Source organism: Scardinius erythrophthalmus (genome assembly GCF_964197995.2).
Source record: "Scardinius erythrophthalmus genome assembly, chromosome: 10".
Taxonomy (NCBI): domain Eukaryota; kingdom Metazoa; phylum Chordata; class Actinopteri; order Cypriniformes; family Leuciscidae; genus Scardinius; species Scardinius erythrophthalmus.
The window spans coordinates 35010644-35154822 of record NC_138230.1 but is presented as its reverse complement, the minus strand read 5'-3'; the positions used below and the strand labels follow the sequence as shown (position 1 = coordinate 35154822).

General features: G+C 36.9%; 6 protein-coding genes and 1 long non-coding RNA gene across 10 annotated transcripts; 2 read left to right on the top strand and 5 right to left on the bottom strand.

The window, feature by feature from the left end:
* Positions 1 to 31000: 31000 nt before the first annotated feature.
* meox2b (mesenchyme homeobox 2b) lies at positions 31001 to 40673 on the bottom strand. Its single transcript, XM_081376428.1, has 3 exons — positions 39569 to 40673; positions 36173 to 36345; positions 31001 to 32551 (listed from the first exon to the last, which is right to left on the bottom strand). The coding sequence occupies exons 1-3, from the start codon at positions 40047 to 40049 to the stop codon at positions 32330 to 32332; spliced, it is 876 nt and encodes a 291-aa protein (XP_081232554.1). The 5' UTR covers positions 40050 to 40673; the 3' UTR covers positions 31001 to 32329.
* Positions 40674 to 59658: 18985 nt separating this feature from the next.
* LOC308697092 lies at positions 59659 to 60962 on the bottom strand. The gene is made up of 3 exons (XR_014030890.1): positions 60904 to 60962; positions 60362 to 60436; positions 59659 to 60271 (listed from the first exon to the last, which is right to left on the bottom strand). It is a non-coding gene; the product is annotated as an uncharacterized lncRNA (long non-coding RNA).
* A 20369-nt stretch (positions 60963 to 81331) lies between these two features.
* Positions 81332 to 83007, bottom strand: sostdc1b (sclerostin domain containing 1b; the record flags this gene model as incomplete). Its single annotated transcript, XM_081376656.1, has 2 exons — positions 81332 to 82016; positions 82812 to 83007. The coding sequence occupies 2 exons, from the start codon at positions 83005 to 83007 to the stop codon at positions 81604 to 81606; spliced, it is 609 nt and encodes a 202-aa protein (XP_081232782.1). The 3' UTR covers positions 81332 to 81603.
* Positions 83008 to 86064: 3057 nt separating this feature from the next.
* LOC308697116 (ankyrin repeat and MYND domain-containing protein 2-like) lies at positions 86065 to 93733 on the bottom strand. Its single transcript, XM_081376220.1, has 10 exons — positions 93555 to 93733; positions 92593 to 92657; positions 91720 to 91858; positions 90440 to 90538; positions 90193 to 90353; positions 88438 to 88652; positions 88220 to 88355; positions 87679 to 87804; positions 87288 to 87417; positions 86065 to 86883 (listed from the first exon to the last, which is right to left on the bottom strand). Exons 1-10 carry the CDS (start codon positions 93628 to 93630, stop codon positions 86753 to 86755), a joined length of 1278 nt encoding a protein of 425 aa, XP_081232346.1. The 5' UTR covers positions 93631 to 93733; the 3' UTR covers positions 86065 to 86752.
* A 70-nt stretch (positions 93734 to 93803) lies between these two features.
* Positions 93804 to 111235, top strand: bzw2 (basic leucine zipper and W2 domains 2). 2 transcript variants are annotated; one of them, XM_081377567.1, is made up of 12 exons: positions 93804 to 94077; positions 98054 to 98124; positions 100792 to 100968; positions 105543 to 105646; positions 107597 to 107662; positions 107831 to 107966; positions 108092 to 108201; positions 108696 to 108866; positions 109285 to 109431; positions 110428 to 110566; positions 110652 to 110774; positions 110857 to 111235. In XM_081377567.1, exons 2-12 carry the CDS (start codon positions 98061 to 98063, stop codon positions 110883 to 110885), a joined length of 1266 nt encoding a protein of 421 aa, XP_081233693.1. In that variant the 5' UTR covers positions 93804 to 94077; positions 98054 to 98060; the 3' UTR covers positions 110886 to 111235. The 2 variants fall into 2 exon arrangements, with proteins under 2 accessions (XP_081233693.1, XP_081233694.1); XM_081377568.1 differs by lacking the exon at positions 93804 to 94077 and adding an exon at positions 97759 to 97882.
* A 1969-nt stretch (positions 111236 to 113204) lies between these two features.
* Positions 113205 to 122965, top strand: rbbp4 (retinoblastoma binding protein 4). Its single transcript, XM_081375620.1, has 12 exons — positions 113205 to 113397; positions 114041 to 114188; positions 116426 to 116571; positions 116681 to 116854; positions 118112 to 118227; positions 120756 to 120916; positions 121058 to 121184; positions 121289 to 121366; positions 121458 to 121534; positions 121647 to 121704; positions 121828 to 121938; positions 122166 to 122965. Exons 1-12 carry the CDS (start codon positions 113382 to 113384, stop codon positions 122226 to 122228), a joined length of 1275 nt encoding a protein of 424 aa, XP_081231746.1. The 5' UTR covers positions 113205 to 113381; the 3' UTR covers positions 122229 to 122965.
* A 3491-nt stretch (positions 122966 to 126456) lies between these two features.
* Positions 126457 to 131092, bottom strand: sync (syncoilin, intermediate filament protein). 3 transcript variants are annotated; one of them, XM_081376020.1, is made up of 5 exons: positions 130951 to 131092; positions 129120 to 129896; positions 127802 to 128221; positions 127604 to 127732; positions 126457 to 127199 (listed from the first exon to the last, which is right to left on the bottom strand). In XM_081376020.1, the coding sequence occupies exons 1-5, from the start codon at positions 131080 to 131082 to the stop codon at positions 127146 to 127148; spliced, it is 1512 nt and encodes a 503-aa protein (XP_081232146.1). In that variant the 5' UTR covers positions 131083 to 131092; the 3' UTR covers positions 126457 to 127145. The 3 variants fall into 3 exon arrangements, with proteins under 3 accessions (XP_081232146.1, XP_081232147.1, XP_081232148.1); XM_081376021.1 differs by having other exon boundaries at positions 126457 to 127203; positions 127608 to 127732; XM_081376022.1 differs by lacking the exon at positions 130951 to 131092 and adding an exon at positions 129976 to 130099.
* Between the last annotated feature and the right edge of the window lie 13087 nt (positions 131093 to 144179).

Genomic DNA, 144179 nt, shown 5'->3' with positions numbered 1-144179 from the left:
CGTTTCATAAAAGCATATCTTTCCTTGTTTTTTTGAAGTGAGGAACTCAAAATCAGGTCAAATGAATAATGATATCTTCAATAAGCCTGTTAAACTCATTCTGAAATTGCATAGAATGATTCATTCTAAAGTAGGCTAATGTCCAATTCAAGCTTTTCAACAAACCTGTTCGCATTCAACAATTTTGATAAAGTGATATCTGATTTGTGATGAATCATTCGTTTAAACTGATTCATTTCAAATAATCTGTTGAATTGGTTTATAAATTGCACTGAATGATTCATTCTGATGAAGTGTTGTCTCGGTCCTAATCCTAAACCATTCTTTTGAGCCGATTCTTTTTTATTTATCTGAACTGAAATGGCATTGAAAAAAAAGAACAACATTCTCATTATAGATCAGTATTTTTACTTTTGATAATTAAGTAGGCTACATTCAAAAGTAAATACTTTTTGACTTATACCTACTTTTCATCTATACCTGAATACAGGACTTATTATATATATAATATTATATATTGTCCACCACTGCATTTACATATGTGTGCATGGGACTTTGACACAACATTAGAATGTATAAGCAGTCATTATTTATTGAAACTAATTTCAAGAAGAAATGTCTGAAAATGTAGCTTTTAATTGTGCTGATGGTCCAAATGAAAGATGGGCATCGCTGTCACACAAACACTCAAGGAAGGAAGTCCCCGTTGGGATTTACCACCTCGGTCATAGCGAGCAACAGATGGGCCGTAACAATAAAAGACGCATCACGGACTCACGTGTGAATCACATCAGCACACTCTCTCTCTCGTTAGCACCAGACATGTCTAATTGATTCCAGATGCAGGTTGACAGGAGAGGAAGTCGAGTAATGAGGGGTCGCCTGCGATCCGCCGCTGCCACACATCCTCAGTGACGGACTGCAATTTTATGGTCAATTGGACCCTACAGCTGGAGGGAAACTTCACATGCAGAAGGAACGTGTGAATCTCGGGCGGATTTTGCAGATTTGCAGAAAGGCATCATATATACGCGCAAAATAAGGTTCACTAAAGAATTGTCCCTGAGAAGGAGTGTCTTTTCATCTCAGGTGCCGCGGTTCTATTCTTTAGTTTTGCCACAAAGAGTCACACCACACTCCTTTCAAAAGTGAGCGCAGACTCAAGAGAACCAATTACTGTCTGGAAACAGTGCTCTCATTTCATACCTCTAAAGGCTTCAGTGACAGTCATAATGCACTGATCTGTTTGCAGTTTGCAGGCCATCTCAAATGGTATGGAAAACAGTAATCTATAGCTGACAGCTTTCGCAAGTATTCCCTCTTCTGCATTATCATTTTTACTCTGTGTTCTGCTGTTATCTCTGGTGAAATGTACAAAAAAATTAGCTCAATGTTAAAATTGACCGGAGTTCTCCTTTAAGGTTTAAATGATCTCTTGAGTCTAAAGAAGTCAAACTTTTTCATTGGTAAATATTTTCATTTGATTTTGTGCAACTTTTGAAAAGCGAACAAACTAGGAGAATTAACCTTAAGGATTTTGAAACGCCTGCAAATTGAATATCTAAATGGAACTCTTTGGGTTTGGGTATGAAATTTCTAATTATGGGTCGTTTGGAGCCCTCTGTGGATATTTTTGGCACACCGTTGAAGTCTTGTGACAGTATGGCCCCATTGCTTTTATGTTGGATTGATGTTTTGTCATTTAAGTTTCCTTTGTGTGGTTTCTAAGAAAAGCCACATCTTTTGTATTTTGCCATGTTGTTGATACAGCAGTACAAGTATTTCGTCTTTTCTCTTGCATCTTTTTTTCTTTCTCCAAAGATTCTGTTGGAGCCTCTTGGGAGTGTAAGTCGGTGGTCTGTGGAAAATATTTGTGTGGTAGCATTGCTTATTTCCTGTCTGATTTAGAAATTCATCAATCACTGGGGCTATCCAGTCAGAATGTATCTAGGTTTAGGATGCATGACTTTTGCATATGCTTAGAGGGGTTTATGGCTTTTTGGTGGTCTTTGACATAAATTATACGTTCCTAAAGTTTTGTGGCAGCATGCTATGAAAAGATACATATGTAAAGTAATTGCGCCTATATTATTTACGTGACATCATAGCAGCAGTTCTCTGCTGTCACGGTATTAAGGTAATTGAAAAAGAGGCACAGCCTTCTTGAAAGAGCTGAAGTGATTTTCCAGTCTAATCCTCTTCAAATGAAATGGTCTCATATTTGGCATTGAATGACGTTTGAGCTCATTTCAACTGTCACATTTATTTTGACTAAACTTAACGAGGGAACGTTTTATTGGTCACAAACATGGCCAACAGGTATGCATTTCCTTATCCCAACACAGACATTTGTCACTAATGAAAATGGATTTGAAGTGAAATGGAGAACGCGTTTGGAATTGCTCAGTCCTGAACATTGGCCTATATGGCCGGTAGGATCCAGTAGGGGAGTACAGCAAAGCCATTTTATGTATATGTATCTGCTGCAAGGATAAAATTATGTTTCTGAATATATATAGTATAAGCCATGGCGTAAACCAGAAGTGTACTAAATGAAAATACCATTTACATGTAACTCTGTATAGTATTCATAAGCAAATATAACTTGTATAATTCATAAAGAAAGTATTGCATGCTCACCAAGGCTGCATTTATTTGATATAAAATATAGTAAATTCAGTAATATTGTAAAACATCATTACAATTCAAAATAACTATTTTCTATCTGAATATATTTTAAAATGTCATTTTTTTTCCTGAAATAAATTTAAAAATAAATCAGCAAAGCTGAATTTTCAGCATCATAACTCTTCAGTGTCTTCAATGTCATTACACTTCATTGTCACATGATCCTTATAAGTTAATTTATATAGGCCTATGAAAAAAATCTTACTGACACCAAACTTTTGACCAGTAGTATATGTAAAATAACATATGCGTGCAGCATGCTTGAGACACAGAAACCTATAATATGTTTAAAATATTAAAGAGGCTATATGCAGCTTTTGAAATTTAAACTCGCGACTGACACCTGTGGCCAAAAAACTGAACTGCTCTTCCTTTCTGCTCGCTCTCGTACGTGCACACTTCACAAGTCATCCGCTGCAAAGAAGTCAACATTATGTTTACAGAGGTAAGAACAGTCAAATACATATATTGTTTGAGAAACTAAGTTTGTTTGCTGACTAGCGGTGGTGGCAGAGTGATCTGAAACGTTTAACATGAACGCGCTTGACGTCACATCCGCAGACAGCGCGCGAAAAATCCGACCCGACAGAAAATAGGAAAAATAGGATACAGGCTTATAGGTGCACCCAATGTGAGCTGACAAGGTGTCAGTATGCTCATCAGGAGATGTTTGAGTCATAAATGGTAAAAAAAAAAGGCTATTGTTACGTTTATTTTGGGGAAAAAGTTGCATATAGCCTCTTTAACATAGACGTCCCAAGATGTAAAAAAAAAAGTAATGTATGATAAAGGATCCTGACAATTTTGGATTTCTTAGACATTAAACTTCAGCATGGTCATCAAATATCATCTTGAAATCACCATTTACACCCAAGTGAATATATGTTCTATTATTTGGTAGAATTTATTATTCATTTTGAAGTTATTATTTGTGCTTTTCCAAATAAGGCATCCGAGTTTGGCCACATCCCTATTAGGCAGTGCTTTGGAGTGCTGTCAATACAGAGAACAACGACAAAAATCGGTGTTGCCTACACCGAGTTATTCTATTTTTAAAATTTGCACCCTGTTGACTTCAATGGGGCAAGTACTAAACCTGCTTTTAGCCTCTTAACATCCTTGATGTGTCATTACAACTGCACAGAAAATGTGAGTGATTCCTTCAGAGTGAACACGAGTGAATCTGACTGCAGTAGATGTAAAAGAAATGTATAAAATGTTTAGTACCTATGATCACGCGCGTGAACTCGGCAATCGACTACTTTGGACTTCACCCGAAAACAGGATGTAAACACAGGTATTTGCGCTGGCTTAAATAACATCATTTTTATACATTTCTTTCACATCTACTGCAGTCAGATTCACTCGTGTTTACTCTGAAGGAATCACTCACATTTTCTGTGCACTTGTAATGACACATCAAGGATGTTAAGAGGCTAAAAGCAGGTTTAGTACTTGCCCAGTTGAAGTCAACAGGGTGCAAATTTTAAAAATAGAATAACTCGGTGTAGGCAACACCGATTTTTGTCGTTGTTCTCTGTATTGACAGCACTCCAAATGTACAAAAAAATGTTAAAATTGACCGGAGTTCTCCTTTAAAACTAGAGGCATGGTCTACTCTTATTGATAACATTACAACTAAACAGCTCAGCTTCCAAATCAACGGGAAGTCATAAATTAAATGTAACTAACCCGCTTGGCTCTAGCAGTTCTGATTATTTTGATGAAAAATTTCCTGCGAGATAAACCCTGAGGCTGTAAATTTTAACTCATTCCCTGGGCCCCGAAGTAAACGGCAAAAGCAGACACTTATAATACACACCCACTTTAAGTGAAAGAGTACACTTACGCAACCCCCAGCAACAATAAAGGCTTATTGTCTGGGTTTGAAGAGCAGACACGGGTCTGACTGTATCCCTGTGGTCATTAAGACTCCTTCAGAGCTCATAATAGGGATCTCAGCTCCTCTCTACAGAATTTAAGTCCTGTCTTGCTGAGGGCAGAATGTCTGCTGGACATCAGGCGCTTTATAATGGCTTGGAAGGGATTTTCAACCCAAAGCAATAATTCTCCTCTAAATATATCGCTTGACACCACAAATCATCCGGGAGGTTGGGAGTCATGCTTTTTTTATATTTGGGTGCAAAAATATCATTATTTTGTGTTTGAGAGGTGTAATCATTCGCAGTGACAAAGCTGACAGACATCTGCACTATATTATATACAAAATAAATGCAAGGAGGTTTTTGCTTTTAATGCATTGACACTAAACATTGAAGGCTAGCAGAACATTGAAAGCTAACATATGTGAGAATACAAGTCCTTACATTGTTACAATTATTAAAATGCTATGCTATGTTAAAGATTCCTAATTTTGCTTTGGAGGTCACCTATTGGTTTACGTCAGTTCCAAAAATGTACATTGCAGCATCACATCTTATCTCATAGTGTCTGAAATGGTTTAATCAATTTTGGTCTTTCTAAACCCCTTCTCTCTGAAATCATACTCTGCTGTGATTGGTCAGATGGCCCAGTCTGTTGTGATTGGTCTACTCCCTACAAACACGGGACGTCCCCCGGACGTTAACGCCCCCTTAGTTCAGAGTACGTCCGTATTTGGTCCACTTTGTGACGTTCGCTGCTTGCGTGTGGCAGAAACAAAACGCTCATTACCGTATCTAAAGTTCAGCTCAAGAGGCTTACTTAGCATTTGTATACACAGTAGTGAAGCACGGATAATAATATTAAAAAGTGGGTGGGTTGTGGGTGGATGAGAGATAAATCATTAATGTGTTGATTTGAATAAAGACACGGAACTCTCATTTCACAGTAAAATGCAACAAATGTGGCCTTCACTGGTTTACTTTCATTTTTAACAACAACATATATCTCTTCAGGCAAATCCAATTAAAGGGATAGTTCACTTTGAAATTAATTTTTGATATGTTTTAGCTTACCTCAAGGGCATCCAAGATGTAGGTGTCTTTGTTTCCGCAGTAGTTTCAATTTTGATATTTTTAGGTCAAACCGTTCTTGTCTGTCAGTCATATATGAAGGTAAATCAGTAGCAAAACTCGAGAGCACGTAAATGTGAATTTGAGAACTTGTACAATAAATATTCGTACTTGTACATGAACATTTACACTCACAGCTCCAATGTGAAAACCTGTAAAATAAAAATCTGAAGTTGAATGTTGAAATTTGCACTCGCATACAATAGTCACAAACCTGTATTCTGAATCTGAAGCTGCAGACGAGTAGACACAAATGTGTAAAATGCCATTCACAGAAATACAACGACAGACACAAACTTGTAATATATATTTTGCGTTTAATCTTACGTTCACATTCGCAGTACTTCCTCAATTAGGCACTTGCAACTTCTCAAATCTGTCACTGCAATTTCAAATTTCGCGCCTTGACTTTTGCTACTCTTTTCGCGATATATCAGGTGCAAAACTAACTTGTGCACTTGAAGCTCAGAGGCGGCGAGAGAGAAAGGGGGGCGGGAGGAGGGGGGGTCAAAGGAGCCGTTTTATTGGTTGGCAGCTAGCCAATGAAATGGGACTTCGATGGTGTCACGAAACCCGTGTGCACTGAAATGCATTAGACTGATATTAAAAGAAATAAACGATATTATCAAACTCAGTAAACACAATGCTTATAATGCATACTACAGAAAAGCAGATGAGCACAGAATATGAACACAACGCGTTTAATTGAGACAGTGGTATTAAAAGACCAAACTCAGGAAACACCATACAAATAAAGCAAAGCAATTGAGCTCTGAATATGGATGCAACGAGTTTAATTGTACGTTTTCCTCCCATAGAAAACCAAGAAAACGCTTAAGAAGACTTAATGGACCAACAGTTATAAAATAAATAAAATAAATAAAAAAACCCCACATAATTCGTTCAATTATTAATAAAACACAGGCAGCAAGTTTATTTGCACTAAACACACATTTGCTTTCTTTCGTCATATTCTGTGCTCATCTGCTTTTCTGTAGTATGCATTATAAGCATTGTGTTTACTGAGTTTGATAATATCGTTTATTTCTTTTAATATCAGTCTAATGCATTTCAGTGCACACGGGTTTCGTGACATCATCGAAGTCCCATTTCATTGGCTAGGTGCCAACCAATAAAACGACTCCTTTTACCCCCCCTCCTCCCGCCCCCCTTTCTCTCTCGCCGCCTCTGAGCTTCAAGTGCACAAGTTAGTTTTGCACCTGATATATCGCGAAAAGAATAGCAAAAGTCAAGGCGCGAAATTTGAAATTGCAGTGACAGATTTGAGAAGTTGCAAGTGCCTAATTGAGGAAGTACTGCGAATGTGAACGTAAGATTAAACGCAAAATATATATTACAAGTTTGTGTCTGTCGTTGTATTTCTGTGAATGGCATTTTACACATTTGTGTCTACTCGTCTGCAGCTTCAGAATCAGAATACAGGTTAGTGACTATTGTATGCGATAATGCGAGTGCAAATTTCAACATTCAACTTCAGATTTTTATTTTACAGGTTTTCACATTGGAGCTGTGAGTGTAAATGTTCATGTACAAGTACGAATATTTATTGTAAAGGTTCTCAAATTCACATTTACGTGCTCTCGAGTTTTGCTACTGATTTACCTTCATAGTCATATAATGCAGGTCGATGGTCACTGGCTCAAAACACAAGCACAGAATGCCAAGGCGACATCTATGTATATATCTATACCCGCCCGCGCCGTCAGATCATTTGGACGTGTGCTGTTTTCAAGAGATAACAACGATATAAATACTGTTAGTTTTCTCACACAAACCGCTCGTTTCGTGTCTTAGGCCATCAATGTGTACTTATGATGGGGAATTGTTTCATTTGGACGATGGGGAATTGTTTTAATTTGGACTCTGTGCTTGTGTTTTGAGCCAGTGACCATCGACCTGCATTATATGACTGAGTAGTTTAAATTTTGATATTTTTAGGTCAAACCGTTCTTGTCTGTCAAGAACGGTTTGACCTAAAAATATCAAAATTTAAACTACTGCGGAAACAAAGACACCTACATCTTGGATGCCCTTGAGGTAAGCTAAAACATATCAAAAATTAATTTCAAAGTGAACTATCCCTTTAAGGAAAACGTATGCCTAGAGCTCCTCCTAGTGGTCATTATATAATACGCAAAGGAAAAAACCTACATGAGATATTGCTTAATAACTTATGGCGACAAAACAGATCTGAGAGAAATTTCAAAAAGGAGAAAAAGAAAGAAAAATACCGTGTGGGAGCGTTTTAGTGAAGTAGTAGTGGCAACAAAAGGAATTGCAAAAATTATAGATACATCGCAAATATTGTACACTGTGCATTTGCATTATGCACCATATTGTGCCATAGAGTCTATGAGTTAAGACACTTGTTACCGCTAGCTTTAGCACATTAAGCCTAACGTTCCACAGTTTGTTTTTTCAGTTGATGAACTATCATCGGGGTACTTGTAGTGCACTACACCTTGCTGCATTTTTCAATGTTAACACTACTCTACTGTGTGGAATAGTGCAGAAGTATGTGAAATGAGACTCACCTCTCGACTTTTTTCAGACAGGATTCCTGAACACACACTCATCTGCCATTGGTCAACCAACAGATAGTCCCGCCCCAAACTGGTTAAACTGACGGGGAAAAGAACAAGCAACAACAAACCTTAACAGCCTAAGAGGATGTTTAAATATTATATTTATATGATGCATTATATCTATTAGATATAACATATCATATAAGATACAAGATATCATATAAGATACTGATTAAGAATAATAATCTGTAATAATCTTTTTTTGTCTGTACTTTTACAAAACTTTTGAGGCCCTGTTTAATAACACTACAACACTGGTTATTAGTCACACAAAAGTATAATATTTCAATATTAGCCTACCATTTTGCATCAAATAATAATTCTGTATTAATTTTTATTTCTCTATCATCAACCCACTTTCTTTGTCTAATCTCTTTGTGCAGTTTTGGGATATTCTATCTCATTAGCTGTGCTGAGGAGTAACATATGTATTTTTGCACAGTCTAGTGAAGGTGAAGCTGTGCTTGTATAAAGTGGCTGGTTTTATAGACTGCTTCTTATTTGGACTGAGTTTTATGGCCTTTTAGAATAATGGGATTATTGTAGAGCGAGCGTTACGTCTACAGCTGGGCCACAGACAGTCCATGGCACAAGGTTAACTTCCTCTCTCATCACATACTGTGAAAGATGCATTACCTTGGCATCTCATTAAGTTCTTGGGACTAATTACATGCCTGTTAGGTTCACCGGTCTGCAGACCTAATGGCGGACCACCCATCCTCTTAAGCCTAGGCGCTTTGGCCCACTGACCTACACTGGCCACCACGAAGCAGGTCTACAGTTTCACCCATACCACATACTAGGAAATCTGAATCAAAAAACAACCAAATGTGCCCATGGACAGCTGCTTTTGGTGATCCAAATAGGCTAAGAATTGCTTAAAGCTCTGCAAAATAAAATATATAGCTTATGTCACGGATATAACAATAATTTAAGTTCTGAAACAGAATATTTCACCATTTTTGCCAGACCCAAAACCTAAGCCAAATAACTCTCAAAAAACTGAAAGGAAAAACAAGAATATCAGAACATTTCATGAAAAGGATCAATGTTGTGAGAGATAAACAACCCCCCAATGTGTTTACATCTGCTGGCAGGCACGAAAAGTGCCAGAGGCCAAAACCTCAGGCGCTGTTATTATATTCCCTCATTGATCTATTACACTTTTTTAGTAGTTGGGGCATCATGGAAGGTCTCAATCCATCATCTGGGCCTCAGAAATCAGTGTTTTCAAACAGTTCCCCAAGTTAGCCAGCACTTATAAATAACACAGCCTCTGAGCTGCAAACATCCATGGCAGACAGCTAAACCTATTGTTGATGCTCTACTGAGTTCCCCCTCCTCTCTGCATGGGGATGTGGTGGAAGATTGATGCGAGATGTCACTGGAGGGAAGTAGGAGTGGCCGGGCTTCAGTGTACCGCGTGTCCCTGCTCTCCAGCGCAGCAGGCAGCTGCATAGTCTGGCGGCCAGCGTTCCTGCGTGCAGTCATGGAGGGATCTCGGGGAACGCAGCAGAAACCATCCCACCAAATGTGGTATGCTGAGGCCTGCAGATCTATAATACCTAGTCGGGGATGCTGGACAAAGGCCACATCAAACAATGCGGAGGTCAAAAGAAGTGGGTTTTATCAGTAATTATACTGTATAGAAGTGTCTCAAATCAACACTGTAGGCCAAAAAAAAAGGGGAAATGGTAGAGTACTGAAGCATGTAAAGAAAGTATTCCCTGTGTAGTCACCAGTGGTGTGAAATGAGGCATTGATTTGCAATCTGCTGAGTAACAGGACGCCTTGTCAGTCAGGTTATCAATGGGGTGTAAAGGCTTTTGGTATTTGGCACATAAGCCTCCTCACGCTGGGTGCCACTGCCAACTTAAACAGCAGTTTAAACCCCACGACGCAGGACAAACCATTCTCTGTCATCGCAATACTTCACGCTGTCTCCACTACTTCACTGCCAGAACTTCAGAATGAGCATTTTCTAGGGAGGTCTGAATGGTAGAAAGACACTTTAAACTGGTGTTTTTGGTCAACATGTTGCAGGGGAGATTTACTTTATTAATACGTAACACCACATTATTGCTCATACATAGATTTGGAAATAAGCAAAGGCCAGCATTTGGATATATGGTAGCTATTGATGACGAAAGCACTGCGGAGTTAACAATTCACACAATTGTTTTGTACTCAATAAAAATTTAGGACTAATCAATATATACGCGGAAGAACGATGTTTCAACCAAAAGCACAAGAACTAAATATGAAATAACTTACATTTTAGAGTTTAGACCAAATATTGTCGGTTTCTTTGCCTATTACGCTCCGCGAACGAAATCCAAAAGGAGCCACGATAGATTTCAACGTTAAGTCACCTTGATATAGGCCTATTAGTGGCGCATCATTCCTGAGTGAATCACTCTGAATGATTCACTGACTCACTCATTTCGTTCCCGAATGAATCAGTCGATGAGAGTAGGCCTAGGGTGCTTCTCAATTCTTATGCATCCTCATTTCCTTTCCTCGCGTCTCAGCTCCACCCCCTGTAGGATGCGAGGGAAGGCTGCAAGGAAAGAAAATGAGGACGGATGAATTGAATGAAAGCTTTTTTATACATTGGAATAACCTACTTGATCACTCGAGCGTCATTTCATAGCGTCATCAGCTGCGCTCAAAGGCAGGCCCGTCGCGACAAGGCAGGCAAACCAAGCAATTGCTTGGGGCCCCGAGCTGGCCTGGGGCCCCAAGACAACGACTGGTTAAGAATAAAATGCAACGACAAACTGTGTGAGCGCCCCTTTGATAGTCAATGCAGTAAAGTGCAATGACACTGTTATCGGGATCCCCCTCAAGGGGGCCCCCCTCAGTAGTCTCTGACAGCAGCCAGCCAATCACGTGATCTCTGCTGCCGGCAAAATACAAAAACTCCTCGGCAGTCATCATGAAGTGGAATTATGCTTCAGGAAGCCAGAAAATAATGAAGAGAAAGGAAGAGGAGGATAAGAAAAAACAAGATAGTGGTAAGTAGAGGTGTAACGATACACATATTCGTATTGAACCGTTCGGTACGAGGCTTTCGGTTCGGTGTTCGGTACGCGTTTTGGATCATTTTTCCTGCCGACCAAAATTTCGTTATTTCAAATGTAGGCGCGTTGCGCGTGGCAAGCGCGCTCATAATGTAGAGACGCCGGCGCGACCACAACATTGCCCAACATCAAATGGCAAATGTAATGTAAGCGGAACGAAACTGAGCTACTCGTTATTATTGTGTGGTTGACGGACCGTTGTTTATCAGTTTGGACCAGTGCAGCGCGAGCCGATCGTGATCATGCGACACTGTTACTACTATACAGCGCTAAAGAAAGCATTTGAATTCGCCACAGAAGTAATAACATCGCTGCGAGATCTAGTGAGAAACATTCACATAGTTTGGCAGGAGTAGGCTATAATGCCTTCAAGTTACACCCCTAAAGATAGTGGTAAGTGATAAATTATGCTGGATAAAATAGCTCCACTTGTCTTGTACAAATGGTGTAGCCTAATTTTGCAGCAGGTAGGCTAGAAAAAATATGTTTATGTTAGCTACTTGCCTGACGGCAAATGCTGCTTGTAACAAACAGTTAGTGCAACTTTTTTTTCTTTTTTTTGTGAGGGGGGGGCTCCATGTCCATTTTGCTTGGGGCCCCCAAATTCCTTCAAACAGCCCTGCTCAAAGGATCTGCCCTTATGTTGTATTAGTTTGGTTATTTAAGAAATTCATAATCAATAATAATAAAGCAAGATACCCTGTTGAAATATGTGAGATGTGTGGTTTATATAAACTGCAAAGGTTAAGTATAAATTAAAATTATTGTGACCGATGTGAAGGGGGAGGAGAATTTATGTGTGTCACGTTTAGTCGATAAAACTCTTCCGCAAAGGACACACCTGTGTATCCTCCACTCCTCGATCCTCACGGTGCAATTAGAGAACTGAGTTGTCCTTCAAGATGGCTGAGCTTTATCGGATTCAGTTTTAGGAAACATTTTGAATGAATGAATGAATGAATGAATGAATCATGAAAACAGTTGTCTCCACCTATGCTACTTAAGTAATGCTTGTCAGTGTTGTTATTAAAAGACTCAAACAACTGAACTTATGTTGCTTTGACAGTTGAAGTACTAAAATTGCTAAAACAAAAAAACATGAAAATAAATTAAAGCTAAATAAATACCAAGACTAATAAAAATGACAAAAGCACATAACACATTTTTTAAAACTAAAAGTACATTTTAAACCAAAACTGAAAATATATATAAAAAAAACTCATTCAAAATAGTAGGCTATTATATACTAAATAATACATAAATAACACTGAACAATACAACCTGCAGAAAGAGTAACAGATAATGAGCAAACACAGATAAGTGGACTGATACAGTGCAATTTGTGACCCAGAAATGGTTCTGATTGGACATAGGGAAAAATACTATTTAACCCTTAAATGCATCAATGTTTATTTCAAACGCCAATCATTATTACAAATTCGGGTCTTTAGCGACCCGGATCTATGTCGAACACAGATGGATCTCTACCTGTCACGATAATAGAAAATACCCTTGATATTAGAGTAGCCTAAGAATAAATTAAAGCATATTTTATTACCTTTTGGAGCTTGGAAGGGTTCAGTTTGCGCAGATGTTTTATACCATCATCACTGTCCAGAGCTCATTTCCCAGTACATTCAGCATCTGGCTCATATTTGCGATCTCAAACATATTCTCAAAACAATAATTTTCAACATCTTTGAAATCAATATTTTGATCGCTGACAGCTTCTTCAGCAGATCCACCAAGTGACTGTGACACTAATATTTGATTGCGTTCAGTAGCCTACTTGCTCTGCAGTAAATCGCTGAGCCATTTCAAGTTTTGCTGAAACGAAATCTTGGGTCATTAGTGACCCTATACATTCAGAACAGTTTTATGTCTTTAAATAAAGTTTATTTTGGGTCACTAAAGACCAGAGGTATGCGTTTAAGGGTTAAAAAATAAATGCAACTGTATAATTTTTACATAGTTATTATTGCAAACTATAGGCTCATCAACTTTTAAAAGGGATGCTTCCCACATTTTTGTTATTAATGTCGAATACTATAAATCACACTTCTGTTTATGCATTAACAATGATCAGATTTTTTTTTATTCAGCTTATGTTTATGTTAATAATTTTGCATATTGTTGGACCTGTGCGGTTCAATGTTTTACCGTAAGGACATTTTTTTTGTTTCTTCTTTTGTACGATAAGCCAGTTTTGTTTGTTTTGGGTCTAATGTAAAATGTGTGTCCTGAATCAAATCCAGTAGAGACCCACGGATCCACAGTGATGAGATTTTGATAAGTGATCTGGAAGAGTGTTAGACTGAGGCAGTAAATGAAGAACAACTAGTGCACCTTGCCAAAGCCAGAGCCTACAATCTGTTATCAATCTGAGAACTGGCGATACATTACAAGCAGAACAGTTTTATGTCTTTAAATAAAGTTTTATTTCTTTAAAAACGGTAGAATCCATAAAGGCATATGCAAATAATTAAACTACCGTCTTAATCTACTTGAAGCACGTTCCAAACGTTACAGCAGCAAAACAAACTGCGACTGCAAAACTAATAACTGTTTTCAAACAGGTTTCCCGAACACTTCCCTGTCAGTCAAACAGTTAGTCCCACCCCAAAATCATGCATAGTTGGATTAGGGATTTAACATGTGCATGTAAATCCAGTAAAATATTCGAACACACTCAAACACATACGCAGACGTTGGCTGACCCCTATGAGCTTATGCCGTGCACAGGGTCTGGGTCACTGTTGATGTTATTTCACGGCCCCTCAGGCTCTTCACATCCTGAGCACTCGGCTACTTTTGTCCTTTATCCAACCTGCACAGCTAGGGACTTCCAGTCAGGGTCCAGATTTATGAGGTCCTTCTCTACTGGGGACTCACCCCACTACAGCAGCAACAGACTCGCTCTTCAAACAATAACATCCAACTGCGCGGGAAAGTCGGTGCACTTTCCTTCTTACTTTCTTACTAAGTGGGATGATCTTTGCCATTTAATTTTAAATAAATGTAAGTAAAAACTCTTGCGGCCTTTATCTCTGTTAGATAATTGTAAACTTGACCACAAATAATGTTTTTTCGCTCTTTTGACTAACTACTGTGATTAAAATAAGCTAATGAGTGCTTTGTACCTGCCTACTTTTTCCGCAGCATCGGATCCAGAAGTATTTTTCCCATACATTTTTCCCATGGGGATGCGAAAAACGGAGTGTCTGTTTACACTATGTACAAATAGCCCACACTGGAAGAGGCTATTATATAGGTGTAGGGAGGGCTTTATTGTCCCAATAAAGCGGCATCCATTCAATAATTTTAATAAATATAATCATTAACACTCTTTGTTATTATTGCATACTATTTAATGTACAACAACACTGAGGTGCAAATAGTATCTGCCACTATTTATCAGTATAAATAGCATCTAACTACTAGAAATAGAATCTATCGCTATTTTCACTTATTGTGTTACACTATTAATTGTAGAGAAGTGTAAAACTTTTTAATGAAAGTAAAATTACTGAATGCACCTTTAAGACAGGCAAGTACTTTGCATATAATAAAAAGAGACAGAAATTAGCTTAAATATCCATCACACATCTATTTTGTCATATAGTATAGAGAATGATGTGACTTTGGTGAGATAAAGCTTGTTATTTTTCAATTAATGTTGGGGAAGCTACTTTAAACCAGCAGCTTGCCAAAACTTCCCATATTGTAAACTATTTAAACTGCAATCACCCCGCGTGACCCTACAGGGGAAAATGCATGTATTAGACGGATGACTATGTATTCAAGCTACTCATTTGAAAAGTTGCTAGCTACAGTATGAATAACAACAAATTAATAAATAATACAATGAGGAGCAGGGAGTATTAAACTTGAACCTACATATATATTAACCTTTTTTTTTTTTTTTTTTGACAGTCTATGATATTTACACCAAAGATATTACAACACAAAATAGTGGCTATACTGCACACACACACACACACACACACACACACACACACACACACACACACACACACACACACACACACATTATTGTTATTATTACTTTTTTTTTCGTTTGCCACAGTGTTATTTTAACATTACCGGTATTTATTATACTGTACTATAGTATTTATTCAAATGTTTAATTGACTTTATATGTATTTTTTATAATTTATCTTATCTCTAATTTATTTTTATTTCAGTTTTAGCTTCAGTAATTTTACTGAAGTTCTTCAACTTAAATATTCATGGCAGACAATCTCTAATTTTCATTTACATTTTTTTTAAGTTTAAATTTTATTTTATTATTTTATTTAATGAAAACGTTTTTTTTTATTTTAGTTTTAGTTAACAACAACACTGCCACAGTAATTTAATGTCTTTAAATGATCTTCATTTGTGGGCTTTTCTTAAATATGATCAAATTTTCATATATATGATTAATTATTAATAGTCATATTATGTCATACATTTGATTATTTTTTCATAAAATGTATTTAATTAAGAAGGTCTAAAATGCAGTATAAAGCAGTAATATTTTTTTAATGATTCAGCTAATGTTAGCAGCCTTGCAACCCTCAGTTAGCCTACTTCCCAACACTGTTTCCAATCAATTTTGAGTTATGGATGATGCAAGTAAAGCTGGTTTCCTTATTTCTCACTCAGACCCTCTTCCCACCTCCCACTCTTCCTGGCCCGTTGTTAGTCTCCTTCTCCCACTTTCTTTCTCTTACGTTCCGGACAGTTTAACACATGCCAGACCTCGGCAGAAACGTGTGGGGGAAGCGAGGGTGATGAAAGACCAGTCAAAATGCGTGTGAGGAACTGCCATTAGCACATGTGGCTTTCGCATGAATCTAATAACGTGAGTGGACGCCTTTGCGGGCAATAAAGGTGGATGAGCTGTATTCATTGGTGTGATAATTTACAATGAAAAGGATCAACACTGAAGGAGGCCCAGGTGTGAGGACCCACGCTGAGATGCTATGGAGGGTTTTTCGGATGACGGTTTGATTTGTTTCCACAAACTTTAGGTCATTGGGTTAAGGGTCACTTGTCCTTTCACACAGGAAGATGTGTTACAGGATTATTACAAGAGTGAATGAGAGCACTGTATAGAGCACTGTATGAGACACTGCCTGACCTTACACTTATGGGGCCGAAACTCCCTTGTGCTTGCTTAATCGCCACTTTTGCAAGGACAAAGTGTCAAGTGTTCTCAGCGGACAGGAAAAGTGAGACACCTTTGTGTGAACTCTATGGAGGGCAGAGGCTAGCATGGGTTTGCTTGTTTTCTACAGGTCATTTGTGTCTCAACACAGTTTAATAACACAATCCACTGAACAAAATGCATTAAACTGATATATAGTCAACGTGCTTGTTTTTTATTTAAACACACTGGACTGGAGGACTGGATTGTCTTCACCTTAAGGGCTCTTCTCACAATGGATGACAAATGTGGAGGTCCAACAGCCGTTCTCTCTCTCTGGTGGGCCATTAGGAGATGCAGGTGAAACAGCATGATGAAAGAGGTGGTCACTTATTTTATATCTACCCTGGACTTTTTTTATAGCTTCACTTCACTGAAGTATATACATTCTCAGAAAAAAAAGGTACAAAAGCTGTTACTGGGGCAGAACCCTTTCAAATAGCACCTCTGTAGCTTATTTACCCCTAAAGGGTGCATATATTAGTACCTTAAAGGTACCTTTTGAAAGGGTAACACCACCCCAGTGACAGCTTTTGTGCCTTTTTTTTCCTGAGAGTGTAGTTTTGGTGGGTCACAAACAGGAGTTAAACTAGTTTGCATGACATTCCCTCATCCTCAAAATCCATCAACAAAACTACACAAGTAAAAAAATACGCCTCAGACTGCATTTAGCATGGGTTCATTTGCACTGAGGTTAAACATGGTTTTAGCCGACCACAATGCGTTTTGAAGGAAGAATTATTGGCTGCTGAGAGCATGAAACCATTGAAATAAAATTTTGTACAGTAAACAATTTTGGTACTGTATTGGGTCGCCACTTAAGCCCAATGTAAAATCTGGATCCAGAACCACTGCTCTAATCCTCTGTTTGTTGTATTTGTGCATTTGCGACCACACCTGCGGTCAGCCTTGAAAAATGTTCCTCTCTCAGCTTTCTAGTCCTCTTCCATCAGTCCACTTTAGTTTAAATCTCTGTTTCCAGGTTGTTGAGTTTTGGTAAATTCCTCAGCTGGACCTGAAAAGTCTCATTACCGTTACTGGTAAGGTAACTATTTCTTGAAGTAGTAGAATGTTTTCAGTATGTTGAGGAAATTATGTAAGTGAAGGATTGTGGTGAATCACCTAATTTCCACAATTTCTAAATAAAGAATATTATTAAAAGGAAACCTGAACGAGGAGCACCCATTACCTTTTCCTATTTGCTGGTAGAAAAAGGCCCTTGTGACCTTTACTGACGTACAGTCAGAGTCTAAAGCTTGGAAAAAGCCAGATGGCCAAGGACACAATGTCAGTCAGCATGAAGGAAATGAACAGGGCATAATGTATTGATGACTGAAAAACTGAGCTGGAAAGAGAAACAAAGACTGCCGAAGAGGGAGAAATAACCTGGAGGATCCATGGGTTTGATTTAGATATGTTTTCATTACACTATGTCAGAATTTGGTGCAAATCCTTTTTAGCTCAAAGCCCTTTTATCAAAAAAATGAAAGACTTTTCACATTAAACACAAAGGAGACTGAAGTCTATTTTTTATCTAACATAGTTTCTGAAGGCTTTCAAAGAGAAAATCTGAGACTTGTGAAGATTTGTGAAGAGATCTGTTCATTTGTGAAGATTATCATGATAAACAAAATGTGTAAGAATCATAAACTTTTGTTGGTCACAGCAATATTTTCTGCAGTATCCATAAGCCAATGGAGAAATCCTATTGGGTTTTTGCGGATGGAAAACCATAGTTATGCCAACAAAAATCACTGCAGAACTCAGGTAAGGTTACAAAATATATTCATAAAATGCAGAGAAACCATTACGGAAATTAACCACGGTTTTACAAAAAAAAAAAACCATGGTAACAAATTAAGCATGGTTTTATACACTAATCAAAGTTTAAACCTGGTATTTGTAGTAAAGCTTGGTAATCAATCCACCAAAAACATGCTCACTACACTTTTACTACAAGTTGGTCATTATTGTACACTGAACATGAATTATTATATTTAGACTGCTGTAAAGCATTTGTTCACTCTCAAAGAAAAAGGAGTTACATTTGTCACCAGCTTTCTCACTAAGCGTGATGCACAACCCTGATGGTGTTAAAATTATATCACTCTACAGAATGAATTGAACTGTAATTGAGTCTAAAAAGGAGTAATGGTCCTCTTATCAAATTGACAATTATACCTTTCTAAGGTAGACTGTATAAACATGAAGAAACATAACTTGGAGTTCACTTCAGTTCTTTGAGTGTTATTGTAACTTATCTTCATCCATGCTGTAAGAAGTATGCCTTCAGTTTTCTTTCTTTGGGAGAGAAAAAACGAGGGGTTTCCAGCCAAATTGGCCCCTACTGTACATCCAAAACTGTAGCCCCCAAGAAACTAATAGAAGTCAACAGTGTTTCTTTTGGCATAGAGTTTTACTGTATAAAATACTAAGGCCACAATAAGAAACTTTTCAAAACTGGTAGCTTATTGTGCAGACGCTTTCTCAGGCATTTCTGAACAACAATTAAAGGGATAGTTTATCCAAAATAATAGGTTTATTTCATTATATCAATTATATCAATTGAACATATTCAATATTTCAAGTGTGCATCACTTTACCTATCATTAAAAAAAAAAAAAAAAAAAAAAAAAAAAAGGTTGAGTGTGTTCTATATAGAAGCCTAGGGATCTTTATAAATTTTAAAGAACGTCTTAAATGATTGCATAATACTTCCATGTTCCATGAGTCATTTCTAGTGATAAAATGTGTGTATGAGCTGTTTAATTCACAATATTTAATGAGTTAGGCTAAAACAAAATTAAAGAATTAACACTTAATCTTTAAAATTATGTAATGATGGGAAGCCCAAAAAGTTTCTATATCCAGTGACCCTCCTGAAAGAAGCCTTTAAGGTTCTACATAAACCTTTTCTTTACAACTTTAAAACTTTACGGAATTAGAACGAATGACAATTCTGATTGTAATCATTTTAAACATTAACATTTTATTTTGTTTGCAGTGAAACTTTTATGTTGCTTTTGTGTTCATTTTTGGTCACTATACATTGTAGTTGCATGTAAAAGAACTTCATTAGAGGACACTAGTTGTCTACAAGGTCCAAAAAAGGATACCCATAGCTGTCATATTAGGTAATTTATAGATTGACTTAAATTCCATTGTAACACAGCAGGGAAGACGTATGCATCACACACAAAAACTGTGGTCGGGTACATGTGCTTTATTCTCAAAGTGGAGCAAATCTGACCCAAACTCTACAATACATCAAAGAAGATATATATCTCGCTCTTACTGTTGGAGCCAGATGCTTGTAAGGATGAAGGGAAATGGATCTTACACGAAAGCCTTATTAAGCAGCACATCACAACTCTGCTCTCTCCCAGAGTCTCCAGAATTCTCCCAATTCTCCACTGCAGGTGTTCCTCCCGGCACAAAGCCCAGAACCTAAGCGTTTACCCACGGATCCTTCCGGACAAAGACCTAGAAGGGATAAGCTGTGATGTTCCTTGATTCAGGTCCATAGAAATATCTGGGCACTCCTTTAACTCTTGGACCAAGAAGGAGTGTCATTGCCCAGTTGATCTCCAATTTGGAAAATTTGCAGCCATGGGTCTTATTACTGCATCGGTGCATTCAGCATGTGGATGTTTTTGTCTTTTGGGAGAGGGGGGAGTTTTTTTGGATTGATGACTGTCCACGCACAACTTAAACCAGATCTTCCCTATCCACACAAATTTCCTCGCCTGCGGAGCGATGGGAGTTGGGCCTGTTGTTTTTTCTCATTGCGTGGTAACTTATCTTTGCTGTAGTGTTCACAGTAGCCACAGCTGTTTGACTTGGACCTGGACGGCAGGTTAGATGAACTGAGTTCAGAATAAGTGAAGATGTATCAGGTTCCCATGTGCCGGTCTGATGCGAGGAAACGCAGGGTGGACCGACCTATCATCACTGTGCGTGGGATCTCTGCCACACGATGACTGATTCGACGGTCTGATCCAAACTCTGAATATTAACCTTAAATAACCTTCTGCACCATCGTAAATCAAAGCAATTAACTGAGAACTGCCAACAGTTTGATGCTTATGGCATATCAATGGTGAAACATAGTGTAGAACATAAAATGTTATTATATAAAAAAATGCTGATTTAATTCTTCCACACCAATGATGATAGGCTACAACTTATGGTGGAAAAATGCTTAAGGAATTAGATATTTCAAGGTTAATTGTGTAACTTCTGCATCATACAAAATAGTAAAATAATCAGTATGACTGGTTTCAAACAGGTTGTCTTATTTTGACCATGTTTTGACAGCGCCACAGTCTTTTCTAGGGGATTAATTCCTGAATGTCAACTTACTATTTATAGATAAATAAATTGTTTAATTTAATAATTTATATTATGTATAATATTTATGTATATTTATGTATATATGTGATTAGGATATATATATAAAAATTAGTTCTGAGTAATGTGCGATCATATAAATTTAGTTATAGGGTTCATTGTGTACACACTAAAAATGAATGTAAAAATGTTTTAGCTAAAATGATATTACCTCACAGGACATTTCATGCGATTTTAATTTGCTATACTAATTTGTTAAGTAAAAAGTAAAACATTCCATGTAATTTAAATTTAAAATCTATGCTATATTAATAGAAAAAGCAAGCTGAATATCTAGATAGCGCAGTGAAATACCTTAACCATGTTCAGTGTTTTGTTCTTCCCTCATGCAATGGCACGTAGCTAGTAGTTGCTATTTAATCCATAAAGCGTTTAGATGCAAACTCTTCATTTAAACGATGTTGAACAGGATCAGCATGTGGAATGACGATGGTTATGGTACAAGGTAACAAGCAAATATGAAACTAAATGAAACAAGCAGAATGAAATCAATCAAAATGAAAAGGTCAACAGAAAGTGAGTACTCACATATACCCTCATCACTCTACACCGGAATCTCTCAAGTAAATAGGTCTACACTTAAAGACGAAATGTTGAAATAAACCTTTCCTGCACCTACACCTCATATTTTCCTCATATCTTGATGGTTTAATCTTGTAGGCTCATTAAAAACAAATATCCCCTTCAGACATCACTTTTGGCCACTACCCCATGCAAACACTTAAAGGTGCTCTAAGCGATATCACACATTTTTTAGGCCAATTTTTTTTTTTTGTCACATCCAGCAAACATCTCCTCACTATCCGCTAGCTGCCTGTCCCCTGAACACACTGTAAAAAAACGCGGTCTCTGAAGATAGCCCAGGCTCCACAAACGGCAAGAAAAACAAACTGGCCCAGCCTGGACCTCGAAACATAACAGTGTTCCAGCCAATAACCGACAAGAATGATTTTGGGGTGGGGGTTGGGGGGTTAGTGCGCGTGCACATGAAGGGGGTGGGGGGGGGGTCGAGGAAGTTAGCTAGAGGAGAGATGTCCTAATGTTAAAATTGTATATTCTTGATATGGCCGATACACGACCAAAGAGACGACGTTCCGATGAACAAAGAATAGAAAAAAGGAGAAGGAACGCAAAGTCCCGAATTTACATCGGAAAAGCGTTCAAAAGGTGGCGAGAACTCCGCCGGCAGAGGGGCTTCCAATCCGACATTCAGGTGGCTCTGTTTTTGCTGGACAGATGGGTAAATCCAGTTTATTTTTTCTAAATGGTTCATGACTGTTTCAGGATGGGACGGAATGAGGAGGAGGGAGGGTCGAGCTAGCCTCCGTTTTGTTTGACAATACTTCGAATGTCAACAAGAAGTGATGTTACCCAGCATCGCTTAGAGCACCTTTAAAGGTGCAGTATGTGAGATTGACAGCTAGCGGTTGAAATGGTTACTGCAGTCCAAATTCAAAATATTGGAGAGAGTTGTTTCCCCCGCCCCCTCCTGCTCAGGCTTGAGGCTCACGTGGGTTGCCAGATTGAGGACACGCAACAGGAACGAGCGCAATTGACAATGGAAGGCGAGGAGACTTGTAAGTTGATGAATTGATTTATTGATTTATGATGAGTTGATATCACGTTTTAATATGCTCCCATTTTAGATGGATACCGAGGCTTTTTAGGTCGAGTAGAATCTGCAATATCTGACCCAGTTTGTTTGCTGGCTTCCATGGCTGCAATATGCTGTTTCCCTGTGGTGTCGAAATACTATTGAGTAAATTGGCAATGTGCATATCCCCAAAACAAAAACAAACATTCCGACATGGAACACACATTTCAAAGTAAAATAACTGGCTGTAGCATTGTTTTTCCAGAGAAACGAGTGTGTGAACTCAACATGTTTCCTAAATATCTGCAAACATATTATGGTATTTTTATGCTTTAGTACAGTCAAATACTTACATACAGAACCTTTTATACAGCAACTAACACTATTCATCTACGTTAAATTAACATTATTGATTCTAGTTTTTTGGGGGGGATATTGGGTTTTACCTATTTCAATCACATGGAACCACTGTTATGTTCAGCCTATCCATCTGTTTTTATGAAGTAGAGAAAGAATGAATGAATTCCTAACTGAACTGAATACATTGCTTGACTCTAGAGTGTGGAGTAGTGCAGGTGGTCCTCCAGTGGAGGCAGGGAGTGTTTGGGAGTGCCTTGGAATGACTGGAATGTCATGGAGTGTGTATACAGGTGGGCTGGGATACAAGGAGAGATTGGATCAGACAGTTAATTGGGAAACCAAGTCCCCGACAGTAAACCAACAGCTGCACTTTGCATTCTGCTCGAAGGCTTAATCAGTGAGAACAGGCAGTGGAAGGTTCTGGAAATAATCTGCCTGGGTCTGTGTATCGCCACCATTTGGACAAACTTGATAACAATCATTTCCCCCTCTCAGTGTTCTACTGCAAACCTGCTGCCAAGGAACATTTCTGGAGGTTGCTTTCTCCATGGACTTCTAAAGATTAATGAGCATGCTTCACCACAAATACATGATGAAGTCCTCTCAAGATAAATCAATAAAATTATGATAAGCTGTCCTCTTGAATCCCAAACATTAAACACTCAGCTGGTGCCAAACTGTTAAACTAATGCGCTATCACTTCTCACTTGCAAATCTTGGATTGGGGTCCTGAATGGAAAATCGCATTCGTGGTGCACGTTTGTGTGTGTGTGTTTTTTTTTTTTTTTTTTTTGTCAAAGTGAACTTTATGCCAACTTTGTGCATGATGTGAGAATTGTTTTTTGAGAGTGAAAAATATTACATTAAATCAAATTAAATCTACTCTGTTTTGTCTAAAATGTGTTTCTAATTAAACTACATTTGAAGGAGTTCCCGCTTTTATACAAGCAGAAAAATAAGTGTTAACTGTATTGCATGACATTGCCTCTGGGTACCAAACCCAGTTTCTTTGCAAGCACATGACAGCATGTAAGTTAAATGATTTATAATGAAGAGGTTACTTAGAATTTGTCGAGGTCACGCTTTTTGTATGATGCACCTTGTGGAAGCAGCACATTTTTACATTATTAAATTCTTACTGCCCTCAGAAACCCTCTCTCTCTCTCTCTCTCTCTCTCTCTGTTGTTGTTGATGTTGTTGTTGTGTGTGACAAAACGAATATGAATGCAGTGGAGGGAGCTTCTATACACAATATTACAATTCAATAATTTTAAGTAAAATGTTGTCTTACAGTATATTCTGTCATGAAGCATTTGGGTTTTTCCACATTTTTAATAGTATTCTAACAACAGTAAAAAATCACTACAAATATTTAGATTAATAATAATTAATAAATAGCAATTGTTAAAAATGAAGTTATTTTCCAAAACATGTTTTTGATTTTACTTTGAGGTCTATTCTAGAAAAGTTTTTTTGTTCTACCTCTTGTTGTCCCATGAACATTATACGCATACAAACATGCATATACAATCACCGGCCACTTATTTAGTACACCCTGCTAGTCCTGGGTTGGACCCCCTCAGAACCGCATTCATTCTTCGTGGCATCCTATATAATGTACTGGAAACATTCCTCAGAGATGTTGAAATTGAGACTCATCAGACTCGCATAGCCATACCTTTAGACTGACGGCAGTAGGTCTGGACTCTATCGTAGCTTTCATTGGTCAAGGGCCGCCCAAGAGTATGTTTGACTGATGTAACGCAACCAATCACAGTTCGTTTTGTTCTGCGTCATGTTTAGGGGCGTGAAAATAGAATGTCGATGTCCCTACAATAACAGACCGGTGTGCATCATGGTAAATTATTCATTCAAGAACATTGTGCAAGTTTACTGCAACAATGGAGCCGCAAACCACATACTTTTGAAAATCCAGCATTTAGTTGATCCCGGTAAGTGCTTTTTGTGAACACTACAGCATTCTTCTTCCACTAGGGGGTTTGGCGTCATGGCATTTGTTTCCAGGCGGACCATGAAAGAACGCGAGACACATACTTCTCCCTGACATCCTGTAGAATTCAACCAATCAGATTACGACTTTGAAACTCCTGAAGTGTTTCCAGAAAAGTGTACCATTTGCATCAGACTGTGGGCGTGACGTCTGAGGCTGAGACTACATCAGGCCAGGCAACGTTTTTCCAATCTTCTATTGTCTAATTTTGTTGAGGGTGAATTGTAGCCTCTGAACTGCAGGACCATTCTCTGTAAACCCTAGAGGTTGTTGTGCGTGAAAATCCCAGTAGAACAGCAGTTACTGAAAAACTCAGAGCAGCCCGTCTGGCACCAACAACCATGGCACATTCAAAGTCACTTAAATCACTTTTCTTTCCCCTTCGGATGTTCAGTTTGAACTTCAGCAGATTGTCTTGAACATTGTCTAAATGTCTAAATGTATTGAGTTGCTGCCATGTGATTGGCTGATTAGATATTTTTGTTAAGGAGCAGTTGAACAGGTGTAGCCTACTATTAAAATGACCGGTGAGTGTACAAAGAAGACAGTGATACAACACATTTAGGCTGCGTCTGAAATCGCATTCTCTCTTGAGCAGGTACTTATTTTTGAATAAGTAATTACTTCACGACTGCTAAAAAAAAAAGTACATTCTATATAGTATGAATGCGCAACGCATTCTCATCCTAGAGTCATATTCATTCGATTCACATGACGTCACTGTAGCTTTGCGCCGCCATCTTTGCGACCACGGCGGTCTCAGTAATGCAATATGTTGTGCAGTTGGCTACAACAACAGCCGAAAGAGGAACCCTGAACTGGTATTTTATTCTATATCAAAAGAAGAGAGAAGAGAGAATCATTTATTTAAAAGACTTGAAGTCTTGGTTTGTGGTTAATTATATTTCCATCCTATACTGCAGTGGCCAACATTATAGACAGATATCGACAGATAATGTTTTGTCTTCATTTTATTGTTGGATCTGTTTAAATGCACTTTATCATGGTAAGTTAGTAAGATTTGGGGTTGTTTTGGATATAACTGTCAGTCTGTCTGTTAGTTAATACCTACCTAAATCTAATAAATATTTTTCTGAAGTTCATAAAGATATTGTCTTCGTCACATGCGCTTTATATGTTATTTTGTGTAAGTAACGTTAACGTTAGCTCTGCAGACGATGCATAATCTCAGCCTTGAAATGCATATTAAAGGACTAGTTCTTCCAAAAAAGATAATTCTGCCGTCATTTACTCACCTTCATGTGCAAATCCTTAAGTTTACTTTCCGTGGAAGACAAAGGGAAATGTTTGAATATGTAGCCTAATGGAGACTCTTCTTGTCGATGTAATGGAAGTGAATGAGTAACATTAGCCTACGGGGGGCTGTCACGCAAAAAATTATAATAATAAAAGACAAAAAAAAAAAAAACATCACAAAAGTATCATAAAAGTGATCTAATACGACTCGTCCGTTATATTTATATCGTTATTTATTCATATGATAGCTTTATGTGACGAACAAACTGCAATTTAAGTCCTTATATTATAATCACTGAGCTTACCTCTTGATAGCTTTTAATCGCAGCCGAATCATTCAAAAAGATTCGACTCGAAAGATTCTTTCATTTCGATATTTGTGTGTATTATTTAAACCTTCTCTCTGTAATTGAACATCTGTTCTTTCGGACAGATATGGCAGTCTTTTATGATATTCGGCTGATGTCTCTGGCTGTGCTGATGGACGGATTAGATAGATTCATTCATGCCAGCCGAACAGCTGCAGATTCATAGATTCATTCATGACATCGCCTCGACTCTCATGAACGCGCGCCATGAAGCTCTATGACTTAAGTATTTCTATATCATGAAAGACCAATTGGGGCAAGCCTGGGGCAGATAATAATGGACTAAAGAAAACTGGGGGTAAAAAATAAGGATCGGAGCCTAAAATAGAAATTTTCTCCAGGTATCTCTGTCTCTCTCTCTCTCATTCAAATGGGCAGTTTGGGCGGCCACACCGGGCGAGTCGGTTGCAAATATGGCGGCGTTCTATTTGTAGTGACGTAGGTGGCATCTATGAATACTGACGCTTTTGACATTTCGTCGACATCGAACGCACATGGCACCCTTTAGCGTCAATATGACACGCACAGAGCTTTGTTCGGTTATGGGTATGTTTAGGTCTGGGGTAGGGTTAGGGTTAGACCGCTAGGAGGCGCCTTCTGGCCCATATCTATCTGCGTCTCATATTGACGCTAAACGTCCGGACATAGGCCTACTGCATAGCCATGCTGCCATTATCATGTGACCTACCAGCGTCAGTTGTGTTGTTTCACTGTCATTCACAAATCCTCTCCTGTGGCCCTAATGGGATAATAAAGTGTCCATCGTATGCATTATGCACTTCGAAATCTCGCCATGTAGGCCATTCTTTCTTTTATGAGTAGCTTACTATGAATTCTGACATCTATTTTTTTTTTTTTTTGTCACAAACAATTTTTTGCCTACTATGTAGTAGATTTTGGATGCAAGAATGTTGCTTGTAGTTATCATTTTGTATTTACTGCAATTAAAAAAATAAAATAAAGTTAACTTAGCCTAATGAATTTAAATTAATTACAAATGAATTCAGTGTATATGGGTTGGTCTTGAGTTTAAAGGAATAGTTCACTTCAAAATGAAAATTCTGTCATCATTTACTCATCCTCAAGTTGTTCCAAACCTGTATGAATTTCATTCTTCTGCTGAACACAAAAGAAGATATTTTGAAGAATGTCGGTAACCAGACAGTTGATGGGCCCCACTAAATGCCCCATTCTTCAAAATATCTTCTTTTGTGCTCAACAGAAGAAAGAAATTCATAGGGTGAGTAAATGACGACAGAATTGTCATTTTAAGTGAACTATTCCTTTAATTTTACCCCATCAAAAAAGCCATTTAACCATTTTGACCTAAATGGCAGTTATCATGTAAAGTGAATGTTACAGGATAAAAAGTAAAATAGGCTGCAACTTTTCTATTATATTTTCTTGCTTTTATTCATAATTCCATAATTATCGGAGTTCTCTCCTGTCTGTTCTGCGGATTATATTCTTGACTTGTGGTTTTAATGCTCCAGGTGTGAAGTCACATTATACGCTGTTAGTTTCAGTTCTTGGCCCAGTTCTTCTGTAGTAAAAGTGACTGTTGTGCCAATAAATAAGATTCTAAATGGCTAAAACAGCCGTCAGTCATGGTCCCCTGCCAGTTTATTGGAGGGTTTGTGGTTTCCTGCATTTCGTCATCCTGTAGTCTCCGGCCATATTCTTAAGATTCAGAAGAGTTTCCTGAGCCCTAGCCGAATAGAGAATATGTGATATTATGATAAAACCACATCACTGGATTGCTCTGAACTGCTATTATTAAATCTGTCTCACTGCATAATTCTCATTATTCAAGCAGGTTAAAAAAATACATTGGAATAAAAGAATGTAAAAGAAAAGGTTAAAAATAAAGATTTCAAACACTGTTAAAAAAGAAAAACACTTACCGTACATTTTTAAGTACAATCAACTTGACTGTCATTTCAAATTAAATTACATTACACCGACTTGAGTTGTGTATGAGTAACTTAAAGAATATAGTTTAAAAGGCTTAACTTATTTTGATGAGTTGAATTAATGTAAAAACATATGTTGTAACGACTTATTGATCATCACCATTTTTGGTTCCCCAAAGAATCTTTCAGTGATCAGTTCTCAAAAGAACCATATTTTCTTAGTGTGAAGAACATTTTTCCACTATAAAGAACCTTTTGTGAAATGAAAAGATTCCATGGATGTTTAAGGTTCTTCTTGGAACCATCAATGCCAATGAAGAATCTTTATTTCTAAGAGTGTACAATACATTTTTAATATTTAAACGATTGTAATCTCAATAGATATTCTCAAAATTCTGGTAAATACAAAATATGCGATGTGATTTTAATTCCAGGTTGTTTCTAATTACTTAAATAAACATGTAACAGTTGTAGATTTTTCACAGATGGCCTTTTTTAACGTGTCCCAGATGCATCGTGACCTGGCCTTGACCTAAACGGTTTGTAGAAACTGACAAATTCAGAGCAGGCGTATCCGTAGTCATTTTACTCTCTAGACTTGTATTTCACCGACGCAGAGTCTCTAAATGCCAACGTTTCATTACCTGCATAACCGTTTCTTTTGTTCCTTGATGACAGACAAAGAAAAGATTGGGCACGTTCAGCCATTACAAGGAAAATAACAACAGTCACGTGGTATACGGAGGATTGTACCTCAGTGAACATCATTCGTCAACACCTACAGTTGCACTGAAAATTATCCTAAATCACTTTTTGGAAGGAGGCTGAGCAGACACTCAGACCCTGTGTGGAAAACTCTTCAGTTGGCCATGTTGTTCTTGGCATGGCATGGAGAAATGACAACATTACCCTTCCTGTTAAAGGAAAGTTGTTCCCTGTGGGGTCAAGGTAGAAGGTTCATTCAGGATCAAAAAGTAACAGGCCAGAGGTATTCCAAAACAACTGCATAAAAAAAAAATAAAAAAAATCTTCCTCATGCAATGCACGCACTGACTGGGAAGTTTCTAAATGCTCAGGAGAACAATGTAAACCTACATAGTTATTTGAATGCAAGAAAGAAATGGGATTATCTTGCACTCTGTGCAAATAAAACTGTGCCTGAAGCTTTTTGCTTCAAGATAATTGCTCTGGGTTACATTTGTCAGTAACAAGAAGAACTAAACTCTCTGAATTATGGGTTACATTTGTCAGTAACAAGAAGAACTAAACTCTCTGAATTATAGGGACAGTTCACTCAAAACTAAAAAAAAAATCATTGTATGGAACTTTCTTTAGTGTTCCACAGTAGAAAGTCATACAGGCTTGTAATAGCATGAGGGTGAGTAAATAATTTTGGGTGAAAGGTCCCTTAAATTCTACCCTTTACTCACCCTCATGTCATGGACACAAAGGAAGACATTGTGAAGAATGTTGGTGACCAAACATTTTTGGTTCTCATTGACTTCCATATGTATGGTCAAAAAATATAATGGAAGTCAATGGGAACCGAAACATTCTTCGAAATATCTTCTTTTGTGTTCGGCAGAAGAGAGAAAGTCATACAGATTTGGAACAACGTGAGGGTAATTATGTTTGGATGGACTATCCCTTTTAGGATCCTACTATTCAAAGCGGTTGCAAAGATAGAAAAATCACACCAACAGCAAATCAACAATCTTACGAAAGTCAGGTTTGTTTGGAAAGACAAACAGGAAAAAAGTCTTGCTTGTTTACCTCCGTTTGTTTTTGCTCAACTTTGTTTGTGGTCCGTGATGTATTTTTCATACCTAAGTCATGTTTGTCTTGATTTGTGTTTATTTGCTCGTGTTTTTATTGATTTGTCTGTTTGGGACCGCTTCTGACGGGCCATATTCATCATGTGTTGTTTAGACGCGGCTGTGATCAGTGCAGCTGGGTGCTTGGCAGGGTTTGAGGGGTCATAAATATATTTCCCATTCATTTCGTAAAGCCACGAATTGTTTCCCCAAGGGGATCGTTCTTCGTCTCACTTTGATCACAGTATATCATACACAAACATCTAAATCGGACGGCTAATCAAAAACGTCTTCCACAGAGAGAAAATGCATGGCTGGCTTTGACCACAACTGAAAACAAATCCACTTAGCCTGGGTTTTGCCTATGTGTCGGGGGAACGGCAAAGCCACAAATCAAACCAGTCCAAACTTCTACAGCTATCGAATCACCAGCTGCTCTCACATATGAGCAACGACGTTCAAGAAGTTGGCCGACCCGATAAAGTGCCAGTCCAGAAATTAGAATGCTTACTCACGTGGTCTTCACAGAAACGCCAAACAAATAATATTAGATATTCAACATGGCTTTCTATAACATTTACATAACATAATCCTCTTCAACGTTTGGGAAGATTTCCTTCATAAAACGCCTTTCAAATGAGTTTTTTTTTTATGTTTATGAATTTATTAATTTTTTTCATGAAAAAAAGTTGAAATCAAAATACCTAACATTTTTTTATTTACAAGGTAAATAAAAGATATGAACTATATCATAAACCTGAACAACAAAAGAAAATGTTCCATTTGTAATGTTGCCTTCATATGAACACTACCATTCAAAAGTTTGGGGGCAGTAAGATTTTTTTTTTAAAGAAATGCAATGATTTCTTAAATTGATCACATAAATGACAGTAAAGACTTTTTTAATGTTACAAATGATTTCTATTTTTAAAACAAATGCTGTTCTTTTTAACTTCCTATTTACCGTAAAGAATCCTGAAAAAAAAAATTGGTTTCCACAAAAATATTAAGCAGCGCATGCATCTTGACATTGATGCTGAAAATTCAGCTTTGCCATCACAGGAATAAATTACATTTTAAAATATAGAAAACAGTTATTTTGAATAGTAATAATATTTCACAAAATGTCTGTTTTACTGTATTTTGGATCAAATGAATGCAGTCTTGGTGAGCATAAGAGACTTCTTTCAAAAAGCAACCCCAAACTTTTGAACTGTAGTGTATTTTTTTGTGTAATGACTCCTTCAGTGATCATGGAAAATTATTTGCAGTCCTCAAGTACACACGCCTTTGGAAAGGCAAGTAAAAATTATCCTTTAATTATCCTTCTAAATTAAATGTTTATCACTATGCTGCATATGTCACTTTCAGTCCATTTGATTATCCAAACGCACCCATAATTGTGGAGGAAAAAAAAAACATGGACATTTGTCGGTTTAAAAACTACTTTTTCATTCTAATTAATCAATTAATCAACAAATGGTCATTAATGGCATCTTTTTTTCCCTTTACAAATGGACTAAAATAATTCTTATTCTGTGCTGTCACAGATTATGTAATCTATTTTGTAATCAATGATATTTTTATCAAAATCTGCGAAAATACAGTAGCAATCAGTTAGGCAAAAACTTAAAACAGTGCAAAAATCCTCCCCAAGGCACTTGTGTGGAATGTTTACAACATTCAAACTCATACATTTATTTACAATGTCAATCTTTAGAGTCAAAGGTGGATGAATGCATAGTCTCTTGAAAAGGGTGGCCACCTTTAAACCCCTTTGACGTTTATTTAGACTAATCTTCAAAGTTTGGTGCCATTGGGGGCTGAGCTCTGGTTTGCAACCCAGTGAGCATCTGTTTCACAGACCAAGAACAAACCCTAACCACTCAGAGTGAAATAACAAAGCATGGCCCAGTACTAGTTGTTAACAGCCTTCGGAGTACCAACATAGTTGATTCCTGAGGAAATTGCCAGGTTGTGACTGGGTGGAGTCCGGGCATCATAAATGTGCGTGCTCGGAGCTCTGGTCACTGTCGTGGCTGTCGTCCTCATTGCTAGGAGAACCGATGGGATGGTGTAGTCCGACCATTGGGGAAAACTCGGAGGGCAAGAGAGTTCCTTTCTTTACATTCACCAATTCTTTCTCGCGCGCAGCGGCCCCTTGCTGACCTCCCTTCACTCGCTTCCATTTCATCCTTCGGTTCTGGAACCACACCTTTACCTGCAGGAAAGAAAAATGATGTTCAAGTATAGTCATATTAAGTATATAGAAAACAAACAGAGTGCAGAATTTTAGTTCAAGTAGTTAGTCAAAGAAATACATACAACTACTGTTAGTGTAATTTTTAATAGTACATTTCATTTCTCCATATGAATTGCTCATAAACATGTTATCATATTTTAGTATCATTTTATATACTAGTATAGTTTTTGTTAATACTAGTTTTAGTTAGTACTTAAACTAAACAAAGATGAGAAATGTTGATTTGGCAACTAGCTGAAATCAAATAAGTCAAGAATCAATATTTGAAATGCCTACATTAATTTGTATTGGATTTATAAATATTTCAATATATTTAATAAATTATCTATTTATGGACTGTGGAGGGAGAACTTCATATCCACAAATGCTCTAATTCAGTGTATTACATAATTAAATATAATAATCATATAATATTAATATAATTTAACATTTATTTGGATTTAATATTAAACACCTATTTTGTTCATTTTAAATTATTTTAACAGGAAAATTACAGAAATGCATTCAGGTAAAGAATTTATTTAGAATATTTTAGAGTACGCAAAAATGAATGATGTCATTTTGTTTTATTGTAAAAACTTATGTGTGAATATCTTTGAATTGTACATCAATAAAGTTCCTGTAAAACGTCCTGTGGCCGATACAAAATGAAATTCACACTCAACTAAAAGAAGTAGCAGCAAAGGAGCTCATTTTTATACTGTATTATAGTAAGTATACTCGTAAGAATAATTAAGAATAGATCAAAACAATATCATAAAGGGTTAGTTCACCCACAAATTAATATTTTATCATTAATTACTCACCCTCTAGTTTTTCCCATTACTGCAAGTCTTTTGTTCATCTTCGAAACACAAATGAAGATCTTTTTGATGAAATCTGAGAGATTTCTGTCCGTCCATTGACAGCTATGCAACTACCACTTTGACAAAAAGTTCATAAAGAGATCGTAAAACTAATCCATATGAATCGAGCGGTTTAGTCCAATTTTTATAAAAAGACACGACCACTTTATATGATGAACAGATTGAATTTAGGCTTTTATTCACATAAAAATATTCATCAACTCACACGTCAGTTGTGGTAAACGGAAGCTCAAGCGTGTTTATTCTCGTGTGTTACGCCAGGTTACTTCCTCAAGAACCAATGAGGTTCTTTCTTGAGCGTCAAGCAGGTTCGGTTGAGCTTCTGTTTATGTTTGCTGATAAATGTTTATATGTGAATAAAAGCCTAAATTAAATCCGTTCATCATATAAAGCGATCGAGTTTCTTCAGAAAATTTGGACTAAACCGCTCGATTCACACGGATTAGTTTTACGATCTCTTTATGAACTTCTTGAAGCGTAAAAAAGTGGAATTTGCGTTGATGTCAATGGAGGGACAGAAAGCTCTCAGTTTTCATCAAAAGATCTTCATTTGTGTTTAGAAGATGAACGAAAGTCTTACGGGTTTGGAACATTTTCGGGTGAACTAACGCTTTAAGGTAAACAAATGAATAAATAAGTGTTGTTTGCTCATTAGCAAACATTTTTGGCAAAGCTATTATACAGTAGTCAATTACACACAATGTTTATAAGGCGTTATTGGTGTCTTAGCAACGCAGGCGCCCAAGATCTGCATCAGGGAAACTTAACGCCACTTTGTGGGAACGTGTGTTAGGGTGTGTGTTATGGCACTTTCCAGAAAGAGTTGTTTTGGCATGTGGACCCCCACTCTAAAACCACCATCATGCTCTCTGTATCAGAACCCCCTTCATACTATGCCCGTGTATCAGATTGGATGAGCGACAGATTTCAAGCTTTCTGCCAACACAGCACTCAGATCCCACACGTATAGACCACATACATAAACCAAGCAAAACACCTAATTTCATGCGCTTTGCGGATAGATTCGAAGGGTCCTTCATATCTGCTTTTAATCTTTAAACTTTCTCAAAGTCACAGCGGATCTGCTCTTGTGTTTTTCTTTTGGAGCCGACTTCTGGGAAGTTTGGAGGAGCAGCGATATGATTGGCTCTCATGGGGACTAGGATTGGTTCTCTAGGCTATTTCCACCTGGTCAGTTATGTGCTGATGCAAAACTCATGGTCGCCCATTGACCCATGTTCCAGGTCCTGACTTGACACTTTTCTCTGTATTTGCGTCTCCACTGTGATGATCAAGCTGCTGCCTAAAACGGGTCGATCAGATCTGGACCGAGTTGCAGCGCCTCACCCCCCTTGACAGGGGACTATTTAAGGCTGAGAAGGTTATTTTAGGATGAGCATCGCAGGTATTTTAGAGTGAGCTCTTAAATGAGTCGGCAGATTTCCTTACACGACAAAAAATTTAAGTTGAAGTGTGAGAACTCTTTTGCAACTACTGGTTTTATGGAACTGCGCTCCCTTATTTCACAATATTATGCATTATGTTTTTTGTGTGTGTGTGTGTGTGTGTGTGTGTGTGTGTGTGTGTGTGACACATAAATTGTTAATATAAATCCAATACATCGAAGGTGCACAAAAAGGGCTGATTTTTTTCAAGACTTTGTTGTTTAAGATCTGAGATCAACCCACGTCTACAGATTTCTTTGGATCTGTGCTGAGAGTTACTGGATAGGAAGCAATTGTGGAGGAGTAGGAAGGAGAAATGGGAATGAAACACAAAAAGGCAAATCCTAGGTGAGTTGCTTATAGTGCTTCTTTTTAGGGCCAAGAATCAGCTGGAATGATCCTAAACTATGGAGTGGGTGTGTGGGATGTGTGGGACATTTTGAAGAAAGCATTTGTACAGTGAACTTCACCACTGTCTAATTGTAAATATATTTCAAGATTAATATGCAAGACTGGAGCTAGTTTTTACTCCAGTGAATATTTCTTGGTATTTGGAATATAGTTCCATAGTATATTTTTGAGTTTATAAAAAAAAGATCTAAAAAAAAAGGGTGTGTATATGCACACACACACACACACTACCATAGTGGTATGTATTTATGTATACATATATATATAAATATAAATATAAATATAAAAGGGATAGCTTAATTTTTCAATAAAAAAGTGCTCATGGTCCCCTGGTACAAGTCCAGCCTGGATCATGTCCCTCTCCTGTTCTCCCTTCTGTCTTTTCTAATAAAAGCCATTAGAAAAAATATACGTGTTTGCATTAAAAAAAACTTGAGGTTTAACATCATGGCTACATTTGACAGTTTTTCAGACTCAGATAAAAAAAAAAAAGAAAAAAAGAAGTGGGAATACCTCCCTCAAGCCAAATGAGTAGGCTATATCATAGGGAACTGGACCCTTCGGCACAGGGCGCTGTATTTCTAACGTAAAACATATTTTTAGAGAGCTCATACTGAAATACTTTGAGATTTATATCAGTAAATGAGGGCATACAATTTAATTTGTTGAGAATTGCTAACATTTAACATTGCGTTTATCACTTTATATGACTTGATCACTTTAAATGGAGTCAGCCTTTAAGCAAAGTTTTTCTTTTTTACCCATCAATCAATCTAAGAAATATTTTCAAAGCCAATGGAAGTGCCATTGTTATGTCTCCTGGTAACATGTGAAAACAGGCTCAGCGTTGAACGTACTTGTCTCTCTGTGAGGTCAAGGTTGACAGCAATTTCGTAACGTCTAAGCCGTGTCAGATAGTTGTGGTGAGCGAATTCTGATTCCAGCTCTCGAATCTGTTCCTTGGTGAACGCTGTGCGCTCCTTCCTAGGTTTACTGCTCACGTCTGACTTATAGCTCCCATCCTGGGAATCTGAAATGAAAAACAGATCACTTTCCAGCCGCTGTAAATGCACAGAAAAAGAAAAAGAAAAAAAAAACATAAGAGAAAGCAAAAAGGGTGAAATAATAAGATGGTGTGATAAACTGCAGGGCTCTGAAATAAAATAAACGAACAAAAATAAAAATGAAAGCGGAACAATTTGGCCTGCCAATCACCTTTTATTATGGCGATATGGCTCTGGTGTTTTTAGCAGGCGGAGAATGGCAAGAGAACGAAGCACATGCTCTCAAATCTGGCCTGAATCAACAGCGCTTCGTTCACACTCTCCAACAATCAGATCAATTTACTCATTTTCCACACACTTCTCTTTTAACACAATGCAAGAAACTCTCTCAAGGAACATTTCTGATTGGTCCAAAAATGATCAAATTCAACCGTAACTGTGTAACTTGTTAATATATTACAGTTATATATAAAGTTTTTATTATTCAGGTGCACGGGAACATATATAGGAGGGTTTAGAATCACAGAGTTGGATCCATTCATTTATTAGTTTCATTTTAAATAATTAATTAAAAAAGAAAAAGTGCAAAATAGAACATTTAGTCTGGTGCTGTCTGAACCATTTCTTTAAAAGTAACAATGGAACTGAATCGTTTATCAGTGAGCAAAGTATATCGATTCCAGAGCAAAGAACTAGTTGGGTTTTCATTTTAGCACGATAGATGAACATTTTCTAAGTTAGAATAAAAATAAGCTAAAGCAATTGCTGTTAGAAAATAAACTTTAAAAAAGTACATTATGTGGTAACCTAAATTATTTAATTTGACTCAAATCAAAAATATTGTCCTAGATACAGTAGGTTACTCCAAAAAAAAAATTTTTTTAGGGGATTGATTAGGTAGAAAAAGCTTTTAAAAAGTAACAATCACAGGTTACCACATTAGAGTATGTGAAAAGCATCTAATATGATTCTCATTATTATACAATTCCTTATAATTGTACAGTATGTACATTTTCTATGAAAAATCTATGATCTAAAACTACTGAGTTTTATTATCATAGCCTTTTCTTTGCTCTACTTATTTTCAAATCTCTCTCTCGCTCTTTTTTTTTTCTTTACTTTTTATATAATGTGACTAACAGAGTAAAGCAAATCACTAATCATCTGAGTTAATAAACTGGGAGAGCCCAATACAAATCATTTTGTTTAAAAAAAAGAAAGAAAATCTTTAAAGGAAAATATGTTTGCAATGAATATTTATAAGCTTGCCTTTCAAAGACGAGTATGATGTCGAATTCTTGGATCCTTTGAAAGCGGCAGAGAAATACAACTGCTCTAGAAATCCAAGGTTTTTATAGTACACAAGATTATGAGCTTTGAAAATCGTATTTCATATGCAACATCACTTTTCCGAATAATCTATAATCTGTTCAGGCTATCGCTGCAACATCTCGACATATGACACGGCTTTAAATGGAAACCACACTGCCTTTGATAACTGCCAACAGACTGGAGGAAATTAGATTTGGTATAAAGGCACAGCAAGTGCCAACAGGAGCCTTCTGGAAATTTCTACCACCATTGGGCCTATCCATCAGTATGCCATCAAGCCATAAATTACAGGCACCTGGATGAAAAGGTACAGCATCATAACATGAAAAAAAAAGTACAGTATAAGATGGAGTAATTCAGTTCAACTAACTGTAAAGGTGACAAAAACTTGAGTTCAATCTCAGAAACTTTCGTCTATATAATTTTACACACAACAGTGATATTTTTCTGAAGACATTCACAATTCTTTTTTTTTCTGCACCTCTGTTTTTAAAGTCTATACGTCAATGTCAAACCACTGATCACCAGGTGTGACATTTTCTATTGTTCTTGAAATTTAAGGGTCACATTTTATATAAAAACTGTCCAGCTGCATCTCTAACGGTTTTCCCCAGCCGTGAATGGTGCGTATGCATTTGGGGGGTATCAAAAGCGCAGCTGCGGGGCAGTGTGAGCATTTAAAGCGGCTTTCACCTGTGGTCTATTAAAGACCTGAGGGTAAATGCCAGAGTGACTTACACCTCTGAGAGTGATGAGAGAAAGAAACAGGGCAGCCTCACAGCACCAGGCCCTGCCATTAAAACACTACTGTGCCGTGTCCAGCCCGTTCCGGATTCCGTTCCTTTTGTTTTATTACCTCGGATTCATTCTTATTTTAAGAAGCATTTTCTCTAAAATACTAGACATATCTCTAAACAAATCAAGCTGCTTTTGAGCATATTTATACAACTGCTCAGTTTGATATATTTGATATATATTTAAAGCTTGCACGCTCCTCTATATGGTTCATGGATGGATTAGAACGATTTATGTGTGTGAATCTGATCTGAATGTCAAATGTGTAAACTGTTAGATTTTCTCTTAAACTGCAGTGAGTTTGATTATCTAAAACTACTATGAGTTTGATTATCACATAGCCTTTTCTTTTCTCTGGTGCTAGTTTGATATTTTCTTCAGTTTGATTGTCTGCTTATGTCTTTTCTAACATAGGGCAGTTGTATTGAATTATCGCATGTGAAATACTGCAGAAATAAAATAAAACCCATTTACTACATATAGCACCTTTTTTTTAAGCTGTCTTGATATGGACCAATTTCTATAAATTTTAAACTAATAATAATCATTCTAAAATAAATGTCTTTAGTTTTTTCCCTATTTTAAATCATTTTATGACAGAAGGTACTCTATTTTTAAATTCTACATTTTTAATACTTAAATTATCACAAAATATTGCAAAATAAACAAGATTTTCTGAAGTTTTATTAAACATATAATTTGGTGCATTTATGCATTTCCCTTAATATTTATATAAAATTATATATATTAGCAAAATTAAATTTCATTTCAAATTCATAGTGTCTTGAAAAAATGTGGTGCTCAATTCAAATTCTAATTCCAAACACCCAATTCTCTATTCCAAGGCCAGATTACAGAAAATAGGTAATACAGAAAATATGATGAAATCCTGTATTACTGACCAAAGTCAGTAAGTCCTTTACTTAAACTATTCTGAATAAATCTGATGAGTAATAAAACTCAGTCTCCAGTCATGACAAGCACTTGATTTATTTATAATGTAATAATGCAATTTGATTGATCATTTCCAATTTATTTATTCCCAAAAAATATTTATTAGAAATAAAATTCAATGATTATTATACTGTATGCATAAGAACACGAAAAAAATAAAAAACATACCTGAGCTGTCACTCTTTCCTTTGCTACTGCGTCTCTCCGGCTCAGCGGGTGACATGTTCTGTCTCCCGTATTCTCCAGGCACACATGACACCCCAGAAGGGTCACTACCAGTGAGCGTTGGGTTACCCGCGCACAAGCCCTGTGAACCCGCTTCACACAGTTCTGGACCCGAAGAGTCATGGTGCGGCAGACAGAGATTGAGGCGCTCGCCGTCGATCGCCGGAATCTGCGGGACGTGCCAGGAGGACTGATGCTGCGAGAGGTGTGGATGCTGCGGAGTGGGGTGAACCCTGTGATGAGGTCCTCCGAAGCTGCCCTCCTCCCCAGCGTAGCTGCAGGGCGGCGAGGGTCCTGGGAGGTCGGGGTAGGAGACGTGGTCGGAACGACCGTGCAGGGCCAGGGAGGACTGGGTAAACGCCGGGTGCAGGGCTTGGGATGGGGCGTGCGGGCTCCGGAGGCATCCGAACAGTGAGTGATCCATGTTCTCTTAGTGTCGACGGTTCCACTTAACTCCAGACTCTTCGAGAACGCAGGGAAGCCGAAAAGCCCCAAAAACACAGCCTCGCACCCGTTTCCACCGTAGTCCAGGAGTCAACGGCGAAAGGAAGAGGGAGCGGGCGGCGATGAAAGGCAAGGCCTCCGGTAATCCTGAGCATGCAGCCCCGTTGCCAGGCCGAAAAAGAGGGTAAACACACACAGCCTGCAAGAGGAAGCTCGGGTGACAGATGGGAGAGAGAGAGAGAGAGAAGAGAGGGAGAGGGAAAGACAGAGCCGTCTGGGCCCGAGTGGATACAGCGCTTCTGGAGAAGTGGTGTCGGAGCGAGGGAACGTGGGAGGGGGGGTTGAACGGAGGTGCTGGAGGAATGGATGTTATATATAGGGCGTAACATGAGAGGGAGGTTGGGTCGCAGGCTCCTCGCTACTGACCACATGCATACGATCTTCCTCCAGAACGACAAGGTACAATAAATCTGAGGCCAGCCAACAAGTTCTGGGCTCATGAAAACGGGGGTACGATATTTTGGACTCGGGCTATCTGATCCCACGGACACTTTTTCTAAGAAACGAGTTGCGTAAGCTGCCAAAGAGTGAGCGTGGAATGGTTATGGGGGTCTAAAGGGTGGGACGGAAGATTGGGGTGAGGGGATTTGGGGTGCTAGCTTGTGTCTATCTGTCTGTGCGTTTACCCCAAATCATCTAGATTGTCAGCATCATTTTGTAAAGTCCTGGAATTCTTTCAGACTGTGAAAAGGATCATTTTCCATCAAAATGTCTGTAAAAAAAAAAAAAAAGCAAATACAACAATATTTGACTCAATAAAAGTCAATAAAATTGTTTTTGTTTTCAGAAACGTATTCATTAAAATATGTAATTTTCCTGTACTGCATGTCAACTCAGATCATAAAATGAGTTTTCATCCCTTGCTCATAGCAAAATAAATTTTTGACAAGCAAAAAAGCTCTTTTAAGTTTTTAGTTTCACTGAGCATTCTGGGAGAGAATCATGACTTTCCATCTGAGAAATACATACGAGAATGAGCAACATCTGTGTTCTCAAGGATTTTTTGTGTGTGTGTGTGTGTGTGTGTGTGTGTGTGTGTGTGTGTGTGTGTGTGTGTGTGTGTGTGTGTGTGTGTGTGTGTGTGTGTGTGTGTGTGCAAATGACCGGTGTATCTATTTCTAGACAGATTTATAGAAATCTGCATATTGTTTTACGTCTCCAACAGCAAGTCCAGCTTGTCATTTGCGGGGTAGACAGACTGTCAGTATCATATTTTATTAGTTGTTAATGAATTTAATTTAAAATACAAAGACACTTTTATATGATTGTCATTATATTTAATTGCAATTTTTTAGCAATGCAAACTTATTCTGTCTCATGCAGACTGGAAGCGGTTAAGTTTTGATACTGCAAAAATTCAGAACAATCAAATGAATGTTATGGGTTGGGGGAGCAATTCATTTTTTTACACCGTTTTAATTTCACTTTATAGATTTCAACCACAATGAAATAACAACTCTAGCAATGCAGAGATCATAAAGGATCTCATTTTTTTATGTGGTGGAAACTTGCTGAAGAAAGTGTTGCTCATGAATGCATTGCAATTACAAAAAAGCTGGCAAAATGGAAAACAAAAGTGTTTAATCTCCTTTCAATGTCTAATAAAGTTATTAAAATATAGTCTTGCGGCAAGTTCATAGTTTTATCATTTCAGAATATTTTTTTGCAACTCTTGTCCATGATTACTTAGCTGTACATTTAATTAAAAATAAAAAGGCCTTGGAATTCTTCATTGGACAAAAAAATATATTTTTATCCCAGTTTTATTGAATCCAGAACTCGCTTGGACTGGTAATTTAGCACTTTTATGATTGGTGTAGCGCAGCTGGTGTAAAAATATAATAATAAATCAAATAAAACGTAGTTGTGGACTTTCCACCAAGCTGCATTAGCTTGAAAAGCCATCCTTATATTACAAAACAGTATTTTACACAATTACCAATTCTTTTTGAATTGTGCATTTCAGAAATATTGACCGCTGTCGGTCTTGTCCACACATCCTTTACATTCAGCACTATCTCTGCATTTAGATGACTGTGGTGAACCAAACACGCATGAGCCTGAACCCAGAGAGGAAATTAGGTTCGTTTTGAGGGGAAATTACTTTAGCAGACCGCCAAAACCCGATGTGGGTGTCGCTGCTCGGTTCAGAGTGACTGCTGTGTCCAGTGGTCCTGTATTAAGCTTCAAAAGAAAATATAGTGTTTATTCAACAAATTAGGCCAATTAGTCGTTATGTAAAGTAATCTCCGAGAACGGCCCCCGGGTGCGTATTAATGTTCATATGGTTTCGGTTTTGCCTCAGACCCTGCGCCATGTCATTGCCCCAGGCCTCTGAGCGGTTATGCGAGTCTCCTGACTTTCCTTCCTCATTCTCTCCTTCTCTACGGGTCCAAGGCCTAAGCCTCCGTAATAGCTAACTGCTAATTTGACAGGTCCCTGGGGAGAAGGGATTTTCTGCAGGTGAGTCCTCTCACCTGGTGGCCCATTTTTTGAATGTGTGTGTGACAGGCTAATGCTTATTAGATTTGGTTGGATTTTGAAGAGCCTGTCGGAGTCAATCAGACATGTACAAGAGTAAAACCAGACAGATGATGGTTAAAATAGAGCGACGATGCTTTCCGGGTTTTTAGTTTTGCCGTTTTGGAAGATAATTGAAAGTTTGACGGATATTATGAAACTTTTCGTGATTTAGTGTCATGCATTTCATATTTGTAGTCTTTTAGATTGTATCAATTTGTCATTTTATGCATTGTAATTTTAGTGTCATTCTGTTTCGGTTCATATTAAAACACATTCTATTTTTAAAAGGCCTCGTGACGCTCATTAGCTGAGTGGAAAAGGAGCTCGGAGACGAAACCACTAACTCTGGTATCTGTTAATGCCAGACCTCAGACAGACATTTCCAATAGGATACCCGAAGCGGCTTTAGTGTAATGTGCACTGCTTTGTAATGAGAGGATGAAAGGAGTCAAAGGAGGAGGAAGTGATGCGTTTCATATTAACACACAAAGACTGAGAAAATATAGAGTCCTCAGAAATCTCTGCTATGCTTGAGTCAATTTATAGGAGACTGTGTAGGAACTATACAGCTATTAAAAAAATCAAAAATGCTGTCATATGATCCGACAAAATCCACTCTTGAACACTTTGATGCTCTTTGATGAAGTTATTGTTGTACTTAATCAACATTTTAGTATGACAATAATTTAATTTCTAAATGAAAAACTAATATGGCACTAAAGCTGGAAAGATCATTCAAATCAAATACATAAACCTTTTTTTTAAAGTTTATTGAATTAACAATCAAGTAAAATGATTTTTAAAACACACACACACATCAATTAAATACTTTAAATAAATAAAAATGTAAATGCAGTATCTTTTTTTTATAAAATAAATAAATACCTTCAATATTTAGATTTTTTTTTAAGATTCACTACTTTTTTGCAAGATTTTTTCCCTTGACATTTATGCTATGTAACAGTTCATGTTTTAATTTCTTGTCTATTCTTTTTATTTATTTACTATATTCCATATAATACTTACACCAACCCATTTATTAAATCATTAATTGTGATTTACAGTTTAGTTACCAAAGTTGTTGCTGATGCGTTTGCAATGCACTACAAAAATTGAAATCTGAAATAAAAATGAAACATGAAAAACCCCTTTTCACAAAGTATAATCAGAGTTGATCTGAAGCACAGTGTTTTAAAGAGCCTGAAATGTGCATGAGGGTATGTGTTTTCCTCAGCCAGAGCATCTGATTGAGCCTGTAAAGTCAATCCGTCTGCGCTCTTGACATGAGCTGAGACTAATGTATTCCATGCAGAGCCTACACTTCGTCAATGCTTTTTAAAACCGAATTTGTTTCTGGTGGAATACTGGCATATGTTAGAGACTAAAAATAAAAACAAGTTTCCAGCCTATTCCAACTTTGCTCTCTACCTCCAATGCGACATGTTGTTCTAATATTAGAAATAATTCTGAAACGTAAAGATGACATCTTGTGATTTAATGGCTTCCCTTCTCCTATTAAATTCCTAATGCAACAGCCCAGATCTAAAAACTAGATTTTACTTTGCCTATGGTTTTGTATTACTACAACAATTTTTTTTTTTTTTTTTTTCTCCAAAAGTTTTAGCCACAGAACTGATGCTAATGATTTTCATACATATAATTTTAACAGACAATTCCTTGCTGCGGATTCAGCTGCCAAGACATCAATCTCAAATCAAGGTTATATGCCTTAATCATTCTTGTTCATTACAGAAATACAGCCACCAGGACCCACATACCAAACCATGAAGGACACATTACCTCATGGCTCGTCTATGGAGGAGGTTTACAGATTTAGGATTTTCTTGCTAAAAAATACTTTTAAGTCATAATGCGACAAATGAAAAGATATTTTAAGGCACCTTTTTAGGTTCTTCAGACTGCCGGGGTGGAGAATCTAGGCAACCTTTGAAGGAGCCTCAAATATCCTATTATGAAAAGAACTCCAATATATACACTACCATTAAAAAGTTTGGTATGATTTTCTCTGTGTTTATGCTCACCACGGCTGTATTTATTTGAAATAAATAATAAAAACAGTAATATTGTGAAATATTATTACAATTTAAAATAGCCATTTGCCATTTGAATATATTTACAAATTTTATTCATTTCTGTGATATCAAATCGGAATTTGCAGCAGCCATTACTCCAGTCTTGTTTAATAATTTTGCGGAAAGCATTATACATTTTTCTAATCAGGATTCTTTAATGAATAGAAAGTAAAAATATATATGTATATTTGAAATAATAATCTGTAACAATGTAAAAGTCTTTACTGTCACTTTTGATCAATATATTGCATCCTTCCTGAATAAAAGTATTAATTTCTTCAGAAAAAAAAAAAAATTCTTACCGTCCACAAACATTTGAATGGTAGTGTATTACAAGTGTCTTGTAAACCTTTCCTTTTCTCGGGTTCCAAATGGAAGAACCGTTACCAGGGACTTCTCAGAGAATCTCATTTTTTGGTAACCAAGAAGCTCAAATGGGTCCACACTGCAAAAAAAAAAAAAAAAAAAAAAAAATGAAAAGATATGAGGCACATGTAAATTAATAGGGAAACATTTAGGTCTTTAGCCCCCTTTTTATAGCCTTAGAAAATGCTTCAGTCTAAAACAAATTTCTAGTCAAACTATGATTTGTAAATATTTAACAAAAACAAACTGCGTTTAAATATTTAAAACCAGAGCAAAATATCTCCCATGAAAATTGCTAATCTATTTGACACATCAACAAACTGATCATGTATGCGGTGAAAGAAAACTAGCTGAAGATAATGACAGATGCTTTCCTCATCCAGCAACAAGTGTTTACACGTTAAAGTTTCGCAAATCATTCTTTTTCAAACAGTGTACCAACTTCGGCTGAACGCTTCATTCGTCCTGCTAATGACTGCTTGCATTTTGTTGCCACATGTTCAGTTGTTCTGTAATCAGGCGGTAATTTACTATTTTAGCCCTCTGAGCACTAATTCTGTTAGAAGATTAAGTGTAAACATTATTTGCGGCTGGCACCATCCCGCTGTACCGATGCTGAGGCCTGTAAATATGTGAGCTCTTAACAGAAAGCCACAATCACATTGCTCTGAATACACCATTTTCTTTGCTAATGAGCCGTGTCACACCACCATGCCATGTTTACGTGGAAAAGGGTTCACCTCTTCTGGGCGCTGATTAATCTGGAAGAAGAAGAAGGGGAAAAAAGAGGAAAGAGCAAACCACACGTGTAACACACACTCTATCTCTGTCTTTTCTAGACTGTATACAAACAGTCTCTATCTGCCAATGCCTTCTCCATACACTCTTTGTAAGAGTCTGTCAACTCAAATACAATCAGTTACAGACACAAACACACATACTTACACAGGATAAAGCTGATGATGTTTACATGACATAAATCTCAATCATTCAATAGGAGAAAATTTACATTACGTTACCTAATATGCTATATCACGCATGTTTTTTTTTTCCTATTCATTTTTTTTGTCTGTTATGTTTTAAAGCTTCCATAAACATTGCATGCAGGTTTCATAAGTGAACTGCTGTTTTAGAACATTTTTTTTTTCTTTTTTGATATTTTTATAGTGCATGAAGTGTCCAACATTCCAGACTTTGTTTTTTCGGTTAATTGAGTACATCTGTCACAGTGTCTGGTTTGTGTTCCCTGGGTAACCACTAGAGGTCCTCTTCCCCCACGGTGTCTTTCACTCTTAACTACATTTCCCATCATCCTGTTCTGTCACTCATTGATCATTGCACTCAGCTGTTTCCCGTCACCTTGTTAGTATCTGTATATATATACCCTGTCTGTTTAGTCATTGTCATGGAGTCCTTGTATATTGTCACACCACTTCTGGTAGTCTGTTTTTGCCTGGTCTTGTTTGTTTTCTTGTTTTTGGATTGACTCATTGGATTTTGACCCTGGCCTGGACTAGATTGTGAGTACGGAATACCCTATTAAAATACTGCAATTGGATCTCCCTTTTCCCGTGTGTGTTTCGTGACAGAAGGACTCCATCATGTCAAGATCCAGCGGTATGAGTTTTCGTAACTCTTCCTCAACCACCAAGAGGGAGAGGAGGCAGCAGAGTGGGATTTTGCGAGCCGAAGAGGAGGAGCCTCACATGACTTTATTTGACTGTTTTGCTCTATGTGCTCGCATCAGAGAGGAGAGTGCTGCGCTCCCGGTGAATTCCGGGGAGAGAGCAGCATCCAGTCGCTCGCGGACACGACGGAGGAAGAAGAAGACTTCCCGTCTCCCTAATGTCCCGGAGACCGTCCCCATGCAGCCTGCTGTTGTCCTGGAGGTCGTCCACGTGCAGCCCGCTGTTGTCCCGGAGGTCGTCCCCATGCAGCCCTCTGTCGTCCTGGAGGTAGTCCCCATGCAGCCCGGTGTCATCCAAGAGGTTGTCCCCAAGCTGCTTGCCAGTGTCTCGCCCAGCCGGTTCCACTGATGCAACCTGCCGATCCAGAGACTGTTCAGGTCACGTCTGCTGAGCCAGTGTCTCAGGACAAGATGGCCGCCACCAAGTCTGTGTCTCCAGATAAGATGGCCGCCGCCGAGCCTGTGTCTTCGGACAAGATGGCCGCCGCCGAGCCTGTGTCTCCCGACAAGATGGCCACCGATGAGCCTGTGTCTGTTTCTGAGCTGGTGTCTGTTCCTATTCACAAGCCAGTGTCTCCAGACAAGATGGCCGCCGCCGAGCCAGTGTCTCCGGACAAGATGGCCACAGACGAGCCGGTGTCTGTTCCTGTTCCTAAGCCGATGTCTGTTCCTGTGCCTGAGCCGGTGTCTGTTCCTGTGCCTGAGCCGGTGTCTGTTTCTGTGCCTGAGCCGGTGTCTGTTCCTGTGCCTGAGCCGGTGTCTGTTCCTGTGCCTGAGCCGGTGTCTGTTCCTGTGCCTGAGCCGGTGTCTGTTCCTGTTCCTGTGCCTGAGCCGGTGTCTGTTCCTGTTCCTGTGCCTGAGCCGGTGTCTGTTCCTGTGCCTGAGCCGGTGTCTGTTCCTGTGCCTGAGCCGGTGTCTGTTCCTGTGCCTGAGCCGGTGTCCGTTCCTGAGCCTGTTTCTGTGCCATGGCCTCCTGAAGGGTCGTCTCTTCCCTGGCCTCCTGAAGGGTCGTCTCCTCCCTGGCCTCCTGAAGGGTCGTCTCCTCCCTGGCCTCCTGAAGGGTCAGTCTCCGCCCTGGCCGCCCGAGGGAAAGTCTCCGCCCTGGCCGCCCGATAGCCGCCCGAGGGACTGTCGTCTTCACTCTGGCCGCCCGAGGGACTGTCGTCTTCACTCTGGCCGCCCGAGGGACTGTCGTCTTCACTCTGGCCGCCCGATGGACTGCCGTCTCCTTCACAGCTGCCCGATGGGTCGTCTGCTTCGCCCTGGCCGCCCGATGGACTGTCTGCTTCACCCTGGCCGCCGGCTAAGCCGTCACCCCGTTTCTGTTCCCCTTCATGGACCTGGCCCCCCATCCCTCCCCTTAATCCTCCACCATTCCACCTCCCTCCTGGACTCTTTGTTTTATAGTTATGTCTTGGAGCGTCTGGTAGCCGCTCCGTAGACGGGAGGTTATGTCACAGTGTCTGGTTTGTGTTCCCTGGGTAACCACTAGAGGTCCTCTTCCCCCACAGTGTCTTTCACTCATAAATACATTTCCCATCATCCTGTTCTGGTCATTGTCATGGAGTCCTTGTATATTGTCACACCACTTCTGGTAGTCTGTTTTAGCCTGTTCTTGTTTGTTTTCTTGTTTTTGGATTGACTCATTGGATTTTGACCCTGGCCTGGACTGGATTGTGAGTATGGAATACCCTATTAAAATACTGCAATTGGATCTCCCTTTTCCGGTGTGTGTTTCGTGACAGCATCATCCGGGTATTTAAAGACGCTACTCCCATCATCCGGGTATTTAAACACACTACTCCCACTTTTTATATTAAAAATAGTCATAGAATAGTGCATAAGTATGCAAATTAGGGATTTATGGCTCTTAGTTTGATTCATTCTTTGTCCGTTCTCATCTAAGATAAGTTGGTTGTAATTGTCTTGCGTTCCTTTATCCTCCTGAGCTCCTGCGTGTTTGTTGTTTTACTTATTTTTTTTAATTAAAGTGACTGATGCGTACAGATCCTGCCTCAACTTCTCTTCCTTACTGCAACCAACTGAGACAAACATCATACTGTACATCACTTGTCACTATATCTACTGCCATTAATGTAATCTATAAAAGGAAATGAACAAATCGGTTTGGTGAATGAATTCAAGAGAATCGAGTCACTGAGATGAATCAAAATCCACACTAGCATTTATTTTATATACAATAGCTTAATTTTACATATAGTCTAGTAATATAGTCTGTAAAGAAAAGGAAAAATAAATAATTTGATAAATTATACAAGCATGTTTTTTTTTCATGCTGTTTTGACGCATCCAGTTTAAGCCCTTCCAGATAATTTCACCATTTACAACAAATACACATACAGTACATACAGATATTGGCTTTGTGATAAGCAAATATCATGCTTGATATGTTTCTTTTTCTTCACAGTGAAAAATAAACAGCCCAAGCATATAAATGGAAATACAGAAAATAATCTCTCAATGATTCAGAAACCCCTCGTTGGCCCCTCCATGTCAGAACATGTTTTTCATGCAGAGACTGAGGGCTAGATTTTATTACACATTAAATGAGACATTTGATTCATATGCAATGAGGGATGTACAGCTGTCCTTAGCCTTTCTGTCTCAAATATTCCCCAAAAATATGTTTATAATTATGAATGAATGTGAATTATGAGGTTTCCTTTAATATTATACATCATAAATGTTCTGAATTGATTGAGCTCTAGAACTGCACCCAATGATTCATGAATGACATGATGCCTTAATAAAAACACAGAACAACAAAGCAGTTAGTCGCTGATAATGTGTGAGGAGAGCAGGGACAAGGCAATGTGATTTTCCCCATAATTAAGCCCATGTCTACAAATAAATCTTTGTATTTGTTGTATCTGTATTTGGCTGTATTTGCTGAGCAGTAATGAACCATTTGTAAACCGTCAAATGCAGGACCAACATATCATTTGTTGAACAATTATATACAATTTGCACTGAATTTCCTTCCATAGAGATATAATTAAACCCATGAGCGACGTGATGAAAAACACTCAAAGCTGCAGGGTTTGGGTTTAGTCTAGCAATCAGCACTGCTTCTTTTTTTGACATTTACAGCTGGAGCAAATATCAGAACACATCAACCTCAGTAGGCCCAATGATATATCTACAGTTCAATCTCACTCCATCTCACAATCCCTCTTTCTGGTCCATGGATGGTGGAAGCATAAAAATATTCGGACTACAGCTCTTGCTAAATACTACTGTAGTGCTATTTTTTGCCTCCTAGAAACCCCATAGTCAGTACACTTTTCTAAGAACAAACAATGGACTGACATGATTGAACGTGTTTAATCATTTAAGATGAATAAACACCACAAAATACTTGAACACTTCTAACAATTGATATGAAGCCTTAAACAAGTGATACTACACAACAACAACAACAACAAAAACCCTTTGAAAACTTACTATAAAGTAACTTTTCTCACAATGCCTCAGTATAAAGGCCTGTTCTGGATGCTCGGTTGAAGTGGTTGATGCAGCAGACTATAGAGAGCCCAAGTCCCTCCCCTCCATTTCCGGCTCATGGGACCTTATTTCGGAAAAAATATGTATGGTAGTCAATGGCGAGAGACAACTTATCTTTTTATTCCGTCTGATCTGTGCCCTGAATTACACATATGATGTTTGTCAATTTAAAAGATAATTATGAAAGTCAAGAAAGTCGCAGTTTGTCATAAAACAGAAGAGTCACATTTAGTTTTATGTGTAAATCGCTCAATGAGCTACATCTCTCGTCTCGCACTATGTACGTCACCAACATGGCTGTCACCTTAGCGCGTTTCATCTCGTTCTTCCAGAACGAGGAAAAAAGTATTAAAAGACTATAGAAAAAATGACGTTAGCTTCAGTAAAGTTAGCTTCATTCATTGAGAGAAAAGGTATGACGTCACATGTGCGCCTTTTGGGTTTGTAGTCTTTGTAATTACGTATTTTCACAGTCTTATACCTCAGCAGTTTTACATCAAACTGAGACTTTCTTGACTTTAAAATGTATCTTTTAAATTGACAAACATCATATGTGTAATTCAGGGCACAATTCAGACGAGATCAAAATATTTGTTGTCTCTCGCCATTGACTACCATACAATATTCTTCCGAAATAAGGTCCCATGGTGGTCCACCAGAAGGGGAGGGACTTAGGCTCTCTATAAAGATCTGAAGTACTTTATTGTGGTTCAGGCACCTGAACAGCTCTTTAAAATGTTGAGAGTGCACTCGACTACATTGTATGCTAGAAATTGGTCTACTTTTAACCTTGTTCATCATATGATCATATATATATATATACAGTGTATATATATATGCGCTAAAAAAAGAACACAAACACCAAACATTTATCACATGCTTCTTTTAGTATTGTATAATTGTACAACAAAAATAGGTTCTACTAATGGCATCACTGTGAAAATCTAATTTTGAAACCTTTATTTGTAGGTCAAAAATCATAATTTGAGTGTGTTTAATGTGTTAATTAAAGTGTGTTTGCACTTTGCACTGAAAAGAATTACAGCTTAACCAATTCAAACAAGCATCTGGTTAAACTATGTTTTGGATTGTGAATAAGACCCGTCCTTCTACGATTTAAATGCAAAATTTGCTTTTATGCTCATTCAAACCATTTGGTTGGCAGACGTGTTGATTCGATGGTGCTGAATCCTGTGACATGATCAGAATAGACACACACACTAATACACTCCTTCTTTCCGCCTACACGTCCTTAAATTTCTCCACAGCTTTCTTTCTTGGCTCCTCTCTCTCTCTGTCTATTTCTCACTTTTCTTGCTGTGGTAAATCTGGGAGACCTTAGGCCTACTAGAAGCTTACTTATGTCCCTCAACGGGCCTCTTTACCCAGTCTGTAATTAGACCTGGCCATACACACACACACACACACACACACACACACACACACACACACACACACACACACACACACACACACACACACACACACACAAGCCAACTTCATATATCTAAATGTACCTCAAACCAGGATATGACATCAGTGTCGGTTAGAAAAAAATGCCCCAACCAAACAAAGCATAGGCTGGCATTTCTGTGATGTAGATGAGAAGTAATTTTGAGCCTATAGATTTATTGCACACTTCCCATCCCAGACATCTGTGGTGGAGCACACAGCCTTGACCAGTTGCCTACTGGCACCACAAGGTCAACCTACCATTAGTCAACACTGCGGACCAGGAGTTAGACATCCATTGCCTATACAGTGCATCATAATCCAGTAGCTTGGTCAAGGTCAGGTTTGCGGGTATAATTAGTGTGATTCATTCTGAATTGGGTTAGAAAGGTGAACATGGACAGTTGAAATTATATAACATGTAATAAAGGTGTTTTACAGCTGATCGATTCTAAATGATAACATACCGGGACAGTGAAACATCTAGCAACACTGTAATCCGCTCATGGAATGCCATTTATCTTACGATAGTTGCTCCAAAGCCATAATTATGATGCTTGGATTTGCACCATATTTTTTATTAAATGATAAATGACAGCTATTATGATAGTTATGTTATGATAGTTGTTTTGACCATTTAATCTCATATTCCTCAGCATATTGATGTAGGAAAATATAAGAAAAAAATATGACAATCTCTCTTTACTGTCAGTAATTGCTTGTATGCAAAATTTTTAAGTAAAAAAAAAATTATAATAATAGAAAAAAGTAATATAAAAAAAGTAAAACAAAAAATATAAAATAAGTGTAATAAATTGGATATTATATATTTTATATTAAATATGCTTATGCTAAGTATAAAATTCAGTGAATGCCAAAGTAAATATAGTTGTGCCATATACCAAACAGTATTGTTTTGACACATTAATATTATTTTGAAAGAGTTCATATTTTTAATTAATTTCAACTAAATACTAAAATGACAATATGAACTATACCATTAAACATTGGAATTGTACAATTTCATACAACTGAAATCATGTTTTTTCTTTTATGACTGAAATATGTGTCATAGATGTGCCACTCTGATCTGTAAAATACTCTATTGTGTATGTTTAGATTGCCACCTGCTTGTTTAAACAGTGCACTGCACGAGGCTGAAATTCATTGCAATAACCAAGTAATACGCCAGGTGTCAGCCTTACGATATGTCTGAAATACGCAGGCCACCTTAGCAGACTTTAACTCAAAACACATTACAAAAAATCATACTGAAGATAAAGAAACCTGGGGAAAACTTAAGTTGGAGCTGTACCAGTGGATCATACAACACGTTAGAACGGTGTCCTCGTGGGTTTGAATTTGGCTTGCATATGACCTGATTCCATAAATAGCAAAAAGCCAGAAAATAAAACATAAGATTAGTCTGCACAATAATACTCTTCCTCAAATGAGTTTAGAGCTATTTTAATTTAAAGTAATTTCCTCTGTTCCAACTGAACTGAACATAATACCCCCTTACACAGTGCAAATCAGTTGCAAATCGGTCTGCCAACATCTATAAATCCTTTGATTAAAATCCCTAAATGTGCAGCACATTGTGGCCACTGATTGGTTCAAATGACAAATTAACTAATAGTCACTGGATTAAAACATCTCTGATGTTCATTAATACATCGATTCCCAGCTAGGGCTTATGCATTTGGGTCCTTAAGCAGATGCCAGATAGATTTTTATTTTAAACAATCTAAAAGAATTCCAGCCATGACAACTCTTGGGATAGTTTATAAAACATTTCATCAATCTTGACAGACTAGATCTGCTTTGCTGCTGCTGCAGTGCAAGTACGAATTGTTTCTGCTAAAGGGAGGGAGTTCAATTCTGCTAATTGTTGCTGCTAGGGAGGGAGACCCCTGTAGCAGACCTAGGCAGGTGGTGCTGGGGAGGCGGAGGTCTAGAATAAGAATTTGCATAGCACGCAGAGTTACGCCTGCTATAGACTGTGCGATTTCGTCAATCCTATAAATCACACTGTACGGCATGGATCTAATAAACTTGGGTACGACATGTATGTAGACTGTACGATGATGACACCTATTGAATCATAGGCTACGATGCAAGTTAGTATAGAAGAATAAAACGTAATCAGCATGCGCGGCTAGTGCATGGTAGCCAAATAGAGCAGGATAAATAGCACTTCTGCAATTGTGGTTTTTAATTTGCGCCGAAAAAAAAAGATTAGGAAGCGAAAGAGGAGAATATGGAAATGGTCATGGCTAGGGAAGAGAGGCCAATTTGGCATGCCAATTTTGCAAATGGAGCTTGAGGTAAGTATAAAATTTTAGCACCACGTCGCGTTGATCAATGCACCATTTTGTGTTGCAGTTTTATTGGCTGGTCAGTAGACGTAGGTCGTAGCAGCAAACACACTGTAAGATGATCATGGTACATTTCTGAAACTTTCAGAAAATGATTGCAAGCTATCTTTGGTCGCAAGACCGTGACAACGACCATCTTTCTCACTGTACGACGTAGGACCGACACGACCACAGATATCACCACGATAGTAGGTTATCTTTCATATGGGACAGCCCAAAATCGTACAATGTGTATTTGTAGTTTTGGTTATAAAGGGAAGTAGTAATGGACACATGAAATTGATTGGCTGTGGAAGTTACACTGAAACAACCAATGAGAATGCGAAGAGAGTTTCTTGGCTTAACTATTAATTTCATGAGCAATATCTTGATCAGTCTATTTTGCATCCATATTGATAAAAAAAAAAAACTTAATTATATTGGTCACTTTAATAACATTAATGATAATGTAGAAGAATACCCAGCATTAGATGAATAAAAAATTATGATTTGGTGCTCATGAAGGATCACTTGATCCTTTCTTACTGATGGGACTGTGAGGAAACACTGTTTTGTATTATTCAGTTATCAGATCATCACTTGTTTAGGTCATTATTACACAAACCTACTTTTCCAGGGAATTTAAATAGCCCTGGTAAACAACGCTAAAACCCATCCAATGACTGCAGAAACACCCAGGGTGCTCCCCTGTTATTCCTTGCACTAGTGAAATTATTCCAAATGTTTGTGCAAAATGGTCTTTAGTTGCTAGGAGACATGTTTACCTAATTGCATTAATTACATAGCAACGCACAATCTTTCCGCAGTTCTGCTTTGATTTGACTGATGGCACATGAAAATATCAGCACCGAACAGAGATATCAAACATATCATTTGTATGGCAATTAGGGTTGGCTTCCATTTATGAGCAAATTTCAAATGGATGGGAAACTTACCAGCAGACTTAGTACTGCATGTATTTATATACTCTTTATCCATCTATGACCTTTCAGACAACTTAAAAACTCACCAGGGCCTAAGTACTATCTATAATACAATTAGTATTATTAATACTACAAATAAGGATAAAATAGTGATATAATCTTTGGCTTCGATCAGGGGGCAGTTAAGGCCACACAACAGAACTGGAAATGTACATGAATGTTTATTAAATTTCTCCATCACACTTTGAGTTGTTGACAGTAACCATGAAGGTGTTAAGGGCATGAAATATAGTCTGTCTGGCAATGATTGCATTGCCTTTTCATTTTATATAGCCTAACATATAAGGATTGGAAGTGGATCTGCATCTGACGCGACCTTTGATTATAGTCACTGAGGTTGGACAGAGCTGGCATACTTTTTATTTTTGCGTCATTGTGTCTTTACACAGAATTTGGAGAGCCCGGCTGTATAAAGACGCCTTGAGCAATAAACAAAGTGGGACTACCACACACAAACACGCTCGGGTATAGGCACAGTGCAATACAAGTATGTATACTTTACTTTGCCAGAACGTTTTACCAATTTATTTTGGAAAGAGAGCATATGCATTTCTTTTCAGCAAAACAATGGAAAACACAATCAACAATAATCAGCTGACTGGATTAGATAAACAGAATTTAGCAACACACACACACACACACACAACACAATGTTCCATGCTATGAATACAGAAATGGTCCTCACAAAAAAGCAACAAGCTCTGACCAAGTCTAGCAATTATCAAACAACCAACAATCTCCATCTTTATCCTGGCATCAGGACTGAGCATGCTCAGAAACCACTGGCAAATTCAATGGCTTTGAACTTCAAGCACACCACGAAGATCTAAAAGACAGATAATTATAACATGCTATGGTTTAATGCCAGAGATTTATTTCTTTTCCACTAACTGTATCCGAAAAGACACGGACATGCTTGTTTTGATTATGAGGTGTTATTTTAGTCAATTTGATTGGTTGCTCTGAGCAATACATTTAAAAATAATAAATAAATAAAAATGGAAAAAGGCTGGTTTGACTTGTAAAGGACTACCGTAATTATTGTATTATATAAATAAAACTAAACATGAATAAACGGTGACAGCTAATGTTTTGATTTGTTTAGAAGACCTTACCCTTGTGAAAAAGAAAAAACTTTAGCATACTCTTTAAAAGAGTATGGAAATAATAATATACTTCAGTGCGAACTGATTGTGATGTTTTCAGACACTTAATTGCATATTAATTAAATGAAAATATATTATTTTGTACATTAAATGTAGTTTAAATTTATATTGAATGCAATAAGCTTAACTTATTGAACAAGAACTGGGTTATTTTAACCCAGTCAAATAGGCCTTAAGTACTTTTAAGTAATTAAGTAATCTTTACATGACAGTGGCAAGTATTTATGGTATGTTCTAAACTAAAATATTACTGTAATTTCTATTGAAACTTGTAAGTCATGTTGTCGTTTCGCTACAACCACCCACACAATGTTACCGAATACTGGACCCTCAAATTGAGTATTAAAAGATGAACTTACCGGCAGTCCAGTTGCTTTGCCTGGAGCAGAAGCAGCAATGCCTCAAGACCAGAAAATGAAAACAAAGATATTGGATGGTTAAGTTCTCTGGTGCAGGCCCCGTCCGTAGTTCACATTCGGAGGGTGGTGGACTATGCATATCCTGCCTGAAGATGAAGGCAGGGGCGCAGCCAACCCCCGGGGTATGGGAAGGGACCATCCTGGTGGTGGTGGGGAGGATGGAGGTGAAAGCGTCAGCATCTGCGAACTCAGACATGTGTAAGTACCGATCTTTTATAGTACAAGTATTAGAACACGATTGGATAAATGAGAAGGTAATAAGTGACGTAACAACTGAGTCTTCCCGGCAGAACTTAAGCTAAAGCTTACATTTTTCAGGAGAGATCAGCGTGAGGGTCAGAGAAGCCTCATAGATTCAGAGTAGGAGGACATAAAAGACAGCTGATCTCTAAATGAAATGCATGTTTTAAACATTAAAAGTTGTTTGTGGGTTCTACATCTGTACAAAGACAGGCATAGTCAGTAAATGGGTTCATAAGTACTTCAATTAGCTTTAAATAGTTTAGAATCTATTTACAAATAACATTAATTCCTAATTCTTGTTATTGGACTCTCGTCCTGTAATACTGTCACAGAGTGGTTGTTCTTGTGTTGCTGGGACATTGTTGCACTACTCTACCAAACAGTCCCACTACTCACAGCTTGGCATCAGTGCAGTTCCTCCAGTTCACAGCTGTACTGAAACGGAGCAGAGCTGGCACAAACCTAGAACAATGGTTAAGGTCATTTTAAATGAATTTGCTTATAAAAAATTATATAAAAACATAACTACTGGAAATGCAATAAATTAATAAATGAGCATTATTTGAGTTCATTTTTGTATTAGCTTGGGATACATACTTTTTCTAGATGACTAGTCAGTAACAGTATTTCTGTGGACAGTGGTTATTGTTCAGAAATATTTGTGCGAATAAGTGCTAAATTGACTGCTGTATACTGTAATCCAGTATTAAAAATGTTGCTGTATTAATTGTTTGTAATAGTGCTGTATTTTCCAGGGTGTCAAGCCAGGTCCTGTCAATATAATGGTTCTGTCTGCAAGACCCAAAGAGAGGAAGCTTGCTGAGGGGTTAAGGTACAACACAAATGTAGTATGTTACGTCAATTTTACAAATTTACACTTTACAAAAGACCTATCAGGCTTATTCCACTGTAATTTTCTATGTAAGGGATAAAGTACATCCTACTAGTTGTTATTACAGAATAAGCCAACAACTGGCTGGATGTATGTTATCCTGCTTTTTACTTTGCTACTTCTCACATAATTAAATATTTGGACACAAATGACTGATTTTTGTTACTATATTTTATTAGAATAAGGTTGGTACAGCACCCTTTCTCAGCAAGCTATGCCCTATAGGGTTCGATGGCTCAATCAGATCATCACTTTAAAAGTGACGACTGCAGACCATTGTATGAGATGTGATGTTAAATCTCTCACGTCGAATGTTGTGAATCCACTATCTGATTGTTTCTTCGTCCACAGGAAAAGGGTGGAAACTCAGTATAGAGTTAAACTTTGAGGAGGCCTCACATAACGGGACACAACAATGTTCAGCCGAAATACTGTCTTCCCACTGTTGATATTTAAACTCTGGAAGCCATTACTACAATGCTTAACTATAATACTATATATAAAACTTAAATCGCTGTCAAATGAATCTTATGAAAGAGTTTTGCCACTAGTACACTTCGCTATAGAACGCGCTATGTGGAAGTAAAGACGCTGGCTGAGATTCTACTGGGAATATGTCAGCAGCATTTGTGCATAGAACCTATTAAGTACACTTCCTATTCACAAGGCAGCATTTACAATGGGCAATATACAACATGCAGGAAAATGTAACAAAAAATTCAAGTGAAATTACTTTATTTTCTTTTTACTCTCTCTCTGTAATGGTCTGAACATCAATAACTCGTAATTATGAAAATTAAAAGAAAAAAAAATAAAGGATGCTTTTTTGTTTGAGTAGCTAACAACATGGCCCTTCTACAATGAATGCTCTTTCACATGAACATTTGAAAATGATCAATATGATTTACATTTTTTTAGTGCAAAATGATTTAATGTTCTCAAAGAGAAATCATCAATGAGATCATTGACACGTCAAGAAAATAAAATAAAAAAAGGTCAGCCAACGTGTCCTCGCCAATCTCTTCTCATCTGCTTCCAGGAGAGCAGTGGACCAAGACACAGAAATCCTATCCATGACCTCTGTGGGTGGCCGCAGCGCTTGACAAGACGAGATACAGCCAGGTGATCCTGTAGTGGTCACAAAGTGTGTACTGAACACACACAAACAGTTTTGTGACATCTGGAGTTCATTTACTACTCAGAATGACACATTCATACTAAAAAATTATCTAACTACACTGTAAAAATAAAAGGTGCCTGGAGGAACCTTTTGGGGTTCTTCACTTCGCCACACCGGCGGAACCGTCTGTAGATCCTCTAGGCACCCTTTAAAAAGGGCCGGTTCTCTGAGGAACCACACAGGTTTCCTGAGGAACTCTTTTATTAGGCACTGTGTGGAACCACTTTGGGTGCCTCCAGGAACCAAATTTCATGTTTTTTAAATATTTAATTTCATGTTGTTACTATGGTTACCTTTGACATCTATTATAATAAACAAATTGAACCAAATACAAAATAAGAATTGTTTATTACATATTTGATATTCATTTTTATACATACACTTCCATGCACATGGGGAAAAAAGCTAACTACAGATTAATATCAATGACTACACAAAAAAATAGTATAATACATAAGGAACATGAATAATCAACCATGTATATACAATAGATAAACAAGAAAAGACATCTCAACAAAATGCATGGAAACACATATGTTCCACGAAATAAATCAATGTAAAAAAATTACATTTGAACTAATTAAAAATGTCCATCATACTTAACTTTAAAACATTTGTGTCTCAGTCCGATGGTTAGTCTGACATCACCGTTTCCAAGTCCAAAAGCTTTATCAGATGCCAAAAACAAACAACAGTGCTAATATGCACTCATTGTGCTGTAACCTTTATCTCTATACTGAAATCTCTGATGGTTAGTTATTCAGCTATTTTGAATCATAAAATGTTGAAGTCTGGGATGCCGTTTGACTGGAGACTGTAATGTACACTATGGCTTTTGAAAATCTTAAATGTGTGACTTGAATCAACAGTGTTCATAAATGGTTGTTGAGTATTCTCATGAAACAAGATAGAGGAAGTAGAAGTAGAGGCTTCGACCCGGAAACAGAGTTAAGGTGCAGTAAAATGATCTGTTGTTCTGTGAATGTTCACTGGTGAATTCCAGTCATTTCAATAAGAATCCACACGATCAGCAATTTCGTTTGTGGTCAAAAATGTCACTATGGGACCAAGTTGGTGTGAGGTACTTAACGAGTTAGAAAAGTGAAAAGGTACAGCATCGTTTTCCGTTTGTTTTTCGTCTTTTCTGGTGGATGGTCCAGGCACTTCAGTGATTTTCAGGTCTACAGGAGGATTTTTATTCTTGATCAAACTTGTATTTCAGCTTACCGAGATCCCTGCAAAGTACAAAATTTGCTGTTAGTAATGTTATTAAAGTGATAGTTGTGAAATTTAAATAATTTCCTCAGCCTTGTGACGTTCCAAACCTGTTTGACTTTCTGTCTGTGGAACCCAAAAGCAGATCTCAGGCATAATGCAACCCCAGTCACCGTTCGATTTCACTGCATGAAACAAGCAGAAAAGAATTGTGTAAATCATTCATGAAACCATTCTTATGTACACTTGTCTAGTTCAATTCAATGCAACAATTTATGTGAAAATGGTTAAGCTCCAAAAATGTCCCAGAAAAGATCCTAAAAATAATCAATGAGTTCACAACTCACAACAAAGGTTGTGTTGCAAGTCTTCTGAAGCCTAATTGCTTTTTCCTATTTTTTTATTTTTATTTTTTTTTGTCGAAAAAGACTAAACTTGAAGTTATAATTCAGAGTTAAAATGTCTATAGCATTTTTTGTGAATCAAACCTGTGATATTATTTTTCTGAGTAACATGAATGAGATTTGAGATCATGAGAAAAGATTTTCAGAGAGTAACTGATTAAAAAACACAAGTACACAGTCAAACAATACAATTTCACACAGAGAAAGTTCATAGTAATAAAGTACTGCATGTGGTGCAGGAAACTTACTGTAATTCAATGTTGCCACTGAAATGTTCAGATTATTTTAGAAATGTAATGGTTGTTCTGGGGAAACAAAAGAACAAAGCTGATTATTCACAACATAATATTTATTGACTAGTAAATGGAGAGAGAATGAGGGCACCTGTAGTAAGTAAAGTTAATGTTAGGCTAAACAAAAACAGAGCAAACTATAACCTGTTTTTGTTATTCATAACAAACGCCAAGAATCAGAGAATTTTCTAAAGTAGTTAGGCTATATCAGCAATTTGAAGACACAGTTGTACAAAATGTTGAATTGAATGAATCAATCTAAGACAATAAGTCAATCATTTCCATTTGTTCATTAGATCAACGTAGTTAGCATCGCGGCTAAAACCTTCATACCAGATACTGTGCAATAAACGAGTGGTAAACACTGTAAAAACGTAGTAATGTATAATACATTTAGTTTATATATATGTGTTTAAATATATAGTGAGTAGACTCTGTATTTATATTTATTTGGCGAGTTTACAAACCTTGTAATGGAGAGCCGAACAAACGGCGGAAGCTTTGATGAGAGGAGCCGTTACTTTCCTGATGACGTCGATCAGCTGAGCTTTGTTGCGCGCGAGCAGCGCAAGGATCACTGAAGCGACGACAGCAGAGGAATAGCAGCAGTTTCGTGACAGAATAATACTTTTCTCCTCCTGCTTCTTCTTCTTCATATAATATTATTATTATTTAGTGTTGTTGTTTAAGGTTTAAATGACTTAATAAAATAGGCCTATACTAAATATATGTAAGCTACCCAAGTGAAAAAGACTAGGTTACTGTTAAATGTATTAAAATGCATTAAAGTATATTTGTATTGTAGGTCTACTAAAAACACACTCAAGTACATTTTTACTACATTTAATAGTACATCTTTTTCACCTGGGTATGTATACTGAATCAAACTTGCCTATAATAATAATAATAAAAATGCATTAAAGTATATTTGTATTGTAGGTCTACTAAAAACACACTCAAGTACATTTTTAATACATTTAATAGTACGTCTTTTTCACCTGGGTATGTATACTGAATCAAACTTAAGTAGCCTATAATAATAATAATAATAGGATAATAATAATAATAATAGAATAATAATCTAATTCGGGCCTCACTGAACCATTGGGTTCCTCCAGATGCTGGCTTTAACATAAGAGATCTTCCAGGAACCACTTAAATGTTAAAAGATCTTCCAATAACCCTTTTATCGCATTTAAGTTCCTCTATTTTCCCCCAAAGCACTTCGAGGTCTCATGGTAATGAAAAGGTGACTCCAGAACCTCTGAAGTAAATACAAAGTGCTTAAAGGATCCCATAAGTTCCAGCAAGAACCTCAAAGATTGTCAATGCTCCTCCAGTAACCCTACTATAGGAAAAAGAGCTTTGAGGCACCAAAATTACATTTTGAAGTTCCTTGAGTATCCAACAGGATACTTGAGGCTCCTTTAGTTTTTACAGTGTAGTCTCACTGTAATATCTATTGTATTATTTACAAGATGTTCAAAGTAAAGCACACTTTAAAAGCATGGCTTAATTCAGTGTTATATTATATAAATGTACTTGGAACAGAGTACTGCAAAACCAAGCAGAAATGACTCAAACTTTAATTGGCCAAGTTTGCTAAATAGTTACTTATTTTCTTTGTTAATTTTACTTAACTTAGTTGAGTAGATTGTACTTTATTCCATATATGAAATTTATGCAAAAGAAAAATAAAGTAAATTTTGTGTGTAGGCCAGATCTGATTCCATACAGGCCATTGTGGTTTTTGGCTTTTAATCTACAAAAAAAAAAAAAAAAAAAAAACCTACTGTGAATATTTGAATCCATTCCCAACCCTTACAAAACACTCTAATGAAGTGTTAGGCTTTGTAAACAGGAGAGGTCATTGGGGGAGCTTTAGATTCTGTCTGGGTCTTTTCATGAATATCAATATGGATAGCAAGGTTGGGCGAGTTGACCTCAGATCCATCTGTAACCAGAGACTCTTCTAACAGATCAGGTTTGAGGTGTTTTATCTTAACCGTTTGACCAGCTGAAAGTGTCTGGCATGTAAACATCACAGCTTTTCACTTCATGGTTCAACAAGTTCAACAACTCTTCAAAAAGGCCTTGTTTACACCTGGTATATAGATCTGTGGTCAGCCAAGACACATCACTGTTTACACCTGGTAGTAACATGCATTTTAAATGCGTGTCCTGTTACCACTTTTGAACAGAATTTTAGAGGATGGTCTCTAATTTAGACTACATCACTCACTGTCTCACTCATTATATATTGCACTTTAAAGTAAAAAAAAAAAGGGTAAAGAAAGCAAACATGCAAAAAAAAAAATCAATGCATAATTCATGCCAAATTTACTTGAATCAAGGTGTTCTAGCATAATTCTTGAATATTGAATATTTTAATGGAGTATCTAACTTTTTTTTTTTTTTTGTGGTCCGTTCATTTTAATTCTGGACCTTTGTCCATTTAGCGCGTATTTACATAGAAAAACAATGCCATAGCAGTGCAGTGGAATGTAAAAAAACAAAAAAACAAAACAAAAAAAAAACACTGTATGTGTGGACAGGTTCTAAGTCAGACTTGTTTAAAGTGAAGTAATCTCATTGTAAGCAATCAACAAATCACAAGACTCACAGAAAAGCCCTATTTTCTGTGTTTAATGCATTCACCTAAACACGGTCAGGAAGAAAATCTCTTGTGTAGTTCATGCTCCAATTACATAATGTGTTTCTGTTTACACATTTATATTATGCAACACGAGAGGGCCTTGGCAAAGATTTCACTCACTAGGTACAAAATTAACAATTTGATTAATCTGACAATCAGAAATCTTAATCATTCATCAAGGAATACATTTTGATTGGATAAACTTTTCTCCAATACTAATTTGTAAACAGATAATGTCTTCATATGGGCAGATTCAGGAAAAGAAGTGATCTAAAATACATCAGTAAAGCAAAAAAAAAAAAAAATAGATATATATTTATTGATTTAATCTGTGACCTGTTACACCAGGTATTGCAGGCCCTGAGAGTTCGCCGCTAACATTCAGAATGTTCCCCTAACAATTCCTAACATGCAAAGGAATGTTTCGGTTTAGTATTATTTAACTTTCTATTAAAATACATAAATAAATAACCCAATACTTTCTGATCTCTTCTCTCCCCAATCTCATTTATTTTAAAGCTGAATCTGCTTTGGTGGTTCGTAGCCTACAGTAGCCTATATGATAGACTGACAGCTGTGTGCAAAAGGATATTCGACTTACAGTCGCCAAAACCCCAGGATGGATTAGCATGTACAGTACCAATGCAATGTGGTCATGTGCACTTTCAACCATCTCCAAGTTACTGTGAGATCAGATCACAAATAATTTTGGACCCTGTAAACATCTTAATGTCAGGTGTAAATTGGGACCACCCGCCAAAATCCTGTCATTATGACAACAGGACTAAAATCACAACTGTCAAGCCATAAGATGTATTTACTTAAAGGAGGAAGGTAGATGGATTGGTTCTCACACTTCTACAGAGCAAGTATGACGAAGTTATATACACATTTTTATCAACCAAAAAAAAAAAAAAAAACCTGCAAGAGAGAAAAGATCCACAGTCTCATTGTGCCATGATCCCATTCAGGCAGGTTTCAGAGTGTGATGCAATACAGATAACTAAAGAAAGGCATGGCTCCACACATGAGGTCACAGGGCGAGGAACAGTGGTATCATGTGGTTCCATACACACAGCGCTGACACATAATACTGAGGAACAAATAGTGCTGTTTTTTTAACTGCATTTCCTCTCTTTCTGGATCAAATGTCCCCACCAACAAAAACAGTCTCGTGTATTTGCCGTGATGAGTAGTCTCATCATTACCCAAGATACAGAGGATCAGTGGATTCGCAGCACTTAAAAGCGGGCCCACAAAGCAGCCTATAGACTTCAGCAATGACTGTGGGGCAAGAGTGCAATCTTTCAAACAGATGTGCTACTTAATGCCCATGTTTTAGTTCCCCCCCTCCACTCCCTCTTTTATGAATTTGCATAAAAATGAATGAATATTAACACATACCTCAGTGTCTCAGATTACAGGATTATCTTTTTAAGAGTTTCAGGATTTTTTTATACTTTATATGTGCTCATATTTGATATGAGAGCTGCAGTGGAGGCAAAACATTATGCATCGATATTCTCTTACAGGTTTTAAGTAAAAAGGGTCAATACATTAAATAATGTTTAAGTGAACTATATTCCATGAGAATAAACTGTTTACTAGCAACACATTTTCCTATTAAAGGGTTAGTTCACCCAAAAGTAAAAAAAAATTGTCATCAATCGCTCACCCTTATATCGTTCCAAACCAGTAAGACCGCCAAGTGAAATGACTTGCCTTTCTATCTAAAGGGACTTTCTATCTATGCTTGCTTCAAAAATCAATCAGATGAAGGTGTCTCAGGAGACAGGAAGTAAAGATAGCATTGGATGCGGACGTGCCTTTATGCCTTCCTACCTTGGAATGCATCCTCCAAAGGCAACATTTTTAAACTTTCGAACATAGCTATGGTCAAGATGATCTGAAGTTTAAACTGAGCATCAGAATGGGGTAAAAGGTTACTTTGAGTGTGGTATGGTTGTTGGTGACAGACGGGCTGGCCTGAGTATTTCAGAAACCACTGATCTACTGGGATTTTCCCGCACAACCACCTCTAGGGTTTACAGAGAATGGTCCAAAAAAGAGAAAATATCCAGTCAGCGGCAGCTCTGTGGGTGAAAATGCCTTGTTGATGCCAGAGGTCAGAGGAGAATGGCCAGACTGGTTTGAGCTGATAGAAAGGCAACAGTAACTCAAATAACTACTCATTACAATCGAGGCATGCAGAAGAGGATCTCCGAACACATAACACGTCGGACCTTGAAGCAGATGGGCTAGAGCAGCAGAAGACACACCAGGTGCCACTCCTGTCAGCTAAGAACAGCGAACTGAGGCTACAATATACACAGGCTCACCAAAATTTGACAACAGAAGATTGGAAAATGTTGCCTGGTCTGAGTCTCAATTTCTGTTGCAAGTTGCAAAAATCAGATGGTAGGGTCAGAATTTTGCATTAATAACATGAAAGCATGGATCCATCCTGCTTTGAATCAACAGTGTAATGGTGTGGGGGATACTTTCTTGGTAGACTTTTGGCCCCTTAGTATCTGAGCTGACCAATGCCCATCCTTTTATGACCACAGTGTGATGGCTACTTCTAATACGATAACGCGCCATGTCACAAAGCTCAAATCATCTCAAACTAGTTTCTTGAACATGACAATGACTCATGAGTTCACTATACTCAAATGGCTTCCACAGTCACTAGATCTCACTCAATCCAATAGACCATCTTTGTGATGTGGTGGAACAGGAGATTTGCATCATGTGCATCCAACAAATTTGCAGCAACCGTGTTATGTTGCAATGCTGTAAATCTTAAATCTGAAAGGGAATATTGAATATTCCTATGTAATGAGTATATTCAGTATAAACTACTAATGTAGCCTATTTTTTTATGGAAATACTGAAGATATTCAGTCTTGCGCTTTATTTCACTGAATTCTATAGAATTAATGTTCAGTACAGTTACAGTGAATATTGAAAATAAGGTGGATAAAGTGGCAAACTTGGATTAATACAGACATATGCCAACTGCCTTCAGATTTCTAGAAACTATTTCAGATTTTTATTTTCAGATTTCTAGAAAATATTGCAAGATTAATCTATTTTACATGATGTTTACATTATAATAAAACATGTTAATTTTATAACATAACGTGCGCATATTAATGCAGCCATTGTCACAATAAGTTTTTAATAGATCTTTAAATAAATCTATTTGCCTTTTAATGGAGTCTGTTTTTAAATTGATTACACCTATGAGTACACAAAACCAAATAAACATCAAATGATATGAACATTCAAATTTAAAGAAAGGAAACTCTATAAAACAAGAGAGAATATTAAGAGAAATAGACAGAAAAGAGAACAAGAGAGCGAGAAGAAAGATGAAAAGAGTCCTGGAAGCTCTCAAGTCTGCAGATGTTGGCCTGGTCCAGCCCACCCACGTTGGCCCCAGTGATCTCTGATGGTGATGAATGATGATGTCACAAGAGCTCAGGCCAGAAGACAAGAGGAAAAAGCTTATCATCACTGATGCAACAAAGCGTAAAGTGAACACACACACACTCACACTGTATATGTGTGCACTTACACCAACACACATCCTACACCAACAGCCTACACTCACCACCAACCAGTTAAGCTTTCTGCATGGGCAAAACTAGGAGATCCATGAATTTTAAATTTTAAATTAAGCGAGCATTACATTTTAAGATGAAGTTCTCCAATGAAAGTTATGAACAGAAACTGTTATCTGTAGCCGTATGTGCATGTAATAATTATGCAAATATAGCACAAAATCTTTTGTAGGCCTATTTCATTAACATTGACATGGCACTTAAGGTTAATGGTATACAAAAAGTAATGGCTACACATTTTATGCAAATATGCAAAATAAAAATAAAAATATAATACAAATAAAATAAATATGTTATTAATATATAATGATTATAATAACAAAAATGCTTTAATTTGAGGGCTTCACTGCTTAAGCAGAATAAGGAAACATGCTGAAACTTGCTTAGCCTAATTGCATTCTTATAAAATAAAATAAAAATCTTTTCCAGACTGTTTTCAATATTTTCATGGGTGGTCAAGTTTACCAGTTTATTTATCCATTTTCTCTCTCGCAACCAAAATGTTTGCTGTATGTTGCTGAATAAAAAACAACAACGTCTGGATATCCTGTTTTATCATTCTTTCCCAAATTTGTCATTTCCAAAATATAGCAATATTTGAATTTCACTCCCTGGTGGGACTTACCACTGGAATGATTACAGAATCAAAGCTATATGCAAACAAATATGGCACAAATCTAATAGGTTCATTTTCGTGTCAACTCAACCAGAGGGCCGCAGCTCACATTTTCAGTTGTCAAAAACAAAAGTGGGTCACTGTATAAAGAGGAAAACCTAAAAAACAAATAATGTTAAAACTAGAAATGTATCAATTTTTTTTTTTCTATCAGCTCAATTGCATAGAACATACCTTTCTGAGTGCCATATTTATTTCTAAAGTTGTCATGCCTGTAAAAGTATTCAAGATATCTTATTATCATTCTAGATTATCATTCTTACTAAACTTTTCTTTTGGAATCTTCATTTTTAAGGCCCTACTGTATATGGTTAAGTCCCATAGATAGGCTATTAGGACCCCCAATGTGACCATGTCCAAATTGTTGAATTTGATCAATTTTCAATGGTCAAGAACCAAATGTATAGGTAACATTTTAATAGCTGATAGTTATTGTGTTTAAAGAAGAAAGTTTGAAGAACAAATAACAATGCAACTAAAAATGCGTCTTGTTTTCCTCTATCAAAACAATTGAATACAACACACCTCTCAGTGCCAAAAGCAAACATTTTTCCAAAGTTTACATGTCTTTAATTCAAGAAGTGCTAAAGATATCTTAATGTAATTGGAATCTTGGAATCTTTTAAGGCCCTATATGGTTCAACCTCATTGATTTATGGATGTCAATGCGGTCACGTGTAGTTATGATACTGCATATTTTTTATGCTCTTGGTAGCTTCTGATGTTGTTCAAATTAACCCATATTTCAAAGATCTCTAAAACTGATTCAAATATAGATTCTTATAAATACATTTTTGGTACTCAGAGAAATGTTGCATACAATCGTTTTGATTGAGGGAAACGAGATACATTTCTAGTTTAAACATTTTTTATTCTTTAGACATTCCTCTTTAAATACAATAAGTATCAACGATGTGCAAATTGAACCACATTTGGTTTTCGATCACTGAAAATGGGTAAATTCAACAATATGAATATAGAGTTGCTTTGAGAGCCCCATATCTATGTGACTGAACTATATAGGGCCTTGAAAATGAAGATTTCTAGAGAAAAGTTTATTATGAATGAGAATCTAGAAAGATATTAAGACATCTTGAATACTTTTATTTGTAATGCAAATTTGTAATTTGTAATATTGTAATTGCATGCATGAGTTGCATGCAATCTTTGGAAAAACTATTTATGGCACTCAGACAGGTATGTCCTATGCAATTGAGTTGATAGAAAATCACGAGATACATTTCTAGTTTCAACATCATTTGCTCTTTAGATATTCTACTTTAAAAGAAAAAAGTATCAGCTGTATACAAAGTGACCAACATTTGTTGTTTGACCATTGAAAATGTGTACAATTTACCAATTTACTCATGGTGCCACATTTAGATCTCCATATCTCTGGGATTGAACCATATAGGGCTTTTAAAATTAATATACTAAAAGGAAAGTTTTTTAAGAACCAAAATCTAAAAGAATATTAAAATATATTTAATACTTCGAGTTACTGGCATGCAAACTTGAAGCAAACATCACAAGAAGTGCTTTTTGCCATTTTTGAACTGTCACTGTTGGCATATAATGCAACAAAGATGGCTAAAGTCAACAGATTTTACTAAATAGACCTATCAATCTGTGCAAAAATAAAATTATGATGCTGTCATCTTTCTAAAGTCATTTTTACACCCCTGTAAATTGGCTCCAAATCTTAGGTAAAAAATTGTCATATTGATCCCCCTCTACAAAATAGTGGATTACTCATAAATATACATCCATGACATTCAATATTTTGGCTTTCATCACTATTTATGTTTGTCTTTCTAAAGAAAAAATATTAACAAAATCAAAAATTTGAGCTGGGGAAAGTTTCCGAAATTTGGTTGATTTGACGCGGAATGATCCAATAGAAGAGTTGTCCTCACTGGAAGATTTTGCTTTGTTTACTTTTGCAGTGATTTTTTAAAATAATAATAATAATTAAAATAATCTGATCTATGATGGAGGGTTATTATGTCCAATAAATCCTGCAACCACAGCAGAGTCTGATATTCATGTTAACAGCTATGAGCGGCTTATAAATCCTGCTCTGGTGCCTTGCTTGGATTTTCCCAAATGTTCCAAAGACTGCGTTTTCACTGCCAGTTGAGAGAAATACACAGCACCACCTCAAAATAGTATCAAAGGAAAGCAATTTATTAATGTGTCATATCTTTTCCCTCAAAACTACTGCCAACTGCCATACAACACTGCATTCTGTGTATCCCTCAATATTACTGCCAGCTGCCATACCAAACTCCAAGTCATATTTCTCAAATGAAGTGACAGAACCAACACGTCCTTTAATGATGGAAAAATACACCATTGTGCCAGAAGACCCTAAATCTCGGCATCGAAGGGACTAATCATCAGCTCTGCATTAATAACAAGGATTAAGTGTGCTCAGTCTCTGCTGTCATGAAGCTGATTAATGCCTCAGCCCCCACATTCACGTACACGCTATGCAACACAGGTAACGACTATGGCAAAATCTCCTGTGCCTGTCTCCCGGGAGTATGATTTCATCAATAAGTCAAGCAATTTGTGTTACTATGATAATTCAGATCGAATGTCTTGTTTGCTATTTAGCTCCTCTACTCCTTCGATGGCAAAGACATCCCTTCCATCCCAAAAAATACAGTTTTCATGAACAGCTCCCTACATAACATGATAGTCCAAGTAATTCATTTATTAAAAACGTGACAAGATTAAGGGGTTATAGCGATCACTAAAAGGGGAACCAAAAGAAAAACCATATGTATCCAAAAAGTGAGATAATACTCCTATGTTATCTCACTTTCAGACACACTTTGGGAGGCGATACTTGAAACGGGCGGTGGAGGAGGTTTAGACGTTCCAGGCTTATACAATAATAATGCAAATGAACAAACAAGCCAATATAATACATGAGTATATTGCATACTCCCCATCATGAGTGTATACCCTTACAAAAAAAAAGTATACTTCAAGTTCATTTTATGAAGTATACTTGAGTAATGTTCAAGTATATTTTTAAGTATACTTTATGTAGTAAGTATACTAATGTCAATATGTACTAGTAGTAAACTTGTAAGTGTACTATTTTAATACCGCTTGGGACTAAATTGGCCCACTTGAAGTATATAAAAGTATATGTTTAAGTGTACTATAAGTGTAACAGTAGTAAACTTCAAGTGCACAACTAGTTTTCTTTTAATGTACTCTCAGTAAACTACTAGTTTGATAGTTTTATACTACAAGTTTTCTTTAAGTGAACTTAACATCATGCTTATAGTTTACCATTTATATATTATTTTTACTCTTTTAGTGTACTCTCAGTAAACTACTAGTTTAGTAGTTTTATACTACAAGTTTACTTAGAGTACACTAAAAGAGTAAAAATAATATAGAAATGGTAAACTATAAGCATGATGTTAAGTTCACTTAAAGAAAACTTGTAGTATAAAACTACTAAACTAATAGTTTACTGAGAGTACATTAAAAGAAAACTTGTAGTATAAAACTACTAAACTAGTAGTATTCTTTAAGAGAACTTAACATCATACTTATAGTTTACCATTTTGACACCAATCATAAACGTTTGAGGAGGGATTTACATGATGCCGAACAGCGCAGCGACGTTGAAGGAAATTTATAGATCACATTACTCTTAGCTTTTTGCTATAACTTTTGTGCCTTTTAAACTCACAATTATAGCAGCCAGAGAAAATATAATGTTTAAATATCAAAGGCTAGAGCCCAACTAAAGCCAACACCTTTCACCATCATGGTGACTACAAATGAAACAATAAATAATCAACATCTAAACCTCTGTTGATTCTCAACTAGATATTTTGTAGACGTCTGATAGAAATAAAGTCAGTCTGTTTAGTAATAAGTTAAGCTGGTAATGTTCGACTTCGGTTCAATCTTGCAATGGCACACTCTGCGCACTGTCACCTGTTTAAATAGGCCACGCCCCTCCCTTACAGAAGCTTAACATTATCTCAGCTTAACATGATTAGTGCAATGAATCTTTCAGCTAAATAGTACAAACAACTAATGTTGTTTAGTAATGATAGCAGGTTTTTACTAAACATAAAAGAATAAGTAATGATTACTCGTAAGTTTAATTAGAAACAAAATCTGGGTTTACAGTGCTTCATCGTTCTGATTGGTTTTAAGACTATCCAATTGCGCCCAGAGGAATTTGAGCTACGTCGGTTGGTGACGCCCCTTTGGAAATGATTTGTCTACATAGCTTCTCCAGACCCTACACTCACTGAGAAGGGTCTGGTGTTAACCAGGTTACCATTTATATATTATTTTTACTCTTTTAGTGTACTCTCAGTAAACTACTAGTTTAGTAGTTTTATTCTACAAGTTTTCTTTTAATGTACTCTCAGTAAACTACTAGTTAAGTAGTTTTATTCTACAAGTTTTCTTTAAGTGAACTTAACATTATACTTACAGTTTACTATTTATATACAATTTTTGCAGTTGCAGTAGGCCTACAGTATACTACTATGTTCAAATGTTATTTTTTATACTTGAAAAATACCTTTAACTCTACTTTAATTTTAAAAACATTTTATTAGCTTCATCATTTTTTATCAACACTTGAATGTCAGTAAGTTTCATAAAGAAAGGCAACATTTTGTTAAAATGTTGAGAAAATAGTTGAAAAAAATCACATATTTGTCAAAGACTACGCCTTGATCAGATCCAGAACGATGATCAAAACACAGGTGGAGCAGATCGAGTCCAACACCCCCAAAGATTCACAGTCGTTTTCTCTTCATGGGTTAGGCCTACGCTTCATTTCATTTGGAAACATTAAGCAGTTTTGATTTACAAGCTGTTTAATGTTTGATGATCACATTATTTTACATTTGAGTGAGCAATCTTCTATCACATGGTTCAGCTTCTTCTTCTCCTGTGTTTTGATCCAGAGATTCTGTACTAGAACTGTCTAGCGCTCCCTACCGTATACCAGTGAAAACATGGATAGCTGGAAAATTCAGTCAATGGTGGGGAAAAGTTGTGTATGTACACTACCAGTGGACTAGCCTACACAAAAATTCAGATACGCAGAATTAGAAACATATCTGTTCTATATCAACATTTTAATCAATATTTTCAAACAAAGTTTCATAAGACTATATGAAAAACAATGTAAAAAAGTATATTTAATAGGCTACTCGATCAAAAGAGTTAACACAACTACAAGCCAAGTATACTTTGAATAATTAAAATTTTAAGTATATCTCGATCAAAAGATTGAGTCCAAGTAGAGGCCAAATATACCTGAACTTTTCTCTCAGTATAAGTCAAGTACACTTAAGTGTATTTAAGTATATTTTTGAGAAGTATATAAAATGTAGACTGAAAGTATGCTTTCTTCTTTTTAGTTTAAAAGAAGTATACTAACACTTGAATAAACTTATTTTCCATGCTTATTTTATTTACTCTATAAGCTATTCCACCCGAAACTTTGTTATATAAAGCTGAACATGTTAGTTTATAAGACGCTGTGTAATAGGCTATTATGTTTTTAAAAAAGTATTTAATAAGCTACTCAATTAAAATAGTAAACACAAGTACAAGCCAAAAATACTTAGAATACTTAATTATACTTTTAAGTATATATTGATCCACAAGTATAGGCTAAATATACTTGGACTTTTCTCTCAGTATAAGTCAAGTACACTTAAGTGCAATTTGAAGTATATTTCTGAGAAGTACATAAAGTATATTTCTGAGAAGTATATAAAAAGTAGACTGAAAGTATACTTTCTTATTTTTAGTTTAAAAGAAGTACACTAATAGAACACTTGAATAAACTTCTTTTTCGTAAGGGTAGCCCTTATTGCTGATTGGCTACAAGTGTGCTTTGGTGCTCGGTCCGATCCACTTTTCAACAGCGTTTTTTTTTTTCTTAAAAAAAACTGCATCTTTAAGACATGAGAAACCTTCATTGCCAGGTACAGAAATTATAAAGGATTTCTTTTAATGCATGTGTCAACACAGACAAAGAAGAAATATGGCTATGCCTACACCTGGAGCGTCTTGTCCTAGGAGACTATAACATCAAATAATAACAACACAAGTTGCTTTTTACTGTTTTATTATTTGATATGTTGCGGTTTTCATAATTAGCAGACTAAGCTCTTACCATTTGGCTGCTCAAACTTGCATGTTGATGGTTGAAGTGTAGGTAAAATTGTGTTTCACAAGTCTTTAAGTCAAGCTCAAAACTGTGTGTAACAGATGTGTAAAGACTACCTGTGAAAACGCAACTAATGTAAAAGCAGAGATACCTTACAGCGAAAATTACACCAAATTATCAATTCCAATACCACTTGAGTAAGAGTAGCCCAAGTTTTGAATGTAAGTCTCAAAGATGCACTAGTCCTCAACACCTAAGATATATGCCAGTGAAAAACAAGAAACAGTTGATTTGTGACTGTACAAAACTGTAGACCTAGGCCTACACCTCAATATTGCCATAAATCAAGGTTGACACAACAGCCTCTTAAAAGTCTAAAAACTCTCAGTTGAACTCAGGTGCCTAAAAATGGCATAATTAAACCAAAAAAGGTATTTTCCATTTAACGGATAAATAAAATAATTTTAAGTCAAATTAGCCTAAATCGTCAACGCCTACTTGCAACGGACATTCTGGTTTCGGCCTCATCACTGGCTGCAGACATGTCCTCATCTCGCACACATTTGGTGAGTAGCCTAAAGGCAAAACACACAAGATATACAGCAGTACCTTCAATATTTCTTCTTTTGAAGCAGAAATAAACGGCAGAAAAAGTTGCAAAATGCAAGTAATTGTTACTGTTAAAAATGTAGGCCTATTGGATTAAAGAGTACATGCATGTTCAAAAATGTAGTCAAGCAGTGTAATAGCCTACTAATATCTTTGATACTCTGCCAAACTACTAAGTTGCCAAAAAAAGATAATTAGTTCCATAACTAATTAGATTTACTCCTACTTTACACCAATGTGGTGCAACACCAATGTGGTGTAAACATCAAATGTAACATGAATCTCACTAAAAGAATCCAAACCCAGAAAGGGAACTTTGCCTCCACATGTCCACCACTGGCCTAAATGAAGAGAGTGAAAGAATTGCCCTTTTGGCTATTTAATAAACAAATAAATGTTGAAACACTGGTTGAAATAATTGTACAATCTTACCTGTATCTTAAAGCTTCTGTTTAGAAAAAATCCACTACAATGTATAAAAACAATCGAACAATGCAGAATTGTATTACATGAACTTTGAAGTCCACTGAGGTAAATTTCACTATAATCGATTCGAGACACAAGATGGCGCCAGTTGCGCCGATTCTGTTACCCGGATGGCGCGGACTGATATACAGCATTGCTAAGAGCGACGGCAAATATTATGAAATATCAGACCCCTGAATGGGGTGAATTGACCAATCAGAATCAAGTATTCCAGAGCGCAGTGTAATAAGGTTGATTAGTCCTGTCTGAAAATAGGCACAAGCGGTTACAGCAGGTTTTCAAAGAGCCATTTAGGCTAATTTATCTAAACTAATTGTGATTAATCTGATTAATCAGTAGGCCTATGTCATGTAATTAATTTGATTCAAATGTTTAGGCCCTTATTGATAGCATTGGCCTATAAGTGACTAAATAAATCAGGAAAAAATAAGATTTTTGGTTTGTTGTATTAAATGGCTTCTGTTTGAACCCCCCCCCCCCCCCATAAATATTAAACACAACCATAAATAATCAAAGATTAATTGTTTACTTAACATGTCACACGCATTAGTGCTCAGCAGGTTTGTGCCTATCCTCTTGCTGCACTTGGCTGAGACATGCCTGTGATAATATAAACAGATCAATGTCAATAACATCATGAAAAGGGCAGAAACACACAGTGGAATGTGGCATCGTTGCTTGCCAAAGTAAATTAAATTACTAAACTATATCTTTAGTTCATGTTGCTCTTTCCTTAACAAGCTTACCTGCCTTGGCCATCTTAGCCATTCACTACATTCATTACAAACTGCATGCATATTTATAAGACCATTCTAGTTTCCAGTTCATTGTTTACTCAGATTTCACATTTTGGTGCTTAACATTCCAACTGTCATTTTTACTTCATTCTGTTTCTGTTTCCTACGAAGCCCAAACTCAAATAACAGTAACAGTTTCATAATTGGATGTATTAACATATGAACCAGGGGCCCCAGAAACACTGAGGGTCTTTGTTTTACACAAGATGTGCTGTAGCTGGAGGATGAAACCATCTCAAGAGCAAGGCCATCTCAAGAGCTAGGCTCTCAAATTTGATTCAGTGTGAGCGACATTCGCTACTTTGACCTCTGTATGAAAAGCTTTGCAGATAGTGGCATATCTACATCTCAAAAACCTTGCTTTGTGCTCTAAAAGACGAGGCAAAATCATCAAAATCACCAACAGGTGCAAACCTGTCAGCCGGAGGTTATGCAGTGTAGCTTTGTGTGTTGTTATTTTAAATGAAGCAAATGTGTTTGCCTTATTCAGTCCATTTCTACAATAGGTTTGCTCACATTCACACACAGTACAAATCAAAACTTTATCGGACCTCTTGTCTGGATCTTACCGGGCTTGTTAAAGGAAGGATTAGTATAGGTAAACTTTCCTATATCCCGGCATCCTGGCCCTCTTCCTGGTTATATCATGATTATCATGATTAATTGTGCATCATTACTGTGAGAATTGTTCCCACATGCATAGATCCAGCCCCCATCTAACCCACACTTCCAGAGCTGAGAGGAATAGTCAAATATTATACCCTCATTGGCTATTTCACAGGTGTGCTCTGCTGGGTTAAATCATGAAAACATCGACCTTGTGAGTTTTGTGGCAGATGATTGAACACCATGAAATACCATGAATCAAAAACTGTCATTCCTCTTTTTTTAATGTAATACTGCAGTGTTTATTATAAATTATTTATATTTGTTATTTTAATTCATGTGCCCTTAGAATCTATAATCCAAATAAATTCACCTCCTTACTGCAGTGACATCTCTTCTCTTCTCTGAAGGGCTGCGGTCGAAATCTTAAAAAATACTGCCTTCGGAGGATGCATAAGGTAGGAAGGCATCAAGGCACGTCTGAACGTGCCTTTACTCTTTTACTATTTGCTGCTATTATGCTGTTATTGTTGTGTTTGTCATTTTCAGTTATTTGTCTTTTTGCTCATTATTTGTTCATTGTTACCGTCCGTTATTGTTGTTTGTGTGATTTTAAAATTGCAGAAAGCGATATCTGAGAATCATTGTTGAACAACACAGTTGATATCTGAAATCAACCCAAACAAACACACCCATCCCTTCATTGCTCCACCCCCAAAATGCACGTACACGCAATGCAAGAGTAGATGTATCTTTATTATAGCAGAAGCGAAGCAAAATAAAGCTTCGTAAAAGAAATTATGCCGAACGAACGACAAGGAAGAACAAAAAATGACCACAGTACACGAGTATACAAGCAAGAGTTTGTTGTTAGTTGCCACGGAGAATGTCTAATAAGGGGAGAACTTCCACTCTCAGTAAACTTCCGGCTTCTGAACTGGTTACAGTTCCACTCTGGTTCCATAAGAGGGCGCTCACAGGACGAGTGCAGAATGAAGGGAGGTCTCTCAGGATATAATTTTTTTTGTCTAGTAATTTGAATGTTGTATTCGAAAGGAGATGCAAAGAAATGACACATTGCTGGGTGTTCGATTTTTTAGAGTCACTTATTTGCTTTAAAAAGTCTTTTAAAATGTCATTGACGTCATACACATCGTACGACAAGAGATACTGCTTTACGGCAATCCTTCAGTCACTTTGGTGCTTTCGCGCTCTGCACTTTCTTTTCTCTCGAGGCATCGACAACACAGCTAACACAGGTAAATACACGTGCTAGAAGTTTTTAGTTTTTGCTTTGTTGTTTTAAAAGACTACGCCGAAAATACACACACACACACAATGCCATCAAGCGGTATCTCTGGTCGTAATCAGTCCTTCACTGACCAATCAGCGTTCATTAGCAGAATGCTAGCATGTTATGGGCAACAACAACTCAACCTGTAAGAAATTGAAAGGACATAAGTACTCGTTCATTCAACTTTCGACCTATAACCCATGTTGAACTTGCAAAACCTACAATCAAATCTGAGATTTCTCAACCTCAATCGGGTGAAAGAGACAAATTTAGCCGTCTAGCTCCATAGACTCCCATTCATTTTGCACTCATGGGCAATCGCCCCCAGTGGAACTCTGGTGGAACTACAACCAAAATTCGGTACAATAGGACTTAATAGGGAGTGGCCAGGCTCTCCGTAGAACCAATGTTACTCATGTATGGAGCAGAAACAACGCAACCTACTAATATTAACGTGGGTCCTGGAGCTCTTGCCCAATCATAACTCTTCTTTTTCCAGTGAAATTCCTATGACCTTTTCTCTTTTGTAATGAATCTTTCATTCTACAGACTTTCTTCAAATCTCCCTCTTGCTCCCTCTCTCTCCTCCCCCATCATGAGTGGACACGCCCCCTACTGCTGATTGGCTACAATTGTGTTGTGGTGCTCCGTCTGATCCACCATCAATCGCTCACTGCACCTTCATTATAGATTGTTCATCTGAAGAGTCTTCACAATGCCTAAATTGCCTAACTCAGACTATAATTAGGGTTAAACATGGGCCTGTAACTTTACAATTAAGGTATAGATAAATTATTGAATTCAGTCATGCCCTCGTGCCAGTAAACACTTCATCAGAGAAGAGATGAAATGTTGTTGCAAGAGCGAGGGGAAATTGTTTTGATTAAAGATTATGAGGGCATATGAATTAAAAAACAACAACAACAACAACAACAACAATAATAATGATGTGCACGTATGAATCATTTATAATAAAATGTTGAAATATTGCATACAAAATTTGATTTCATGGTGACGTCCAAGTCCGAGTCCAACTGTATGTTCTGTTTAAACATCTCAAGGTGATGCAACATAAAATTTGAAGACATAATTTTTTTGTAGTTTTTTGTGTGTGTGTGTGTGTGTGTGTGTGTGTGTGTGTGTGTGTGTGTGTGTGTGTGTGTGTGTGTGTGTGTGACTGAGGTTGCTGTGTTGTTTGGTAATGGTCCAAACCGTAGGTAGGTGAGGTGGAGTTACGATACAGCAGGCTATTTTGGCACATTGTACTGTGTTGACAGAGAGAGTTATACATTACTTGCTACAGGAATTAACTGAAGTTAAGCTCTGCCCAGGGCTGTATGGAATATGATTATAAATGTATGGTTTAAACAATGACAGTTTGTTGAGAATTGACAATGTTGTGAAATGATGCACAGCAACATAAAACTATATGGAGTGATGAAACCATGTGACGAGAAACAAATGAAATGGTGTGTAAATTACCAGATTTAATGGGTTGTATTTTTTTAAAACTTTGAGTAAAGTAAATCCGAGAACCAATGAGACACAAGTATAAGAATTATGTACGTAATTATGTCATCATGTACATTTATGGGATTTTCGAGGTTCACTGATCACAGCATATGGCTAAATGTGAATGTTAAATAATCATGAATATGAAAATATGTTGTTAAATTATTGAAATATTAACTCATATTAACTCAATAAAGAATGTACAGTTACTTATAAATATTGTTTACTTACAACTGTACCACAAACAAAACCCCAAATATTAAAATTCTAAATGCATACTGTATATCTTATTATGAACAATTAACCTGTGTTTTATTTATTTATTTCAATGTTTTGACCTTGTTATGTTTAATCAAAATGCCATAACTGGGACTTACAGAGAAAATTACAGACTTCTTTCTTGTGATGTATTTATTTAAGGACCTAAAAATGAAAATGCTGTCATTAATTACTCACCCTCATGTTGTTCCAAACCCGTTCATCTTCGGAACGCAAATTAAGATATTTTTTCAAAAATGTTCTTTATAGTGGAAAAGGTTCTTTAGACCAAGGGTTTTCAATATTTTAGATGCCATGGACCCCCCCCCCCCCATCCTAAAATTGAAAAGGAAGCTATCATGTATAAAGAACAAATTCATACTGTGAAAATGTATACTGTTAAACAACGTATACTGTTAAAATTAATATTAAAAATGCATAAAATAGTATTTGGAAAATATTTAGATCTTCTATTTCATCACTGCAAAAACTCTTTTTAAGGTTTTATTTTTAAGAGTGTAGAATCAAGCCCCTGCCCAATTATTTTTTTTATTACATCACAATGTTGGAAGAAAATATCGCTACTTCTGTTTCTTCGCAACTTTGATGATGCCACATATTTGATCCCACTAACCTGGCAAACTGTGGGAAAACCAGAGTATCCTCAGTTCAAAATCTTGAGTAAACAAATAAAACATTACCAAGGAAAAGCCTGTGTTTGAATACCATAGTAAGTGGGAGTATGCCGAGTTTTGTGGATCACAGCAACCCGCTCTTTAGGGAATGCATTTGGTAATTGAGCTTATAAATAACAGCAGGTGGTCCTTGCATCTCAAAAACTCTGGAGGCAAATCTGTTGTCAGGGATAATTATAGAGATGGAGAATCAGTACAGACAAAAGCACCCGTTTCTGACTGCACCTGTCAACACACAAGAGACACCAGACATCCTTTAAAGACGTCTTCCGTTAGACTCATGATATTACCTGCCTTAATGTCTCAGCTTTAGTCTCGGCACACCCATGGACCGCCCACAGACTGTTCGCTGACCTTCTGATGCATCTTATACAAAACTGGAATGCATTGCCTTGATTTGGAAAGCTGACATTACATAAAGTTTGTATGCTTTATGTTTTTCAAAATTCTGTGATCCACAAAATTTCTCATCCCCCAGTGACTTGCAATGTTACCTTTGCAGTGTCACCTTCCTCTGGATTCACAATACAAGGAATCTGATTCATAACTTGGGAATATAACCTCAGGCACGGCAACATGACTTTCAGAATGGCAGAGTGAAAGGATACGGGATACAACGAAGCAGCTTTAACATGTTGCCGCCAAAAAGTAGCTGATATGCCTTCAGGTGAGGGCAACCCTTCACAACAACGCAGCGTAGAGTTACGAAGACAGTGAGAAAGAACTCGCTTCTTGAACTAATTCCTCATTTGTATAGTTTCTGCCTTTAGTTGCCGTTAGCTACAATCAATGGTCTCCATTTCAAAATAATACAAACCAGCATATGTAAACTACTTAATTTATTGGATAAATGTGTATTTAAATGTCAACTTGAAATATTCATAAAAAAAACGTATATAAAAAATAGATGTAATTCTATTCAAAAACTACTATATATGAAATGCAAATATTTACATAGCTATAGTTATTGTTCAGTTTTTTCCAACTTTTGTCTGTCTATCATTGCTTTATGAAATCAGGATATTTGTACAAAACATGAACCATGTTACACTCAAAAAAGTGCATACACACACACATATGCATACATTTATGCACGGTCATAAAATAATCCACATCTGAAAATAGTAAGAAAAACAGCTGTACACCATTGCAATCCAAGTCAGTGTCATTGTAGTAGTTCATAGTCCCTTTCCTTCCATGAGCACAGGGTTGTGTTGGTCAAATCTGCACCAGTATGGCTTATTCTCAATAAAGGAGAGGCACTATTCATTTTTAGAATTGAGGTTTGAATTTTTATTTTTGCCTTTTCTCTTCTTGGGGTTCTGCAGCGGATGATCCTTTGAGGGACTCTGAGGTGCATGAGGGGACTCGTTGTGTTGGCGTGTGTATCTCTTGCACGTGCACGATGTGACAGCGGTGATCTTGTAGGTGCGTGTGCTGCCGTCCTGGCACTGGAGTTTAATGCGCTGGGTGCGTGTGCGGTCAGTGACGCAGCGCCATTCCTGGGCATCCCGTCTGCTCCAGTAGTGACCTCCACCGATCCAGTTGGGAAGCAGGTGGGTGGGTAGACATTCTCCGGCACACACTAACTCCTTCACGGGATTCAGGCTTGTGCACTGGCCGTCAGATATGTATTTAGTGGACCTCAGCTCCCTGCAACCGACCTGGTGCTGTTCTGCAAAGGAAATTTCATGCTTTAGAAATCAGTGGATGCATAAGGAATTATTGTAAAATTACATGATACATAACACTTTAAATAACTACTACAGTAATATAATATCATTGTATGAAAGATTTAAATAGCTTTAAAAGCTTTAGGTTTGAAGGTTAAAGAGACAGACCGATAGACATAGATAGATGATAGATAGATAGATAGACAGATAGATAGATAGATAGATAGATAGATAGATAGATAGATAGATAGATAGATAGATAGACTAAAAACTTATCTGATCAATAAGTTGTCAACATACAGTACAGTATGTTTTTACATTGCTTTAACTCATCAAGCAATTTTCAACTTAAAAGTTGATTATTGTATAACATGAAGTCAGTTTAATGTAACTTAAGTTGAAATGACTTAAACATCCAAGTTGATTGTACTTAAAAATCTAAGGCAAAACTTAGACAACTAGATAGATAAAAAAAAGTATAGGATAAATAAATAAGTTATGACAACATATGTTTTTACATTGCTTTAACTCATCAAAATAAGTTAAGCAATTTTCAACTTTTTTGTTATACAAGAATCAACTTATTTAAGTAAATTTAATGTAACTTAAGTTGAAATGACTTAAACATCCCAGTTTAAAATTTAGGCAGCAACTTAGATATATAGATACATATGACTAGTTAATATAAAAATATATAAAAAATGAACGCGAGCAGACATATACATTTGGATGATTTGTATATTGTAACATTATGGATCCTCCAAAAGTATATCATAAACACAACAGTAAACACGCACCTTTTTGGTCTCGGCTCTCCGTTCGTCTTCCTCCGTTGCGTGCTCGATTTAAAGAGGCGTTGTTCGGAGTCTCGTGAGGTGATGCGACCATGTGCCCATCAAACTTTTCAGTGGCATCATTTTTGAAAGCATGACAGCTTTTAATCAGAAAACAGAGCAGAAACAGCAGCTGGTATTCGCATGTGTTCCTGGGCATTGCAAAGCAGTTCGGTTCAGTGTCTCTTGAAAATTCAGAGAATGATTATACCTACCTGTTTACTCGTGTATGTTTATATACCCGCCCATGCTTTGAACAGCAGCAGCGAGTGGAATATTGAAGTGTGCTGGAAATGGGCGTGTCCTCACCCTGCTGGAGGCACGCCCACCTACAGCAACATCATTCTGCAATATGCACGTGAAAAATGATCTTGATGTGAGCCAGTCGTCGTAGAAACATGACACGAAATAATTTATTAAATAAAAAAATATTAAATTACATAAATAACTAAGATGAACTACATTAATAAGATTAATACATGTTGTATAAGTATTGTTAATTCTTAGTTCATGTTAACTAAAGTAGTTAACTAATGTTAATAGCTGCACTTTATTTTACAGTACATGCACTTACGTGTACTAAGTTACAGTGTACTTTAGTACTGGGTAATATAAGGTAACAAGGATTAAGGGTAGGTTTAAGGGCAGGCTCAGGGTTAGTACCTAGTTATTACCCAGTTATGGGGAACGGTACTGTAAAATAAAGTGCTACCATGTTAGCTAATGAAACCATATTGTAAAGTATTACCAATAAATCTAAAAAAGAGAGAACATTCTCAATATTGTATCCAGGCAAATTAATTTATTTTGTTATCTGGTTCTTTATTAATCTTTAAATGGTTATGCAACCAATTAAACTACATTTATACATTACATTTGGTCTAAAACCACCAACATAAATGGATGTAACCCAACAAACCAAAACCCCTTTACTATGAAAAATGTGTAGTTTTTACTCTTGAGGATCTATTCAGTCTGACTGACTTTTAAATATTACTTTCAAACTAATATAAATAGGTTATATTAGCCTAAAAGTACAACAACAACAAAATCCAGATTACACATTTGTCTAAGACAGCATTTTAAAAACAATTGATTGTTTTGAACATTCAGACATTTGAACGATTCACTCCGCACACTAAAACAAAGATCAATTTTGGATAACATTTTCTTGAATTCCCGTGACCCCACAGAGCATAAGTGGTTTGGAAAATGAAATGAATTAGATTTTGTTGAATTTCCATATTTTGCTTGTGGATTTATTGTATTTTCCAATTTTGAATTATTTAATTAGCAGCATGCAATTATTTTTTTTTACTAATGCAAACAATCTTTTAGTCTTTAATTCTATTAGTGCTGGTTCTAGAACATAGGTAACCTTTATTGTGAACCTCAAATGATACCTTCCTTTCATGCAAATGAATGCAAGCTTAACAGAGTAAACTCTATACTGCAACACTCTCAAACAGAGATAGGATACTGTGCTGAGGATGTTGCTCTCTTTAAAGGAGAGGTGTGAGTTTTCAAGCATTTAGATCCTCTACATGTGAACATGATGCATTCAGCTCCAGTGAGTGCTGTAAAGTACGGGCATGCATGACAAAACCCATGAAACAGGATAGCCCTGGATTATTTTACCCCAAAATTATCCAAACAGGTGCCTCCGATGAGCTCACCAAATGAATGTGCATAACACAAATGACATGGAGGAAACACAAAAGCCCAATGCTCACTTTCTTCCACCGAAAATGTGTGGCTCCCCCAAAAGTGTCTAGTTTCACTCTTTCCTCAGACATTTACGATTAATTCATTGCGCTTGCCCACAGGTACACTTTTTTGATTTGGATGAAAAACACTTTAATATTGTGCTTTTTTTTTGGAAGAAAAAATGTATTTCTAAAGCCATTGCTGTTAAAATGATCTCTTATTACCTAAAAAGCACTGTTAGTCATATTGGTAAGGGGGGGTTTATTGGGGATCACTGAATATGCAACCTCAGGGCTTGAAAGAGGAATATCAAAGTCATGCGATACGATGCGGCATTCGCTAATTTCTGCATCTGAAAACCGGATATTTGAGATAGTCCTTTCATGCACCTGTAATGACCGTGACATGCTTATAGATGGAGACAGGAGAAGGATGAATCTCAGGGGAAACAGAGAGGTTACGGCAATGAGTTATGGCTATATTGACATGCTACATGACAAGCGTGTGCTAAATAGACCCTCGTTTGGCCCACAGGGTGAGATAGTCCCTTGGGATGAGGGGATGTGGAGACTGGGAACAAAGCGCTCGGGAACAGACAGAGCCGTCTATAGAATTCTTAGCGAGTGCCTTAGGATGTGTGCAACAGGACCAAGTGTGAGAAAGTCCACGGAGGAGATCCCTGCTCGCACAAAACTCACTGTACTACAGTTACCACACTGCACCTTAAACGGCATGTTTTCCAAAAAAAAATTTGGGAGAATATTCTGGTATATAATGGTTAATGAAGACAAATGATGATGCATATTCATTTAAAAAAAAAAAAATGTTAAACTAAATGTTGTCTTGTCAGTTGCCCACTTCATTTGGTGATCATTATTGTGGTCAAAATTTCACCTGAAAGAGGTTTTTGTTTGTAATAAACACTGCGAAATTGCCAGATTAAAGCATTTATGATATTATACTGCACATTCTAAGAAGTAAATAGTACACTGATGTTATATTTGAGATCATTTGATCTTCAGAGGATGGACGCTGCCATCTAGTGGCAAAACTACTGAATTAAAGGGATAGTTCATCCGAAAATGAAAATCTGTCATCATTTACTCACCCTCAAGTTGTAACAATTATTTCTTCTGCTAAACACAAATAATATGGGTAACCAAGCAGTTGATGGGCCCCATTGACTTCCATAGTATTTTTTTTTCTCCATACTATGAAAGTCAATGGGGCATTTTCATTTTCATTCAAAAATCCATGACAGAATTTTTGGGTGAACTATCCTTTTAAGATGCAAGATCTATTTCTTGAGGAGGAAAAAATCCTCCTCAATGTTTAGATAAAATTAAGCTTTCAGAACAATATGAACTACTTTAGAGACAGTTGTAGCCTACTTCTTAAGCAAATAATGTGAGAATGCTGATTATTTGTAACTGTTTGTGAAATGTACAAGCAATTTCTGAGTGAAAATTGTTTCTAAACCATTTTTTTTTTAAGAAATAAGGGTGGCCTTACACTATGTAACTTTAATTCAAGATGAACAAAATGTAAATAATAAGTCAATACATCATCAATCCTTCTTCTAAAAAGTGTTTTTGTCTTACCCTGATTCACCACAATAAGCTTATTATAAGTCTTTATATTTTACACAGGGTGGGATGATTTTCGCTGGAAATTTTGTTACTACACAGCTACTCAACAGTTGAGTAAGGTATTTTATATTTATTTTATAAATTGCCATATGTAGCTCTCTAACGGAGTTCATTAAAAAGCATCATCTATTGTGAAGCGTCATATTCATCCGCACAGTCAAGAAAAGCCGAAGCGCAACTAAAACAATGTTCTTCCACGAAATGCATGCAGTTTTGTTTTTTAACGACTAGAGGACCAAAAGTTACATAGTGTACCGTTAAACAAAAGCACTTCATGTGGTAGAGAAAATCGTCAAGCTTTTCTTTTTGTCTCTTGAGAACCAAGAGGACGTCCTTTTGTCAGTTGATTCCATGCGCTCTACACAATGCTGTACTCTGTGTGGTACTTACAAAGCTCAGAATGAGTATACAATCCAACACTTCTGTATCATGGTTTAAGTGTCCTATAGAATGCAGAGCACCAATCACAGCACAGCGCCCTGAGCCTGAACTCGATGCTTAAGGGAGTTGACCTGGCCAATGAAACGACAGCCAGCATCTTTCTGTTCTTTAGTCTTGTCCAGCACAAGGATCATCTTCACGGTGGTCATCAGAAGGACTGTGCTGAAGTGCACACTCGGACAACCCCAGACAAACAGCCAGCATCGAGCTGGCGGCCTTCTCTTCATCACTGTTATCAGCTGGGATGAAACAGAAAAACACATTAAGTCACATTAAATGACGAGAACATTTACAACAAGAACAAAACGGCCTTGGTTTCATCATGGAGCCTTAAGGGCTGTTCACACCAAGGATGATAACTATAACGATAAAGATATACAGTAGTTCTAAAAATTGTTTGCGTCTTCTGCAGCGTGTCGAGACAAGACGTTCTAAAAATGAGGCGCTCAAGTTAAAAGAAGTTCAACTTTCTCTAGACAGAGCGGGGTTTTTTTGTTCCACTGCCCTGTGTCACGTTTTAATAGCAAAAACACATTCTGTTCTTAAAGTCAAGATGTCCAAATGCACAGGTAAGATTCTGTAAGATCACAATTCTTACCTACTAACCACTGGTGTGCTAATATGCTAACATTGCTAAACATACCATTGCTAGAGAGTTCTCTCAGATTTGGTTGGCTGTTGAACTGAGCATCTCTTTGTTGCACAGGGGTTTTGCACTGCCTCTTATGGGTGAACCAGTGCAGACTCTGACACGTCTGCCCACAGTAGACCACCTGCAAAGAGATGAGATCGTTATTGGAAATGAGAATGTGGAAAGTTATGTTTGCCTTCACAGAAACTACATGCTAAATAGCAGCCTAGAATCATTACTAGGCCTATACTTTGCGGATGGTCATTATGTAAGATTAACTGTACAATAAATAGTTGTTTGTGACAAACATTTGTAAGTTTATTATTTGGCTGCAAAATGATCAAATTTCAATATTAATGGAATAATGATATTTCATGATTACTCAAGGAAAGAGGAAACATACCATTTTACAGGAGCACTTCATGTCGGCACCCCCGTCTCCACATGTAGCACAGTACTCTGTGTCCATAAGCACCATCTGGCCTGTTAATGCCTGGGTCAGAACTGAGAAGGCTGTGGGGTCGTTCCCCTGGAAACAAGAGTGAGGAGAATCATAATGTTGACACATTTGTATAATTTGGCATCAGCCAGCAAGTTATGTGTACACTACTGTTCAAAAGTTTGGGGTCAGTAAGATTTTAAAAATGTTTTGAAAGAAGTCTCACCAAAGCTGCATTTATCTGATAAAAAAAAACAGCAAAAACAGTAATATTGTAAAATATTAAAATTAAAAATTAAAATTAAAATAACAGTTTTTTTTTTATTTGAATACTGTATATTTTAAAATGTAATTTATTCCTGTGATGGTAAAGCTGAATTTTCAGCAGCCATTACTATAGTCTTCAGTGTCACATGATGATTTGCTACTTAAGAAATGTTTCTGATTATTATCAATGTTGAAAACAGTTGTACTGCTTAATATTTTTATGGAAAAGTGTTCTGACAATTTCCCCAGGTGCTGTGCTTTGGGCCAGCTGTTGCAGCAGGGTTGCTTCACAATAGGGAAACTTCCGGATACAATCACGGATGAATTTATCCTGGTACTGAGGGAAGCCATCACCATCTCTTCCTTTCAGAAGTCTTGAACAGAAGAAAAGTATATCATTTTGTGACTCCATTTGCAAGACCATCTAAGATGCAAGGACCATAATGACGATGTCACCTCTTCAAAAGGGCGCCCAGTTTGTCGTCACATTCCTGCAGGAAGGCCAGACACTTCTGCAGAACGCAGCTGATGTAGTGCATTTTCATGGCCAGAACCTCATTCATGTCCTGCTGTTTCACGCACTGCTCGCAGAGCAGATCCATCACACGGTAGCACTTCTCCAGTGCAACCACGTCCACCAATAAGGGGTTCTCCTTCACCAGCATCACCATCTGAAAACGCATGATGGAAAAATGTGCCCCAAAATATGGGAAGTGAATATAGCAGAGAGACACTAGCCTTACTTACAAAGCAGGTTTCATGGAGGAAACATGTTCTCACGCTACATGATTCTGTTAACTGATCCCTGCTGAGTGTGGCGCTGAGACACCTTACTCATCAGAAATCACTGGATGGGAGACAGCTGAGATAGCGCACATACAGATGCCATCCAAGATCTAAGCCTACACGTAAGTCTATACTAGACCACCTGTGTTTTAAACTACTCTCTGCGCCCATTACAGTTTTTACAATCACTAGGACCCTCAATACTTAGGTCACCTTATCAAAACTCATCAAAACACAATTCTCCTGACCAACTTTCAACTTGGCACAGCAGTTAACTACCAAAACCACTCATACTTGTCTCAAATCAACTTATTCTTCCATAACACTAGCAAAGGTTATCACCCAACAAACACAAATCATAAAATAATGACCTAAAAAACACTAACAGGTAGGTATGCAAAGTATGTTTTGCATACTGGGACCAGCATGGGATGCTAGTTTGCTGGTCCCTAGCATGGGAAGCGGGAGTGCCTGTGGACCAGCAACACTAGCTCAATTTTGCTTGAAAACAGCATGACTATGCTGGTCCACCAGCTAGACCAGAACTGTACCAGCTCTAACCTGCATAAACCAGCCTGGACCAACATGGAATTTATACTGCATTATACTGCATTATGCTGAATTTTTCAGCAGGGATGCTACAGGGTCCATTCTATATTTCAGTACTAACTTATTGCAGTTATCCCCTTTTGTATGGTAATGAAACTTAAAGGTTTACACCTGTTGTTTAGATCTACCTAACTGTTTTGATAGTATTTCATTAATTGATTAAATTTAATATATATTTCAATATGGTATAACAATTAAAATGTAGCAAATTTCTGTTTTATTCAGTTTTATATTATGTAGGGTTTTGAACTTTATCCGTTTTGAAAAGAACATGTAAACGTGCAAATTGGCCTTTAGGTATATAGAGTTCTGATGATGGTTGTGTCTGAGTGAGAAAATAATTGATAGATGCAATCATTTAATGTATTTTGAGCCAAAGGAATGGACAATGATCAACAGTTTAGCCCACAAAAAAAAATAAAAAACTATAAACTCACCTGTGATTATTTTTGCATTTCAGTCATTTTCAGTCAAAATTCATTTTTTTTTTTTTTTTTTTTTTTTATAAAATATGCAATGAAGATTTAGGTTGATCAGGGATAAGAGATATGTAGAATTCCAAGCCTGTTTTAAAATGGCCTGTTGTTGCTCTGTAATATCACAAGGATATATTTAGATGGAATAAAAGCAGGAGGGGTGTTGGTTAGTGCAAACTGATGCTTCCCTCAGTCATGTGACCTTGTATGGTATTCTTATGGGTCAGTGTTATAAAAGCATAGATTGCTGTGCTCCACTAACATTGTTCAGCTTGTGTGAGCGTGGCGGTTTACTGATGCTTGAAATCTGAGTTATATAAACACATTTGGCACTTCCTACCTTGACAGGATTGAGGTTAGTAGTCATGATGATTTTGTATAGGGGACCTGCTAGTTTGGGAGGTAGTTTAGGTTCTCTCTCTAAGCCCTGGGGTCTGGTGTAGTATTCCAACCTCGCACGAGAAAAGAAATTGCGGATCACTGTCACACAGTTGTGCTGACCTGCACAGGGTGGAAAAGAAAGAATTTCGGTTTTCAAGTGATTATTCATTAATAAGTATGCATGCATATGTATATGAATCTCTCACCCACAAAGGCGGCCATCTGAGCAGCAGTCCGTCCCACTGAGTTGACCAGATCTGTCTCTGCTCCAGCATCTAATATCATCTCTGTAATTTCAGCATTACCTGTAGGATTATTTCAGATGAGCTGGGGAAATTCAGTAAATTTTACACTGTATAGACCACCATTCAAAAGTTTGGGGTCAGTAAGATTTTTTTGAAAGAAAATAATATTTTATTCACTAAGGATGCATTAAAAGACAATAAAATATTTTTTTAAAATAATTGACAATAAATATATTTATATTTTTCTAAAAGATTTTCATTTCAAATAAATGCTGTTCTTTTGAGCTTTCTATTCAAAGGATCCTTAAAAAAGTATCACGGTTTCCACAAAAAAATACTAAACAGCATTACTGTTCTCAACACTGATAATAAGAAGAAGAGTTTTTTAACGGATCCTTGTTTCTGAAGGATTATGATACATGATATGATATATATATATATATATATAATGTTTGTGTGTGTGTGTGTGTGTGTGTGTGTGTGTGTGTGTGTGTGTGTGTATACTGTATAAATGTGGTATACTGTACACACACACTCACACACCTCCACTTATTATGGAAAATAACATGTTACAGCAGTTCAGTACTCTTACTTCAGCACTAAAAACAAAAATAGAAACACAATTAGATGTTTATCCAAAGTCATTGTTGCTTATTTGTATGGTTCAATTGGATACAATACTAACCATCATGTCTACACAGTGCCAATATGGGGACAGGAGAAGTGTCAGTCAATATAAATGGAAAAACAAAATAACTTACCTATTTGAAAAAAAAAAAAACAGATATTTTGTTGTAAATTTAAAATGAATGCGTTACTTATTACTTGAAAAAAATAATCTGGATACATAACTCACTTGTAACGTGTTACCCCCATACATGTGTGTATGTATGTGTACATATTTCCCATAACCCACTGTCTGGACTCATTATGCTTGATTACATTCAGCTGTGTCTCATTACATACTTAACTCTGCCTAAATAAGCCCTGTGTGTTCTGTCATTCTTTGCAAAGTCTTTTATTTTTTTAAACTGCATTTCTTAGCTTATCATATATAGAAACTGTGACATTGATCTAATGCTTATTCGCATTTCTTAATTCTGAGGTTTATTAATGACAGCTATCTGTGCAACCTAATGCAAGGACTTCCATAAAAATTCATTAAATTACCTTGTTGGTTAAATAAATGTTAGATAAAATTAAACTTGTTAACATTACTAGCTAGATGAGAGCAAGTTTACCTGAGAGGCCAGCGAACATGAGGGCAGTATAACCATACTCATGCTCATTACAGTTGACATCAGCTCCGTGCTGCATCAGCAGTCTGCACATGTCTGCTTTGCCCTTATAGGCCACGTGCATGAGAGGGGTCATGCCATACTGAAACGACATGAGGGAAAAGACTTTATAAATGTATCTTGCCAATCTATTCATCTGCATGACTCAAAAGCAAATGGCATTTAGCCTTGTTCAACCCTTTCACAAATTGTGAAAATCCAGGAAATGTGTCTTCAGTATGGTGATTCTGTCAAAACACTGGAACTTGTTGAGAGTGACATGAGCAGGGTGAGTCATAATCTTGGATGAAGTTGAAAGTCTGCGTTGGTGGCACAGTGAACAAGCAGCACATCTGATTTTGACAGGTGGGATACACTTATCAGCTGCTGTTTCTAACCATTCTGGCCCCCAAAAAGACCTCAAGTTGTCTGTAGGTTACATCAAGTGGCATGTATCCATTATCACACCTCTTTAAGTACCTTCTTACCTCCTTAAGTAACATATCCGCCACTCAAGAGTCTCTGCCATATGCCTGAATTACAGTGCGGAACATATGCCGTCACCTCACCAGCCCATCAGCCACTGCACTTGTTTATATAAGGGCTGATCATCAGAAAACAACTACATAATACCACTATTTACAGTGTAAGGACTGTGTTTAAGTAATAAGGCTACAGTAAAATAACATAAACATTAAGTGACATTAAGTATGGGTTGTGTTTGGCAAACAACCCTATGTCTGATTTTATGTTTTGTTGTGTTACAGTTGTTGAATCCCAATGAGCTATAACTGGCCTGTAAATTACTACCCATATTTGTCATCTTTATGTTCTTACCTCATCCAGACAGTTAACACGCACATTTGGATTGCTGAGCAGCTGGGTGGCCTCTTGCACATCACCTTTTGAGAGAACACAGTCTAGAGTTTAAAAACTAAACATTAGGTATCATGGACAACTCATGATGATACACCATTTTATTCCCTTAGACAGTCTGCATACCCAACTGTAATTACTGTCTATAAAGACATAGTATATTGAGGGTATTTTAAACAGTTTTATTATCTACGCTTTTCTAATTATGCTAGGATTCAGTAAAATACAGCTCAAAGACCAGCAGAAAGTTTAACTGCACTGGGCTGCGTTTACCATTAGCATGGCAAGCCTATAAGCTGATCATAGAGACCACTGGTGGCAATTGTTCTACGATCAACTTTTGATGGCTTTTGGGAAACGCAACCCTTGTTAGTTTATAGATAAAGTGGATTATGTGAACAAATATTTCACCATTCTCTCTACAATATCAAAGTGTGTTTAGTATGAAACAAGTACACTACTGTTCAAGTTTGTGGTCGGTAAGTTGTCTTGAAATAAGTCACTTATGCTCACCAAGGCTGCATTTATTTGATCAAATAATACAGCAAAACATTAATAATGTGAAATAGTATTTCAATGTGTACAGTACACACACACACACACACACACACACACACACACACACACACACACACACACACACACACACACACACACACACACACACATATATGTATATATATATTAGAGTAATTCATAAATCATTCTAATCGGCTGATTTGGAGCTCAAGAGACTTTTTTTATTATCAGTGTTTTGAACAGTTCTGCTGAACAAATAAATAAGCAAACACCCAACCAATTAAAAAATTAAATTAATAACCTGTATAAAGTTTTATAGAAAGTTTGTTCAGAGATTTTAGAGCATTAAGATGCACTGAATGTAAAAACAACAAAAACAGAAGAAAACTAAAAATGTCCAGTACCTGCAGCAGCCACCTGTAACATCACTCTCTCTTCAGATGTCAAATCACCTTTCTTTGCAGTGGTCACACTCGACATACTGACACCAGCCGGTTATTATTAATTTTAGGGGTTAAATAGTATATCGATGTGAAAAAAATCTTCTTTTGAACACAGACTTTATAATATTATACTCAAATGTAAAAAAAAGAGAAAAAAATCCTCGGATCATACCACGATGGAGATTAAAAGGAGGGGGGATGGATATCCGAGTGACACGATGTGAACGAGTCATAATGAATATTTTAGCATATAAACATCAATATCATTCGAATATATATTGAAAATAAATGTTGTTACTTTTTTATTCAAAATATTTTTTATCGCTAATTGCATTAGTACTTTATGTCGTACAATCTACCCCTGTCAGGAGTAGATCAGTCCATCTGTACTTAACTTGCTTGCTCAAACTATCGCGTGAGATACTGCGTGAAGCTGTGCTCGACTCGACATCATCATCACCACACCAGGCAGAATCACAGACAGGTAAGTGCAATCACATGATGGATAGTCAAAATGCAACATGTTACAATTAGCCAAAATATAAGAACAAGTCTGATTCGTGCCTAGATTCTCCCGACCTCTTCGTCTGAGCAGCAAGCTTCTGAGCTTTGGTTTCTAAAGCACTTGCCTGAGTAATGGTAAATCTATAGAACTGTATGTGATGCATGTACCAGCAGTGAAACAAGTGCATTAAATCAGAAGTCGACAGCTTGACCTAATTATATTGTGCTTGACACGAGCGCACAACAAAACTCTTCTGTCATTTCAGTGCATCAAACGTGTCTAAAAATGATTTCTGCCACTGTCTCCGTCTCAGACAGTGATCTATATTTTGAAGGGGTTACCCACTTTATAATAATTATAATAAAGTAATTATAGCCTATGTACAGTGTTGGGAAGGTTACTTTGGAAATGTAATGGGTTACAGATTACAAGTTACCCTATTTAAAATGTAATTTAGTAAGTTAAATAAGTAGTGCAACTATTTCAATTACTTTATTAAAGTAATGTAAGTTAACTGATTACATTTGATTACTTTTCTAAATTTCTAATGAATGTTTTCAACTTGTTAATCATTTTCAAGCATTTAAACCAGGCACAGTTAATTACAGTAGTACTCAACACTGATTACTGTCAGACTTTCAAGATCCTTCATCACTTGAATTTAGATTATAACAAGTACATTTTAAAGCACAGCCACCACACAATCAGACTTTAGCAACTCTTTTTACTTTGTGATCATTCTGAGGTTATATACAGATTTAAAATCACAGCAAGAAATTGTTTAATAGCTATGATACTGTTTTTTTTTAAAAAAAAAATCTTTGCATAGCAATGACAGGAAACACCGGCATCTAACAATGCCTTGGAATAAACAGTTACTCTGATAAAGCATACACATAAAGCATAGCAAAAAATAAAGCATACACATAAGCCCAAATAGGAAATAAAACAGTTATTGAATAAGCATGTGTCCTTGGCAGACATGGTGCGCTGCAAATTTAAACAAGAGAACCAATCAAAAGCATCAGAATAGCATTGCTATATGGCCTTTAAATGGCAAAGCAACAAATTAATATCATTCAACATATCCTAGCTTTTTACAGAAAATAATCAGAAGTAACCCCCTTTGTAATCGTAAACATTTTCATAAGCAATTGTTATTTAATTAACGGATTCCAGTTACATTTATTTTATAATTAAATTACATGACGCCTTTACATGTAACTAGTTACTCTACAACACTGCTTATATAACACAACTTTATGGAATACTTTATTCTAATTGTTGATCTCAGTTGTCCATATATATATATATATATATATATATATATATATATATATGAATGCCCATGAAACAATTCATGGTCTGATTGGTATTTTGCAATATTTATAGTAATATTTACAGTGTATAATATTTATATCCTATCAAAGCTTCGGTCCTGTGCTTTGTCCTAGCACCTCATTCCGACTTTGAAACCAGGTTGCATTCTCTTCCAGGAATGTCATAGCCTGTGTTATTCTTGGCACTGGAGTACTTATAAATTGGGACCGGCGACACTAACTAAAGAGTGTGTGTCGTGGAATGGAACATAAACATTCAGCTATATGTCAACACACAAGTCTGCATGAACATCTTTTCATGGTCGCCAGGTGCAATGTGATATTTGTCCCTACTTTAATTTGTTTTATAGGAAATGTCACTTATTATATAGAAAGCTAGTGAAATAACAGAAAACATCAAAGACCAGACTCTGACTCAGACTCTTCCTCTCCAGAGTTTCTCACTGTGTTTCTAGTTTTTTTTATTGACACCAGTACTAACTGGTCCAGGGAGGAGTTTCTTGAGCTGATCTAGGTGCAGTTTACTGCGTTGTCTGTTGTAATGGATTAAGTTTGGGTGGGTGACAATCAGCTAAATCATCCCCTTTGTGGGCTCATCCCTGGTGAGCGTGGTTGTTGATATCATTTATAAATCACACGGGACTTGCACTTGATGAGTACATATTGTTCAGTGCTTCGTGAATGGACTCAATGTTAGAAAAACAATGAGCCATGGTGCACAATGCTGATTAAAAACGATTGTTCTGATTTCAATGAAAAATCACTGTGAGTTCATGCAGCTGCAGCTTTGAGGACAAATCAAGAGTATTCTTTATGTAGTATAATGAGAGAAACATTTATTTCTGTTTAATTTGGCACAACCTTTCATATCTACAAAATATATTATTGAAATGTTTGATTATAAAATACACATTTGGTTCCGAAGCATTAACTTTGTTGGGAAAACTTACCTCTAGATGTTTTTAATTTGTATTTTTAGCGCAATTTTCCCCCGGAAATTGCGCTTGTTAACTCATGATTCCTGTTCTGTGCGTCTGTGCGCACCAATCTTGCACTTCTATCTACTCCTCAACCAGACCACCTAGAGACTTCGGGTTTTCGGCATTATGTTAAGGAAGGTCTAATCTCGGGATCGCACAAAAAAAATCCAGGAAAAGATTTACTATCTCTTAGTGTTGTGATCCCATGAGGTGAGAAAATTGCGCTAAAACACTCACCGAGTTTTTATTACTTGTTTTTTAGAACTTTTAAATGTGTAAGGCGGTAATACATTTACACTACCATTCAAAAGTTTAGGGTCGGTAAAGGCTGCATTTATTTTTATATTTATTTAACATGCTGATTTGGTGCTCAAGAAACATATCTTATCAATGTTGAAAACAGTTGTGCTGCTTAATATTTTTGTGGAAACGTGATGCATTTTAACTCAGGATTTTTTGATGAATAGAAAGTTCAAATTAACCGCATTTATTTTAAAAATAATGTAACATTTGTAGTTAGTCTTAACTGACACCTGTAATCAATTGAATGCATCCTTGCTGAATAAGTATTAATTTCTTCCAAAAAATTAGTACTTACCCCAAACTTTTGAATGGTAGTTTATTTAAAGATTTTTAAAAAAAAAAAAAACAGAATATCAAAATGAAACTTTATTACTCTTAATATGTTTACAATAGGATGTATTTAACCAATATTAATTAGGTTATTATAAATCAGTTTTATATTATATATTATATCCAGTGTAACTAATGTTTCTAAGACCATCACAAATCATTCTCGCAATTCAGACCGTGGTACCTTCACTACCTTGGTGACAACTATACCATGGTGAAATATTCATATCAGCAGAATTTGCAATAACAATGTTCAATACATCACAAAAAAAAAAAATGCAGGAGATAGATCTTGTTGTGAACAATTCATCCATGCATATGGTTTATTTAGACAAATGTTTCATATGTTGAATTAAAATGTCATAACTGGATGATAACATCAAGGAATTATTATTATTTATGAAAAAAAATTAGCTGGTAATGCACTGGTAATTCAGAGCTAAAAACACGCGTCTTTATTTACCCCACATTGTTTTGTAGATCTGCATAGTTTGAGAGTCAATAGGTTGTTGAGTCAGCTAATGGAAAATGATGATTTTTGTTTGTGTATATGTTTGCACATGTGTATACTTTGCGAGTTTGCTTGTGTACACACACAAACACAGGGCTGTAAGCGGTGATCAGACATGTCCTTGTTGTAATACGACACGTGTCCCAGGCTTGGGTGACTGAAGTTTACACTGTCGGGGATGAGCCCCTCTATATTTAGAACAGGGCAGCGAAAGGCTTGTTGCTGGTTCACTTGCTTTCTGCTGGAGCACTCGCTGCGCACTGGAGAGGCTTTGGATCGCTAGCTTTTTTCCACCTAGTACAGTGCACTATATAAACAAGGTGTGTGATGATGGGAGGGTGTAGTGTAGGAAGATGCGTCAGGAGTTGTTTCATTGTTTTGTTTTGTGGGGCATCTGGCTTTTTCAATAATGGATCTATCATAGCACACAAAATGGGTCATCTATGTTTTTGTTGCTGATTTGAATGTATTTTGTCTTCTTGTTTGTGAAGGACTTTTATGAATACCGGTAAGCAACAGAAGCCAGTGCTTACAGGCCAGCGGTTTAAGACCCGGAAAAGGGGTGAGTCACTTTTTATCCCAATATTTCACATTATTTTAAAATTCCAGGTCAAATGCATGTGGCATGATGTTGATTACCACAGAAAATCATTTTAATTTATAATATCAAAGGAAATACATGTTGACAGATATGCGCTTACAATGAAAGTCTGTGGGGCAAGTGTACAATGATTGTTTTTAATATTCGTACACATACAGAAACACACACACACTGTAGTCAAGTCACCTTCATTTATATAGCGCTTTTAACAATATGGATTGTTTCAAAGCAGCTTTACAGTGATAATAGGAAATTACTTTAACCGATTGTTTAGGCTTTAAAACAGCTCTAGGATAAAGCGAAGATCATTAGTTATTAAGTTAGGGGCCGCTAACACAACACCGTTCTAACAGGAAAACCCTTAACGCGCTCTGGCCACCCATCCGCACAAAACAGTGCCTGGTGTCTCGAGGACGCACTCCCTGAAATAGGTTCGAAGGTGCAAACGATTATCCGTTATCTCTGCGCTAACCTCAAAAACGCAAACCCGCGAAAACGCAGACGTCGTTGCGCACATGCGCACTATATGTTCAGTCCAAAGGTATGCGCATTTGAATATATACAGTGCGCAGGCATGTATTCCTTTACAAATCAACCCTCAATAAACTACTTGTCTGGCCTTAAACATTTATAATACAGATTTTTTTTTGTTGCGTCTGCGTAGCCACGCAAACCAGAATTATCCAGACAACATTTTATCTGTACTGAGGTAAAGGGAAGGGAAGGAGGCCCTGTAGAAATGAGCACACGTGTTGCAGACGCTCACTCAGCAATGTAGGGTCTCAGTTCATGTTCCATTAATAGCTTGTTTGTGTTCTACTGTGTCTCATACAATAGTACTGAGAATAATGCAGATCCTGTCATGACTCATTTTGCTATTTTAGGGTATTTTCACACTTGAGTCCTCTGTGTTCACACTGCCATGTTTGGTTCGAATAAAACGAAAACCATTGCTCTGTTAGTTCGGTTCATTTGAATAAGTATGAACGCTGGCATCCGAACCCTGGTGCGCACCAAACAAGTGGACTGTCTGAGACCCCTGAAAAGCTGGTCATACCTGTTTTTTCTTAGTCTTGATGTTGCCATCACAGTTCATTACATGCATCAGAACCGCATCTCATCTTCATTTGTGTGAGACCGAGGGATTCCTGCCGCTGTTTTGACTCCTTCACACATTTTATAAGCTCTTCATGAGTTCTCAGCTGGTCAAAATACCATCATATGTAAGCTTCGCACATACGACGAGTGTATTTATCCTAGAACACAGCATTGTTTTGGATGTTCGGTAAGTTTCGTATCAAAATAGGCAATACATCATTAAAGCCGACCAATCAGGTTGTGAACATATCCCTATGCCTTTAGGTTCGGTGTTAAAAATGCCAATCTGAACGCTTTGGTCCGCACCAAGTGAACAGAACTATAAGTGTGAACACACCCTAATTTTAGTGCTGCAGTCTCACAGAATCACAGAAGTTAACAAATCGCCTGTTGCATTGTTTGCAGAACATCTTATCCTCTCTGTTTAAAATGTCTCATTTCTGGGCCTCCAGTCACAAAATCATAGGAATGATATTATTATTCTTAATATTATTATTCTTATTATTATTATTATCGTCTTTTTTATTGTGGTGTACTGATAATTTGTTATTATCGTGGCAAAAAGGCTAAATAAATACAATAACTACAAATTGGTTCTGTTTCAGACATTTTAAACAACATGCATTACTGTTTAAAAGTTTGGGGTTGGTAAGATTTTTTTTATGATCACCAAGGCTGCATTTATTTGATAAAATACAGTACAAATAGTAATATTGTGAAATAATATGAAATAATTCTACAGTTTATGTGATTCCTGTTTTTTTTTTTTAATTAACAACATTAAAAAATAAATGTTAAAAAAAAAAAAACATTATTTTGAAATATAAATAGTTTGTAACATTGTAAATTTCCTTACTGCCACTTTTGATAATTACAATGCATCCATGCTGAATAGAAGTATTAGGTTAAAAAAAAAAATCTGACTGACCCTAAACTTTTGAATGGTAGTGTATGGTTAAACAAAATTGGTCAAGTTTTAGATCTTAAATTAAAAATTTAATTCACACTTAATTATTTAACATAGAAAGAAATTGTACAGTATTTGCTTTACAATTCTAAACTGAATCTTCTGTGTAGGTGTATTATTTGAGTGAAAGGTGAACACTGTTAGAAATTGTGGACAGCTTAGGAACGTTACTTAATAGCTTTTGACTGACAAATGTGAGGGCGTTTTCAACAGGGCATTAGTGTTATGCTTCACTGGCTTGCGTTGTAGGTGTGACTGGCTCTTCAAATGTGAGATCTCACAGGAAGACACTCAACATGTTCTTTAGCGTGTGCTATAATCAGAATCCCTAGCCAGCAGCGAGGCAAGGGAACTCATTTACATAAGTTAAGGTATAAGTGCGGCTTGCATATTTTTGTGTGTGACCCCCTGCTTTGTTTTCAAGTGTTCTTTACAGATGAATACAAATGAAGGATCAACTCAAAATCAATTACATTATTATATTCTATATCTATAGGTAGCTACTGTGTATCCTGAATCTCTGCTGTGGTAACCCTGGCTTTCTTGTGTTTTCTCTCTTCCAGATGAAAAGGAGAAGTTTGAGCCTACGGTTTTCCGAGACACAATTGTTCAAGGCCTCAACGAAGCAGGTGGTGATCTTGATGCTGTAGCCAAGTTTCTGGATGTCAATGGGTCGAGACTAGACTACCGTCGCTATGCCGACACCCTGTTTGACATCCTCATCGCTGGGAGCATGCTTGGTGAGAAGGTCCAAAAGCTTATCATTCACATGACATCACAGTAATAGCAAACCACAACCATCTAACGATCCAATCAAATTCAAGCCCCGCCCTACATTTTTTTTCTTCTTTGAGAAGCCGTTTCACTCAGCTATCCGTTACAATAGGGAAGAAAAAACAATCACTTTTCAGTTATCACTTCAATTATCACTTATCAGTTCTGTTTCGTGCTGACTTTAATATTGCATAGTTATTGTTTTGTAGATCCAATTTGAGTCATGACTTTGGTGATTACCCATTACAGATGATTTTAAGTATACCATCTTCATACAGAGATGCATTTAATAATCTCCTAAACTGCCATGATTACGTTTCAATGATATTTCAAACTGGCAATAAAATGTAACAGTAATGGTATTGTATTTTTTTGTTTCTTTAGTTCAAATGCTAAAGAACGTTTTGGTTTTTCAGGCTGGTCCAGCTTATGCGCTTATGAGTATTTAAAGTTGGCATGAAATGAAAATTTACACTATGTGTTCACCTAAATGCGGTATTGATCTTATTGTGAACAACTCTTCTTTGCGTATATTTAATTAAAAATAAGATGTGATCAAAATGGCATAACTCGATCTTAAGGTGAAACGCAAGTCCCCAGCTCTACATTATTATTATTATTATTATTATTTTTTTTTTTATACTCCGTTTCACTCGGATGCATCACAATATGGCAATGTTGTAGTACTTGAGATCAGGCAAGACCAAATTTTTTAGGAGCATTTGGACTCTGACTTGAATGAGCTAGACTTAACTAGTCAAAAAAAACAAAAAACAAGGTCTTGGACTCAGACTTGTCTGGTCTTGAGCACTACACCACTGCAATAAGGAAAAAAAATCTGAACTTTAAACTCAACAAAAAGGCTCTTTATACTGAAATATAGGATCCATTTTAAAAGCATCATATTGAGCTTTAGGATTTTTTTTTTTATTATTAATTTTTCTTCCAGTATTCTACAGTGTACTTCAAAGTATGGCCAATAAACGTAAAAATCGAATTACACCTGTTACACCAAGTCTCTGATTTGGAAGCTCATTTCTAGGGCTGTCACTTTACGTTCGAAAATCGATTGCACAATCGATCGGACCAACCAACGCAAGTTTCGAAAACGAAAATAGGGAATCGATTTTATCTTTATCTAATCGGTCTTTTCTCGGAGCGCGTCCAGCTCGTCACGAATCACTATACGCCCGCAGCGAACGCTCGTCACATAGCAACTGCAGGCTCTGACAAACACGCGTAAACACAGCCATGTTGAAGACTGCAGTAATGTTTTTCATTTATGTTATGGCAGTCCACTCTGCTTATTGTTTTTTGAGAATGTTGCACTCCTGTTTGTCATTGTGCACGAAACTTATATATTTGCTGACTTGTGTACGTCTCAAGCGCCCTCTTTACGTTCGTCCTAAAGCCTGATAGTTGTCCGTGGATTTGCCCATATTTGGCGTTTTAAAATGGAAACGTCTTTAGACATGGAAAATCGATTTTGCAATCGATTCAATGAGCACTTATGTCTAAAAAATCGAACAGGGGTGCGTTTCCCGAAAGCATCGTTGGCCAACTATGGTCGCAAGTTCCGTTGTTACCAATAGAGTTCAATGGACATTGCGATGAACTTGCGACCATAGTTGGCCAACGATGCTTTCGGGAAACGCACCCCAGGATTTTTTTCACAAAAGCGACAGCCCTACTCATTACTCAGCATTCAGATCCTGAGAACATGTTAGCCTGTTGTTGTCGTCCCATATACACATTGTTGTCGGACCCATCATCCCATTTTGTTTTAGTTTTTTTATTGTGTATGCAATTTTGCATGTACATTTGCATTTTGCGAAATTTTTCGACATGAATCACTCACTGACATAGCTTTTGCATCACGTATAAATTACAGTTTGGCATAAAAGACCATTGATGCCTTGCCTTTTACCCAAGATGTGACTGGTGTCATATTGTACAATCTGACAATCAATCAACAATCGTAAAGGACAGAAAATTGCTTGGTGTTTACTTCTAGAGAATAGGTCTGACTGAGCCATCCTTTGTGCTGTTAGCTCATACAAAGACACAGCAGATTAACAGAATAAGAGGTCATTAGCTCACTCGCAACACATCTTTGGATCAAAGTGTTTATAATGAAGTACCTCCAGCCCATCAACGTACAAATCCCATTGATGGTTAAAGATGAGGACAGCAGGGAGGGAATACACAACAGGATTTTACCCTGTCTTAGTTGTCTCCTAGGAGCTGTCACAGCCGGTTGGAAATCTTCAGATCTTTTGCACATAAGCAGGCTGAGATAGTGAGTGGGCGGCTTCTCTGTGGGACAGAAGCAGAGTGTTGAGTTTGGTTCGAGCAGATATGGGAAGCCAGTGTAGAGAACAGCATGAAGGCATGTTATAGGATTTTTTTCGAGGTTGAATGTGTTATAATTGTATGCATGTAAAGGGTTTGTGAAGCACATATGCTGGCAGTTCACACAGCATGTAATTACATTATGGCAATTTAACTTTAAAGTGCCCCTATTATGCCGTTTTACAGGTTCTTAATTTTGGAGGTCTCCTTCAATAGGTTTATGTGCATCCAAGGTCAATAAACACTAAAATATTTCTTATAAGAAAAACAATTTTATTTCAGTTAAATGTTTATTTATAGCAACATTATTTTTTCATTTGATGGTTTTAGTGCTAGTTTCGGGTAACTTTAATAACCCTGCTATACAGGGGAATCCTCTGTGCGAGAAGAGCTTCAATTCAGTGAGTTTACATTCTTCCTCTCAAACACTACATACATTCTGTTCTGTCCGTATAGAATTTGATCAGTTTCAGGCACTGACATGGACATGGACTTTCTCCAGGAAGGGACTGTCTCTGTCAACCCAATTACAGCTAAAAGGTTTACTTTGGCTCTATATAAAGCCTACAGAGCAATGAGGGCACACGGGAGAGGATGGAGAGCATCCTGGTCAAGCATCCAGTCAGAAGTCAGATTACTCCATCTACGGTATAGAGCTCTGATGAACAGAAGGCTGCCTTTAACTCTGTTAAATTAGAGATTAAGGCCAAATCCTCTGTTACGTATCACTAGACTTCCTGTTACACGTCACCTTTGCCCTTATAAGTCCTTAACAAAGACTGATTTCCCTGAACTCTGTGAAAATAGAGTGGGATGTATTTATGCATGTGTGATATTTGTACTACTTTCAAGTTGACATGAAAATTTACTTTTTACTTTCTTAATGCTGGTGTAATCATGAACAACAGGTCATTTGTGCACATCATTTATTAATTAATTCATTAATTTCCTATATGGTTAATGCCATTAAGTCCACTTTTTTTCTTAAACATGTCCTAAAGACATTTGAACATAATCCAGTCAATTCCTGATAAATGAAAATAATTCCCAACAAAATTATTATTGTTTTTTTTTTTTTTTGGATGTCCAGTCCACTCAAAAATGTCTCGTTATGCAAGTAAAATATGCTCTTTTGAAAATGTTCTTGCATAGTAATTTGGTGATATTATGCCTTCATATAAAATAATAACAGGAGAAAAAAGCAAAAAACTAAATTTTGTACTTTGATTTGATTTAAAAAATATTTTGAATATTTATCCCTTCTGCCTAAGAACAGAACTCCTAAAGGGACACATAAAAACTATATTTATTTTTCAAAACTTTGCCTTACCCTGAGACACTTCTCACATTTGCGAAGTTTCTTGAGGGAACGCAGTGCTTTTGCAAATAGAACTGGTGATCTGAAAAATTATATTTCAATTCCTTTGCGTTCGCTCGCAAAATTTTTGCCTTCTCCAAAGAAACTTTGTATTGGCTTGCAAAAGCACTGAAATATATATATTCTTTCTACCAGTCTCGTTTGTTGCTCCAGACAAGAGCCAGTTTAGTGTACTTTTTAATATGGTTAAATGGGAAGAAATACATTGACCAATCAATGGATCAGCGGATCAACACTGTAATCCGTAGCAAATCTCTCAAGGGGATCTGAAGTTAACTAGTTTGTGGTTTTAACCCGGACACCTGTGGATTAGACCATAAGGCATTGCGTCCTTTGTTTTGTGTGCAATGCCTTATGGTCTAATCCACAGGTGTCCGGGTTAATACTTTTGCGTTTTTCAGGGAACATTGCATTCGCAAGAAAGGACGCATTGTTTTGTGTGCAGAGCACATTGAAAAACCATGTTCTATTTTGGAGTGGAAGCAATGTTGATTGAAATTTCTTTCCTAATTTGATTAAATGATTTTGAAATGCTTCCACTCTGTCCACTCTAATGCTGAACTCAATCTACACTACATCACTCCCTTTATAAATAAAGTTGTAAAGTATAATGTACATTATACATAATGAACAAAACTGTAAACATTGCAATTGTTGCACATGATACAGGATGATTCATGCATTCTAGCAATTCTTTTCAATTATAAGTGTGCAGTAGGCAGTGACATTTTCTCAGTAGGGGTTAACAATGACACTGTGTTCTCAAAGGATTTACAGCATTAACCTGTAACATCACTTTCCCTGCCTCAGCTCCCGGGGGAACGCGCATTGACGATGTGGACAAGACCAAGGTGACGGAGCACTGTGTGTTCAAGGCGGAGGAAAACCACACTGCTGTTCGCAGCTATGCTCAGGTGAACACCCCTCTTTACTGTGTTCAGTGAGATGCTTTTTTCCATTTTTGTATATGAAAAATGAGCAGCCGATACCAAGGTGGCAGGGAGGCGGGGAATCCTATTTCAAAATTGCATTAGATGTACTTAGTCCCCAAATCCCCTTGGTCGAACCAGTATACCATTTATACTGTCATTTCATCATAATCCCTTGGATTACAAAGTCTCTCCATCATCTACCACTGTGATCTTAAAAGTGTGTTCTTGTTTCCAGCGTTTTCGTCCGCGAAGGGACGAAATATCATATCATGTATCATGAAATATCATATCATTCATGAGGAATCAAATTTTATTTTGGTATAAGTGTAGGGTAGGGATGTTAAACAATTTAAATAAATGATTAATTTAATGTAATATAATAATAATAATAATAATAATAATAATAATAATAATAATAATAATTATTATTAATATTATTATACAACATATCAAATACAACAATAATAAAACAATAAAACATTAATAATAATTTGTATCATGTGAATAATATGTTATATAATTATGTATAGAAATTGTATATAATAATAATAATAATATTAACCATAATAATTTACAATATTTATATACAATTATAATTTTACATAAATATAATTTGTAATTGAATTGTTAATAATAATAATATTTTAAATAACAAAAATATAATATAAAATTATAAAATAAATTTTGCGATTTAATTGTCATCAATACAACAATAACAAAAAATATAAATAGCTATTATGTAAATGTTGTGTGTGTATGTATGTATGTATGTTGTGTATTTATGTATGTGTATATGTGACTCTGGACCACAAAACCAGTCTTATGGGTAATTTTTTTTAAACTGAGATTTATACATCATCTGAAAGCTGAATACATAATCTTTCCATTAATGGATGTTTTGTTAGGATAGGACAGTATTTGGCCGAGATACTACTATTTGAAAATCTGGAATCTGAGGGTACAGAAAAATCGAAATATTGAGAAAATCGCCTTTAAAGTTGTCCATTTCTATTGGCGATAGTGCTGCATGCATTCACAAAAATAAATGTTTTATATATTTAAGGTGGGAAATTTACTAAATATCTTCATGGAACATGATCTTTACTTAATATCCTAATGATTTTTGGCATAAAAGAAAAAATCTATAATTTTGACCCATACAATGTTTTGTTGGCTATTGCCACAAATACACCCGTGCAACATAAGACTGGTTTTGTGATCCAGGGTCACACACATATATATATATATATATATATATATATATATATATATATATATATATATATATATATATATATTAATGTAATATAATATAATATATGAAGAGTTCAGATGCAAAAGCCTCTAAGTGCCATTTTTTTTCTAGAATGATCATTTTCATCAAACTTGTATATTGAAGTTCAGTAATTTCACTAATGGCAATGAAAATGACCTATTAATTGTCATTTAGTGAAATTACTGAACTTAAATATACGAGCTTGATAAAAATGATCATTCTTGAAAATTTCAGATGGCACTTAGAGGCTTTTGCATCTGAGGCTTTTTGCATCTTATATATATATTTTTTAATATATATATATATAAAAAATATATATATATGTACATATATGTTTGCATGTATATACAAATTTACAACAACAAATTTAAAAATGTATGAGAAATTATATATATATATTTTTTTTTATTTGTTATTGTTGATAATAATGTAAAAATTATATAAAATATCAAAAATACAATATTATATTAAATACCACTGCAATAATAGTTTTAGATAAAATATTCATTTGTACAGTAATACATGCATACATAAAACATTTTTATAATAATTATCATTTTTTATTAAATATCATTATTATTATTATTATACAGAAATGTATTAAATGAATGCTTCAAAAACTGCTATTACTGATGGATGATTATGTCTATATACAGGTGTTTAATAAACTTATCAGAAGGTACAAATATCTGGAGAAGACCTTTGAAGAGGAAATCAAAAAGGTAACTATTATCAGTAATGTGTTTTACTGCGGAGGATGTTGTCTCGCATGTGAAAAATAAACCACTGCAGGACAAACAAACATGATGCCAACGTAGTTTAATATTCGTGGTATTGAAAATAGGCTGATATACATTATGTTTTGATTCATATTTCTCATCCCTGCATAGCTGCTTCTCTTCCTGAAGGCCTTCACTGAGTCCGAGCAGACCAAACTAGCCATGCTAACAGGCGTCCTGTTGGCCAACGGCACACTGCCGCCACCTATCCTCACCAGCCTCTTCAGCGATAACCTTGTCAAAGAAGGTTTGTTTTGTCTTCTTCTTAAAGAGAATTCAGAATTGATTTGCATAAGGAGATAATTCTTCATGTGACTATTTAAAAAAATGTATTATGGAGTCTACTTTTTCCCCCCACTCTCTGGTTTGTAGGAATATCAGCCTCTTTTGCAGTGAAGATGTTTAAAGCTTGGATAGCAGAGAAAGACGCTAATGCTGTGACATCTGCCCTTAGAAAAGCCAACCTGGATAAGAAACTCCTGGTATGATGCTTGCTGCTCACAATTTTCAGAGGTTAATGAATTCAGAATCAAAACTGATGAGAGAAACAGATGAGGAGATAATGAACCATTATGCAAATAAATTGTTTCCATGGAGATGTTCATCACCTGGCTGACATGTGCCTTAACACCTCTAAACTCACTCATGACCTTGATGCGCACAGTACAACAAAATGCAGATTTCTGTAAAGCAAAGGTTTTGGTATCCAATCACAGGTAGTAAACACACACACACACTAGCTTTAAAAAATTTTGGGATGGTAATTTTTTTTTTTGAATGTTAGAAGTGTTTTATGCAAGGCTGTATTTATTTAAAGGGGTGGTATAATACCCTTTTCACAAGATGTAAAATAAGTCTTTGATGTCCCCAGAGTGTGTATGTAATGACACACTTCACCTTTTAGTCTTAGTAGGTTAAAGGTTCCTCCTAGTTCCTCCTGTAATTAATCTAATGGTGTAATCTGCTCTGACTCCAGGAACTCTTCCCTGCCAATAAGCAGAATGTGGAGCACTTCTCAAAGTACTTCACTGACGCAGGACTGAAAGAGCTGTCAGAATTCCTGCGCGTCCAACAGTCTCTGGGCACACGCAAGGAGCTTCAGAAAGAGCTGCAGGAGCGCCTGTCTCAACAGTGTCCCATCAGAGAGGTGCATCCTGCTTCTCCCATTCACACACATTAAACATTATAGATCAGTCAGCTTCTCAACTGAATTGGCTTCAGGACCTAGAAATTTATTGGACATCAAGGGGCGGACAAAAACTTAAATAGGCCACATTATGCTCTTTTACAAAGTCTTGATTTTGTTTTTGGGGTCTACTAGAATAGGTTTTCATGCTTTACTGTTCAATAAAACACCTTATTTTTCACATAATTTACATTGTTGCAGCACCTCTCTTTCCAGTCTGTCAGTATTGCTCTCTGGTGCGTTTCCCATAAGTATTGTTAGCAAGGGCTTTGCAGACCTTTTTCATGCTTGACAGCAACATTACACACTAAAGAAATGTTTAAATGTTAAAAAGTATAATAGATCCTCTTTAAAATGTTCTGATGTGAATTGTGTACAGATGGTGGTGTATGTGAAAGAGGAAATGAAAAAGAATGATCTTCAGGAGCAGGCTGTGATTGGCTTACTGTGGACTTGCCTCATGAATGATGTTGAATGGAACAAGAAAGAGGAGCTGGTCACCGAGCAGGCCCTCAAACACCTGAAGGCACAGTATCAACACTGACTTTCTAATGCCACACTTATTTGTAATGCTCATATCTATACACACATTGCAATTAAATGATCATTTAAATGCGAGTGATTTTTGTAGCTATACTCCATCTTGATTCTTACACTATGTCTGCACTTTATTGAATGCTTACCACTTAATAGCTTAGGTTATAATCAATGAAGCTGTCTACGCTGGAAGAGTCTGTTGCAGCGGGTTATAGCATACATCTTAAGTTGACAGATTTCTATTTTTGATGTAGTGTAGAGCTACTCAAGACACTTTGTCTGAAATTCAATGGATCTCATTCACTAATAACTGTGAATTATTCATATTTATAAGCACAGGAGAGCTTCTTACAAAAAAGCACAACATGTGCATGTGCATTTGTTCTTAACCTTGTTTTAAATGAGCAACCATGGCAAAAGTTAATCATTTGCTTAAAACACGCAAACTATCTCCATGTGAACACATGGTTTAAGTTGTTCATACATATTTTTCGTAAACTGAGATTAAATTTTAGAAAGAAAGTTGATTTATTGAATCATGATTTGTTCGTGAAAACATTTGTATGCAGATTTCACTCACAAATGTATGTGTACGCACGGTTCGTGAATGACACCCACTGTTTTTATATACAAACATTATATATGCATTTTACTTACTTATCTTTACTGCATGCATGCGGATAAAGTTTGATATAATATGTCCAAAAGCCTCTAAGTGCCATCTGAAATTTTCTTCTAGAATTATCTTTTTTATCAAGCTTGTATATTTAAGTTTAATAATTTCACTTAAATGGCAATGAAGATTACCTATTAATTGTCATTTAAGTGAAATTACTGAACTTAAATATACAAGCTTTATAAAAATGATCCTTCTAGAAGAAAATTTCAGATGGCACTTAGAGGCTTTTGCATCTGAACTCTTCATATATAGAGAGAGCTGTGGGATAATATAATATTACCATATTCATTACTGTTTTTCCTATAGCACTATGCACCTCTCCTGGCTGTGTTCAGTACTCAGGGCCAATCAGAGCTGGTCTTACTGCTCAAGATTCAGGAGTACTGCTATGACAACATCCACTTCATGAAATCCTTCTCCAAAATAGTGGTGCTCTTCTATAAAGGTACCCATGTCCACCCTGATCAGTGATTCAATTATATATTATTGGCATGTAATATAAGATATGGCATCTGTTTCTCAATCCATAGCTGATGTCCTTAGTGAGGAGGCCATTTTGAAATGGTATAAAGATGCCCATGCTGCCAAAGGAAAAAGCATATTTCTGGAGCAAATGAAGAAATTTGTGGAGTGGCTTCAGAATGCGGAGGAAGGTGAGGAATTATATTAGATAAAAATAACCCCTGCCATACGAAATGTAAATCAATCAAATTATTTCTTAATTCTCGCCCACAGAGTCTGAGTCAGAGGGGGAAGAAGACTAATAATCTTGAGGATCCTGAAGATTTGATAGGTTTTACACTGTCTGTGACCAGCTTTTTAGTGCGTATTTAGACTCTATGTTCGTTACATTTGTGTTCAGAGAGAAAGTCACATACACTGCCCAATCCAGGGAAAGGCTTCTGAGCACTAGGAAAAGAGTGCAGGGAGCTACATATAGACAGCCTTTAATAACAAACACTTTAATATGGATTTTGTATTAATACCGTTCAGGTACTGTGCACATTAGTTTCTTGCAATTGATTTTTTTGTTTTTTGTTTTAAAAGAAACGTGTATGTGTCGTATGGGACTGCTTTGAATCTTTTTATGAATAAAAATTGTGTTTTATATGTACTCTGTTTCAAGAATTTGTCTCTTTTAATTTGTCTGATTTCGCTTTATCTCCTCATTTTTAAGTCACTTTGGATAAAAACATCTGCCAAATGAATAAACATGAATGTCTTTGCAAACTTGCATATTGATTAGGACTTCATTAATTACTTCCCTTAATCCTGCTAATGATGTCGAGGACTTCTCTTTGTCTGTCTCACTCACATATTGAGTAATTTGTTTTCAGCAGGGTGGCATAATGCCCTTTTCACAAGATGTAAAATAAGTCTTTGATGTCCCCAGAGTGTGTATGTGAAGTTTTAGCTCAAATACCCCACAGATATTTTTAAAGAGCATGTTAAAAATGTCACTTTTTGAGGATGAGCAAAAACGTGCCGTTTTTGTGTTTCCCTTTAAATGCAAATGAGCTGCTGCTCCCGGCACAGAGGGTGGAGCTTCAAGAGCTTGTGTCATTTTACCTCACACAGACATGCACTGAAAATTATTTTATTTTTTTAGCCTTTTATGTTCAAACTGGAGTCAAAGATGTAGCCTGGCAAGCCAACTCACCATTGACACGGCTCAATCCGAGGGGCGGGATAAACGGCTGTCTTTCAAATTCCCTCTGCACGCAATAGGACAGCGCTATAACCAACCAGAGCGTTTTCCCAACAACGGAGCTTATGTTAGTTGATAGATTCAACTTTTGAATCTGGCCGGCAAAACTACGAACACATCTTCCTTTTTTGACTTAAGTGCCGTTCTTTGCTCTTTTCTCAAAGAAAAGCTTAACTCCAAGTCCTCCAGAGTCGCGGCCAAAGTCGATTTGAAAGACTGTTCGCCAGCAGCAGCAGTTCTTTGTTTTCAAGTAGCAGGAAACCGTTGCAACTCTGTCGTCATCATGTTAAGCCCGCCCCGCCTACTCTATACACGATGTGATTGGCCTGACCCGATTTAGGTTTTTACAGCTCCGAAAGTCAACGGAGAGTTGCTAGACTACCCTGGCTGCAAAATAAATTTTGCTGCCGCTAGGGTGCGTCTAGATTTCTAGGCTAACAAAGATGGAGAGACTAAAGAAGTGACAACATGTAGACAACTTTTCTGAATGGTAAGTTTATGAATTTATGTAGCATATGTGTAGTTGTCTTCAAGTCATTGATTAGCATATTTTGTCATGATAACGTTCCCGGGGGCGGGGTTTATGTAAATTTTAGGGTTTGTGATGTCACTAACCTGGGAGGAATGTTGTGTAGTCCCTACCAGCCGTTTGTTGTAGTCCTTAAAAAGCAATTTTTAAAAAAAGAAAATTGCTTTGCTTTGAACTGAGCTTTGTAACTTTGCAGATGTTTATGCTCAAACAGCAACATTACACACTAACTAAAGTTAGAAAAGTGAAATCATAATCAACCACCCCTTTAACATGGAGAGAAGAATTATAAATGTGATTATTATTTGATTAATTTACTTTATAGACTTCACATGCATTAGAAAACTAAAATCAACTCACAGACAATTATTTTTTTTCACAGAAAAAAATATGTTTCTGAGTAATCCTCAATAACTGGGAAAATTAAAAAAAAAAATCCCAAAAAAATCAAAATAAATTATTTAATTTGCATAAATAATCAAGCCAGTTTTAGGGCAAATAAGATTTTGAAAATGTTTTCCCCTTAATGGTTTAATTACTGTAATTTGATGGGTTGTTTCACTTAAGTTTTTTGTATTATTGTATCATTATTCTCGATTATTATTCTCATTCGAGTATCAATACTGTTAAATAATATGCATACTGTAAAAAAAAAATGAAATTATAGCAGACACTATTGTATTTTTTGTATTATCAATTTTGCTCATTTGTTATTACCATTAAAGTCTCCATACTGTTACATTATACAAATACTGTGGAAAAAAAAATCAATCATATTCATTTTGTCGCGTGATATCAACAGAGGGCAGTATAATGGTTGCAGTGTGCGATCAGCCTCCTCTGCAGAAGAAGCCGCTCTTCTTCTCTCCGCTCATTGGTGGCGCGTGCTCTGCTGTGTCTGTCCGAGTTGGCGCGAACGTGCACGCCGGCGCGAGACAAAGAGCATCCTGCACTCCTGAGGAAACTACACCGGTATCTTGTTATCGGTTCAGTTTACGAGTGATAGCTGTCTGTCGAGTCGTTATGGCTGATAAAGAAGGTTAGTATGGTTTCGTGCATCCGGTGGACTCTCTTTTAGCGGCGACCGGTTAAATGAAGCCGGTAGCGGCCGCTGAGGTGTTTGTTGGTGTGTTTTCTGGGCAGGCCGAATCCCGCCATAACGACACAGTCTTTGCTACATCAATACAGTTTTCACTCTAGAGCTTGTTATGAGCACACATTAACTGTTATTCGGCATTAATCCATTCTTTTGTGATGGGAACAACAACAACATGTTGGAAAGTAACTAAAGAGCTTCATAGTTGAGGTGAAATAGCGCCGAATTAGCTTCGGCTAGTTTGTGTAGTTTTTAAGTTGAAGTATGTAAATCCATGTTATGCGTCGCTTTATTATGTTGAAGCTTTTAGTATTGTTTTGAGTTTATTTATTTTTTTCTAAATGCAAAATATAGGGTTATGCTATTAATTTAAGTCGTTTTCCATAGAGTTTGTCTATTAAATTGGACAATATTAATTGCATCTTCATCTTAGAATGGTGATGCTAATAGATTATACGCAAAGTAACTTGTCGCACAGCAGTTGGGGTAAAAAATATTAACGACTTTATGACCTTACATATTCACGCCGCATTGAAGGCGTTTTGACAGATCTCGTCTTGGTTTCCCGCCCCTTTTTTTGTTACAGCTGCATTTGATGACGCGGTGGAGGAGAGGGTGATAAATGAAGAATATAAAATATGGAAGAAAAACACTCCGTTTCTTTACGATCTGGTTATGACTCACGCTCTGGAGTGGCCCAGTCTTACTGCTCAATGGTTGCCAGATGTCACCAGGTAAGTTAACACATTCACATCTACTGTCATCAACTTTAAAAAAGAGCTGAAACTTGGCACTGTTTTGATAAGTGATTAATCTGTCGATTATTTCTTGATTAATCGGATGGAGAAAAAAGAAATGAATTGATTATCCACACATTTTTTTTTACATACTGCTCAATGTTGTCCTGCAAACAGTGTGAAATGAATACAACTAAAGTGAATGTATTTGTGTGCAATTAAACACTGAAATACTGATTCCTATCATTTTAAAGTAAAAATCACTCATTTAAAATTATAATAAATAATAACAAAAGTACTGACTACATTTACTGGTATGAGGTTGGAGGAAAACATTCACTCATCTGAACATTACATTTATTATTCCATTACAATAGCCCTTTACGCTTACTGCTCTCAGAAAATACAATTACTTGTGTGACATGTAGATGTTTAAACTTATATTTATTTTTTAAAACAATAATTAATGCACATTCACTGAAGTTTAACGTAGACACTCTTTGTCAGGGCAAGCCTTTATGCAAAATAGAAATACTCACATGGTTTTCTAACATTTACAGATAAGGATACAACAGTAAAAACATAATTATGCACTGTGGAAAATGTCTCAAGTGTATTAAACTGCACACGCATCTGTCAAAGCAAGCTGCATTAAAGTCGCCATGAAATTAAAATTTACCCTATTTGCCTCCATTGATGATGTCAGTTTGGTAGAACTTCCCCACTTGGAAAATACGTCAATACTCAAGTTGGTCGCAACTTCCGGTTCACACCTATTTGAAACTTTTCTTTTGTTTGAAGTGCTTAATGACACGGTCTCATGTTTAGGACAATTTGGGTCAAGCACTTCCTGCAGCAGCTTACTCTGCATCCTCTTCAGTTTTCCACTTGCATTTTGTCCATAGTAATGTATTCATGGCTGGGCGATTACATGACTGGCAGATGTTTTCTGTGTGCTTATTAATCAATAAAACTCATCAATGATCTTCATTATTGATTTTGATTAGTTGTCGGAGCCCTACTTTGAAGTATTCTCAATTGGTTGATTAGTTGGGGCTCCAAATTATCTTTTTAATGTTTAGGTGTTTTTTTTTTCTTTTGCTTTAAAGGAACACTCCGACTTTTTGGGACATTAGCTTATTCACAGTATCCCCCAGAGTTAGATAAGTCCATACATACCTTTTTCATTTCTGTGCATTCTGTAAGTGTTATTTGACGCACCCACCGCTAGCCTAGCTTAGCACAAAGACTGGATGTAAATGGATAAGGTAGCATACTAATCCCAATAAGTGACAAAATAATGCAAACATTTTCCTATTTACATGTTGTGATCTGTATAGTCACAGCGTGTACAAATAACAAGGCTATATGAGACAGAGACCATTTTTAATCGTATAAATACTGGGAACTATATTCTCACTAGGCGTAGGAGCACAGCTACTTGGGCGGAGTGATTAGCGCAGCACACGAGACGCCCTGTGGTGAGGAGCAGAGATTTCGCTCAGAGTTGGAGTAATAGAGTCAGCAATTACTAGAAAGGAAATTTATAGTTTACAATCATGGGTGTTCGCTGTATCTTGTCTTACATCTTCCAAAGTTTGTAACTCCTCGTCTGTGTATTCTGGCTCAAAACTATATGGTTCTGGATCTTGGTTTGATACCCAGTAAAATTCCTCTGACAATTCCTCAAAGTCAGCCATGATCACGAGTCACGTTCGCTACTAGCTAGTTAGTCACGTTTGTTTTGATTACTGAACCATCAACAGGGCGTCTCGTGTGCTTCGCTAATCACTCCGCCCAAGTAGCTGTGCTCCTACGCCTAGTGAGAATATAGTTCCCAGTATTTATAAGATTAAAAATGGTCTCTGTCTCATATAGCCTTGCTATTTGTACACGCTGTGACTATACAGATCACAACATGTAAATAGGAAAATGTTTGCATTATTTTGTCACTTATTGGGATTAGTATGCTACCTTATCCATTTACATCCAGTCTTTGTGCTAAGCTAGGCTAGCGGTGGGTGCGTCAAATAACACTTACAGAACGCACAGAAATGAAAAAGGTATGTATGGACTTATCTAACTCTGGGGGATACTGTGAATAAGCTAATGTCCCAAAAAGTCGGAGTGTTCCTTTAAGAATAGTAGATAATGAATATTGTGTGGCTAGAGATTATGTATACATTTTTATAAAAGTCAGTGTAAATAACATTCATACTTGTCATGTTTCTCAGACCTGAAGGGAAGGATTTTAGTGTGCACCGTCTGGTTCTCGGCACACATACCTCTGATGAGCAGAATCACCTGGTTATTGCCAGCGTCCAGCTGCCTAATGATGATGCCCAGTTTGATGCCTCACATTATGACAGTGAAAAAGGAGGTGAGTGGCTTATCATATATGAAGATGTATAGATCATAAACTGTGAATGCATAATCTCCACTTATGTACTTATGATAAGTTATCTAATTTTTGTTCTGTTTGTTTGTAGAATTTGGTGGTTTTGGCTCGGTGAGTGGCAAGATAGAGATTGAAATCAAGATTAATCATGAGGGAGAGGTGAACAGAGCTCGCTACATGCCACAGAACCCCTGCATCATTGCCACCAAGACTCCCACTAGTGATGTGCTGGTCTTTGACTACACCAAACACCCCTCCAAACCTGGTATGAACTAGAAACATTTTGTTCATATTTTAACTTAGAAAAACAGTGCACAGTCTGACACAAATGCCAAAGACGTCCATCTGAATGTATTGAGAGGCAATGCTTTGAAGGGTAACTCTCGCCAAAATTGAACCTAGGCTCTTTTTGTTAATCTACCCAAGTCAAACTTTCGTGTAAAAGCATAATTAGAATGGAAACGTCACTTTTAAGATTGACTGTATTTTCGTTTTAGGTCAAAATGCCTTTGAATGGGAGTACTTCTATGATAGCATCAAAATCGCTGTTTTTAAAACACTAAGGCTCGACACAACATGAAACTGTGCTTGAAGTATCACCAGGGGCTCTACACATGAACTTGAGCATTGACTACATTGTTTGTATACACAGTTTACTAAAAAGAAAGGTTTTGAACAATTCCCAGTAGCAGTTGTTCTTCCTGGCCGCCGGCATTTGTCAGTCAAAAATAGTCGATCTGTATCACTGAATCATTTCATTATTATATGAGGATCCTTTTCAAATAAAAGGTCAATATTGATTTTCACTAACAACAAATTATCTGTGAATTTATATGGAACTAAGCTTTAGAAGCTTTCCATCTTTACTCTCCTCCCGGTTACGTTGCATTCGGAGAGACTATTTTTGACTGACAAAATGCCAGTGGCCAGAAACACTAACTGATAAAGTGAGTCGTACAAAACCTTTCTTTTTAGTAAACTTTGTGTACACAAAAAATGTAGCCAATGCTCAAGTTCATGTGTAGAGCCCCTGGTGATACTTCGAGCACAGTTTTGTAGTGTGGAGCCTTCTTAGTGTTTTAAAAATAGCGATTTTGATGCTATCACATAAGTGCCCCATGCACTCCCATTCAAATGGTATTTTGACCTAAAATGAAAATACGGTCAATCTTAAAAGTGGCGTATCCATTCTAATTATGCCTTTACACGAAAGTTTGACTCGGGTAGATTAACAAAAAGAGCCTAGGTTCAATTTTGGCGAGAGTTACCCTTTAAAGGGATTGGTTTGAAGACGCCATGCAAAATGCAAACTGTTTAACAGCTAAAGTATAGCAAAGCACTGAAAATACCAAAACTAAGATAATAATAATTTCTTAATTTCATGACTTAAAAAATTGGGAAAACATGATATTGGGAGACTTAACTCTTACTCCTAATCTCTAAGCTTCTTGTCGAGTGAGTTGTGTGAGGGCATCAGATGTCAATATTGAATTTATTTATTTATCCTCTTGTGCCCCTGAAGACCCCTCTGGAGAGTGCACTCCTGACCTGCGTCTGAGGGGCCATCAGAAAGAAGGTTATGGTCTGTCCTGGAATCCCAACCTGAGTGGCTGTCTGCTAAGTGCATCTGATGACCACGTAAGACATTTGTACTCTCACTAGGGGTTGGAATCTCTAGGCACCTCACGATTCGATTCAGAGGGCTGCGATGATAAAGCGATTATCGATGCATCTTTTTTTCTACACAGATTTTCTTTTTTCCTCACTGTGTGACTACTTGGTACTTTTAAAGCAAAGTATTTGTAATGATCCATAATGAATTTACTTTCAATATATTTTATTGATTAAACAAATGGAAGTGATTTGGAAATAAATGTTGCGACATAATTTGTATTTTCCGAGTTGGGTGGAAGCTTTTAAGGTTGTCATGGTTTTCATGTCAGCGCTGTTTGATCTGACGTGTGGTTTATAACACAGGGTTTCCGCGGGGTTGTAAAAGGTAGTAAATTAAATTATGCCAAATTAAGGCCAGTAAAAAGTAGTAAACGTCATCTGACGAGGTAGTAAATTTTCGAAGCCCCATCTAACTGGGTCTATATCATTGGTGTCCAAACTACGGCCCGAGGTCCAGTTTTTATTGGCCCGCAGCCAGGGTCCGAAATTAACACCCGCCAAGTGCCAAGTGCGGTTAGATTTTCCGTTTGGCGAGTAAATTAGGGTGGTGGTGGCGCAATGGATAAGACACATGCCTTTGGTGTGAGAGACCCGGGTTCGAATCCACTGTGAGACACCAATGTGTCCTTGAGCAAGACACTTAACCCCTAGTTGCTCCAGAGGCGTGCGACCTCTGACATATATAGCAATTTTAAGTCGCTTTGGATAAAAGCGTCAGCTAAATGAATAAATGTAAATCTCAAAAGGCTATCCGCCACACTGGCGGGTGAATGTTCATCATACCAAAATAGTAATTAAAAAAATATTACAATTGCCTTTTGTAATGTTATGATGCCTGGAAATTAGTTCAAATCTCCTGCGAATCTAGAGCGAGCAAAAGAGCGCATGCAAACCGTGTAGCGAGCGCACGGCAGAGAGGGAGAGACCTTGCGTGTGTGTGTGTGTGTCTGTCTCTGTCTCTCTCTCTCTCTCTCTCTCTCTCTCTCTCTCTCTCTCTCTCTCTCTCTCTCTCTCTCTCTCTCTCTCTCTCTCTCTCATATGCAGTGGTGACGCGTTCATATAAACGGCACCTAAACGCTGTAAAAAAAAAAAAATTATGAAATTTTAATTGTTTATTAATAAACAAGTGTTTCTGTGTCAGCTGCCAAGATGAAGTTGACACTGACTCGCGATCTTCGCAGTAGTGAACGCGCCGGAGAAAAATGCATTTCTTACGGATTAGCCTATAGCCTTCTTTTATTTAGTTTTGAATGGTTCTGTTTAAAAGTAGAAATTTCAAGCTTTCTGTAGATAATAGATATAGGATATTTCTAATTTGTTTAGGTCTGTGAGGCGAGTAGCCTAGGCTACCTATACGCTGAGTTTCGGTTCATGTCTGAACGTGTTGTGATTATACAAAATAATGAAACATGGATTAAAATTAAGATAAAATTAATACAAAACGAAATTCGTTTCAAAGAGAGGCTTTGTGTTTTCTGTTCGATGTCTCTGTGAAAGTTTTAAAAGCATCGTTAATGGAGAACGAACGGTTAGGCTACATAACATGTTTTTTTCCTCAAATGCAAACACGAAATAAAAGACCAAATACTTTTTAAAAAGACAAAGCATCAATTTTTGGGGAAAAATATGGATGGATTAATAGCGTTTTGGAAAAAAATATGGATGGATTAATAGCGTTTTGGAAAAAAATATGGATGGATTTATTGCGTTTAGGAAAAAATATAATATATAAGATATTTCATGTCTTTACTTGTCACTTTACTTAACACTGCTACAGTTGAAGTTTGAAGCCGTGTTGGTAGTAAAAATATTGTGATGGTAGTAAAATAGGTGGTAAAAAGGTAGTAAATTCAATTTAAGAATCTCTGTATAAACCCTGTAACAGAATTATGCGGTGAATTCAAACGCCTCAGCTCAAACGAATAGCGCGATTTTGTTTCGTTTGATGTTTCTCGTATGTAACAGAAGTTGCAGCTCTTATCAATTGGACAACGTGGTGGTCGCACCAGTGTGACCTATTGTCGCCCATTTGGTCGCAGTCTGGAGCCCTACTTGCATAAAGTGTGGCTCTCGTCCAGGTCCTTTTTCCCTTCACATTACGCTAGATTTTAATGCAGAGGGTGCTGGTCGGATTTCTCGCTCAATCATCATGCGTCTCTGTTATGTGCACAGCTGCACGCCACAGACTGTCCAGGCGCCTTTTGAATTCCATCAATATTACGTTATCAATTAACATTTAGAAAATCGATGTTTGACATTTGTGATTCGATTCAGAATCGTCCACGTCCGCATCATGATGCATCTAAGAATTGATATTTTTTTTTTTTTCACCCCTAACTCTCACTATCATTGACTTAATTATATGGTGACTTAAGCTGTATATTTGCAAATAGTTGGGTCATTAGGGATGACTGACAAGAAAGGTTGGTAACCTGATGTAGAGGATCTTGCTTTTTGTGCATGCTTCTATGAGTTCTTCTGTTTCTCTGCAGACCATCTGTCTGTGGGACATCAGCACAGTGCCAAAGGAGGGGAAAATAGTGGATGCCAAGACCATTTTCACTGGTCACACTGCTGTAGTGGAGGACGTGTCCTGGCACCTGCTGCACGAGTCTCTCTTTGGGTCTGTTGCAGATGACCAGAAGCTTATGATGTAAGTACTTTTTGTCTTCCTGTTTGTTACTGTAATCTTAATGTCTTTTAGCACAAAATGTAATTTTAAAAGGATATTTAACTGTTTAGTCTGTGGTTATTTAATGTGAGTAGTATTTTAACTAATTTCCTCTTCCTTTAGCTGGGACACACGGTCCAATAACACGTCCAAACCCAGTCATGCGGTAGATGCCCACACTGCAGAGGTCAACTGCTTGTCCTTCAACCCATACAGCGAATTCATTCTGGCCACCGGTTCTGCTGACAAAGTGAGAGCTACATTCAGCATTTGGTTCTGTTGCACTTGTTGAAGACTCTTTAAATGCGCATCTCTATTTAACTTCCAAGTTTTGATTTTATCTCTCTCTCACAGACTGTTGCATTGTGGGATCTGCGAAACCTCAAGCTGAAACTTCACTCATTTGAGTCACACAAAGATGAAATCTTCCAGGTATCATCTTCCTTTTTGTCATCATTGCAGATAGAATTGTTAAAGATGAAAACTGAGTGTGATAACATGAAGTCTTGAAATGTATCCACAGGTTCAGTGGTCACCTCATAATGAGACCATCCTGGCCTCCAGTGGAACAGACAGGAGACTCAATGTTTGGGATCTCAGGTAGGTTGTCTCACTTTCCGTTTACTCACAACTACCACTAAAATGTGAACTAGTTTATCATATGGGTCTTTTAACACTGCTAATAAGAATTCCTTGGGGTTTTTTTGTACAGTAAAATCGGAGAGGAACAATCACCAGAAGATGCAGAGGATGGACCTCCGGAGCTGCTGGTGAGTAGTAATGCGATTTACGTTTTTATTTTAAATGTGTGTATATATATATTTTGATTAGTTATTATACTGCTCTTTGAGTTCATATTATTCACATATTATTGATAACTTTTTTTTATTCAGTTTATCCATGGAGGCCATACAGCCAAGATCTCTGACTTCTCCTGGAATCCAAATGAACCGTGGGTGATTTGCTCAGTGTCTGAGGACAACATCATGCAAGTCTGGCAGATGGTGAGGCCTTTAAGCCCATTTCTTTCAACTTTGAGTTTACCATCAGCACCTCTGCAATATATAAACAGTTCAGTCTTGATGTAGCCTGTTTTTTGTTTCTCTCTGACAAAGCATATGCCACCTCTTAATGTGGATATTATTGAAAGTTGCTTGTGTGATTGTTAGCCTAACCTTTCTAGTTGTGTTTGTAGTTCAGTTATTTATGTGTATTTCTTTGATTTATTTAGGCGGAGAACATCTACAATGACGAGGACCCAGAGGGGGCAGCAGACACTGAGGTTCAGGGATAAAACAGCTCTTTACACCACCCCACTCTCAGCATAAGACAAAACTCTTCTAAAAACTGTCTATACACGTGAAGAACTCTCCCCTAAGTAATGGAAAAGGAAGAATTGACACTTTCCCCACCAGGCATTTTCTACTATGTTAATAGAGTATTTTTCTAAGAAAAATGTCAGTTGATCATTGGTCAATATCAGAATGTGAGACATGACCCATCTCACCCACCAGTGTCTCGTGGATTTCCTTGCAGTTTAAGTATACTTAAAGTATTACTTAATATCCGAAAAGTGCATAAAGGTGTGTAGTAAATTGTGGCCAGAGTGCAGTGGTACAATGTTGATGCTCTTTAGATTATTTTTTAACTTGTCCGACAAATTCTTTTTCCATTTAAGCATCCGTTCAATTACATGGCTAGGTGTATTGATAACTTAAGCTCTTGTGTACTCTTTTTACTTTGAGCTTCATGTATCGGTCAAGTGGTGTTTAATGTCTTTAATATTGTGACTTTTCAATGTCTTTCTCCTGTATGTCCATACCTTTGTACAGAACATTATGAATAAACTGTTTTTGTTGATACAATTTATTTTAAATGTTGGTGTATAGCTTTTGCAAGATTTACTTAAATTCTGCCCCAAAATTCGAAAAATTTCTCTTGAACTAAAAATTTGACTGACCCACGTGATTTTGCCTGCCTGCCATTGGCGTGAGTTTAGGCGGGCTACCTGTTTGTATGTGCGCTTCACTGTAGCCGCGCGTGCACAGGTACTGACGGCAATGGCGCGTTTTTTGAGGTAAGACCCTTTTACCTCATAGTCGATTATTGGCTTTAAACAAAGTGATATTAAAAACAATAATGGGTAACACTTTATTTTGATGGTCCCCTTTGAACATTGTTAACCATTAATAACTAGTCAACTGAGTATTAGTAGACTGGCTAATATCTACGAACTCTTTATTGTGATGATCCTCCAACAGACATTATACTGACTAAGTAACTTTGCAACTACGTGTTAACTTATTTTAACCTTAACCCTACCAGTCTACTAACACTCTAATGAGAGTTAGTTGAAATGTAGGTGAAACGTTACTTGTAGTCAACAGAATGTGTTACAGGGACCATAAAAATAAAGTGAAACCTAGTAATGTAGTATGTAGTAAGTCATTGTATTAAACGGCAAGTGACCTTCAGATAAAATCAGGTAATATTTCCCAGTATTTTGTTTTTTGGCTCGTACAGGGATGTAAAAAAACAAATAAAAAACGCAATTGTCCTTGTAGGAAGAGTAACGTTAGGCCTACTGTCAATATTTTACTCATTTAAAAGTCGGTGTATAAAAACGATAGTAAAGCATTGGCCACTTTTATATGTATTTTAGTAGGCCTATGTAAAGTGCAATTTAGTTGCTTGACATTTTAATGAGATTACTTGTCACATCAAATGAAGTGAGTCTGCCATCAGCAACTGAAAAAAAATATTAAAGTTAATCAAGCTTGAAATAAGTTGGAAATCAGCAGAGATAGGGACTTCAGCACACACCCTTCCTCCCCCATGTCTTGAACTTGCTGCTGTTCCCTCTCTCTCATAAGTGACAGCAAGATTAATTTGAGATGGATATTACTAACAGGTATAAACAATAATCTATCTTGCCTGGGGTCCGTTCTTCGTACGTCGCTAACTCACTTAGCTGGATTTGATTGTTGGCGATTTGGCATGATCTTGGATTGTTTGGTTCTTCAACGCTCTTCCTGGACTTGCTGTCATAGCAACATGTGCGCAAACTTAAACCTGCTCGGGAGCAGGCTTATTTCATGTTAACAGGATTAGATCCCGGCTTCATAAGCGGAGCTGATACGGGAAGTCCAGCGCAGCGCGATAGAGCACTTTCTGAGATATTTATTTTTTCTCGTGATTCGTGAGATTGTCGTTTTTTGTCGTTTTTTTTTTTTGTCGCTTTTATGTTTAAAAGACAGTTTTTTTTTATTATTATTATTTTTTTTGTTTTTTGGCATTTCCAAGCCACTTAAGACCCAATGTTGTAAAGCAGTGTTTTTTTTTTTTTTTAGGCTATCATAATTTTTTATGAAGATCATACAATCATGACCATGCCGATTACAGATGTCACTCAGGCTTCACTAACGTGATTGGTACCATAGACTAGGCTACCATAGACTGCCATCAAGGCCTCAATGAAGGGGATTATGTGAACAGAAAGGGGGTTCACAATGTAAATGTGCAGCCCAGTTACTATTGTGATTCTTAATATTCCAGATTAGTAATATTATATCAAATAAAAAAAAGGCAGTTGACTAAAATCTTCCATATCACAAAAGTGAAAGCAAAATGGCCAGGATCTGTGCATGACTTAAGAATTTTCAGAGATTCACATTTATGCACATTATTTGAAAGTGGTAAGAAAAGTTCCACAATTAAATATCAAGCTCACTGTATTACATACACTTATGCTGATCCTAACAGAACTGCATTTTTCATAGGTGATTATGACATGTTCCTGCAGACAGGTGTTTTATGACCCCATTCCCTGACCCAAACCAGTTACAATGCAGCTTTAGCCAGGACAAGGGCACACAATGAAATGAACTTTGGCTAACTAAAGGGAAGAGTTCAGTGTCTGAAAAGTCTGAGGGTTGCACACCTGACAGGGCCTGTGACATTGTTGGCAAATGTGCCATATTACACAACATTGCCACAAAAAAAAAACACTTTTCATTAAATGTTTAATAAAAGACAAATATGCTTAGTTCCTTGAGTTTTATTTCAATTGTTCTTTGTAAAGAAAAGCCAGTGGTCAAGTGCCTGCAACAAGAGATATTAGACACATGCCTCATGCAACAAATAAAAAGGAAAAGTTGGCTATACACTGCCCAGCTGTAGGCCTATGTCTCCTCTGTCTGTGCAGACTCTTCTGTAGCCTTTCTGTAGATGTGGAATCCTACAACTTATATTGCAGCCATAAAGCATACAAGTATAAATGAAGTAAAGTTGTTTATGCACTTGCAGGTAGGCTAGTTCCTCCATATGACAGTTATCTGAGAGGGTTTATTCACTGTCCAGTGCAATGGAAACAAATGGACATTACAAAGTCTTATACTTTCTTTCCTTTGGAAAGTTAGAAAATGTCCACTTACTGCACATATTTCAGCCACCACTTTCTTGGGAACAGATACAAGTGTTGGTGTATTATGTAAAAGTGCACAAAAGAGGAAAAAGTAATGTCATTACAATGAACTACACTTGGGAAAAATATTTTTACATTAACATAAGTTTATTAGTTTTCACTTTCACAAGTCAAAGCAATTCATCATTACTCAAGATTTAACAGTTGAAATGACTATACGGCCTTAATTTAATGCAGCAAAAAATATTTTACAGTGTAGGCTACTAAGATCTTTTTTTTTTCTCACCCGATTTCTTGGTTGCTTTTATAAACAGAACACCATTTATTTAACAGTGCCTTTTATAAAAGAAACTATATAACTAAAAATTAGGCTACCATTATGTAGAATATTTTTGTACTTCACTTTTATTTGTTCCCATGTTCTAGTGTGGTGACTCTGACATTACAATGAACAAAGCTATTATGCAATTATTAAAATACAAAAATATAGGCTAATAAGTGATAAAAACATCTAACATGGCCACTTCTAACGGATTTAAATTGTCTGCTACTTTTTGTCAGCCCTCTCTCCTGGCTTTGGCAGATTTTTAGGTGTTCCTTGGCGTTTTGATTAAACATTAAAATTCCGAATAAACTTCGACTATTAGTTCTTGCTCTGCTGAGGAGAAAATCTGAGCGCGCTCAGAGAATATCTAAAAGGCGGGCTCTGGCGCGCTCTTTGGCCACGCTGAACAGCCAATAGCAGCGTTGCTGATCAATGTTTCTACTATCGATACATATCCCCTTTTAAACTTAGCATGAACGCGCAATTATCTCAGATAACTCAATCCAGCTATACTAATCATATCCGGCAAGTGTGTTCGAAGAACCGAGTTAGCCAGATCATGAGTAGCACGATGATATCATCTTGGATGTCTCATTTGATCTCGGATGTTTTAAGCAACGTACGAAGAACGGACCCCTGATCATTTGTAATTGGATCACTTGAGACATGAACAGTTCCATATTTACATTGAAGTGAAAACACCCAAAAATACTTTTCTTGGAGTAATTTGTTTCAGACATAAAAGCCAACAAAATGACTGAACAAAAGCCAGTGTTCCTCAATAAAATACCTTTTATTTATTTTTTGTCATTATCTAGATTTTTAATAATCAAAATTTCTTGAACTAGATTCTAATTCAATCTTATTTAAAAAACAAAGCAAAAAAAAAACATGCCCCCTGTCACTATGACAGTTTGTATCCTTTTACTCTATCCGCAATAGGTACAAGTCATATAAACAGAATGTCTAATTCGTACATGTTTATCTCAGATCTTATTAACAAGACACCTTAAATCAACAAAGCACTTAATTCATCTTCTCATAGTCCCTTATCTAAACGTTCTCACCATCATGCTGTTGGTATGTTTATAGAGTTTTCTTACGGTGGCCAAATAAGTCCTTGTTTTGTCCACTTCACTTACTTATAAGAGAAAGCACTCAATTCACAGGCACCACTGGATATAAGAGCCTCATTCCCTCTTATAAACAATAAAAAAAACACTGTTTTAAGTACATTCATGCCAGATAAAGATCTGGATATCTGACGTGCTTGGTCCTGGTGTTCAGAGAACTTAAAAAAAAAATGGTTCGCAGAGAACATTGACTTAAATCTTCTGTAAATTGTGGTTATTGTTTTGGCGATTGTTTATGAGAATACAGGCTATTTGGATCAAACTATGAAACCAATACATCAGAAGCATTTAACATAACTAATGAGAAAATTAATAGCAAACATGAGTTCATTAGGTTTTTTCCACCACCACACTGTTCTCTTGCTTGCGAGGACCCTCTACACGCTCTCTGTAAAACAATAAAGGATATAGAAAATATAGATGTAAAAATATATATAGATATGACATCTAACACCATGTCCAAACCAGGTGCAATGCAACCAGTTTCCAGATATTAGTAAAAGTAATTTGTCTGTTTACATTGAAAGTGGAAATGCAATATGATTACAGCCAGACAGATTTTTAATATATGTAGTAGAGTATGCTTTTGGATAAATAATATATCTTTGTGGGCTGGGTTATCCGGCAAAGTGCAACAGAGCGAGAAACCTAGAATCTGGTTATAGGACAAATCACATTAACATGGGAGAGATAGTTTTTGTCACTTGATTTGTGCATGGTGTAATATTAATTTCCCCTTAAACTTTGTAGTGTGCAATGGGAAACTGTCCTTTAAAAAGTGCTTGTACTTGCCTATAGAAGAACAGCTCTTTGACCATGCTTTTCTTCAGCATCTCCAATTCTTCACTCTTCTTTATCTGGATCTTGAGCTGAGTTTTCAGTTCTCTGATGTTCTCCTCTAAGATGTCAACCGTCTCCTGAATGAAGAACATTAAACCATCAGTACTATGCAATCTAAAAATGTCAAATGAATGAAAATTACACACCCGATATTGTTCCACATTTTCCTTCCTCTGTATCTCCATTAGTCGGATCCTCTCCTCCAGACAAGTTCTCTGGAGTCTCAGCGTCTGCTCTTCTTCTCTCAGTGGTCCTAACTGGGCTCTCATCTCCAGGCACTGCTCTTTAGCCTTACCGAGAGCATCCATGGTGACCTCCCGTCTCTTTAACAGGGACTCTAACCGGGGTTCGTAAAACTCCTCCAGAGCTTTTATCCCACCCTGCAGGTACTGCTGTAGGTCACAAGAGGCCCGTCGTCCTTGAGTCACATAAGAGCGGTTCTTCCTCTTGCTGGATTCTTGAGAGAGGTTCTGCTGCTTCTGCATTTCCTGCAGGTGGCTTTGGTGATCTGAATGAATCTTGGTGATCTCCTCAGTCATCTTAACAGCAAGGGACTTCAGCTCCCCCTGATTTTGTGAATGCAGGATGGAATACCTTAACTTGAATGTATTAAATAGATTTTTTTTTAAATAAATAATATTACAAAATAATATTTATCTAGGCCATAACTATGTCTTAAACATTGGGGGGGACTAAAGTTTTTTTTTTTTTTTTGCGTGATGTGTGTGTGTGTGTGTGTGTGTGTGTGGGGGGGGGGGGATTTAAGGGAATTAAGCAAAAAGAAATAAGAACGGTAAAAGTCTATTACAGTTATGAAGTATTCCATTTTATTTAAAAAAAATTTTTTATTCATGTCTACTCTAATGTAAAAAAAAAACGTAAAAACTCGTCCCTTAAGTTATGAATTACATGAATCATGCAAATAATAGCATATTTTCAAATCAAAGCGGTGGCATTTCATAAAAAGGTAGTAGTTTGCTTCACTGGATATTACTGTCGGTCACTGAACATTTCTATCATTGTTGTCAAATAATGTTTAGCGACTTACATCTTACCATGCACTTGTGAACAGTATGGCCCTGCTTCTTTGATTTGACTGGCCATTTCAATCATTTTTTGAGATTGACGAGCGCAGTTAGACTGGTAAGGAAAATCAGGAGGGAGGGGTTGAGGCTCAATGTCCTCATTGGGGGGAGAACCTCAATGTTTATGATGGTTATGGCCCTGATATATATGTATGGCCTGACTGGGAAGGCCCCAAATAAAACCCTCACCTTACTTTATAATTAACACCTGGCTGTAGTGCCTAGTGTCCTTTTGCTACAAAGTTGTAAACTACATTTGTAGGTCCTCTTTGTAGTTGATGTAAAAATCATGATTAAGTTGAATAAAATAATCTACATCTTTTCTGGAGCAGTTTGAATGCATTCGCACCAGTCTGGTAACTGGTTTATTGAACACTACCTGAGCTTGGTTGAGCTGCTCCACCTCTTTCTGTTGTAATTCAAGATCTACTTGTCTCTGTGTGCAGTCTCGAGCCACTATGAACAGGCGTTTCTTAGTCATTTGCGTCTCCTCCTGCAGGCTCTGTCTCTCCAGTCTGACTTTGGACAGGAGGCCTTGTTCCTCCCCCAGAGCTTCCCTTACAGTCTGCAGCTCTTGGGCCATGGGCTCCTCTAGCTCCAGAAGCTCCTGAACCAACTCATCCCTTCTACGCTCCAACTGGCCCACCTCCTCAATACAGCTCTCAAATGCAGCTCTGAGCTTTTGTAATTCCATGGTTGCAGACAATTTAGGCCTTGCCTCGACAGGGACAGCCTCGACAGCATCATTTTCGACCTCCAACACAGTTTGCTCTTTCTCTGGAATGCACGTCTCTTCCAACTTGATTGTTTTTGTGAATCCATTCTTGTCCATTTTGCTCTCTGTTTCTGAAAATATCTCCAGTGGTGCAGATGTGGTTGGATGTGCTGCATCAAAAACATCTAGCTGTGCCAACATCTGTTGCATAAGTCCATTAAACTCAGCTTGCAAAGCTTTTCTGCATTTTTGTGAATAAGTCATGGACTCTTCAGGAAGAGTTAGAGCAGCCTGGATCTCATCCAAGCAATCTTCAAAGTAGTCTTCATCTTCCTCTTCAATAAATAAGGGATCAAATTTTCTTTCTGTCTCCGATAGAGGTCCATAAGCTTGCTCAAAGTTCATTTCTTCATCCTCCATTTTATTTTCTTCCATGTTGACCTATGTAAATGTATGGGGTGAACATTCTTGTGGTTAGTCATTCAGTTCATTTATGATTTTAAGTGTATGTACAATGTACCTTGTGAACTGTGATTCCTGAGGGATGCTAAGGATGGTGAGAGGAAATCTGAAGCTAATGCGTCATTGAGGGACAGCTGCATAAACTTGTCGAACAGCTGACTGATCATGAACACACTTATAGAGAACATTCGTATGAAAAGCTTAGATTAACATCTGCGAGCGGACCTTTGATCAGTTGTAAAGAACATGTACACATCGGCACATAAATGCCTTTGCATTGGCGGACATGTAATAAGCAGGAAGTTAATAAAATGTAAACATACGCATCTTTATCAAAATGCGGTCAATCAACAAAAAGAGGAATCCATTTTTTTGAATTTACTCCGCACTGTAAAAAAAATACTTTTCATAGTTGTAAAGAATACAAAGTGTGTTTTTCAAATAAATACTATTTCAGTCTTTCTACTTCAAAATTTCATGTTTAATTTAATATGCTACTACTTTGTAATTAATTGTGAAATTTCTTTTCAGTGTATGATTTTAGTATCTTTCCCATTTACCATCTTCTAGCTAGACAGGGCTGGTATTTCTTATGCCAGTCTCAGTGGGACACAGAGAGCAGCTGCTGCAGAAACTGGCAGCAGGAACAGACATTGCACATTCCACCAGTGCCAATGATCTCAAAAACTCCCCATCTCGAACAACTGCTCATTCCTTTAACATGTTTACTTAAACATGTTATATGACATATTAACATTTTACATGTTGTTTTCAGGAGACTAATAACTGTAATCAATGCAAAGTGGATACTAGCATTCGTCTTCAATTAATACTTTTCCTCCAGCTTTCCAGACTTTTGAAACTATCGCCAATAATAACATTGTGTGAAAGAAAAAAACACGAAGGCACTGTGCAGTGAGTAGGTAGTGATATGGCAAGTCTAAAGATAGCTAGAGCTATGATACTGTGCCAATGTAAACATCAAAAAACTTGAGAAAACTTATAAATTCTATATATAAATTCATCAACTCACCTCAACTTGACTCAGATAACAAGGTTCCAGGACAATAACAAAGAAGTGAACCCCAACTGAAGAGCTGGTACCCAACTGAACATGAAAAAAGGACTGTGGTAATCTGGTCTCCCTCTGAACGAGTTTAAACATATGCCACAGGTTTCCCAGGCAACATTTAATCTGTTTACATTTATTAATAAACAGAAGGGGGGGTGAAACATGAGCACATACAGCACCAACTCCAGCTAATCAAGAATCATGAGGTCCTCTGGGGGGTGACCTGCTTACTGGAACCAATAGGACGGCAAAGAGACAATTGTATGCAAATAAATAGGTTCAGTATCCAATGGGTGGCAAGTGTAGGGTCCGCACATGGACATGACACAGCAAAATAATTCAAAAGGAGTGGGCGCACTAGAGTGACATGCCGCAGTCACCAATATGAACCACGGGGAGGTGCTTGTGAAAAGTTGTCATCACTTTTGTAGTTTCCTAACGGCACTGACCTACATTTGGGAATGACCTGAAAGCTGGGTTCTCATCAAGCATAGACAGGATTGAAATCAAGTGGGAACTGAAAGCTCCAAGTGACTCGTTTTAGACAGTGAGATATAAGAAGTGAGTGTTTGTTTGGAAGAGCCAACGGCCCCAAATTCCCTCCATACCTGCTCATTTTCCCAGCTACTTTAAATAGATGCCACAGATTTAAATGGGCATTTCACAGGTCGGTAAAGTTTGTACAGGTTAGATATTTTGAGGGAGCTATTTTAACTAATTGATAAATTGATAGGCTTAACAAAATATTTAAACCCAGATAACGACATACTGGAAGAATTTTTAAATACATGATAAATCAGTGTGCTATTTCTAAATCCTTCTTTAGCAAGAATTGTTTATTGGCCAAATTAATCTACTGGAGGTTTTAAAAACAATATATTCACCAATTTTCAACCCAGCTATTGTCACAATGTTATACACTATAAAAAAATATATGATAAATACGTTATGACAGCAAATGGTTTTACATTGCTTTAACTTGTCAAAATAACTTAAGCATTTTCAATGCTTTCAATTCTTTTTTTCTATAAGTTATACAAGATTCAACAAATTTTTTAACCCTCTGGTCCTCTTCATTTAGGGGTCACACTTGGCTCCGTCACAGTAAGATTTTATTAGGTTTTGCATTTAGATATATATTTAGACATTCTAAAAGACTACTTTTTGTCAAGGTTTAGATATTTTTGGTTAGATAAGTATCAGGTTTTGCATTATGATTAAAAAATCTAACAAAATAAGGGATTGATTGATTCTGTGATTGGCCTGGAGTGTGTGTGTGGCTGATTTGTAGTTTGTACCACAAAAAGTTTCTCTGTTTTCGTATTTTTTTTCTTCGTATTTCCCATTCATTTCCTATGTCGGTAATTTTTGACCGCGAAGGAGCCAAGTGTGACTATTTTTTTTTATGACCCTTTAACATATCCAAATTATGTCCATGATTTTTTTGTATGTTCACATAGCTAATGCGACAGAAGTCACCGTCATCCAATTCTGATGAGGCAAAACAAAATTACATTTCAAAAAAATTTAATTTTAAAAGTTTTCGGTAGTTTTTGACCGAAGAGGCTTAAGTCAGTTTAATATAATTTAAGTTGAAATGACTTAAACATCCAAGTTGATTGTATTTAAACATTTAAGGAATGTTTAACTCTAAACTTTTTTTAGTGTAAATGTAGTGTAAACGTGTACTCTTTCTCTGTTACCTGCACCCATATCCCCATTTATTTGTCAACAAAGCATAATTTTGCATCATCTGGCGAACTTTTGAAAGCTGAGCTTTTGTTTAAACAACAGATCGAACTTCCATATTTTTGTGTTCCCGCCCGTGGATAGTTGTCAAAAGTAATAATAAAAAAAAAACTAAATCAAAGTGCATAATGGCTGTTGAAGTTTTTGGCAAAAGCAAACACCACAACAACCCATCTTCTAGTCACATAGCTTTTCAAGTGATTCACGTAGTGATTTAAAAAAGATCGTGTTTTTATTGCATTTACAGCCAAGTTTTGCCAGTTGTCACACACTGGTGGTTGTAGTAATCGCATGAAGCAGGAGAATTCAAACAAACAATTCTTTATTAATCCACAAAGATACACACAGAAGATTGCATGAGAAAACTAATACACAACCACATGAAATAAAGATGATGCCGGACAATGAACTGAAGAAACTAATGGCTTAAAGTCCCCGTCAATCATTTTATCCCTTAAAACTCACCTTTGATCACCAAAATGACTTTAAACGTTTTTTCCTTGAAAATTTTTTTGTGAATGTACCTCTACACCCTTGCCTCATTTAGTATACTATACACGGTTGTATGAATATGCAAATTAGCCCTGCCTCCACTCACTCACACCAGCTCAGAGATCCACTCGTTGACGTGATTGGTTGTTTGTGATGTCAGAAACAGCAGCAATTTCAAACCACGTTTTTTATACTGTCTTAGCAATGGTGTTGACTTGTGCATTTGTACATAGTTTGTCTTAAAGCATATTAAAACCACCACATAGACATATAAACAACATTAAAAGCTTGATTTTTACCATAGGAGGACATTAAAGACACAGGGAGACAGAATTCCCCATTTAACTGGCTTTCCATCTGTGGAAATGACCATGCAATGTTCTCAAGTCTTCTGACACACTACAAAACAAATAAATAATGGAGAATGCAATGGATTGCCATTTTAGCCCTCAGACACTCAATTTGTGAAAGTTTGTGTGATTATAAAAACTTAGTTTAGTTTAGGTCTGATTATTTGGGACTAAAAAAGATAACCCAGGGTTAAGAGTAGTGTAAATGACATTTTCTATAGTGACTCAGTAAATGGGATGCAATCATTGTGGGGTCAACAACATGTCTCTGGCTTTTCTGTAATTGAAATCCTACATTTGCTCAGCTGTGTTTCTTTTAGAACCACATGGAGGCGCTATATAACCTCCTTACCTAGCAATGGTGCCAGATATATAATGTATTTGGTTCCTTTTTATGAACTCAATCTTTATTGAATTGGCCATCTTATAGGGACCTAAAAGAAACATTCAAGGTCTCTTTTTTTCAAACTATTTTGATGCACATCTGCCCATTTCTTTCTCTCTTGCAGAAAGACAGGTTAATAATAATAAGCCCCCGCTCTAAGGAATGCAGAGGTACTTGAGCTGTGTAATAAAGCAGTGCTGAGTGATGCCTGAGCTGACTGAACTTGGTAATGACCATTGGAAACAGTGTCCAACAGTTTTGTTCACTCTGATTAGATCAGCTTGTTAAGATTATTGTTAACAATAAAATGCCCTCTAACAATACAGCCTCATTTGGAATGAGTTTCACATCACAAATCAGACTTGTTTTGTTGTTGTAGTGCACTGTAAAATGTAATTAGTTGACCTTACTTAAAAAAAGTATGCAAACTCGTTGCCTCAAAAAAATTAAGCAAAGTAAGCTTAAGATTAGTGAGTTAGAAAAGCTTGTTTATTTTAAGTGTGCAGTACTAAATCAAGTAGTACCACTAGCACGTTTTTTTTATGTTCATGTAACTTAATAGTCATGATTAGTCTTAACTTATTTTTTTCATTTTGTGTGGATTGCTTGATATAAATTTAACCCCACTTAGAATTACTAAATTCCTACAACTTAACACTTTTAGTTCTGCTTACTCATTTTTCAAGTTCACTTAAATTAAAGAAACCAATTTCTGAGTTAGGTTTACTTTATTAATTATAGCACTGTTCTTGTACAGCATAATATTTAGAATTTCTTAAAAGTTTCCATTATAAAAATATATATATATATATTTTTTTTGTTTAATTTAGTTTTTAGACACATTGACATCAAGAATCAGCCTGTGAATCTCAACAATGGTGACAATTATAAAGCATGTTGCAGTGCATTCTGGGTGCAACCAATCAAAACTCATTCATGGCTCCCATCATGCATTGCTGCATGAATAAATAATGAGCTTATGATCAGGGGGTGATCTGTTTGTCACCATTGTTGAGATTCATACGCTAATTCTTGATGTCTGTGTGTGCCTACATTAAAAAAAAAAAATTGACGTTTTTTTATTATTTATTTGGATTTCATTGAAATGACTAAAAATATTATCCTGTACCAGGACAGTGCTGTTATAATTAATAAAGTAAATCTAACTCAGAAATTAACTCTGAACTATATGAGTTCAGTGAATCAGGTCAAATGATTGTGAAATAACGATTTTGTTAAAACACAACCATCACCATCAGATCACCTTTTCTGTTTGTTCATCTGGCTGTTATAACTCAGGTACATCAGCCAAACAAAAGGTTAAATTAGTGATATAACGGTCAAGAGCCCAACTAAAACAAACACTAATCGCCACAATGGTGGCTTAAAATTACGGTTTTCACCTTCAGCCAATAGTGGCTATTGAAGGGCGAGTCTTGGCGTGGCCATATATTGCCGTCTAGCGTAGAGAGGACTGATCTGCGCATGCCCACAGGTCATAAACTTACTTTTTCTAAATGAATCCAGCTCAAGTAGACTGAGCTGGTACGATTTTTCAACCTCAAAGTACAAGTAACTTACTAAAAGTGAGTGTTAATAGCAGGTTGAAAAAAAATGATTAAAGTCAATTTACTATTTTTAATTAAATACAATGTTTGCATTTACAGTGTGGGGGCTGCCTCTATATTTTATCATATTTATCCATTCATAATAGCTTTTTGATAAGCTGCCTAGTTTTCTACAGTCTCTAAGCCTAAAATAGTGAATAAACCTTTGCAAACACTACTAATAATTCCAAATAGTGTAATAATAATCCCAAGCTTTTCCCCATGTGGTCTTCAATTACAGGTTTGCTCAGTAAATAAATGGTAAATTAAACACCGTAACCATTGACACTGTGGATTCTGCCATTCTTATAGTTAAACACAGATAGTAATGAGAAAGACTTAACCCATTATTTCCCTAAACTATATGAATGTTTTAGATGTACTGTATAGACGACTGTGACTCCTAACCTGTTTTCCATCAGTAATTTCCTTCCTTCTATTTATGTATAACAGGAAAAGATGGTTGTAAGCCTCTGGTCTAGGGGTGCGGAAAGTTAAATATTTTGATATGGCGCTCCACATCCAGTGTTTGACTAAAAGGTCACTACTGCTCTACAGGGCTTTGCTGCGTCAATATGTGTAACGAAGTACATACAGTGAGGTTCAATAGGCCAAACAGATAACAAATATCATTGTAATTCTTAAAACTTAAAGCTGTGGTCTAAAACCTTTGGACTCCAGTGCACATGCACCTATACTTCAGATCAGATGTTGCAGTGTTGTTTCAGACCTCCTGAAAAAAAGAATCACTTGGAAGATCTCAGTTTCACTGATGGTGCAGCAGAGGGACCATTAAAAAACAGATTCAACTTTAAAGGCCTTTCTTCAGAATGATCTTCATCATCATTATTATGATCTTGATCTGACACGTTTATTTGTATAGCACAAAATATTCACACAAATATTTGCTAGTGCAGGGCTTGGGACTACTGCTGTTCAAAAAGTCTGTGTTTTCATTACATCATCTTCATCGAGCAACTACCATTGCGACAAAAGGTTATCAGTTTGCTTCAGTTATATGACACTTTTGAGAAAGTCTGCCTGTGGTGCCAGACGAGCATTGTGATTTTTTGTTTATTGGCTGTCTTTTTTCGTCTATCTTTTATCTCAAAGAAAATCTTTGCTTATCTCAAACATTTTAAGATGGTCTGACTGTGTGGTAAAGCATGCTTTTCACAAGCACACGTCTCACTCTGCAGCTCAATGTTGAGGCATAAGTATCACATGAAAAGGAAAGATGGCTGATAAACAACCTTCCCTGTCTGAAAATAACAGCCTGAACTGCCATGACAACATTCTCAAACATCAGATAACTCTCCCATGATATTGTTTGTGTGGGTTACAAATGAAACTAATCAACCTGCCAGTATGACGTGTTTCTTTTAAGCTTCACTTATCATTTTTTTATTTTTAAAAAACCCACATATTTCTTAACAACCTGCAAGGGCACTGGGTTGTATGATGTTGATTTCTGAAGAGACAAACTATACATTAACTGCGTACATAAAATTTAAGCTTGAATACTTTGGGTTCTAGTAATAATGGGACATGGATCAAACTAAAAGCTCAGTTTGGTTGGTAAGTTTTACCATAAATGGACATAGAGTTCTTAGACTTCAAAGAATGTTGGAGATGAGCAGATCAATGCGATCTGGAGAGAATTATGTTCTCCATCTCTCCTCAATTTATTTCAGAGGACGTGGATGAGGTCAACACTCCCGACGGTCAGCTAGCATAATCAAAAACTATCTGCTGGGATTTTAGTGCGGCCATATACAGTGCGGTAATAAAATGACTCATGACAGCTGATACTTGATGGTTATTGTGTAAGAGGGAATTCTAGAGGATGGGTCAGTCGGATCAACCCCCTGACACCTGAATCAGAAAGAGGAGTATAAAATGAGATTGAAGATTTAAAATGAAAAGAGAGATTAGAGTTGATGGGATTTTTCAAAATAGCTGACACTTAACATTTCACATTTTACAGTATATGAAATGTGTAATGTTGATAATGGTTTGTTTTTTTACTTTAAATTACTTGAACAGGACTATATAACACATTTACACTGTTTCAAGAATGTGTAAATGCTTCTTATCAGTGTGTAGAGAATGTGAGAAGCATAAGTTTAAAGAATTTTAAATATTGTAGTAACTAGCAAATACACATAAATAGCATGGTCAAACAAACCATACCTCTGACAGGAATCGAATAATCGACTGAACAAACAAAAGCCTAGCTGGTTATACCCCTATTGGTTGACAGTTTTCCCCAATGGCTTCTGATAACCCTGATAAGCTATTAAGGTTCTTGACAGCCTTCACAGCCTAAATGGAGAGTGTGTTAAATGCAATTTTGGTTTATGAAACGGGCCTTCCATGCACCAAAACAATAGAGTCAGACATCTTCTAATAGATGCATAGTTTTCAGTTCAATACGTGGCTACAAATACAGCTGATGTTAAAATAACAAAATAAATAAAAACTTATTGCTCCTTCAAAGGGTCAAACATTAATGTGAGACTGTTTGCCTCGTTCTCTGACACGTATATACACACTGAAGGATGTCCTCTTGCTTACAAGAGGTTTAGACTACAAAAGTGGCCTTTCATTTTGTGTTGTAACCTGCTGTTAAGGTAATAGCATAAACACAGGATTAGCAGATGCAGCAGTAGATTGCAAACTACTGCAAAGCAAACTGTCCTTTCAGACTCCTGACCTTAGGATGGACATGACGTGTAACACCCAAAGATTGGGAAACTACTGCAGTTTTGTTCTCAAAACCAAATCTGTCTGTTGTTGTTGTTGTGTAAAATGGTTTTAAAAATGTGTTACAGACCAATAATGTAATTAATAATAGCTAGTCCGTAGAAAAGTCCATATATAAAATCATTTTGTTGCAGTGATCTTCTTGTTAGGCTTCTTTTTTTTTATAAATGTTTTTCAGATTTTAACGAATCTACAAGATAAAAAATGTTTTGTGTCATTGTATTTTTTTTTTACATTTTTTTAAGAGTTAGTATGCAGAATCACCAAATCATGGGACTTTGGGAATATTTCAGTCAACCAGCATTTAAATATGGATCCAGTAAAGCATAAATGAATAACAGAATGGAAAGAGTGACACACAAAAGCATCCATGTGTTTACTGGGATGCTCAACCACATAATGCCCAGCGGAGCGCTGTAAAGCCAAAGCCTGGGAATATTCTGTCCACTTTCTCCCCAGGTTTTACTCAGCTGTATACTGACAACTCCAAGCTGAGTTTTTGTAGACCTCCAGTGTCGAAAAGAACCTATTGTATGTTCAAGATTCTTTAGTTTAGACTGTAATTAAATCCTCCAACATCTCTGTACACTTTTCCAAGCTCTTATTTTTAGGCCTGGGAAGGAAAGCTGACATAAAAACAATGATTTCTATCTTTTCATGTTCTTTTTTTGTTGTGCAAATGGAGCAAAGTCCAGGAATTTCAGGACATTTGGCCTCTCAGCGTGTCTCCTAAGTAGATCAGGAAAAAAGAAGGAGACCAAACATCATGCCTGGATCTGTGCCAGTTTCTGAACAGAGCAAACAGAACGAAAGGGTAATGAATTAGCTTGTCTGTCTCTCTGACCCCTCTGAAAAACCATAAACTCAAAGAGCCACAAGCAAGAAATAAAAAGACAGACAAACAATACAAATATTTATTGACAATAATCTCTGTAATAGTATCACATCTAAAGGCATCTGTGCAGTTTTTTGGTCTTAGTAAACAGTGATTTCAGACGTATCTCTCTGATTGTCTGTCTTTGGCAGATGTTATGAATAGGGTGGGGTTATGGAGCTCTTTTGTGTCCTGCCTTCAAGCAGTGGTTTCTTGTCAGAGCCACATTTCTGTGAGTCATTGGTTTGGCTCTGTAGGCATATACTGCCTCAGACTCAGAGCATCCAGCCAGATGTGCTCCAACCTGGAAGTGGTCAGATGGCTCAAAATCTTGCTTACACATGCTTGTGAACATAGAATTTGTTCCCTATATTGTTTGCAGATCATAATCCTATTACAGATTTGGTTATATTAAAAGGGTGGTATAACACCCCTTTTTACAATATGTAAAATAAGCCTCTGTTGTCCCCAGAGTGTGTATGTGAAGTTAAAAAAATACCCCACAGATAATTTTTTACAGCATGTTAAACTTGTCCCTTTTTGAGGGTTAGTAAAAACGCGTGGTCACACACGAGTGTGTGTGTCCCTTTAAATGCAAATGAGCTGCTGCTCCCGGCACAGAGGGTGGAGCTTCAAGAGCTCGTTTACCTCACACAGATAAGCACTAAAATTTCAGAAACTGTTATGCCTTTTATGTTTTAACTGGAGTCGGACAATGATGGAGAGGCTCACATGAAGAAGTGACTATGTAGAATGCAACAGGACATTTCTGAATGGTTAGTTATTGAATTTATGTTGCTGATGTGGAGTTAACTATCTTCAATTCATTGATTAGCATATTCGGTCTTGATAATCTATAAATCTCTTGTGTGGAAACTGTTGTAAGATGCCTACAGAGTGACATACTATTGCATTTGTGTTACGTACTGTATTGAATGTGAAAACTTGGATGCGACAGCTTGAGCAGACTCACAAATGTGCTGTACTATAATAACTCTTCCTCTTTTCAACATGGACTGCCTGCTTCCGGGGGCGGGGTTTATGTACATTTTAGGGTTGGTGATGTCAACCAACATCCAATCAATATAAAGTTAGGGTTGGTGATTTCTTTAAAAGCAAATATCTTCCTTTGCTTTTGAAAAGTGTTGTAACTTTGCAGATGTTGTTTATGCTCAAACAGCAACATTGCACACTAACTAAAGTTATAAAAGTGAATAATCAACCACCCCATTTAATATATTCTGCTGTAGCTTGTGTTCAAATTAGATTGTGAGTATCAGTTAGGGAATTTTTTGAAGTATTACACAAAAAAATGGAACAGTTTGAATTCACCCTTTTCCTTACAAAGGTAAAACAGGGTTCATTTCCAAGTTAATTGTAAAAGGAGACGTTTAAAGCTGTTGAAAAAACATGAATTATTATGCTATCTTCTAAACAATCAAAATACTTTTATCTGTTAGCAGTGGTAATTTGTTTGTCTATTGTAAGTCGCTTTGGATAAAAGTGTCTGCTATATGCATAAATGTAAATGTAAGCTAGCAGGCTTATTGGCTAGCAGTCTGTGCTAAAGGCTAATCAGCTACTTGTATGAAAAGCTAGCAAGCTAATCGGCTAGCAGTGTGCAAAGCTAGACAGCTATATGTATCTACCTAATATGTATTCAAATTGAATCAATATTGGAATAAAACCACAATAATTAAATTGAAATTGTATAATTTGTATCAAGCAATAATAAAGGCAGCAGCCTATACCAATTATTGCACCTTCCTGTCACTAAACTTAATAAAATGATGTTTAGTTAGGCTACCAAATGTTTTGACAATCACAATAGCCTACACTTATTGTTTGTGATGCAAGTTTTTTTTCTTCTTCTTTTTTTTTTTTACATCCCCCCAATCCCCATAATTCTCACTCCAAGCTAAACTCAAAAGTTGGCAGCCCTGTATTTCAGAGTCTAAAGAAGGATGGATCATTCATGCTGGACTGTTTAGGAAACAGTCTGCGCACCTGATCCAACTAGCCACTGGAAGACCGGTGAATTAATTGAGCACTTGTATTAAAGTGTTAAATCTGTGATGCTCTGGGAGCTTGGCACATCATTGCCTTATTAAAGACAGAGGCATGAAGGCACAGAAGCCTCTAAATCAAAGTGTCTCATCACAGGCCAGAATCTCTAATTGAAACTCTCCATGCGTTTCATTCTGGAACTCTGGCTTAATGAAGGAGCTAAAAAAAAAAATGGGGATGCTTGCCAACATGTACTTTCTCCATGATTCTTATAACAGAGTAATGAGTGTACACTGAAACTATGTGAGTCTCATTAGGGCTAAAGTTGTGGAACTAGAGCACTCGTCTGGTACCTGCTGGGGTTTGGCTTTACTGCATAAGTGCAACAGAAGATCACAATGTATTAGTCTTTTGTGTGTTAGCGTCTGTACCTTTACTGTAGTTTATGTCTTAAAGGAATAATTCACCCCAAAATTTAAATTCTGTCATCACAGCTTCTTTTTTTTCAGTTGAACAACATAGAATTGTGAAATATTTTATAATAATATTTGGAATTATATAATATTGTTGTAGCCTTCTATCAATAAAATATTCATGCCGCCTCAGCCTTTGGTCACTGTATTATTTTGCTGTATGGAAAAGAGCAGCATGAACATTCTTCAAAGCATCTAATTTTTGTGTCCATTTTAGTTTGGAAAAATATAAAGTTGAGTAAATATATAATGTTGAGTGAATTCTCTCATTGTTATTGTACAGCTTATTTTGTGCGTGTTTGTATGTTGTGTCCACTCATGTGGTTGGTTGGTTTGTTTGATTGTGTGTATTTGCGATAGTGTCACTGACTGTGCAGCTCGATGATACAGAAGGAAATCCAGTCTGCAGAGGACAAAGAGAGGGAGAGAGGGATAATACAATGCTGGGAGAAGAGGGCTTAACCCAGTCGACAGGCGGGATTTCCTGGCTGTTGCCTCAGCTCCCATCCATGAGAGTGGTGGGAGATTTACGAAAAGCACCTGTGTAAAGGAGGCTTGTTTTGGAGTTGTTACTGCTTACATGCTATTGGGATTCACAATTAATTTTACAATAGAAACTGGGTGCCAAATAGAAGTTTTATAGATTTAGGAATTAATTTTGATTCTGGTTTTTGTGCTACAAAAAGCTATAACTGTTGACAGTTTTATATTTGATGAATTACTTTAATATGTAAAGCTCATATTTTTTCAAAGCATTTACATGAATTCTTTAGCAAAAAGTTTTACAGCTTTAAAATGTTTTACAGTTTTCAGAGCTTCACAGCTCGAGAACACATGGAAGCAGGAAAACAACTCAAGGCCTTTAAAAATCCTTGACAACCATGAATGCTTGTTGGTTGGTAGAAAGCATAGACCAACTGTTAGGATATTCACACAGCTGGGTAGTCAGAGTAGGAACCTAAGGGTAGTTAAACCTTAACAACCCATACCTTGACCTTCATTCTCTCTTGTTCTCCTGTGGTGGATCTGAACTGCAGCTGTGCTTATAGCCACATTATTAACTCTGAACTCCTGTAATGTTCATGGTCTCTGATGAATGTACTTAATACATTGTTCATTTGTTAACATTTACATTTATGCATTTGGCAAACCTTTTTATCCGAAGTTAAACTTATGGATGTAAGTGGAGGCATGTCTTCATTGGAGGCTAACTACATGGCATGAAGCTTTAAAACTACCTCGTCCCATTATAATCGAGTTAATAATATTGTTGGCTTCTGTATGATAAATTGCTTGTACTTTCCTCATATGGTTGTTGCTTTGGTTAAAACTAAATATAAATGTTTTTCACAAAGCTACTCTTGGTAACCACGAGTAAGGCTTGATTTATCTAGTTGGGAATGAGGAAATGTTCCATTTTGCCAATGCAATCCAATGATCAAAGAATCTGGCAAGGTTGAGTGTCTTCTAGTGGTAAATGATTGTGTGTATAGTACAACTCGAAATATGCCCGCTGCTTGAGCTCCATGCTTTTACAACAAAACACTGAGGCTTTTGTGAAGGCAAAAGAATGAGAATCTCCATAGTTGCTATAGCAACATTTAAACATTTCAATGTGTTCGGAGGGACTGAATTTAAGTCTGAGTCACAGTAACCCCACCCAATCCCCCAGAAGTCTTCTCTCTCTCTCTCTCTCTCTCTCTCTCTCTCTCTCTCTCTCTCTCTCTCTCTCTCTCTCTCTCTCTCTCTCTCTCTCTCTCTCTCTCTCTCTCTCTCTCTCTCTCTCTCTCTCTCTCTCATATGATGCAGAGGAAAGAACATCCATGCCATCTTTAAGCCTTGTTTTAAGCGACACATGAACTCTGTGGTCCTGCAATGGTTAATGATCATGTATGATAGCAATCTGCGGTTGTCTGAAAAAAAAAAAAGTGTGCATGTATCTTCACTCCATGACCATTGAAAAGGGATCCAGATTGTGATCCCTAGATAGCGCTGATTTACTGGACCATATCTGGCTCAACCCAGAGCAAGGAAAGAGGCCAGGGGCCAAGGTTCTCCATCTGTGCTTTCAAAGCAGAAAGAAAGTCAAACAAGCTCTGAGAATAAGCAGTCTCATGTTTACAGATCATATTAAGTCGTCCTGGTATCCAGCCACACATCTCCCTTATCTCTGTTTACATTCAAAGTCACTAAATTTTCCTGCAAATGGCCATGGCTGGGTGGAAAATACATTGACAACACATTAAAAAAATCATGAAGGGTTGTACCAGAAAATAATGCTTTATTTCTTTGTAGAGGTTGTAATAATATACTGTAATTTCCAAGACACTGAGAGCTGTTGTCTCTCTTTAGGTTTTAGATAAAAGGAACTTAAAATTGGATCGTGTGTAAGACTCTCAAGTAAATATTGACAGAACACTTTTGACACATCTCTGAAGAATCCCACAGGACAAATCAGGAGCCTCACAGTTTCACAGTAGCATACTA

Excerpts from the sequence above, each read along its gene's own strand:
- bzw2 (XM_081377567.1), top strand. The coding sequence starts at position 98,061 with ATGAATACCGGTAAGCAACAGAAGCCAGTGCTTACAGGCCAGCGGTTT. Across the intron at positions 100,969-105,542 it reads CATCGCTGGGAGCATGCTTG|CTCCCGGGGGAACGCGCATT; the intron begins GTGAGAAGGTCC and ends TCCCTGCCTCAG. Across the intron at positions 108,202-108,695 it reads ACCTGGATAAGAAACTCCTG|GAACTCTTCCCTGCCAATAA; the intron begins GTATGATGCTTG and ends CTCTGACTCCAG.
- LOC308697116 (XM_081376220.1), bottom strand. The coding sequence starts at position 93,630 with ATGTCGAGTGTGACCACTGCAAAGAAAGGTGATTTGACATCTGAAGAG. Across the intron at positions 88,653-90,192 it reads CTAACCTCAATCCTGTCAAG|ATGGTGATGCTGGTGAAGGA; the intron begins GTAGGAAGTGCC and ends ATGCGTTTTCAG. Across the intron at positions 88,356-88,437 it reads CTGGGCGCCCTTTTGAAGAG|ACTTCTGAAAGGAAGAGATG; the intron begins GTGACATCGTCA and ends CTTCTGTTCAAG.
- sync (XM_081376020.1), bottom strand. The coding sequence starts at position 131,082 with ATGTTTAAACTCGTTCAGAGGGAGACCAGATTACCACAGTCCTTTTTT. Across the intron at positions 129,897-130,950 it reads GTTATCTGAGTCAAGTTGAG|GTCAACATGGAAGAAAATAA; the intron begins GTGAGTTGATGA and ends ACATTTACATAG. Across the intron at positions 128,222-129,119 it reads AGCAGCTCAACCAAGCTCAG|GGGGAGCTGAAGTCCCTTGC; the intron begins GTAGTGTTCAAT and ends TCACAAAATCAG.
- rbbp4 (XM_081375620.1), top strand. Across the intron at positions 121,185-121,288 it reads CCACCGGTTCTGCTGACAAA|ACTGTTGCATTGTGGGATCT; the intron begins GTGAGAGCTACA and ends TCTCTCTCACAG. Across the intron at positions 121,535-121,646 it reads CTCAATGTTTGGGATCTCAG|TAAAATCGGAGAGGAACAAT; the intron begins GTAGGTTGTCTC and ends TTTTTTGTACAG.
- meox2b (XM_081376428.1), bottom strand. The coding sequence starts at position 40,049 with ATGGATCACTCACTGTTCGGATGCCTCCGGAGCCCGCACGCCCCATCC. Across the intron at positions 36,346-39,568 it reads AGGAAAGAGTGACAGCTCAG|ATTCCCAGGATGGGAGCTAT; the intron begins GTATGTTTTTTA and ends TTTTCATTTCAG. Across the intron at positions 32,552-36,172 it reads TTGACCTCACAGAGAGACAA|GTAAAGGTGTGGTTCCAGAA; the intron begins GTACGTTCAACG and ends TCTTTCCTGCAG.